Here is a 144,179-nt window from a genome sequence, read left to right on the forward strand (position 1 = left end):
CCACTGGGGTTGGCATACACATTACAAATGTAAGAAAACATTGTTTTACCTCATGACTGGCTAATGGTGCCAATTTACAACACATATAATCTCACTTTACAAAGTCATATTCAATCATATCATCCAGACAGATTGGTCAAAAAGTTTCCTGTCTAAGGAAACCCATCGAGTCTTGACAAGCAGCATTTGCTCCTCCAAAAAGAGCGTAGAGCCACAGTGGACAGTCGTCTGCATTGTCGATGGCTTTGCAGCAATCCCTCATACAGAGCATGCATGAAGTGACATTGGAGAGGAAAACTCCCCTTTAACAGGGAGAAAAAACCTCCAGCAGAACCAGGCTCAGTGTGAACGGTCATCTGCCTCGACTGGGGGTTAGAGAAGAAAGATCAGACACAAAAAAGCACAGAAGCACACACGTTACGTTATAAAAACGTTCTACGTTACCATATAATGTAGAAAAGATTCCTGGATCAATGTGTGCTTTTTGTGTCTCTGCTCTTGATGACGTGGTTAGGTCTTACTGGACTGGAACCTACAGAGTTAACGCAGGAAGGTTAACTTTACCCAAGTTGTTTTTTATTATATTGAGTTTGACTGGTGTAAATTTAGACAACGCCACATGCTGTCACTGTTGACTGTAATTTCCAAACAAAAAACACAACAGAAAAAGTGAAGTGAGTCTTCATTGCTTCCCACATGAAAAAAGAAGAAGAAGAGCACCGTTGCAAGAACACTTCCGAAGGACCCACAACTGAGCTCTCAACACTTCTCTCCAGAAGAGTTTGAGTCATTTCTACCAACAAAATTGATGAAGGAGCTAACAGGTGGGCGTTGTCCTCACAAGCTAAAACCAACTGCATTACTATTTTTATCCACAAAGTGCCTAAGCCCCGCCGCCTTGCCAGCAATGGGAGAAACATCAGAGGCAGGCAACACCGGAAGCCCTTTTAAATAACTAAGGTACTGCCACTGCCACTGGTACTGAACGTTAAATACCGGACCCGACACCGGACTGAAGACCAGACCGTAAAAAGGTGTTAACGGACCGAAGACCGGACTGATTAGATCCTAAGCAGGTGTTATTGGACCTGACACGGGACCCAGATCACTACTTGCTGAGCTCTACTTACGAGAGGAACATGTATTTCATCATTCTATCATTATTATCATTATTGTGATCAATAATAATATTATTATCTCCACAGGAGAGGAGCTTGATAACTAAGATTGACGTTTTGACAAACTGGATTAAAAACTGTGAGCTACTTTGTTTTGGCATACAGTAGAAGAGAAGGGGCCTCATCATTTACAGCCTCACAGGTTCCTCAATAGAACCTTGGTTGACCCCCTTCCACACGAAGGAGAAAAAAATGGTAGGATGGTAAAATGATGCTGTATAACAATGGTGATGTCATTGGCTTATGTTGATCAATTTATGCATATTAAGAAACACATTTGTTTCTTTAAGCTAACATTAGCCATTCACCTGCTAAGTGACTGGTGCTAACTAGATCTAGCCACGTTCAACAGGCAGAATTTATTTATATTCTTACCTGTGAATTACATTATCTAGATTCAATAGTTTAGTCCTAATAGACATTAGGAGCTTCCATGCATTTTTTCTTTGTTCTGTCCTGTTTATTAATACTGTTACTAGCTTTTTCCCCTTACAGCAATTGAGTCATGGTTTTGAATGACAGCTGAATCTTTTCAGGGTCCCATCTATCTTTTCACATGTGAATTAGTGGTTTCTCTCCAGGTACTCCAGGTGTCTTTTTTTTATTTTAACCCAAATATTGCACACGGGTTTTAATAATCCAAGTTGTGGGTTATTCATTTCATTCCATGTTTTGTTGGCTTTATCCTAAGACATTATTTGTTCTCACATTATTCACCTTCCTTGCGATAGATATTCCAATCCTGGGTTCTTAAGTCAACCCACGGCTGCAATGGTCCATATTTGAACAAAAACTAGGTGAGCAAAGTGTTGTGGGAAATAACTGATTCCGGAGTTACTTATTAAATAAAAGCAAAATTTCCAGCACTTTATTGAGAAGCAGAGCAAAAGTAAACACACACCCTTGCTCTCCCAACTTTGTTCTGCTCTGTTCTGCTGCCCACAACATCTTACGCATTGCTATATCAGACTGCAGCTTTGGGTAACAATAACGGCACACAACCCAAACATTGATTGCTAGAAAATGCATGCATTTGCCTTGCGGACCAGTGGAAAGTGGAGCCTCCTTCAGCAGGTGTCAAGAGAGCTGTTCAACACAAGGAGTAGGTCCGAGATGATAGGGCTTTAGAACCTAAGCTATACTGTAATTTTCCATCAACACAAAATAGCCCAAATTGGATAGTTTTTAGTTTCTGGAACTTTGATTAATTTGGCCTTAAATTTGTCTTGGGGGTGGGGGCAATGTTCAAATTCATGCCACAAACCAAGGAAATGTCTTTTTAATTTTGATCTGTATGATGACTGATGAGATGTTGCAGTTTGCATGGTAAGTTTGTATGAAATCTGTGCGTGTCGGCTGTATTTTACAGTTTTTTTTTTTAAGTTAATTTTATCTCATCGTCTTTTATTGATTTTATGCCCTTCGTTGAGCTAATATTGTAAGTGTGGGAAAGACTTTGGTGACAACGACGGTTGCTTTTGAAACTACCGAAACCCCTGATGTTTGCAGATGATACTGCTGTCATTGGGCTGATGTGGGGCAATGATGAGTCTTCATACAGACAGGAGGTGGATTTCCTGGTCCACTGGTGCACACAGAACCATCTGGCGCTAAACCTGCTACGAACTTCAGGAGACATTTTTTACATCATGCAAGCATTGGGATCTGACATCATATTCCTTGTCTGTACCCTCGAATCCGAAGAATAAAGTTGATTCTGATTCTGATTTTGTGTGGTGCTAGTTAAACAATTAATTAATAATTAATTATTAATTCAACAAAGTTAATTGACTTGAACAACACACAAAAGACAGAAATGTACACATGAAAAAAATACTTGGTGCTGGTTGAGCTCTAAATGAAATAAATTACAAAATCTCAGCAACTGCATCAAACCAGCCAAGTGACAATATTCTTCAGTCTAACACCATTCATGTTCAACGTTAAGATGCAGCAGCACTGAAACCCGGTTAAGACAACAGCACGTGTTTTATTTTAAAATGCAAGAAAGTTTGAATTTTGAAAGCTAATTCTTATGTATAAAATCTCTCTTGAAAATACCAAGAGACCCCAAACTGAATCGGCATAGTAATAAGGAATCAACAACAAAATAAAATAAAAAGCCCAAAAGTAATATTAATGATAAACTGAAAAAAGTCTATAATGACAAAAAATAGCAAACCAAATAGGACTATATGACATTTTATGTAATACGTTTCTTAACACTAAATAACTTCATGCATGGTTTGCACAGTAATGCAATTGATAGCAGCAAAAAGGTCCTGGGTTTGACCTGGGGTCTGTTCTCTGTGTGTGTGTGTGGGAGTTCTCTTCGGGTAATAATAATAATAATAATAATAATAATAATAATAATAATAATAACTTTATGAAGTGCTTTCTTTGAATGTGTTAAACAGTAGATGATAAAAATAGCAAAACAAGAAATAAAACAATACAATTTCAAAACAGGTTAAAACATAAAGACAAAAGGAAACACTAATATTAAAACAATATAGTTTGGGCACCGAATTAAGCTGCATAGGGTAAGGTAAATTAGTGGGTCATTAGCTTGGCTTTAAAAACCTCCACAGAACATGCTTGCCGAACGTCTAAAGGGAGATCCTGCATGGATAAACTGAGATAAAACATGGATGGATGGAACTTTATGCTTGTAGATGCATTTGTTAAAAGTATAATCTAGTAAATAAATCCTGAATTAATCCTTAAACTGCTAGCAAGAAATTAAATTACAAATCTCAGAATATTAAGTCCTCTAGTTCATATTAAGTTTATACAGAGGGGCAAAATTATATTTTTGCATCTAAGCAGCAAGACTTTTTTCAGCTAAATGTGACTCTGTTAAACATATTTTATTCAGTCCACGCAGTTGTTAGAAATAATTTGTCATTTATTAAAGACTTCACTTTCATATTTTATAATGCACAGATTTTTTTTTTCTTGTTGGATTCTGACAGAGAAAATTCACAACAAAAGACCGAAACACTTTCCAGGAGGATGACAGCAGTCAGTCAGTCTAAAGCTTCTGTTCAGTCTGAAGAAATAACCAGCGAGATTGTGTTTGACATCGATTTTTATGTTCCTGAGGATTCTTGTTCACGGTGACATAATAAACTGCATACCTGGTGCCTATAGACTGCTATTACACAATTCAAAGCATTTGAAAAAAAAAAAAGTCTTCTTGTCAGTATGATGTTTCTTTTTCAGTATGTGCATGTTTCCCTCCTTGTACAATGTCAGAGTAGGAAGGATGATGTACATTTTAAGCTCTCAGACTTAAACACTCTCAGTCTTACATTTGCCTTTACATAGGCATCAGACATTTCCTGGCAGCAGGTGGGAGTATTAAGTCTTCCTTGGGATTCCTCTACAAGCTTGGCGCACCTTTCCTTTGGAAGTTTGTCTAACTCTGTTTGCCAGAATCATTTAAGCTCCAGCAGGCTGCCTGGGAAACATCAGCGCACAGCTATTTTGAAACCATTTGATATAATCCTTTTGATTTAAAACCCTTATTACGAGAATATCCTGACAGGCTGCAGCTCCACCAGGAATGGTCACAGAGACATACAAGAACATTATACAATTAGTGGTGCATAAATGTGAATGTGAATTTAGAGAGCAGCGAAACACTTTAAATGGATGCCCTTCTTTCTGTGAAGCCAATTTTAGATAGGTGTCCCAGAAAATAACAACAAAGACCGAACAAATATGACCAAATGACTGTGGCAGGATTTAATAATATGTCTGAAATTGTTTATTTAACAATTCCAGACAGACGGCATCATCCAATGAGGGGGAAAAAACACTTAAACCTGTGGCAACTCTAACATACTTAAACATTGTTTGTTTGTGCTAATTAATCCAGCACATAAATATTGTTCTGGTTAAATATTCTGGAGAACAAATTTTGACTTCAGATGTAGATGTTTTGTTCAGGACAACCACCACACTTAGTATTCTAAGACTCCGTAGGTTTGACTTTACGCCGTTAATCATACGTTGCACCTAAGTAGAGAAAAAAAAAACATATTTCTCCACTTTTAATATTCTGCCCTTTTTTGCTGTTTCTTTCCAAAAATCAATGATTTATTCAACCAATTCAATTCTTTGCCTCTGTACTCTTCCTCCAGACTATGGGAACTTGATTTTCTAAATGAAACACACACTTTACGTTTGGACCACTGAGCAACAGTTACGTTCCTTTGGTTTTCAAACCCATGAAAGACGCTTCAGACTTGTATCAAGGAGTACCTCAATACAAGTCTGTTTACAGTGACTGCAGGAACTCTTGACTGGACCTTACCTCACAATCCTTCAAAGCTGTGGTTATCCCTTTTCAGTGGCGTCTCTGGCTTGATAAGTGAAATGGGGCAGAAAAAGTCCACACCTATTAGCAGTAACTAATTTTCCTGTGATTAATACAACCTGACATTGATCAATTTTAAATAAAATAGATAAATTAACTTACACCAACACACTAGAAATAGCCTTTTACATAAGCTAAATGTAATTTAATTTCTATACATAAAATTACAAATAAAGCCTCAATAATACTTTTCATTTATTGAACAGAAAAGATTCACATCAATCCTTCAATGAGCCAGCAAGGACAACCAGCTCAGATGGTCTATCTATCCGGCAGAATGTAAACGTAACGTGTGCAATTTAAGTATTTTTATTGGACGATCTGAGCTTGGGGCCAAAAGATTTGTGCCCCATGACTAACTACTGAGAGAGTGTTGGGCATGAGCACTGCAATTTCAGATGTTCATTATTTAGACAAAGGTTGATGGGCCGGCTCCAATATCGAGGCGCTTCAAGAGGATTTAGCCTACTGAGCTTGTCAGTTTTCTGACAGACTTAGATATACAGAAACAAATGTTTATAATAGAATTTTATTGGCAAGGGAAACTGTCTTTTTATTTTTTTATTTTTTTTTTTACAATATTACTCTATAAAGAACATAGATTACATAGATTATGTCCCGCTGATTATTGTGAACATAGAGCTCCACAGCAACATCTAGTGGAGCCAGGCCTCACTGGCCCCAAATGCAGAGACTCCACAGTCCCTTTTGCCTTTGCACCTTTTTAATGTTTTTAAAAGCTTTCCATTAATATCCTTTGATGTAACACTCAGTGAACAGCTTACTACCTTACCACTTACTTGGCTTGCTCACTTTGCTAAGGCCATCAGGGACTGTATGTTGGACAACTATCAAGTGAGCAGGCTGCCCTATGACCGTGGAAGGATTAACAAAGGCCATGCTATGATATTAGTAAATGTTATTTCTTTGTTCTTATCTAACTTAGTTTTTGTAGGGAAACTGAATTTTTAGGCTTCATTACCTGTAAGCCATAGTCTTCAAAATGTAACTTTTCAGTAATATTCTAACTTAGAGAGACGCATGCACGTTTGATATTCCAGAAGAACAAAACATGAACTATTTAATTTTCAGAGGGGAAAGAAATAGGGCTTATTCTATTCTAACATGTCTTAGCTTACCGTTTTCTTTGTTTCCGCACCGGTTGAATTCAAGCTGTAAAAGGGAGCGCTAGACTGGAAGACCTCCATGTGCCTTTTAGTGCACAATGGCTTCAGTCCGGCTGCTATACCATAAAGGCCTGACGGGTATGAGCATTCCCAGCTCAACGAGGTACCTCTGGACCTCATTTATGATGGTCATTATTGGCTTGCCAAAGCCACTTATATCCTCCAGTTCAGGTTGGCTGAGCTGCCAGTTCTGAGAAATCTGTTAAAGGTTTCAGCTTATTTCCTCATGGGAGGGCTGCTGTTCTCTCCAACCACTTTCATCAATATAAGACCTTTTTAGGTCCTTCTGAGCATTCACATGATCTTGCCTCACCCTTTCTTAGTGTGTGTCCTAATTATGTAGATAATAAAGTCAGGTTCAGGCTGAGGAATCATGTTTTTAGGACTTCATAATTTAGAAATGAGATACATCAGAGAGACTCTGTGGGAAAATAATATTAAAAGTATGAATAGATTAACAAAATTCTCCTAAAACACGTTTCTGCTTTGTTTGCATCATATTTAGGCTGATGAGGAGCCTGTGCATACTCTGAACTACAACAAAAAGTAAAAAAAAAACAACAACGTTATTATTGTAATATGAATAGATATAATATGTAGAAGTTTTAGTTTGTGGTCAGTTCTTTTTGTCATTTTTTATTTCAGTTTTTTTTTTAGACCCTGATGTATTTTATCTAGTCACAGAATTACAATTCAGTAAGTCTACAATCTGCATTTCATCGTATGAGGGTACATAGGTGCACATTGTTCTTGAGGCATTACAGCTCAACCCGCTGACAGCCGTGATTGATGTCTTCAAGTCTTTTCAGGCTCTGGAGGGTCTCCAAAGTGGCACCACATCAGGATACACTGCAGGTCACACCTATTGGCAACTATGGCAAAGATATGTAAACAAACTGTATCTGGCATTGCAGTAGCATTACACACTGACAAAACCTTTGAAATTCCAACGTCCCATTTTAAGAAATAACTTACCATGCTTATATAGTAACTGGTTACACAATCGTTGAAATCCCTTTACAGTAAGATGAATATTTTAGATTAATTAAACAGCATTGATCAAGGCTAATGCAGTGCTTTGTTTTTTTTGTATATGCAGAATCTACATGTTCTTTATACGAGACCAATATTAGCACGCCATTCAAGAAATTTAGGGATGTTGTCACATGTCAGCATTTTGATTATCATGATATGACGAAGACGCTTTTGGCTCACTCTTTCCTCCCGTGTACCTTCAGGGCTAGAGCAAAGTTCCCCCATTGATGTTACTGTGCCTCTGTATTTTTGTGGTTGTTCAGTTGATCGCAGGCACTCTCTGCCCAATCTGGATGACACACTAAATTAGTCACAGAAGACACAGAGATAGGCCTGCTAAGGAAATATGAAGATCTTCAATGAGCCATGAGAAAGATGTAACTCAACAAGCTGTGCTCCTCGGTCTTCATGGTGCTGCTGTGTGTTCATTAATGTTCTACCAACCTCTGAGGCCTTCACAGAACAGTTGGGGAACATACTGGATTAAAACAGGCCACCTTCAAATGCACAAGCCCACTTTCAGAAAATGAAACCCATGCGTTTTTCTCTCTCCACAGCACCTACATGTTCTGGGCAAAGTTGCTTACTGATCTGTGTATGACTGGGTGAACGTAGCTCTTTCGTGGAACGCTTTGGTCAGTATGATTAAAAAAAGTTGCTGTAGAAATTCAGACCATTACAGTACAGTACAGTCACAAATGCCACTAAAGTACATTTTGCCATGAATAAAGGGACAAACTTTTCGAAAACTTTTGCAGGGAACTGTTCGTTACAAATTTTCTTTTTTTATAATATACAAAACACAACATTTGCTGTGACTGTAATAGACATTCCTAACATTTTTACCACAATTAAATTCTAGGTTTATTTTGACAAAATAAAAGAAAAATATGAGAGAGCTCACCTCGCCACAGAAGAGATAACGTGCAACGTTAATAGCAGAGGTATCAAAATATTACATGGAGAGTAAACACAGTGAAGACAGGCGATGGAGGAGAGGTCATTTGGTTCCAATGTTCCTTGATCACGTCAAAGCTATGATAAAGACAGTTGTTAGGCTTTGTGTTTCTAAAAATAAGCACAAAAAAACTTTTGATCTGGTTATTGTAAAAGTATACATAAACCTTTTTACATTTTTACATGTTGTCTTACTACAGAGGTGGCTTTATTGTACGTTCCAAGGATTTTATATCATATGAAAACAGAAAAAGAATGGGCTGAAGGAAGGCCACTCATGAAAACACAGCACCATGTACAAAATGCAAGACTGCATCAGAGTGGCAACAATATAATAAGACAGGCTGCTCAATGGCATTGGTCTGTTTTCAAATCTAAACTGCTCAGCGAAAAGAGAGAAAAGGAGAGGGAACTCAGATTCATATCAACTAAAATGAATCAATCTGAGAATAAACAAGCGAAGTGGGTGGGTAGATTGAGCACACCGCGACTCCTAGGTTTTAATAAATGTGGTTCATGCAATGTCAACTCAACCATTCAACACATACAGCTTTTTATTATGATCATATTTGCTTGTAAAAAATGAGTACATTATATCTCACAGTATATACACTGCTCCAAAAATGTAGGGAACAATTTTTAATCAGAGTATAATAGCAAGTCAGTTGTGTACTTGTGGAGTACTGAGTACTATTTTGCACTTTCACTTTCATCAAATAATTTAGCATGCTTTTGTCCCTAAGACATTACCCATTCCATATCAGTATGGCTATCCAGCAGGATTTCGCCCCCAGTCAGATGTAATGTTATTTGAATGTGTTTAATATTTTAGATGAGTGTATCTGACCTCTTCATATCAGTTTATGCCAATCAGTTCCATTTTTATAGTAATATTATTTACTTGAAGATTTAGACCTAAACATCCAGATGCTTGTTACAGATACAGCGTTACTAAAAAATATTTTTTACTTTATTAACATAGGCCAATGTAATGCTACCCATATTAGGTGAATGATTAAGAAGTTTCCTTTTTAAGGACTCCGGCCCAAGGATGACAACTTCTTTCTTGTCAAAATTTAAAAGCAGATAATTTAAGGTCATTCAGGTTTTGATGTCATCAAGACATGCCTGTAGTTGAAGTAATTGATTGGATTCATCAGGATTTATGGATAAATATAGCTGAGTGTCATCAGCATAACAGTGGAAATGAAATACCTAATTGGTAATTAATTTAATTAATTACCAATCAGGAGCATATATATATATATATATATATATATATATATATATATATATATATATATATATATATATATATATATTAAAGAGAATTGGCCCCAGTACAAAACCCTGTGATAATCCACAAGTAACTCTAGATCTACATATCTGTGATGTGTCATAGAGTTTGTGGTTCAAAGTTGAAAGGTGTGAATACTTTTGCAACACACTCTATGAACACCTACCAACAGTGCAACAACAGTTTCCCACGGTAGTGGTTTAAATTCATGTGGAAAAGCTTATACAGAGTTAAAGAACAGACAGACAAACAATATGCATGTTTTTCTGTTGAAGCTCTAATATAATGCAAGATGTATCTTTCTTTTGGAGTACTGGGTGTTCTGTTTCCTCTCCCCAACTTTCACATTGTATATAAGAAAGAGCTCTTTGCTGGATTCCGGTGCAGATGAACTGACTGCAGCATCACTTCCACAGGGACCAAGCAGAGACCTACATCTTACCACCTCCATCTGCTCTGAGAGGGAAAAAAAGGAATAAACAATATGGAGCTTTGGAGGTGAAATTATCCATGTTTTCTCCTGTAGCAGGTCATGAAACAGCATCATGGAGAACAATAACAGTTACTGGAAAAGCATGAAAACATGCAATAAAAAAATAAATAATAATAATAGCAATGATACAGTGGCTTTTTCATCCATTAAAAGCACAACATAATATGCTGATTTAAGAAAAACACAACACCAACAGATGGATGACAGAGCTCTTTGTGTTGTTTTCTCACAGTGATGTCATCCCGTGGGCACCTGTGCACATCTAAGCAGCTTCTAATTATATGCCATAAACAAAATGATTTCTCCTCTGAATATCATAAACTATGAGTATCATCGAACCAAAAACGAGTAATATGATTGTAACTACATCTCTGTCTAATTCACCAAACAGATATGTAGTGTTTCTAAATGGATTTTGTGTCTGGGGATGAGGGTGATTGGCCTTTTTGATCATTTTGTTACTTATACTGACGTTAATGTGTATATCTATCTTACATATCTTGAAGTGTCGCCATGTATGCACTTAGTTTCAAATGTAGTTTGAGCTTCTTTTAATCAAAGCAATGAGCCTTATAAATCTGAGAAATGAACAACCATCTAAGGAAAGCTGTTTCAAGTTGTAACACCTTGTCTCATCCAGTTGGTGTCCCCATTGAGCTATGTCAGAAAACAAAAGTCTCATCTGGATCCACTTTGTACTGTTTATTGGGGCAATTACTCCCGCAGAAGAAAGCACATTGTAGTTCAACTTATTGCTGTTTATTTATTTCTGTTTTATTTTCATTAGCTCTCTGTTTGAATTAATCCAACACAAAAGTCATCCTAAAGGATTCTGCAAAGAAAGTAAACAGGTCCAATTCAAGCACAATTATCAGTCTAATTAAATCCTCTTCAGTCTAATGCGTTTTCATTTACTCCAAAATACTTATTGTCAAATTCAATGAAATCAGAATCCATTTAAGTTCAATACAGCTGCGTTCAGTATGTTAGTGAACCTAAAATGCCAATTTGTAACTTATTGTGTCAGTAAACAAATGGACTGCGACAAATGTATCTGTTCACTGAGCACTATCTCTGACATGAAGGACACTTTAGGGCCACGCAAATGCTTTAATTACATAGTATAGGAATGAATGAATAAACAAATGATGCAAATCCACTGAAATAAGAAAGATTGCTGCCTTTTATTTACCTCTCTTAAAGATACAAGACAGGCAAAAAAATCTATTAAGTGTGTTTCAGCGTTGTAACCCCCTACTGAACAGATGTCTGAAAATACGACACACTAAGTGGGCAGGCTACATTTGTGGATCAGTATAAGGTGCCGGCAAATGCAAAGCTGAATAAGATTAGAAAAAGATTTTAAGGCAAAGCAAGGTAAGGTGCACATTTCAGTAACGAGACAAAGTGCAGTACAGGAACAAAACAAAGAAAAGAAAACATACAGAGGAAAGTGCATTACAGTGGTATAGTAGCAGCAACCTTGATTTAAAGGAACTCAGGGTTTCAGCACTTCTGGGAGTTTGTTCGAGATAAGTGGAATCATTACTTCAGTTTTGTTTTTATTTAAAATGTGGAAAATGTTGGCACATCCATGCACTGTGGTGGATATTAAAAATTATCAATTAAACAAGCACACCACTCATTTTAATCAACAGAAAGATGCATCTTTGTCTTTGTAAGTTTTAATTCAAAGGCGTCAAGCGTTTGAATGTCTCTGTCCCCTAACGCAGTCAGGAAAACAGAGAGAAAAAGACACACTAAACCTTTATGCATTCTGGGTTAGCAAAAGAAAGTGGGAGTAATCTTCAGAGGAATGCACCCACTGGTATGATCCAGTCCTTATCTAACACAACTCCTCTCTGTGTCCTTGGATGTGGAAACGCAATAGTAATTCTGTAAGCATGTGGGCTTCTTTCACACAAGAAAGTTAGGCAGGTGCATCCGGACAAGATATGATCAGAGTTACATACGTCAATACAATTTTCCACAACAATTCATAGCCACCTGGTGACATTGTGATACAGAGAAGTCTGTCATCTGCAAAGTTATCGTAACTTATGTTGTTGTTTGTTATGATCTGAGCTAGAGGGAGCATGTGGATATTGAATGGGAGGGGACCCAAATGGACATTTGGGGAACCCTGTGTGCGATTTTGGTGGTCTCTTATATAACGTTACCTACTGACACGAAAAAGTCCCTGTCCTTTAGGTAGGATTTATACCATTTGAGTAGTAGAAAGGTCAACCCATACATTTCATTTTAAGAAATGAAATGTATTTTTTTTAAACCACAAGACAAATACATCAATCTGACATCCGTGGAAAAGCGGCAGAGACTATCTTTGTATGACATAAACAGAGATTTTTTCAATGACCTTGAAAATAGTAACTAATACAATTTGTACTTGAGCATCATTGCTATGCTGGCTACACTAAACAACAATCCAGTTGTATATGAGCCTCAAAGAGGACTATTAGTTCTAGAAAAATTAAAAGCAACGGAGTGATCTTATACAAAAACATCACAGGCTCCAAGTATTTGCAGGTAGCGGGAGTCAGAACGCGGTTTGATTTTTTTTTTTTTCTGAACTACACCAAATCTTATCCATCTACTGGATGTACCTTTATGCAAAATCATGTTGTGCTTATATGTTTTATTTCCTGCTACTGCATCATGAGTGCTGATGGCACAGCTTTAATGAGCCCCTACTGACGTAACCAGGAAAAGATGAAAAGACATAAATGAAGAGCTATGGAGGAACGCAGGGAGGATCAACTCTCATATCATCTGTCATAGTGTACTGGTGAGAGAGAGAGTGTTTACAGCTTTGCCACGAGTCTTTCCTGAACAGAGGAGCACAGCACTGAGAGAATCTTTTATTCAGCGGGCTTTATGCTGCGCTGCAGTGTCACCAAATCACTCTTTGGTTTGGTCTTTTATGATTGCCACTGCAGATGGTAACTGACCGGAGAGCTGAAATATTTTATGATTGCAGATCCCTGATCTGTTATTGCAATTAGACAAGGACATTTCAATGGAACACAAGAGCACATGTTTTCAATTCTGAGTCAGCGGGCCAGGGTTTTCTGTTCAAAGACAATTCACTTGAGGTTGCTGTCACTCAGAAAAAAAAAAAAAAAAAAAAAAGAAGAAGTCTTGTATAGATGCTAAGAGCTGCTGCTGACAGTTCCAGACACCATTTGATATACTGGACAGTGGATGTGTAGATTAACACCCAGGATTTATTTTACCATCACGTTTGTAAAATCAATACGATGCCCATCTGCTGAGAACACCCCTTCAATTTAATTCAAGGTTCAAAATAGCTGACATCCTTTTCCTCTGTGCAAAGGATTCCTTGTGTCCTCATGGTGCAATACTGTGATTTATCTTACAACCTTTTATTAAATGGAAGTTGATGGATGATTCCTGATGCTTTGACATTTCCAACACTGCCGGTAATATCTTTTTACTGAGTGAATTCATTACTTTTCATTCCCGTCGTAGTTTTATGACTTCATTGTTGGCTTCAGATGACAGGAGTATGAAATGGCTGGGCTGCTCTCAGCAATTCATAATTTGTTGTCGAAAACAACAATATTTTGCATCTGACATTCACTTGCAAAAATAATAATTTTCATGTAAATCAATATGCAATGTTTTCATTTATAGTTCAGACACTGACATTTGACATAAACCCTAACACAAATTTAAATTGTTACAAGGCATCAGCCTTAAAACCAACCTAATAAAATAACAAAAATAATAAAATCTCTACAGTGTCTTTCACAGTCAGCGTGAATACTTACTGGCCGTTGACAATTTTTTATGTCCAAAGTGCCTATATTTGAGAATTTTTAATTATTTTTTAAAGTACAAAATTGATAGTTCACTATGATGCATGGGCAGATGACTGGACAGATTAGGACATGTTCAGAGTGACGGATGAGGAGGTGATTCCATGGATAGAAGGATGGATTATCTTTTACACCGTGTATTTTGCATTTCTTACAGTTTCAGCAAAATTGGAAAATGAAAATAAAAGCATTTTTGGTGAGACAGGCAACTGGCAGAAAAGTATGTAAATAGCAATATTGAGACCTGTTTATCTTAAATTGGGACATGGGGGAAACAGGTTCAATAGGGAAACTCAGAAGCCCTCCTCCCAATCCCATAATCTAGTAGTTGAGGGACAATGAGTAAAACAAACTAATATTTGATAAAGCCTCCTTCAAATATTAATCGAAAGAATTAAAAAAATAATCTGTGTCCTTGGAAGTAAAATTTAAAGACTGCTGGATGACTCAAGCTTTATGGTTATGGTATAGACAATATCCTCCACATTTACTGTCACCTTTGGTAAAGATGTGTAAAAAGCAAAATTACCTTTTGTTTCAGAAGAATGACAAAACATTTAAAATCTTCAGAGAAACACCACTTTTATTTTCAATACACTTTATACAAGGAGGAAATACTGTGCATCCCCCCCCCCAAGGTTTTTGATGACTAGTCCAACCAGGGATATAAGTTCATTTCTTGAGGTTTTATGCCATAACATTTGCAGAACATGCATACAACTTTGAAGCTGTATTTTTTTTTTATTGTAATGTGAACAACAAATAGGAAAAAACAACAGGACACATTTAGCTTGCACAACTGCCAGCCGCATCCCCAGCTGTGGTTTGGGTTTTCTGTCATTGAGATGAACCAGTTTTTGTCTTATATAACATGATAATTGAAGTGCTAACTTTTCATTCATTGCATTATTGTTCATTCTAAGTTTAGAAACTGTTTGTGGACTGGTTAGTGTCCACGTTATTGCATTTCGATAACTGTAAGTACTGTACAGTAATGTTCACAACAACATAGTCATCCGCAATTTATGTCACTGTCCTGGGTCTCAATATACGTCCACACAGACTTCTCCTCAACAGTAGCATGGCTCAGCCAGACTGTTATTTTTCCAACACTTCTGTGCAAACCACCGGCCGGCAGTTACTGCCTGCCAACCTTATGGAAATTCTCGAGGGACGTTAAGCCAGGAAGGGAACACTTGTTTCTACACAGCAATGATGAAACTGATTTTTATCTATTCTTTTCAATACAAAATTATAACAACATTGATATTATCGATGTTACAACAATAAGTAACCCAAAAAAGTCATGGTTTATTGCACGTTTAATAAAGAGTCTGATAACAGTGGGGGAAAGGACTTCTTTTTGAAATACCTGTGTTAATGGCTTCCAGCAGTGTTGCCATAATTAAATGAATTATTAGAATCGACTTTGGGCTTGTTTATTTATATTTACAAGTTAGAGGTAAAGTGCTGGTTGCTTGTTTCTTTCACAAGAATTGGCAACACTAGCTCCCAACCCACACTCACTCGCATTGTTTTCTTTTTCTAAAATGCAGCTGTCTGAGCCCAGAAGGAGGAACATTCTTCTCAAGAGCTTCACCTGCCATGCAAAATTTAAAAGTAATTTATCCTGAACTAAAACAAATATCCCGTCAAACAGGCCGCACTCCATAAGTTTGTTACGCACCTTATGTGCGTGCAACATCTTTTGTCTGAAGATGTGTGACACAGAATGAGCAACAGTCGTTGGTTATCGGCGGCTGTTAGCTTCCCCAAATTTCCTTCTTGTCTGCCAGTGCTTCAGGGTTGCCTTTTCGACTCTGTGCTGCCTCTCTGATTAATATCCTCTTTGCCTGATGTATGAGTTCTGGTGGGCAGCTCTATCTTGGCAGGTTTGTTGTGTTTTGCATTTCAAGAGTATAGCTTTGTTGGGGCTCTGGGGATACATCAAAGATTTAGGTATTTTATAACCCCACCCTGACTTGTACTTCTCAACAACTTTGTCCCAGACTTGTTTGGAGAGCTCCTTGGTCTTCATGGGGTGATGTCTCTAGCTTAGTGGTGCTGCAGCCTCTGAGGCCTTTCAGAAAAGGTGTGTTTATACTGAAAGGCATCCAACACTTAGATCAAGTAAGTGACTTTTGGAGGCAATATTTAGGAATTTCATAGCAAATATATGTACATACATGTACACATGCCAACTAGCAGTTTATTTTTTAATGTTCTTTTTTATACATGTACTGATCATATAATTAGAATATGATGAAAAAGTAGATTTTTTTTCAGTAACTTATTGTAGATTATATTCAGTCATTACACACAGACTGATATAGTTCAACTGCATCTTTTAATTTTGATGATTACAACCAAGAACTAATGAAAACCCCAAATTCAGTATTTCAAAAATTTTGAATATTGTCAAAAGGTCCAATACTGAAGATACCTGCAGAGGTATTTACATGGTCTCTCAGTCTAGTTCTGCAGGCTACACAATCATGGAGAAGACCTCTGACTTGACGGTTGTCTAAAAGACGACCACTGACACCTTGCACAAGGAGGGCAAGACACAAAAGGTCACTACTAAAGAGGCTGGCTGTTCACAGAGCTCTGTGTCCAAGCACATTACTAGAGAGGCGAAGGGAAAGAGAAGATGTGGTAGAAAAAAGTGTACAAGCAATCCTCACAATCCTGAAACAAAACCTATTGAAAAATGTGGGGGAGATTCACAAGGAGTGGACCACTATGTACAGACGTATGCAAGATATGGGTTTCAGCTGTCGCATTCCTTGTGTCAAGCCACTGTTGAACAAGAGACAGGGTCAGGAAAGTCTTGCCTGGTCTAAAGACAAAAGAACTGGACTGCTACAGAGTGGTCCAAAGTCATGTTCTGTTATGAAAGTAAATTTAGCATTTAGTCTGGTCAAAGGGAGGAGAGGCACATAATCTAGGCTGCTTGAGGTTCGGTGTCATCTGCTGGTGTTGGTCCACTGTGTTTTCTGAGGTCCAAGATAAACGCAGCCCTCTAACTGGAGGTTTTAGAGCAATTCATGCTCCCTGGTGCTGACCTACTTTATGGAGATGCAGATTTTATTTTTACAACCCTGTTCTTAATTTACCAGGAAACCTGGCCTAACCTTAACCCCATAGAAATCTTTGAGGAATTGTGAAGAGGAAGATGGGATATGCCAGGCCTTAGAGGAAGAGGCCACTATCAGAGCAACCTGGGCTCTCATAACACCTGAGCAATGCAACAGACTGATCGACTCCATGCCATGCCACACTGCTGCAGTAATCCAGGGAAAAGGAGCCCAGACTAAGTATTGAGTGGTGTAAATGCTCATATTTTTCATGTTCAAACTTTTCAGTTGGCCAACATCTCTGGAAATCCTTTTTTTATCATTTAACTTCACCAACTTAGATTGTTTTGTGGAGATCCATAATATAAAAGAAGATTTAAAAATTTAATTTCAGGTTAGAATTTAACAAAATAAGTAAAAACCCAATGGGGTTTTTATACTTTTGCAACGCACTGTAAAAAGTAAAGTTTTTTTAAAACTAAACTCCTTATATACTGGATCTTCTAACAATTTCTATAAACAAATGAAATAGAACTGAAACATTATAATGTATACTTTGCTTTTTTAGTTTGAATGTCAAGGAGATTTTCATTAATAAAACCCCAACTTTCTGTTTTTATTGTGCTAAGGCACTAAGGCCAATTCATTTTGACTGCTCTTTAGAGAGAACATGCTATTAACCTAAATCCTGACATTTTCTGACCAATCTTTATTGGTTAGGAAATGGCTATGACGAAATAACTTAATGTGTCAATATCTACAGTCAATGATGAAGTTGTTTCCTCCGACTGCTTATGTGACAGAGGAGGCAGGACAATGACATTTTAGGATTCTGCAGGAATAATTGTGAATCTTCTGCCTAAATGTTAGAGCCTGACAATTAAATATGGCACATATTTACACACACGGTACAAGAAGACACCAGATTGTTTCCCATTGTCTGAAATTAAATCAGCCCCTAAATGCATTTGCAACCTGCAGTCTGGCTTTTTGAAAGTGTTTTTGTTGTAATACTTTCTTTCTGGTGTTTCAGTCCACTTTGATAATAGTCTATTCTGAGAATAACGACACATTCTTACTAGCATCAGCCAGCATCTTCACAAGCTGGAGTCGATTCCCATATTTGACTGATGCACATTCATCTCCAGGACACAAAACCAGTCTCCATTCTGGACAGAACTATGGATGCACATTACCCATTACCCAAGTGCAACAAGAGTCTTGCCACTTGCATAGAACTGTTTGAACAATTGAATGTGACATCATCAGAGATCTGGAAACCCAGGGATAATAGTGACTTGTGGAGGTCCACAATTCCCTTCTTTATAATTTTGTGCGATTTCTATGACATCACGTGCATGTTTCATGCGTTGCCTTCAGATATACCACAGCTATTGTTTTTATTTTTAAGTTTCTCAATTGCTAGACGTGGCATCAGCTGACAGCAGTCCAAACATTTTTTTTTTTTTTTGGAATTATTCATCTGGTAAATATTTGACCATTTGGAAAAACTTTAAAGGAAGCTGTACGTTTGAGGTGTTGTCTTAAAATGCATCCACAGGTCATGCATCAAAAGCTTACACACCATGACATCATCATCTGGGCTGTCTTAAATTGTTTAAAGGCATGATAAACCTTCTGAATTTAAAGGAGGCAATAAATATCTCTCTCATTATTCTGGCTTTCACCAGGCCAAAATAAATCATTTGGGTAGTCCTAACTGATTTATGTTTAAAACAACTTCTTTATTGAGTGCAGAAATGGACGCATTTACTGAGAAGTTCTTGTTTTAATAGCCGTTTCCTGACCAATCTATATTGGTCAGGAAATGGCTTTAGGTCAGATTAGCCTGGGGTGAACGGCATGCTCTTGTCTTAATTAATTCAAGAGGGTTTAGTCTGATTTAATGTCTGTTGCTGAGAAATATGTTGTGCTCTTTTTGAAAAGTGTACGGAATTTAGTATTGATGTATTATTCATACCCTTATTACTCAATCCTTCTTCTTCTGTAGAGATGAGAGACTGCTCCAGCTGTCTCCTGGGGAGAGGCCAGGTGCGACTGGACATATCGCCACCTCATCAAGGTGGATTCATACATCTAAACAGTAAATGCACGCAACCCTATCTGCGTCTTGCGCATCAACTTATAATTTGACCATGAATGTCAAATATAAAGGGCCCCCAGTTCACAAATGACCTTGATGGTAAATTTCAATTTCTTGTTTATAATAACACCTAAAAACACAAAATGTTACCCTTTTCACAACAAGATGCAAGTCACCTTTTAGAGATACAGAACATTAAGAGGTAATCCAGTTGTCTTGTTTTAATAACAGTATTCTTGTCCTCTATAGGAGCGTGAGCCACACACAAAGAGAATACAAACATGTCAGTTATGACCACATGGTGTCAGTGTTGCATATCTGAAGAAAGAAAACACATTGCGGGATTTTTTTCCCCCCTCTTCCATTTTTTTTGACATTTTAGAGTCCTTCACAGTAATCTTTGCTGCCGTTAACACCTGTGAATCATTTTGTAAGATAAGTCTTAAGTCCAAATTGCTTTTACATTTGAAAACTTTTCACAGAGCAGGATCAGGTTCAGGAATATTCACCTCTCAAAGATTAAAGATGACGGACAGCACGGCATCTCACTGCTCTATCCCAGATACGTCGGTCTGCTGCAGAATGACATCACAGATCTACATTAGAATAGAGTCGTGCTGCAGAATGTATCAGTTTTTAACTGATCAGAGGTTTAACCTGGCTTCTTGATGACCTTGGAAGAGATGACAAAGATTGACTTAGGTCTTAGTTACTTCAAATGACCTTCATCTGCAGACACAAATTGGCTGCATGGAAAATCTGAATTTTTTTCTTTAAATTAATACAGTTTTGCCAGAGCTTCAGTACACAACCACACAAGTTGGTTCCCTTACACCATCACAAATATGGTTGAAGCAAATTTTAGATGTCCTAAAGCAGAGAAGTTCACAAGTTAAGTCAGGTCTCTGATGACAGAACTGTGCAGTTTCACGTCAGATGCTGTCTCATGTGCCTGACCCATACAATGGCCATGAGTTATGAATTTTAATGTCCCTCTTTCAGTCTAATTTAACGTTGAAACTTTTGAAATCTATCTTTTTCAGAATTATAAATTCAGTATTTAAAAATAACTTGGTAATCACTTCTGTGACATATTTTTTGAAAATTAATAAGGTATAACACCCCACATCAAAAGATATGCATTTATGTTAAAAGAAAATTAGTGGAAAGAGTATACACCAGTGGATGCAAACATGCATGAATGAATCAGAAAAGTGATATCTTGAAGAACCAGATCAGTCGTTGTATTTGTGCTAACCTGACACCGAGAGAATAAGCTGATGGACGTAAATTAAGTTTTCTGAAATTGCCCAGCGTCATTTAATAAAAGGTTCAGTTAAAGAGGGAGATTGTTACAAGCAATTAACAGCTCATGGTTCCTGGCTGTGTCTGGGTAATAAATCAAACCAACGCTTTAAAAGGAAAAGATGCAGATCTCTTTAAGAGCTTTGCTTACTTAACGTAAATGCTTGATCGATGGTAGTAAAAAACACACAAAAAAACATTCTTCTTTGCCATCAGAGGACACGTTACCTTTGCTTTTTTTTTTCAAATTTAAACCCCTTGCAGACGATTATTAGGGAATTCACTTCAAACCACCACTCAGCAAAGGTGGTGTATGTATAGCATAAATGCCTGTTAATGCATATTTAACACATACCACAGATCACATTGGGGGAACTTTGCCTTATGTAGTGGTCAGAGTTCTATCTGAAAAAAGGCCCTATTTAGCTAATTTAGCCACGGTTCTATCTCATGTACCTTCTATGTCCAAATGAACAATCTCTGCTTATTTTAAACCAGTTTGGAAGCTGGAACACAAATGGTTTTAGAACAAATTTGCAGTACCCCCACAATATGTCCAAATTGGAGTTTGCCTTTTACTGGTGATAACATTGTGTACGCTAGAGCATAAGATGAGTAATAAGAGGATGCCTTGTTTTCATACAACATTGTGTCATCCTATGCCACTGAAATAAAAGGTAGGTATTTTTGGATGGGATATAAGTCAAGTTGGAGGTCTTTCATTTGGCATCATATATGACAAGGCAAAGGCAACAACGCAAGACCCCATTTCTGTGTTGAGAATCTACTCTACATTCGCAGAACCAGAACCAAACATGGAGAATCAGCATTTAGTTCCTACGCTCTACTTATCTGGAACAAACACCCAGAAGACTGTAATACTGCTGAAACCCTGAGTTCCTTTAAATCAAGGTTAAAAACCTGTTAGTTTAGAGTTGCCTTTGACCGGCTGCTACTATTCCACTGCAATGTACTTTCCTCTATATAATTTCTTTTCTTATTTTCCACTCATGTACAGTGAGGCGACTGTGGCTTGATGGGTTGAGTAGTTGTCTGGCAATCAGAAGGTTGTGGGTTTGATTCCAGCTTCCTCTTGCCACATGTCAATGTGCCCCTGGGCAAGGCACATAACCCCAAGTTGCCTAGCGAGCTGCGTCTCGGTGTATAAATGTGAGTGCGTTAGTGAGAGCGACTGGGTGAATGTGGCTATAGTGTACAGCGCATCGGGTGGTCAGCATGGCTGGAAAAGTGCTATATAAGTTCAGTCCATTTACTTGGAATTGTCTTGTTACTGACATGCTTTACAAATAAACTTGACTTTCCTTGAGGTGACTATTTCTTTGGATTCATTAAAACAGAACATTGACTGATAGAATTTAGTAAAAAAAAAAAAAGAATAAGAGAGCTGAAAGCTAAATGAATGTCTGAAGTTTTTAATGCGAAAGTCAAACTTGTACATGATTCATCTTCATTACCAAACCATTCATTTACTCCTCCTTCTCTACTTCTTCTTAATCATCATAGCAAATGCAATTAGTTCATTATGTAATTACAGGAAGGGAGCAGTCAAAAAAAGCAAAAAGACAAACAAACAAAAAAACGGGACAGTCCCTTAAGATGAGAAAACAAAGAAAAAGAAAATAAAAGCAGATTTTCATCTGATTTTTTTTCTTTCTCTCAAGTGCAGATTTGAACCTTAAGCATGCCATCTTCTGTAAGGAGTTTCCAGTAGTCTTTCTACAGTGTAGGGTTTCTATTTACAAGGCGAGGATAAAACAGCAAGAGGAGAAGAACAGGAAAGTGTTTTGTTTTTTTAAAAAAACGCCTTTGTTTGTAGATGACAGAGCCAAGTCCGCCCTGTTTCTCCTCTTCGTTTTCCAGTAGTCTAACACATGTTCAGGTTTAAACGTGCAGTATAAAAAGAAAATGGACTCATACACACAGTTTCATGTACAGGAAGGTCTCTGAAATCCAGATCAGATGTGGTTTGCAAGGTGCCATCGTGGAGCTGCCATAAAACAGCAGTCTGAAGAAATAAGCGCTTCCAAGACGAGTCTCTTGTTTTTGTTTTGTTTTATTTTTTTTCCAAAAAGGTATCCCAAGTGTTTCCTTCCGAGTGGTGTCACTCCGACCAAAGTCCTTTTCTGGTGTCAACTTTACAATGTAAACTCTCCACAAACAGAGTCTTCTAAACTTTCACTTTTTTTTTTTTTTGGTAAATTTCCAGCGCAGTTCGTCAAGAGCAGAGCTCTGTAAAGACAGCCATTCTGGAGGCGGGGGGGTTGGGGGTGGGGGGTGTTCGAGGTAATGAAAGCTTGGGACTAAATATGTCAGTGGGCTCAAAGCTCAAGATTGTGCACATAGTAGTAAAGTGTGCAGTATGTACAGGTTTACAAGTAGTAGAAGTAGAACATCCCTATTAACCTGTTTAAAAAGGTAAGATGTCCTTGCACACCTGAGTTTGCTGCTGTTCATTTTTCATCTTGCTTCTTTGCCAAGTCTGAATCAAAACAACCAGATAAAAAAAACCCCAAAATAACATAGGAGACAGAATTGCTGGCAGTTTCCACCAGAGTTACATTCACCTATCCAGACATTAATGAGATCAGTGCAGATCGAGGGAGGAGAGGAGAAAGGAAACTCATTAAGACCACAGGGACGACCTAACCCTATTATCCCTATCGCGCCATAGATTCACACACTTGCACGCTCCGATGATGGGAATTAAGACACCCACTCTTCTGCGCTACGCAGCCGAGTGTGTCGGAGAGGCTGCCGCAGTAGCTGACGGGACGGGACGTGAAGGAGCCTGTTATCGGCGCGGCAGCTTTGGGCGTGTTTAGGTCAGAACTCCGATCTCCTGCTGCACAAAGCGCTCGTTCCAGCCTCTGGCAATCCTTCCTGTCAACTCTGAGAGAAAAAGGCCCAAACGCATTCGTCCCACAGCTAAATCCCACTGTCTGCCATCATTAACCCTCCCACCCCCACCACCACCACCACCGCCCCCGTAAGCACAATCATTTAGTACAGATGTACCCAAACAGTCGTGCTGTCCAAACAAAAAGCACAAGCTTTTTTTTTTAAATAAAATAAAAAAAACAAGAGGAAAAAAAGACATTTGCATTTTACGTCATGCAGTTTCTTTTTCTTTCCTTAATACACCTTACAGAAATTACAGCGATGTGGTTCTTTTACATGAGTCCTACTTACACTATGCAGAAAAATCTCTAACTCCGACGGTTTCTATCGATACTTTAAGAGTAGATGACGTTAAAATTCTCTGTAATGTTGCCTTGCGCGCCAGTCCGAGAGAGAGAGAGAGAGAGAGATGGGCAATTATTTAAATACGCATCATGTTTAAATACTGGCTGGAGAGGAGCAGGCAAAACGCTACAGCTAGTTCGATGAGGCAATGCAATAAGAAAGAAAGACATGACGAAAAGCACAAACACACATACTATGAACTGAGCGTTTGGGAAAATCTCAGTCTGTTCCTTGCGGATGTGCTTGAACTGTGTACGTTTGTGTCTTTTTGCATGGTTTTACTGCATGAAAGTGAATGCAGGTTATTATAGACTTTACCTCGAAACTCGCCTTACGTGAGCCCCGCAAAAGCTCTGTATGAGCTGGAGGGTACATGCTAAGGTGTGTACACTATGTGTTTGCAACTGCATGCTTGCATGTGTAGGCTATAGATATATATATATAAATATAAATATGTGTGTGTAGGCTACGTGTCGATGCATAATGAAGTCAGCACCTCTGTCTACGCTGAAACTACGGAGAGCAGCAGAAAGAGAACGCTGCCGATCGATCGAATGCACTCATACAATATATACACGCAGACTGGATGTGAAGGGGGAAAAAAAAATCATAAACACATGTCTTTGCACGCGGCAGAACACCCTGTCACTAGAAACACGCAATGACAATCTTGTGTTGTGAGTAGTTACATTTGATGGCTGTGTTAAAAAAAGTCTTGTCTTTGTTCTGTTGCATGTTTTTGCAAGAACATCCTTGATTCTGTGTTTACACTATAAGGAATCGCAGGGGTCTGGTTCGTATCCCACACCTCTGTTATGATACATTTAGTTACAGTGCCTTGCAAATGTGCTCATACACATTGGACGTTTCAACATTTTGTCACGTTACAACCTCAAAGTTCCATGGATTTTTTTTTGGGAGGGGGGGGATTTAATGTGATAGACCAATAGAAATAGTGCATGACTGTGAAGCAGAAGGAGAATGATACATGGTTTTTAAAAATATTTCAATCTGAAAACTTGCATTTGTATTCAGCTACCGTTGTTCTGATGCCCCTAATTAAAGTCCAGTGCAGCCAACTGGCTTCAGAAGTCACCTTATTAGTCCATATATGTGTCATTAAACCTCAGTAGACTCTTCTGGGATGGAGCCTGAAGAGCAATATTTTACAGATTCTCTATTGGATGTATGTCAAGCCTCAAACTCCACTCTCAATTATCATTTTACCTAAACATTTAATCTTCATCTCCAATCTTCAAGTCAGATCTTTCCAGACTTTTCCAAGACTGTGTAGGAAACATGTGGACCGCTCTAACACATGAATATGCCTTGATCGAAGCCATTCCATTGTAACTCTGGCTGTATGTTTAGGTCTGTGGTCATACTGGAAGGTGACCCTCACAGTCTATCGCAGCCCCTGACTGGTTATCTCCCTGAATCACCCCCCCCCCCCACACACACACACACATACACACTTTGCTCCTTCCGTCATCTCATCAACTCTGACCTGCTTCCCTGCTCCTGCTGAAGACAGGCATCCGATTGCACGATGTGCCCATGAATTTGTGTTCAGAAAGACACGGTGTTATTTTTTTGAAAAGTGTAGTCAGATTTTCATTTTCGAAATTGCATGTCAACTCCTCTGCTTTCACAATTACATGCTACTTTGCAATGGTTTATCACAAATATTCCAATAAAATACATCCAAGGGGTTCTGACAAAATGTGGTGAAGATTTAGGGGTATGAACATTTTTGCAAGGCACTGCAAGCATAGGACACTTTGACCACTTTGAATTAGATCAAGTCAATCAAAAGAACCCTTTTTTTTACAGCTTGTCTATTTTTTTTTTTTCCCACAATAGGAAACTTCAGCTGTCTTTCAGCTACATCTCACCAGGGGAGTCCACTTCTGGCCTGCTGAAGCCTCAGTTTGTTTAGATGCACCCAGCCATTTAGAGCATCAGAGTTCACGCAGTCTGCTTCACATAAATACCTCTACGGTCAAAGGGTCGAGCATGCATTGAATTTAGTAAAAAAAGAACAAAAACAAAAAAAAAAACAAATAGAAGAAAAGATTGATTTCCTCCACGCAGACCCGCACAGTCATCGCCTTTTAGGTAGCTTTCAGCAGTCGTATAAAAAAAAGTTGTTTTTCTTTTTTTTAGAAAGAGTTCCCAGTCAGAGAGCTGATCAGTTACTCGCTCGAGTGTAAGTGCTGATAATTGTTAGTCTGAGTCTGAACGTCACAGTCTGATATTAGCCTTTTGAAAGCATCTATTTGACATTTTCACATCTTCGCAGGCTGAACGGACCAACCGCACCGATGACTCGTCGGTGCAGCCTGGAACCTGTTTTTTTTCACCAAACAAACATAGGAGTTTTTATGAAGATTGCTCCACCGATGGGCTGTTACAGGTAGACTTCCCGGCGCGACAACGTAAGGCAGGAGGTGGTCTTGTAGTCCCCTCCAGTCCGCGCCAGTGGTATGACCTCAGGGGGGTGCTGGCCCTCTCCTCCCTCCTCCTCAGGCTGGCGTCTCCCAAGGCCTGCGCCGCTGAACGTGTCGTAGGACGCCGAAGTCATTTTGCGGTTCAGAAGATTCCGGTTGTGGTCGCCCATGTTCCTGTTGCGGTCTCCGCGGCCCAGGGTGCCGAGGGGGTCCCCGTTGACCAGGGGTAACCTCTGACCTTCTCCTACGACTACGACTCCAGGCTCCGAGCTCCCCGCGCTGCCGGCGCTCTCGCTGTCGCTTTCGCGGTCATTGCCACGGAGATTGTTGTTGTCGTCACCTGGGGCAAAGGTCGAGAGGCGCGGAGGGTCACTGCCATGCCGCTGCCGTTGCCGCGGCGAAGGGCGGACGGGCATCCAGCACGTGTCGGAGTGGCCGAACTCATCGCACTCCCTGGTGCACTTTCCGGTGAGCGCTACGTCCGGCAGCTGTCTGGCGTCTGGAAACGGGAAGTGGACAAAAGATAGGTGCAAAAAGAGACTGTTAAATATCTCACTACGCTTTTCTTCCCCTGACTTACAAAACAGTAGGAGAAGTTATGAAACTGCAAGCGCACAACCAAACGGAAAATACTGCAGAACCCCAAGTTTACAGGAAAATAACAGAAGAAATAGAAACAACAGACAAAAAAGAGAAAAAGATTAGACTGAGGTTATTAGGGAGGGGAGCCTGAAAGGAGCATGAAAGGAAGAAAAATGCTGTTGAAGCAAAATGCAAATCGCAGACTTCTGAGGACTGATAAAAAAAAGAGAAGAAACGGCTGCGATCAGCATTACATGAAAGGTGAAAGGTGAGGTCAGACCAAGCAACCATCAGTGCCACGGGGAATGTAATTATCAGCTATCTGAATGGCAAATCTACATTTCTATACGTGTTATGTCAAGGTTACGTGTTTCAAATCCCATGTGCACCCACATCAGCGAAGACACCAGCCACAGAGGGCTGATTTTATGGAAAGGGGTGAAAGGCTGGGGTTATTCAACAAAACTATATACACCCCTGTCAACTTGCTAAGCTTTTGTGGTAAAAAGAAATTTTTTTTTATATAATGATAGACCGTTTCAAAAGCTTTTCCTCCTTTAATATGACACTCCATATGTTTCAACTGAAAAACAACCAATCCAATAGCTGGGATGAAAAATTGCAATAATCTGGTTACATAAACCCTTAAAATAATACTTCATTAACGCGAGTGATCCAACACTCGGCAAAACGATTGAGTGTCAGTAAAGTTCAGCTGTCTCGTTGTTTACTGACCTGACATCTGCTCGTTTGCCTCTTTCAGCTAAAGCCACAGTTTGTAGAGACTTTTCAAATTGGTACATATAAAATGAATGTTCGCCCAAGGTTGATGAAAGACAAAGACTAAAACTGGTCAGGAAGGCCACCAAAAGGCCAACAGCAATCAAGAAGCTGCATGATTTCTGGTTAGTACTGGTCGTATCCTACGACTTGTATTTTCCATTTACCTGGAAGGAGACATGTCTTCAAATTAAACATCCAGGCCTGGCCAAACTATTCTAAAACAATGTTCACAATTTTAAACATTACACCTGGCAGCAAAACAACACCTGCATCATCCAAGAAAACTCCCCACCCCCCCACCCCCCCACTCAGTGAAACACGGTGGGGGCGGCATCATCATCTGTGCTTACTTTTCCTCTGTTGGAACTGAGGTTTTTATTAAGGCCGGTGTAATTATGAGCTTTTCCAAATATCAGACAGCTTTGACCCCAAACCTTCAGGTGTGCTAGAAGCCAGAAAATGAAGGGGTTTTATTTTTCATCATCGCACCGGGTCCAAGCAAACATCCAAATCAACAAAAGAATGACTTTAGAATATGACGAGAAAACCGCGAAGACACCATAAGAGGGCTGTGGAGAATAGATGTCCTCGTAATCTCATTGATTTGGAGAAAGCTTACATGGTAGAGTGAGCAAACATTTCCAAGTTAGGACGTGGAATGCTGAGAGAAAGAATTACTTCAAAGCATTAGTTTAGGGGTGTGCACATGTATGCAACCGGGTTATTGAATCTGTTTTATCGTATATTTTTACCCTACTAAAAGTGTTTGTTTTCAGTTGGGCAATGTAGACTTCTCAAAGACACCGTGTGCAGAAACAGAGTGAAATGGACACAAAAACTGTTCAAAATTTGATACTTCCTCATACAGTATAACACATCCTCTACAATTTAGCTCGCTGACAGTGAAGGTTCTTTCTTTGTTGCAGGATCATACAAAACATACAAGAACTGAAACGCGAGATGCTGGCTCTCTTTTCAGCTCATAGCTGACTAATCAAAGAAGAAAGGGTCGTTCTGGAGAAGTTTCAGATGCTAAAGTGTTTCGGTGACAGTGACAAAGATGCTGCAGAAAACAGGTTTTTGTTACATTTACAAGGACTAGGAGATATGAAAAAAATACTACTAAAATATTCTTTTTTTGAACCAATAAATTCTAGCATTTTAAATGTTCATAACAGTGCCAGAGTGTTTAACACACTTGCTAATTATGTAACTTTCTAGTTGCATTTATAACTTCCAAGTTATATTTGGATTATTCATCATTATGCAAGCAACATAAGGTCCACCATCCTTCTTGCTCTCCTATCCTCTAGCTGATATCAAGCTGCTGCACTCGATAGAGAGAGTGCAGTCATTGCAACTTTTCCCGTTTAGATTCAGCTGCACCTATATTTGGAGCACTCCTATATACATTTATCATTACGTAAGGCGATAGCACAATCTCTTGTCTTCTTGCAGCAAACTGGTGCTTCGTTTCATGAGCCACTTTATTGAGTAAAGCACAGCAGAGGGGTTAAATGTTGCAGCTAAAAGGACTCCAGCGGCGAGAACATGCCGGGCAAGACATCCTTCCGCTCTTGTGTCCACACTTTAAAAGAGAAGTGGTGGTTATGATGAGCGTATGGGCATCCCTGACAGAAAACAACAGTTAAGCAAAGCGTTTATGGATGATTGTAGGAATGATTGCATGAAACAATACAATCTTTTGTTGAAGGATAAGCTGTTGGGTTTATATGGATAGGATGAACATGTGCAATACTGTCATCACTATAGACGTGGATTAAAACACAATCAAATCCAAAACTTTGTTGTAATTTTCTCCAGGCAGCAGTTTAAAGATATACATGTATCCCTAATATGTTCCTCTATATAACTAGGATATTCCTATCCTGGGATTTGCTCTTTATTGATAATGTGGAAACAACATTAAATAGCAATGACCTTGATTTAACTTGATCAAATATTTTAATTGTTTTTAATTGTTTTTTTTTGCAATATGAGAGTGCTTGAGAATTCTTAACAAGCACGAGCAGACACTTTGAATGTCATATTCAACATTTCGTCTTTTGTCACGTGGCAATCACATTTCTCAATGTATTTGATTTGGGTTTAATGTGTTAGGCTAGCACAATGCTGGTCAGGCATAATTTGCGACATGGAAAATAAAATGTTACATTGTTTTCAACATTTTTTACTGGTAAAAATCCGAAAAGTGTGGTGTTCATTTGTATATTAAGTCCACTTTACTCTGTTACCCCTGCAATTAAATCCAGTGTAACCAATTGCCTTAACAAGTCCTTAGTTCATTTAAACATTACCCACCTGTGTTTAATCTAATCTCAATAAAAATCCAGCTGCTCTGTGACGGCTTCAGAGGTTTTTTAGAGAACATAAGTGAACAAACAGCAGCAAGAAGACCAAGCAGCACAGCAGACAGGTCAGGGTTTAAGAACAATGTCCTGAGCTTTGAAAATGAAAAAGAAACTCCAGTTTAATGCATCACTGGATAAAGAAAAGAGTATAGCACAACTGTATACCTACCAAAACAAGAGCATCAACCTAAACTGACAGCCTGGGCTAGGAGAGCATAATCAGAAAAGCAGCCAAGGACAGTAGTTGGTATGCACTCCACACATCTGGCCCTAATCAAATAGTGGCAACAACGGATACATTGTTGAAAGAAAAACAGAAACGGTCCCGTTTAGAATAAAACAAAGAACAATGCAGAAGAAGGTGTTCTGGTGAGATGAAACCAAAATCAAACACTGTAAGCTATATCCAGATGCATCTCAATAACTCACTCTTTCAGGGATGGAAATGTTCTCATCCTGGATTAGGAGGAACGTTGGTTTGAGCGGGGAGTAAAGGGAGCCAGAGAAAGCATCTGTTGTTAAACAGAGGTGGAGGCCTCCAGGCCAGATTGTCCCCTTCTTACAGTGTTGTTATTGAGAGTATGACTCACGCTCATTTGATCACTAGTGATTGGTTGGTAGCCTGATGGTCCTTTTTTGCATGTGAACAACCAGTGCCGACTGTCACAGGTTGATCCACTATGCAAAGGTACGGCTTATAAAGCCGAGTTTAGCCGAACTCCTCAGACTGAAGAATTCTCTTCAAGAAGAGATGAAATGTTTCAACAAAGAGGAACGCGTTGAGAGGACCTACACAATTTTTGTTTTGATTGGCGGCTGTACATAAAGTCCTATGTGTGAAGGTTGCACATCAACCTGAACACAGAGTTCCCTCCTCATAACATGGTGGTGTCAGCATCATGCTGTCAGGATTTTTTTCTGACAGCAGAGCCACAATGGAATCAGTTAGATCAAAGCACATTCATGTGTTAGAACGGCCTAGACCTACGAATTTTTGGCAAGACTTTAAAATTGATTCTTTGCAGAATACATCTTATTTCACTGAGCCTCAGCTATCCTGTAAGAGAAGAACGAGCAAAATATCTATTCTCTAGATTTGTAAAGCAGGTAGAGAGACACTCTGAAAGACGTTCAGCTGTAATTGCAGGCAAAGGTGGCTCTAAGGAGTGTTGACTTAGAGAGGCCGAATATAAATGCATGCCACACATTTCTGATTTTCATTTGCAAAGAAAATTCCACTTCGTCTTGGTCTTTCACATAAAATCCCACATTCCAAATATAAATAAGAAGTTTGTGGTTGTAAGGTGACAAATTGTGAAAAAAAAAAATTCTTTGGAAAGGCACTTTACAAATTAGATTTGGTCAACAAATTCTGCTTTTGAAAGCTCTATCTTTTTGACCATGAACAACTCGCAGTCCAAAAGAATTTTAAAAAGATTTCAGACTTTGGTAAAAACACACACGCACACACACACACACACACACACACACACACACACACACACACACACACAAAAAACATGATTTAGGTGGAATCACACTGACCACCCCCCCTAAATTAGTCAGCTACCATGGGCATAGTGACCTTGCTGTGCTGCCACGGCTCGCGCTATTTTACAACCGTTTGCGGTGGGGGAAAAAAAAGGAACAAAGGGAATTTTTTTTTGTCATTGACAGGGAGGCTTAAGGCCAAGGATGAGACTCTGGCACAAGACACTGCTGCACATTAGCTTTTCTAAAAAATCTCCTCACATAATACACAGAGGCCTTGCTCACACAGAAATCCTGATGTGAGGTGCATGCAGACACACAAAGGGCAGCTGCTTTATAGTGTAAAACACATTTCCATCAAGAGAGGAAGAATAAAGACTCCCGAGACCTTGACAGCGAGTCAAGGTTCCACGGAAAGTCTTTCTCTGGGTTGTTTCTGTCTGTGTGTGATAGAAAGAGAGTGTGTAATCAAAACATCTTTAAGCCTTTCACTGCATAAAGTACATAGCCTTGAGAGGGGAAATATTCCAGTGAACGTGTTTGGCAGCATCTTAAGCTCAGTGAATTATTTTGGCTGAATGCTTTAATTATGTTCTGCATGGCAGTATACCGTTCTCCACGTGCTCCTCCTCCCCCACGCTGCCCTCTGGCGTCGTGCGTTCGTAACCTTCTTCGGGAAGCGGCAGGGCTCCCAGCCGCGGCCCCGACGAGCTCTTGCTGCTCGGCGTCTCCGAGTCTTCCAGGCCACTGTCATAGCAGCCGGCGTCCTGAGGTTGGCTCACGACGGAGAAGGTCACCCGGCGAAGGGTCCCCTGCAGAAAACATACCAACACAATATGGGATTAATCATCTAGGATTCCTAATCTGAGATTCCAAATCTGTGGATTAGGCTGCTGGCCAGGGTCTGCAAAGACATATTGAGATTATCTGGTCATGTTCTCCTTGATTATGGGTTTAGCAGCTACAATGCGGGGTAATAGCCATCAACCAATCACAGGGGTCTTTCAAAGTTTTCTGATGCCTTTCTAATCCCAGTTTAGATTAATGCCGCTGGACATGTCTGGTGTTTACAAACCTCTGGCGTGCCCGGAAGATTCTTACATCTCATCTGGATTGGTACCTAATCGTGACAGCTGTGTAATATAGAGTCCACTCTAAAAAAAAAAAAAACCCTCTTACTTTGTACTCTACTGAAGTAAGTGAAAGATAATAAGGGATGAGCGTTTTGATGCTATTCATGTTCTCTTTAATCAGCTAATGCAGCAGAATGTGCTGATGTTATTAAAAAACCATTGTTTGTGTTTCTAATACGCTGGTGTTCAGAGATCCATCAATCCATTTTCTCTAAAAGCTTAATCCTGTTAGTGTGGGGGATGGATGGTTGTGCCGGTGGTTCTGGGGTGTTAGGGGGGGCTGGGAGTCTATCCGAGAAGTCACTGGGGGAAACACACAGTACACCCTGACCGGTTTACCAGTCCATCACAGGGCCAACGCAGAGGCAAATAAGACATACAAGAAAAAAACAGACCATCGCTCCACACCAAAGTTTAATGTATTTTTAGACTGTGAAATTACCCGGAGAAAACCCATGTTGACACGTGGAGACAGGCAAACTCCCTGCATGGGGTTACGGTGTTCTATGGGTATTTTGAGGTACTCTAGATTTCTCGCGCTGTATAATCTGCAGACAACCCAAACGTGCATATACCAGATGTTTGGACTTTCTCCAGCTGCTTTGGTTTTCTGTCATTGTCCAAAGCAAAAACAAAACAAAACAAAAAATAACAGAAAAGGTCCACATATAAGGCTGTGAAAAATGATTTACCCCCATCCGATGTCATCTGTTTGTGCATTTTTATCTCATTTATACATTTCACATGTCTGTGTGTGTTTGAATCTGTGCATCTTGGTGTTTGTGCATGTGAACGTTCCAAATTAGTTTATTTTTGATGGAAAAGATCAATCTAAACTAACCTGCCACCACCACCCTCCCTTTCACATCAATGTGTCATGTGTAATATGATTATTACATTTCGGTTTCCCAAGACATACCCAGGCCTGACCTACAGAATCAAGAGACCGCTTAATAGAACCTGCCTGACAACAAGAAGTAGAATAACAGGTCCCAAACAGCAAGACATCATGTCACAATCTAAAGAACACATATGAAACAAAATCGTTCATGTCTATCAGTTTGGAAAGGGTTACAAATCCCTTTTCTGGGGCTTTGGGACTCAAGAGAAGCACAATGAAACCCACCGTCCACAAATAGAGAAAACATGGAACAGTGGATAACCTTCCCAACGTCCGAGCTTCTCCCGCAGTTAAGACAGGAGTGTCTGAAGCCACTGACATCAGAGCCGAGTTCACACGGCTCTGCAGTTAACAGGTCTGTGTGACATTTGCTTTGCTCAACAGTTTAGACTTTCATTATTTTTTTTTCAAGAAATATTCAAAAAATGTCAAAGACCCGGAGAAGCCCAACAGATCTGTAAGAACAATCTGCAAATATCAATGTTTAGGATTTCCTGAGCATTCCTGAGTTTAAAGGGCATGTAAGGTTCCACAATTTACTGGGAACACTTGCTGTCCACAATAGAGTATTTTTCTAGCACTGCACTGAGACGTGTGGTTTTGAATTATTTACTAAAAAATAAATCAAAGGTGAAATCAAATAAACAGCAACTCCATTTCTGTTGCTTTATTTTGGATTTATTGATGCTCCGTGTTTTGAAATTGCCGTTTCACCTATTTTCACTCTACTGAAGTCCATCAAGATGTTTGTGAAATCCTAAACAGCATCTACAAACAAGCCAATCTGCAGTGGACGTGGTCTCAGCAAGTGTTGCCAGTATATCAGCCACGCAAACGGAGCGGCACAACTACTGTGACGTTCAAACGCAAATCAACCCAGTCTTGTTAGCAGCGAGGCTTTGAGTTGGGATGGAAAAAAGTTCACGCTGGGAAAATATCAGAGAGCTAAATGACTCGGTCTGGCCTGAAGGGATCGCTCTGCGTCCTCTCAGAGTCACTTATCTGCTTACAAAATTACAAGCTTTTAAATCTAGATCTGCTTTGAAACATGCAGTGTATAGCGAGGATGTGAAGGCAACAGAGAGAAGAAAAAGATTAGGGTGGAATAACTTCAGTGTTGAATGTCACCTCTGGATAATCTGCTGGGAAAGCTGATGGACGGCTGGTATAAAAAGCCAAAACCGTGACAATTTCTTTGTTTTCTCCCACTAAGCATGGAAGGAAATTCAACATTTGAAATGTTAGTGCTAAAAACGCTAGACAAGAGGAGGAAGGAACACAGCAAAATTAATTAAACTGGAAGGAGGGGATTAACGGCGCACTAATTTCTTCTGTCACTTCCTAACAATATTTAGATGAAATGAGTGACTCTGACAACAGGGATGGAGAGTATAAAATTAAAGCCTGTAGGAAAAAGAGCAGCAAGTTTCACAATCTCAGTGGCTTCATCTTTACATTCAATTGAGAAAAACTCTCATTTTAGAGCATTAGCTTAGATGAAGTAGTTCAACCTCTCCTCGACTTGTTCAGAGGAGAGCCAGTGGCAAACAGGCAGAAAATGCACGAAAGAATGTGACTCAGAGTCAAAGTGATTGTGTGATCTTATCAGAATGAGCTGGATCTCTTGCACAATAAATATCAAGACAAATATCTTCACTATTAGATGGCTAAAACGGCTGCCACAACCACATCCTTGCAGTGCCAGAATTGGGTAACGGTGCCTTGCGGACACGGAAAATTCTGTTTTTATACAAGATTCGTGTTTCTCATTAAAGAAGATTAAAATATGTTTTTTTTATCTCTAAAATATTGTTAAAGTGCTAAAATACTGTGAAGGACTGGCGACCTGTCCAGGGTGTACACCCCCTCTCGCCGAATGACCCCCCGTGACCCTGGACGGATAAGCGGGTGTAGATAATGGATGGATGGCTGAATAAAATAAGACTTTGGCATTGGATAATTAAGAGCTCTTGTAAAGGTAATTAAAAAAAAGTTTCCAAAAGATTTCATCAAAGACACTGAATGCAAAAGGAATATTCCATACTCCTCTCATTTCAAAAGGAAATTTATTTACTAAACCTTGCACATTTTGGAAAATGTACTTGACCACAAATTTATTCTGGCTGTAAAAAAGAAACAAAAAACACAGCAAGGACAAACATAATTTCACTGCCTGAATTATCTACAAGCAGAAAAACATTTTTATGTAGCAAACTGATTACATTTTCATTAAGGAGGTAAATGATCCTGGGCCAAATGTATTTTTCATATTAGCACGCTAGCACTTGCTAATTTACCAATTAGCATTATAGTAGCAAGTAAAATGGTAGATTTGCAGGACAGGTGCTAAAAAGGTAGAAAGGTTTAAAAATTGACCAGATGAAGGCCAGTGCTAAATATTTAGTAGTCCTAAATGGAAAAGTAGGCAGCAGGAAGGTTTGTATTACACTTTACAAACTACTAATCCTTTGAAAAACCAAACAGAAAAGCATTAAAATGGGAAAAGTCATGAAGTCCTCTTCAATGTATTTGCAACCAGGTGTTGTCGACCAGACAAGAAGTCTATTAGTTGATGCTGTCAGCGAAACGGGGCAACTCAAAAACCACTCCCGCTCCAAATCCAGGACTTATGATAACTTTAGCTGGTGACTTCCTTCACCAGATGAAGTGACACTATGATAAAAACTTAATAGCAACATCAGACAGGCTTCATTTGGACAATAAAAAATACAGCATCCCGTGATGTGAGATCTTGTTACTCTTGGTATTATTGGGCTTCACCAAGAAGTAACAATTTATGTTTTCTGCATTTAGTTTAAGGGCTTAATTGGGCCTTGAGGGCTTAATATTAGTATTAAAAAAATTCTCATCAGTTCAGGGACAATGTTTTACCTTCTGCTTTAAATTTTCACTTTTGCTTTTAAATGCAGTTCGTTTACTAATGGTATTTGGTTAAGTTTTTCACATATAAACCTCTTGGCAAAGATATCAGTAGTAATACAATTCTGTAGAAAATGTGAATGCCGACAATTTGAGAGTGACACTGCATCAAAGAAACAAAAACTACAGTGAGATCCAGCCTGCAGCACAAGGCAGGCCTAAATCAACAATGTGTGAGTTACTGGTATTGGCAGTCTTCTTCCCTAAAGGCGAACCGATGGTAGACTCTGTTTTTCACAACACTCAGACTGTACTCCTGCTCCTCCAGCCCACTTCCTCCAACTCGTCTTCCAACCCTTGCTCTCCTTGCCAGTCAGCTTTATGATGTGCCGATCGATGATAAGTCCTTGACCTCGTTATGGGTCCCTCTCCGCTTCCCCCACAGCGGGGTTTATTGACCCATAACTCCTCCACCGCCGCCCCAAATCCTGTTTCCCCTCTTTTTTTTTCTCTCATGCTCTCCTTCCAGTCTCAAAGTCTTAAACTCAGTGACAAACTTCTCTTCTTTTGCCAAATGCTATATTTTGGGTACTTTTAATTTAATTACATTTGAGCAGCTGTACACTGTAAATCTTCTGCCCTAGTCCTCCTGGCTTCTCACCACTGCTTCACTTTTTGACACATTTGCTTCTATAAATATCATTCATATATTTTTCTTTCCACAAGGTTATTTTAGAGTATGTTTAGATGATATCCTTGATATATTTCTTCATTTTTCAGCTCCTCTCATTGAATGAGGCAAACTCCTTTCTTCCAATTTATTTTGCAGAGATGCACCAAGAAATCACCCTGTGACCAAAATCCACCTGTTTTCATCAAGCTCGGTCCCGACTGCTGACTGAAAGTATTTTTTACATCAATGAACACACCATGCACCACCAAGTTGTGCTTACCTCTATACTTTCTGTTGCAGAAGTTTCTAGAGAGGAGAAAACTTTAAATTAGCTATTTTCTGCAAGAGTGAAACATTTAAAATGAAGTGAAAACTCCAGTCATAACTAGAGATTTAAGACACTATTTGAGTTAACTGTTTTGAATTATGTGACTGATTAATTTAGAGGAAGAGAGGAAGAGAGAACAAGGGAAAGCAGACAACAGGAAGGCTGGGAAAATGCTCCGTTTTTCCTTTTGGGCTTTTCAACATCTGTCTATCATGGTCTTATGACGACACACACTGTCTTGCAATGCTAACTACACTTTGTAAAAAATAAATAAATATTGTTTTATTATAATTGCTAATGTAAGAAGCTAAATACAGTTTACAATGTAAACTCCTTTATATTTTTTGCTTGCTTTAAATGGCAAACCCTGTTTCACAGCAACCTCTCTCTTATTGCATCTGCTCCTGATATAATTAATTAATCAGCGGCATCAACAAAGAGGCTTGGGAAAAAGCCAGTGGTGTTCTTATATCCTCTCGTATTATAGTTCTTAAAGATAATTTGGCTCAAAATGCTATTGGCAATATACCATTTTTTATAAAAGCCTTATAAAAATTGGAGACTGGAAATTTGCCCAAATAATTCAGATATGTGCTACTCTACGTACAAAGGATATTTGTTGTGTTGGTGTGTGTTTCCTCTTTTTGACAGAGCACTTTGAATAAAGGCTGGATTCCAAAGGTTTCCTCTATCTGCCAATGCTAGCCCTTACATGTCATTACAGTGAGATAACACACACGGACATATGTATAAGCTGGCTGAGGTCCAGTATGGGCTATAAATTTAATCCTGATAGAATATTAATTGAGGTTGATGATGGACATGAAAATACTTCCTCTTAATTTGGCACGGGCAATTACAGTTCAGTTCTGACTTGAGAGCCTCAGTCCTCTGACATGGTGCATATGTGCAAATGATTACGTGTGCATATATTGTGCAAACATTTAGGTGCACTATTCCACTACGGTAGTTTGAGGCTTAGTCCCCAAGATCAGTGTGAATCCAAAAGACGCACGATGGGTGTGAGCTAAGAATAAACCCAACCATCTTAATCTTACTCTGAAGCAAAAGAAAAGGACAAAAAAATTGTTCTTAATATAGAATTCATTTCAGGGCAAGAGTTTTTTTCTTCTTCTTCTTCTTCTTCTGTAGTACACATGAGCGTGCACATATGTTTGTGTGTATGAGTGAGACTTCACACCTTTATGTTTGTGTTTTATGGCCGTGTATGAGTGTGAAAGTCTAAAAGCCTGCAAGATGTGTTATGTCAGCCTGCGAGCACGCTTGTGTTTGTAGTGTGAAGACCGGCATATGCGTGTGCATGCACAGGTTGGCTCAGTCATCAAGGTAATTAGTGTGTAAACCTCCGCGCTGTCGGTTCAAAGAGAATTAACGAGCTCTAGTTAATTAACAGTCTCTCTCTCTTCTCCTTACATGTGTCTGCATATTGAATACGTGTATGTGTGTGTGTGTGTGTGTGTGTGTGTGTGTTTGAATCTGTGCATCTTGGTGTTTGTGCATGTGTTAGTATATTTGGACTTGAGTGCCTGTTTGTTTGACTGTGCCCTGCTTCATTCTGGTCTGCATAATGAATTGACAGGATGCGGCTTATGCATAAACCAGAACTACAAACATGGTTGTAGGACAAGAGCCACGTTTCCCCCTTGGATGTCAGCTCGTTCTCCTGTCTCACATTATCTAAGTATGGGGAAAGAGCTGCTGGATAATGGCTAATCTTTTTTGGTATTAGTTGTTTACAAATGTGTGATACCCTGCGGTTCTTATTTCATTCTTAACATGTTTCTTGCCTGTAACAATGCCAACTGAGGTCAGGTTGCAGGTCAGAATTCAACAATGAGGACTACAATGTTAATTCATTAACTTATCTCAAGGATAGGCAGAAATAAACTCAGGATTTGATGCATAATCCATATCTAACTAAATACTCTGACCTTTACTGTGTTCAGAAACTCATTTTGGTCCAAATTCAAAATGCCAAGAGCACATGAATAAAACAAATAGTTTTCTGCACTGAATATTGTAGAAGTTTGACTGATAGACCTAATTTAGGCTAAACTTATGGCTGATCTCCAAAGCACAATGTCAGAGGTCAAGGGAGGTCAGCCTGCATTGCTTCAAATTCAGCAAGTGGGACAAACAACTCTCTTAACTTTTTGTATTTTGTTGAGGCAGTCACAATCTTCCTGGGTGGAGCTTAAAGCCAAAACACAAAGCTAGTGTTTTATGAAACAGAAGCTTCTTTTCCTACACTATAAATAAATAATAAATAGCAAGATCTTGGAATTTTGCCATGTTTTGAATATTCAGGCAACTGTCACATTGTTTCCTATCTTTCCACCCATCCAAGTGCTTAGAACAACACATTTTACACAGGTTTTAATGTGAGGTAAGTAGACCTAGAATTAACAATACTAATATTTAACAAATATAATTTTCATGTCATTATTTCTTTACAGTTTAATATTTAAAATGTTGTGCTTTCCTTCGGAAGGTGTTCACTCAGTGTTTGCTTTTCTATAAGACTTTTTATATGTGCATTCTGAGCCGGTGTCTCACAAAAATGTTATAATGTCTACAAAATGAAAATAAAGATTCTAGATTCTTGAAGTCAGGGGCAAAAGTTGTTCAGAAGCACAAATCAGGGTTGACTTATATGAAATAATGAAATAATGAAAGTCTAAACTGTTCGCCCTGGAGCACCACCAATCAAATCAAATCAACTAACTAACTAACTAAATCAATCAATCAATCAATCAATCAATCAATCAATCAATCAATCAATCAATCAATCAATCAATCAATCAATCAATCAATCAACCAACCTTTATTTATATAGCCCTTTACAACACAAGTTGACCAAAGTGTTGTACATAAACTCAACATTATAGTAAAATAATTAAAAACAAAAATGAAAAAATGAAATACTAAATATGACACCATGCTTCTGAATATTAAAAGCAAGTCTGAATGAACAGGTTTTAAGCCTGGCCTTAAAAACAGCAAAGTCAGTAGTAGTACAAATGTCTAGAGGTAATTTGTTCCAAACAAATTTGCCACTAACCAAAACTCTCAAGTGGGGCAAGGAGGGCATTAATCAGACAAGCAGCACAGAGACCAAAGGAAACCCTGAAGTAGCTGCAGAGCTCCAGAGCAGAGACTTGAGAATCTGTCCAGAGGACCACAATAAGTTGTATGCTCTATAGAGTTGGGTTCTATAGAAGAGTGGCTATAAAAAAGCCATTAATTAGTGTTGAAAATAAGAGAGCAGGTCCTGAGCTTGGCTTAGACTCTTCTTTAAAGCAGCACCATGTAGGTTTTGACCTAAGTATTAGCTTAATTTGAGATATATGAAATAAATTTTCAGGTCAAGATACAACACTATGCCTGCACAGAGTATCAATGCTCCGTGCAGTCTGCCCTTCTCAAAAACTCGCCTATGTAACTTGAGAGGGTCGGCTCCGTCGCTGAATGGGTCATGGGACCTAGAGTGGTGCTCAGACTGCCGTAACAGCAAAACAAAACAGATACGACACTTACCTGATCAGACATATTTTTGGTTCTCTGATGTAGGATTTAAGATAGAGGGGTGAATGTGGCCTTTTGTCTTTACAAATAACTCCATGAACACCCAATCTGTTGGTCCAAAGTGGTCTGCTATCAGATTCCGAAACACGGAGAGAGGCTGTTTAATTTTGCGACAATGCAGTGTTGCCAGTGGCGCTCATGGGCACCCCCCTGTGGCTAAAGGTTACACAGTGCTGCTTTACCTAGCGAATACACACAATTGTTCTAGTCATTGGTATAAAATGCTAAAGATGATTTAAAATGCTAAGTTCAAACTATTCAGACTTAGTTTCTGATGAAGCAACCCTAAACACATGGATGGATTAGAATATACAGTTAGTAATGCTAAGTGCACTAATTGCACTAATCATCAAAAAGACATGCCAAGCTAGGCCAAAAAGACCATGTAAGATCCAAATAATTCTGACTTGTTTTGACTTGATCAGTAAAAGCCTTTTTCTTAAATACACAGTGGGACGAAGTCTCTGCTAATGTCTTTAATTACTGACTTTCATGATGGGTTAGTTGGGCTGAATATTGCTGATTACAGTTCTTAAACAGAGTAAGGAACCTGTTAAAATCTGTATCAGCAGATCAAGGCTTTACTAAATCACAAAATTTGGAATCGGCCACAAATGCCTGATCTGTGAATTTCTAGTATCAATCTTTTGTTTAATCATGGATTGCTGCATGTTAACATTGTTTTTTCTGTGTTCAAAAGAAAAAAAAAAACAAGTTAGACTTAAAGAGGTTATTTTATCACAGCAATGTTTTTTATGTGTGTGTTGAATCTGACAATTCCACGAGCCAAACAAATCAAGCAGATATCTGAGATCCTTTTGGTAATCTCTCCCTGCAGACATCTCAGATTTTCCTAATGTTGAACGAGCAGCTTAGCTTTGTGATTTCTCTGCCAATTGTCCCTGATGATTCGGGCTTGGGAGGACATCATAATATTGATGCCAAGCATCAGCATTTCTTTTAAATATGATTTAGTTTTAAGCCAGAAATTGGATTTTGTGACCCTCATTAAATTATGAAAATGCCAGAGAGAAGAAATTATGTGAGAGGTTTAGCTGTTCTAGTGCACAGAATGATCCGATAACCCCAGCAGTTAAATCTAACGTGGAAAAAATGTAAGATTCTGTTTGCAGAGAACCTAATGAAATGAGTGAATGTCTGTTGATAGTATATTATTACTCCTAACAACGAGAAGTTTTCAGACCCAGAATATCCCTAACACTTTCACTTCATAATATGTGTTCTCATGTTATTTCCCTTAATGCAATCACCTATTTACAACCCTTATTAATAGCATTACTAATAAAATGTCAATAATAAGCACTCTGCAGCTACAGCTTTCCAAAATATGTAAGGGGATACAGCCCTGTGCTCCCATAGCACACAATGAAAACTAATCTGTTTGTGTTGACACCACATGGACACAGTCCAGAGTTCATATCTGGAATGCTGATCAGTCTAAATGACCTTTACTTCCACTCTCTTGTTTAGCCTCTGTTCAGAGCTCATGTTCTGTTAACGCAGGTGGCCAACCTGAGTACAGAAACTGTCCTTCCTCATTGTGAGTTAGAACAAGAGAGGCGCGGTAAAGAGGCACACAAGAATCTAAGCATGTTTAATGAATGGTATGTTTAATTGGCAGCTTTAATTAGGTTTGATGTCATTTTGAAAGTGGTGCATAAGTGTGTTTTTTTAAAGAGACACAGTTTCAATCTCCCACCAACACAACCCTGCTGCGTGCTTATCTGCACCTCTTTCCTGAAGCATGTAAATAACGGAGCCATTAATGACAGTAGATCTGCTTTCTTTATCTTTTCAACAGAAACTACTCCTGGATCATCGTTTGTGTATTTACCTCTGCCTCATTCCTGGACAAATCCCCTGATGGAAGTATTGCTGTCACTAACTTAGTGTACTCCCCTTGTTACTCTTTCCCATTAAATGAACTCCTTGCTCAATAATTCTTTGTCTAGCTTTTTTCTTTCCTGGACAAAGCCACTAATGGAAATATTTCTGCTAATATTCTCTAGGTTTTGGTTTTTGCTTTGCGTTAACATAGCTGCTGTATGAGTGCTAACTTTTTCTGCGTCACCTTCCTGTCCTCTCAACCCCCATTTGGTTGCAGCTCTAACTGAACCTAGTCGTGCTGCATATTTCTTTTTGTTGAAAAGGAGTCGTTCCTTTCCACTGTCGCCACATCCTTGCTTCTGATGAGGGATTGCTGAAAGGTCAGCGGCTCGATACATTCAGCTGGCCTTTTCTTACGGTTGGAACTGTTTCCCCCCCAATTGGCATTGCATGATCACCTGAATTTGATTTTATAATTGTAAATAGGATTTAATTGGACTGTATTAAATACAAATCTGACTATATGGCCAGATTGTATAAGACTGAGTTTAGTTATTTTGGACTGAACTCAGACTGAACTGGATTTTGTCTGTCTTGTACAGTACAATGAGGTAACGTGTGCTGTGAGTTTGTGCCGTAGAAGTAAACTGAATGGAGGGAGGTGAATAACGCTATATTCTTATCCACAATAAACATTGATTCATTCTTGCTTTGACTCAAATTCACTTTCAATTTCTGTACTATTTCTCACTTTTGTTTCTCACAATTTTATTTGTCACCTAAATTCTCTCAGCCATTTCTGGTGTCTTGTTTGACTGCTTGGAGACTTTCACACAAGCGCCTGAAGCGTGAAGTCGAATGGTGAGAAGTCTTCCTGAATATCTTAGGTGTTTCACACCCAACTATGCAAATAAAGTTCAACAATTATCAACACTTCTCTCTGGTGCTGTTTTTTCCCTCCATGCCAGCATGGCAAGTATAAAAGGGAAAAAAAACCCACACACTTTGATTCATTAATTGAGTGAAGGTGAAGTGAAGGTGAAACTTCTCAGCTGTTTTCCTACATTTGCTGACAAATGTGGGAAAGTCTTTCAAAAGCGTTTTACTGTCAACTGGCAGTGGGAGAGAAAAACTGTGAAATCAAAAAATATCTTGCTGCTGATGGCCTACTGTTTATTTGATGAAGACATGTCTGTCCTTGTTTTATTTTAAGAGGAGTCTTTAGACTGAGTTGGACTTTTCCTCTATCTTAGGGTGTTAGATTGCAATTTCCACACCATATGTCAAAGTAATAAAATCTCTTACTTACACCATGTACTAACTAGTCTGAATTGACATGTTACATAGACCGGTGACAAGACCTGCTCAAAATTATTGGGTCCAGAACACAAATGATCATTTTCAGTGAAAAGTAACTTAAGGTATGGTGGACAATCTTTTTTGGCTTTGAGTTCCATTGGGACCATCTGATCTGTTGGCTGTCTTTGTGATGCGTTCACGTAACACCAATATGTGGGCTCCTTCCTTGCTAGTTTCCTCTTGCTGCTCATGCGCACTTCTAGTATTTATGTGTTAGTCGTTCATTGTAGCTACGCTGCTTTCACCGCTAAACTTTGAAAATGTCTGAGAGTCACAAGAAGTAACTGTTTAATAAGCTTATGAGAAGAAGACGGAGGTCTCAGAAGAAATAAATAAGAACAGAGTGGATTTGGGAGATCCTTTCACACGATCCCCCTGAGAAGCAGAAGGCTAGGTAAGAGGGTCTTGTGCATGCTCAGTTATTGAAAAAGGGACTTGGGCTTTTCTTACCTACATTTCTGGAAAAATAGTCCACTTTATTTCAGTAAGGAAGTAAAAAGAAGAAAATGTGATTTCAAGAGAATAAAAAAATACTGTTGCCGACACTTAAATTAACCTCAATTTTATTCCTTTTTTATTCTCAAATGGATCTGTTTTGTTGTAACCTTTTATTATGGCCTTGATCAGATTTTTTTCTTCTGAAGGTCTTTTAAAAAATAGTTTTTCATTGGCTTCTGGTCCTCTTTACTCATTCCTTCTATGATTGACAATTTGCCAAGTAGCATAAAAGTCTTGATCCGTTCAAATTTATTTTACTAAATCTATAACAAATATAAAAATATTTCATTTATGAAAATAAATGACATATAAAATATTCTTAAAGCACTAATTAAATGTTTCCTAAAAGACTTTTTTTCTGAAAATATGGCTTACAGGAGAGATGATGCATTCCTGATGAACTTCTTTGGTTCCTCACTTTCTTGTTTTCAAATCCATGTTGTTGCTGTCATGGTCAGATGCAGAGACTGGACTGAAAATTAGTAAAAAGGCTATCAAAGTCCCAAGAAAAACCGCAACCTTGTCAAACTATTGCTAAATTTGGACCAGGATTTAGACCAGGATTGCAAAAAAAAGTTCTTGTGGAGTGTGATGGCCTCCCTGAATCATGGAAAAACATTGATTTGTCCCACCGAATAAATCAACCAATCCTACTGTTTATTTTTAAACAATGAACTTAAATAAAAAAGGAAATCAACCGTCCATCTAGGTAAAACCATGCAGTTAGTCCTTGCCCCCACCCCTTAGTTGGTACAATGTCTTAAGCTACTTGAACCAACAAAAAACATGTCATGTCACATTTTATTTACTTCCAATTCTGACTAACAGACAATGTTAGTCAGTTATGGCATGTAAATCGAAACCTAGCTAAATTACAGAAATGTCTTGTATTGGTTTGGTTTTCAAAGCAGAGGAGTTTAAAAGGGGAGGTAGGGGGCTGAACATTGCCAGCAGCTGGGCACTGTGTGGTGTGTGAGAGAGCTTAGAAGGGAGAAAGTAAAGACCAGACTAAGTGACAGCAGACAGAGGAAGCAAGAGAGTGAAAAACAGCAAAACCCAAAAAATATCTGTACCTTTAGCGTCCCCCTGCCCCAAAATAATTGCCCTTAAGAAATGTCGGATTGTTGCCCCCCCACAATGAAACGGAGCTTCCACCCTGACATATCTCTCCTAAAAATAATCAGAAATGTGTGAATAACTCTCAGATGTTCTTTATAAAGAAACAAACAGATTTGACCTAACTTGAAAAGAGCAAGAAGTCAGTCAGTGAATCAAAAGAAATTGAATGTTCCACCTGCATGCCACTCGGGTAAGATGCAGGCAAAAAGTAGCCCGACGTAAAAAAAAAAAAAAAAAAAACGAAACGGATATCTACTAACCAGTAAATGGGAAAGAATAAAACAGAGACGCAGGAACAAGCTAAAATAAAACCGCACTCTGTTCGTAAATAAGCAAGGAACAAAAAGTTGTGTTTAAGGGTGGACTGTTGTGGTATTTGCAGAATGCAGAGAGAATCGCTTCGCAGCAGGTTGGAATGCTGCTCGGGGAAGGATGAAGCAATCTAAGCAGCGTTTCCTCCGTGTGTCTGACTCCCAGATGTTAAAAACGCCTTATTACCACAACACACGCACACATCTTCCATGCAAATACCGTAAACGCACAGATTTAGGCACACCTGCTCGCCTCCACTCACACGTGCAGGCTGGCACACACACACACACACACCCACACACACACACCCACACATTTATAACTATGCAGCAGCATGTTGCAGTGGGACCACCTCTGCAGCAAGAGCAATCCTCCCCTCTGCATACTTCTGTTCCCCCCCCCCCCAACAATACTTTCCCTTCTGCCACCATACCCTGCTACCGCTCCACCTTTTGTTCACTTTCTTTTCATTTCCTCACTCCCTGCTTTCTTCTCCTCTATCTTAAAAGTCTTCTCCTCCTTTCCCCTCCTCTTGCATTCTCTCCTCTGTCTCAGTCGCTCCCTCTAGAAGCAGGTGATGTAGAAGGGTGCTCAGCAGTATCTGACTATCAGGCCTGACTCTGTGAGAGGAATGATAATCACTGTGCTGCACTGCAGAGAGAGAAAGAAGAGAGGGAGGAAAAGAGGGAGGGAAAGGGGCATGAGGTACTGGAAAAGGGGGGCAAGTGCGGCAGCAGGAGAGGGGGATTGCGACGAGGGCAACAGAACGGGACAAAGAGAAAAAGAGGAGGAAGTAGACAAAGAAAGACGCAGGGGGAAAAGAGTTGATAACAGAAACGGGGAATTGCTTTGGAAACACACACCGTCTTGGTGTCATGCTCCCTTCTTTACTTTTCCACCTCACTAATCTCTCTGCTCCCGCGTACACGCGCTCTAACAGCCACCATCCCCTCCATCACGACAGCTTGTAGAACAGCAGCCCTGCAGTAGACGGCAGAGCTTTAGCCTTGTGTCTGAGCGCCAGAGAACATTAACTGCAGAAGCGAGGTCATCTGATCGACACTATGCGGACCCTTTCTTTCTCTCCTCGCGCTCCTCCTCACACTGCTGCAGTCTTCCGCAGGCCCCCCTGTGGCCAACGCTGGGACTGCCACTCCCGGCAGCCTTCTGGCACACCTGTCCCGTAAAAACGTGTTGTCGAGGAGGGGAGCTTATCATTTTCACTTATTAAAATGCCGCGGCTAATGTCTATTGTGATGCCCTAAAGAGTTTCTTGTTTTTGTTTTTTTGTTTGCGTGCAGATGTCGTGTGTATTTTTTTTTTCTGCAGAGACAGAAAGAGGGAGTGTGGATCTACTGCATCGGCTTTGTTACCATCAAGCTGTCCACTCTGGCACCATGCGCTCTCTCCCTTCTCCATGTCTCCATCTGGGCTCTCCTGCCTGCAGATACACGCTGGAAATCACTGTCTCTATTCACAGTATCGGCCCCTTTGAATGTTTATCCCCTTTTGTGAAAGGGAGAAAAAAAAAAAACAACCCAAACAAAACAAAAGCTAATATAGAGTGAAATAAAGCGCTAGGCTTTTCCGGACAAATGCCCGTGATTCTGATTAGCTCCTTTGTTGGCATGCCCGTTTGTGTGAGTGATGGCGATGCTCATCACTTTCCACTGCTTGTCCTTAAAACAGTCATCTCCTTTAATATCCCTGACAGGAGTCATTGTGAAGAAAGATGCATACAGGATGGTGGCGTACAACTGGCCTTTTGTGTGCAAGCGTGAGGGAGAGACACCATACATATGCATGTGTGCTATTTAGACAGAATTTATGAACCATTCTGTGTGCAAATGTGTGCGTGCACGCGTGTGTGTGTGTGTTTGGACCATTAGAGTCATGTGAGTAACAGTCTTTTCACCACCCACTTCTATTGTGCATTAAGGTTGACCATAGGAGTAGACAACGGGTTCTCTATGGGGGTTGGGGGGTGGGGTGGGGGGGGGGGGGTTGTAGTAAAAGCAAGGACGAGGCCATAGATACGTGATCTCACACACACAACGATGATGGACGAGCAGGCACACACAACAAAAACAAACTCCCAGTTGAGAGTGATTAGGATTGCAGCAGTGAACAATAGAGTCAATAAGGGACCTCTGAGACACCCGGATACAAGAGCAAGGTCTCTGTCCCCTCCCTCTCTACACATCCACCCTCCCTCATGTTTTTTTTTTTCAGCATTTGACCTTTTTTTTTTAGTCTCCACTAAAAACTGCTCTTTTACAAACTACAATCTTTATCTTATCCAACTCTGCTCTCCTCACGTTTTCTCAAATTTTCCTCGAATTTCTCTGTCTCACGCAGATACGCGCTCCCCTTTGTGGCACTCCTGTCTTTTGTAAAAATGGGCATATGGGCTAAGCTGACAGGGCCTGCCATGACGCTCTGTTGTGTCAAACTGAAATCCATCCTGTCAGTTTAGAATCAGTGTCACTCCTTTTTACAAGGTTAAAGATAGCTTTGCCTAATGTGCTGTCAGACACAACAGACACGTACTCCACAATGGCCCTGGCATACACAAACACCATCCCAGTCACACACACAAGCTCTGCATTCCAGGAGACAGCGGCATTAAATTGCATATCTGCATTTCCACATGACCAAAGGGAAAAAAAATAGCAAGACAGCATATTTGTAAATCCTTTTAACCTACAACAATAAGCTTAGGACCAATATTCCCCTAGTCTAAAGGCTTTGACATCTCAGTGTCCATTTATGAGAGCGGTTTGAGTCTCATGGACACACAGGCGTTGGTATTTGTACTTTTTTCCCCCAGCTAGGGTGATTTATACACTGTTTATTCAAAGGGAGAACTGAAAAAAAGGAAAAGATTGATTTTTCACCGAGACCGAAATCCAGTGTTTGTGTTGTGGTAGTCCATGACATGAGCCGACCAGACTGGGTGGTATCAGTTCGGTTACAGTACTAAGAGGTAGTGATAATGTGGACATCAACAATAATTTACTGACTATATTTAGCAATTATTTAAATCCCTCTAGCAAGTATTGTTCTAGTTATCAAATTTCAGTAACAAGACAATTCAAAGTGCTGTACATGAATAGACCATAAGAAAAGAAAACATACTGAGGAAAGTGTATTACAGTTGAATAGTGGCAGCAGGTCAAGATAAGTTGCACTACACACTTAATGTAATGAAGTTTCAGTGAACTACAACTTGAATTGAACATTAACATTTGAAGGCAACGCTACGCACACATATTATTAACTCTGATTTAAAGAAACTCAGGGTTTCAGCACTTTTACAGTCTTACGGGAGTTTTCTCCAGATTAGTGGAGCATAGCAACTAAATGCTGCCTCTTCATGTTTGGTTCTGGTTCTAGGTATGCAGAGTAGACTTGAGTCAGAAGACCTTAGTGGTCTGGAGGGTTGATACGCTGATAACAACTCTGTGATGTATTTAGGTGCTAAGCCATTCAGGGATTTATTGACTAACAGAAGTATTTTAAAGTCTATTCTCTGAGATACAGGAAGCCAGTGTAAGGACTTTAGACTTAGACTTTCTTAGTCTTAGTGAGGACGCAGGCAGCAGCATTCTGGATCAGCTGCAGCTGTCTGATCCACTTTTTTTGCAGACCTGTGAAAACACCGTTGCAGTAATCAATTTGACTAAATATAAACGCATGGATTAGTTTTTTCAGATGCTTTTTAGACATTAGTCCTTTAATCCTGGAAATGCTCTTCAGGTGACATGGGGCTTTGTAATTGTGTTTAGATGTCTTTAAAGGTTCCAGTCTGAGTCCATCACTACACCCAAATTTTGGGCCTGATCAGTGGTTACTAGCTGAAGCAGCTCAAGCTGTGTGCTGACTATTGATTGCTCTTCCATTGGTCCAAAGATTATTACTTAAAAGCAATTATTGGCATATCCAGCTACTTTTTCTGATGTTTTTGGAGAATGTTGTAGACTTAGACTTGAAATTGTGTAATTCTGTGGTGCATGAACTAACAGAAGAAAGTTTGTAGTTCTAAACATATTTAGGGTAAAATTTTGGTATTCTCTTTCTCAATCTGTCGTAACGTTAATTATGTTTCCTACAGCATTCATTGAAAATACGAGGACATGGCCAATTATGTAAATGTGGTGATGATATCAATTCTATTGACTTTTGGGACAACAAACGGCTACTTTTCTAACAAAGAAGTTTAATGAAAACTAAAAACATCTCCACATTGTTATGGTTCCTACCACAGAAAAGAAAGAGTGGTCATGTTTAAAGTTAATAGTTAAATAATATGCAAATACCCAGTTCAAACCTCCACTTAGGGGAAATGTTTGTCATACCAAAGTGTTTGAGTTTGAGCAGAAGGTACACACATAGCAGAAAATCAATGCTTTGTAAAATCATCCATGTTAATGAGGGTAGGGCTTGGATCAAATCTATTTCCTCACTATTTCCATCGAGTCTGAATGCTTAAACGCCATGCAGGAAGACAACAAGATAGAATTTTTCTGTCTTCAACACATTCTCAAACTTCTTGGGAAAATAGAGATTTACAGCCATGTCTAGGGCTGGTGTACTCTGGCCACTCAGTTCAGTTTCTGGCTCTGTGTGCAACTGTGCCAGACAGAGCTGAGCATGAATCAATCCTGCTGCCAGCAAAACGGCTACAGTTTGAAGAAAAGCCACAGAGAACAATAGCCAATGGACAGACGTCGAAATAAATTGGCTGCTGCTACTTTGGCTGGAGCAGTTCCTGTACAAGCAAAGCTGGAAGGAGCAGAACATTGGAAAGCTGCATTGCAGCGATGGAGTCCTTGCAGCTTCCAACCTGAGCCGGTAGCATTGTGATGTCTGAACACATATTTGGTCTGATCACATGTGAATAAATGTTGACTGAGTCTGTTTTCAGGAGAAGTAAGGTCGGACTTAACTGCAGTCCGAGCAAAGGGCTAGCACAAAACATTAAAGTTATAAAGTTGCAACTCCGTAACAACATCTGGTCACAAATCCATACCTACTTAAGATAAAGGAGGTGATGTATTGCTCCAACTAAACAGAACCTTACAATAGAGAAAAAGTGTTTCTCTTCTTTAGTGTTTAAACTACTACACAGCTGGTTTGTGTGATTGTTGTTATCAGAAAAGGGTCACTTATCAGTATTAAGGTATAGCAAGGTTTTAAAAATGCGCAACAATTTTTGAATACCTTTCCTGCAGTTAAAGTCGTTTTAATAAAGGTTATAACAGAAATGGCTGTATTTCCCCAAATGTTAGCTGACAGCCAGCTGGTGGTTTATAAAAAGGCCAATTTCTCGACAAATTCATCTGTATGGAAGTATTCCTGTTCATAAAAGCATAGACTGATCAGCAGTGTGTGTTTTTGGAATAATTAGCAAAGATCATCTAAAAAACACAGAAGGCTTTAGATGAACATAAACGATGACAATGGTGAAAATTTAAAAAGATCTCTTATGTTTGCTACATGCACACCTTTGGATTGAGTAATTTTGTTGAAGATAGTTTTTTTTTTACCTTTCATGTTATTGTTTTAGACAATTACTTTCAAATGAAATGCACATAGGTCAACTCCCGTTTTTAAATGTATTACTTTATAAACCGACATAACTAGTATGTGAAAAAAAAAAACAATAAATGACACGGTGAATCCACTGGCATTTCTGATGCCATCTAGCAGGGTAGCAACATTTAATTGACTCACTGGCTGACTGCGCATATCCCTGCGTCAAAGACACGTGATGGTGAAACGTCCTCCTGAGTGATAAAAACATGACTTTGTGTGAACCCATCCCTGCCCTATCACCCCTCTGACAGACACAGTGCCACCGAAATGTCTTGGGGCACCTCGGCCAATGTCTCGACAATAGGCTCAGTGTGTGTGAGTGACAGAGAGTGGCTCTGAGACACAGAGGGGGCGTTATGCTGGGTAGACAACATGCACGCAAATACACATACACACCAACACAGAGGCACGTACACATTGAAGCAGGAAGACAGTGCACTCTTTCTCTCCCCCTGCGCTATTTCTCATTTCCTCCTTCCCTGACGCAGAGAGACTCAATCATTCACACTCTGTCTTTTCTGACGCAGAGGAAAAACATAAAATAACCTCTCCTTTGCTCTGTCTCTTTGGGTAATGCTGCTATGTGAACGAGCGCGCACAAATGTGGACGGTATAATTAATATGGCTTTCATTTTCTCTAAGCTATGAAGTTTGCTTTTGGTAGGCAAACAGGCTTCTTGCTTGTGAGTGTGTGTATATTAAGTGAGCGCGATTGAATGTGTGTATGTGCTTGATACACTAGAGATAGAGTGCAAAGTTGGGTCATTGAGCGGAAGGAGCAGAGTTAATGAGGAAAGCGGGGGGAGAATCCATGCCGTTCCCATCGATAACCTTGCACAACACTTCAAGAGTCTATGTGTACATTGGATCCTTTTTCAATCCCCTTTGAAAATTATGGTTAAGTATCAGGGTTAAGAAACGACCTTTGAGAAGTCATTTTCAGTTTGAGTCTCACAGAGCTGAACATTTGCTCCAGAGTCTGCTCACATCTAAGGGAAAGTTTAGCAATAATCATATTTAAAGAAACAAATTGATATCCAGTGTGCTTCGATGGAACATTCTCACTATAACGTACTGATTTAAAGTTATTTATGATCGTTCCAGCCAATTAACAAATGTTGTATGGGATGGTGGTTGATCACATTGACAAGCCTTCCACTAGGCTATTTAAGATAGGAACAATATTACTGTGAATATCACTATTAAACTGTCCAAAAGCTGGCCGGCTGTAGTCCGGAGACTGTCACTTGGGTAGGGTGAAAAGGAGAAGGAGGCATATTTACTGATGGGTAGTTTTCTTTCCCATAAAAATCTTGTGTTGTGGCCAGACCACGGTAAAAACAAGCAGAAGCATAGCTTGTGATCCCAAAAAAAGATAAGAATGATGAAAACAAGGGGAAAACCAGTAGATCAGGTCTTTTGTCGGAAACTGATGTCCCCAGCTTAAAACAACATGCTGGTAGGTAAATGTCTGTCGACCTGTTAAAAAAAATTGTTGCGATGTAAGATGTAAATGTACAGCATTATGAAGCTTTGTTTTGAACATTAACCTTAACTTAGCCAAGAGAAGCCTGTCTAAGTTGTAAATGTGATTTCAGAGTAATTCTATCGACCATGTCACTCATGTTTGGTTAACCATTGCTCCATAATGTCTAAATCTGTAAATAATAGCCCTCAATCTTTTTTGCTGGAGCCACCTTATCTTAAAGTAACTTTATAGCCTCTGTCTGTTCTTAAATTTCTTCAGTTTTTTTCAGACAAGTTCTTCTTAAACAAGTTCTTAACTCTAAATAGATTCTCAATCCTGCCGATTTTATTGTATTTTGACACAGGGCCAGGTTGGCCTGGTTACTCTAGAAAATTAGACATTTGAGTCCCAAAGAGATATGTCCCCATAAAAAGGGGGACTGACAACAAATAATCAAATGAAATCATAAGCTGAAAATTTCCTTTTGCAATAACTTTGGTTATCATTGTCCGGTATTAAAACTGTTGCTTGGCAATAGGAAATATTTAAGAATACCCAAGAAGCAAAAACAGAAGAAATCAATAAGAAACAAAAAAAAAAAAGTTTTTTTTCACAGACGTAGTTCACACTAAACACAACTAGAAAAGAGGAAGATGTTGAGAGATCAGGTTATTGTCGGAGATGCAGGTGGAAATTTGAGAGAGGAGAAAAGACGACTATCATGACATTGCAGCAGCTGTTTGTTTCAGTTCCAAAAAACTTGACGAAAACAACAAAAAGGCAGGTTCACCGATAAAAATAGTAGACTTGAAAAAGTTATTCACGTTTTTCTGTGGCGTAATGACAACAAGAAACAAAGCTTAAAGCAGAGGCACCTTAAAATTATATATATTTTTTTTAAAAAGTCCAGGTCAGAGGTAGATGTTTCTTAAGTAAAGGGTTCAAGTATCTTTGCGTCTTCTTCATGAATGATAGCAGGATGGAGCAGAAGATGGATTAACGGCCCGGGGCTACGCCTGCAATAATGAGGGTGCTGCTCTGGTCTGTCATAGTGAAGAAGGAGCTGAGGCAAAAGATGAAGCTGTCGATTTACTGGGTATACCTAACTACATTATAACTCTCACTTTTGGTCATAAAATATGGTTCATGACCAAAGAAGCAGCTTAAATGAGTTTCATTAATGAGGTGGCTCCTTTCTGCCTTATATATAGGTGGAGCCGGTTGTAGAGATGCTGCTACTTCTCCTTGAAATGATGCAGTTAAGGTACTCCGAGAATCTCTTTGGATGCGTCCCTGTGGAGGTTTTCTATGTACCTATGCCTGGAAGAGAAGCTGGGGAAGAGACAGACCTTCCTGGAAGGATTATATATCTCTTCTGGCTGGTAAAACCTTGGGATTCACCAGGATGGGCTATCGACTTTCACAAGGAAAAAGGATGTCTTTCTATCCCTCCTGGACTTGTTACTTCTGGAGTCGTTTAGTTTTAGTCCTTTTGGGGTTAAGTCCAATGAGGCTTGTTATAAGCAAAATATAAATGCTTTCAACATTTCTATATGACCAGATTATCTTTTGACTCTGCAGATTAATATTTTACTGGTACAGGAGGAAAACCACGTTTGCCTGTTGATATCTAAGCAAGAGTCTAAGGTAGTGCTGAAATCATGTAAAGATAGGATTGGCCACCCTAAAAACACTTTTCAATCAAAGCATTAAACGCCACTAAAAGCCTAAACTAAACAACACCCACTGGAAAAACCACTTAGCTGCCACTGGTTTTGTTACAATGCGGATTTGAAACAAACTTTGAAATGTTGCTTCAATAAACATTGAATGGTGCTTCTCAAAGACTCAATGCAATCTGCTGGGTTTCCTTACATAGGAAACGTTTTGACTAGTCTGTCTGCATAATTTCATTAAACTTGACTTTGTAAAGTGCTTTGAGATGACATGTGTTGTGAATTGGCGCAATACAAATCAAATTGAATCGAATTAAATTGAACTGGGCTATATTAACTTGACTGCGAGCTGTTGTCAGCAGGTGGAGATACAGACTGTATGGTGAATGGCTGTAGGGCTATATTAGACTAAAAGGTACTAGAGAAATACTAAACCAATTCCTTATGTTAAATGTAAAAAATAATAATCATATTTTTTAAAAATGGATAGAGGTCATTAGAAAATTTCATAGACTGTGTTTATTCTTTCATGGGTATAACTAATTTCTTTTTTTATTCTATAAAATCCCTCATGTGATCTGCCTTCTAAGTATCTTTGTTATGACTTTAGATATCCATCCATAAATATGGATTTAGATCTGATCTGAAGTTGGATAGTTGTCTGCCATGATATTGGTTATCTGTGATAAACTTGGAGTCAGACACTTTGTAAATACAAATGTAAACATTAAGACCTACATAAGCATAGAGATTCAGAGCTTAAATCGGTTTAATTACAGTCCTACATGTTACAAAAATCCCCCTATGGGAGACTGAAATTAATTATTAAACTGTTCATAATGATCACACCATTTTTGAGCAGCTTCCTTTTCTCTTTAAAGTCTCACAAATGAATTTTTTTCAGCAGTGTCTGAGAACTCAAACGATGTTTTTTAGTTGTTGTTTTTTTTTTTTTTTACATTCCGTTAATATTTTAGTCTACAATTCCAAATTCAGTGTTTGATCATCCCTGAAACCCCACTGCTGCGGCAGCTTTGTGGTTCACATCTACTTAAAATGTGGCTACACGTGGTGAACACGCTTGACTCCTGTCTTTCAACAGATTTAAAAAAATAAATAAAAATAAAAAAAAACTGGAAAGAAAAAGAACCCAAAGGGAGTTTGTTGAGGTGAAACCGTCGATTCGACATATTTTTGACGGAAGGCTCCCTGCAACGGCTCTGCTGGATTTAAAAGCTGCTGCTGTCAGCACGGGCCGGCATTAAGAAACACTTTCACACATCACATTCTAATCAAAGCCTGCTCTTTTTAACAGCCATGAAAGCTTTCATGTTAACACGACACCGCGACCAAAGCTTTATTCACACTTTTAAAAGGGACTGACCGGTCAATGAGCATGTGTGTGCGCTCCCGCGCCCGACAATACGCCATATCTGTGTCGACACACTCAGCCGTTGCGTCTCATCTTACCGGCGATACTTTGTGTGACTCCCCATCGACGTGAAGCGTCTGTGATCCCAACTCTGCGCTCACTACACCTGTGTGTTTATGCGAGCCGACCCATGCAAGGCACACGGGGACGTGCATATTTTCCAAGCCATCTCAGGTTGTCGGCTCAGATGTAAGCATTCATTTATCCAGCCAATTAGAGGTTGCCGTTTCATCCTCTTGGAAAGCTGTTTGGGGCCTTAATTGGCATGCCGATTTGCATTACTTTGATTACTCTTTTTTTTGTTGCTTTTTTGTTTTTTGGTGGGATGTACTTATTTTCAAGTTTATGAGTGTGGGTAATGTTTAATTAAAGAGGTTTTTTTTGTTCCCTTTCTTCCTCGAGTGCTGTTAGTCGCCGTCCGCATAATACTACTCTATTGTTCAAAAAGAGAGGGGAGCCTCTTAAATAATGTATGTCTGATTTGTGCTTCTGTACTGTTGGGATATTAAGAACCAGCTTTATGGTAATGCAGTGCAATTACTGTGATATATTAGGAACAAGCCATTGATTCCGCGTGTAGCTGGAATCATTAAAAGAAAGTTTGATTGGATTTGTGAGCATCTGTACGTGAATGAGTAAAAAAAATATGAAAATTGTGCTGGTTTACAGTGAAAAAGTACTTATACGACTGGAACTTTTTCACATCTTACCACATTACAGCTGTAACTTTGATGTAGTTTATTAGGATTTGATGAGACAGACCGACACAAGGTAATGCATGACTGTGAAGTGGCAGGGTAGGTGGTTGTTAGTTGGTTTGAGAAAAAACAGCAGTAGCATTCTGATGTTTGTGTTTAGGCTCCTTGTGTCTTTGCAGAAGCAGTTTTGGCTCTAATCATAGCAGCAAGTCTTTTGGGGTATTTATCTATGAGCAAATCTTGAGACTAAAACATTTACACATTCTTCTTTGCAAAACAACCGAAGCTCAAAAACATTGGATGGAGTGCATCTTTGAAAATGTTTTTTGAGCCTTGCAACGGATTGTCAACTGGATTCAGATCTGGACTTTGACTGGACCATTCTAACAATGGTGTGTTTAGCGTGTTGTCCTGTTGAAAAGTACAACCTTCACCCAACAGTTTTTTTCTTTTAGAATTGAGATATATTTGTATTATATCTTTCTGGTGTCTTTCTAAAGAAACGTTGTTACATGCTTAGTATTATGTTGCCACCACCATGTTTCACAGTGGGGATATTATGCTCCGGATGAGGTGCAATTTTAGTTTTATCCACACATAGCATTTTGTATGCAGGCCAAAATGTTACATTTTGGACTCATATGGGCAAAGCATCTTCTACCACAGGTTTGCTGTGTACCCTACATGGTTTGCGGGGCATTTTAAAAAGAACTCCATATGGCTTTTTTTGTGTGTAACTCTTGCAAACAGAGTGGATACGTACTTCTGGATGCATACTGTAGAGCCGGTTTGCGTACCTCTAACAGGATAACTAATAGTTATCCTGTAAGAGAATCTGGCAACTCTTGAAGAGCTCCAGTGGGAGAATATCCTAAAAAACATCAAAGGCACTCACCAAACAACTGTAAAGAGACTAAAATTACCAATAAGTTGACTTCTGAAGGTATGAAGGCAAATCCCATTTTTTTTATTATTTGTAAAATGAATGAAAAAAAAAAAACATGTGCCAACTTGACAATTATCCACTGCTTAGTGGGGAGTGGCATCACACCCAATAAGACACGTTTAGGTTTTGTGGTTGCAATGTGAAAACGTGTGGAAAAAAGGATATAACTATTTTTCAGCGCCATTATACATGCAGGTGGTGCATATGTAGTTTTGGGATGGCCATGGGTATAAAACGTGGTGTGATTACACAGACACAGAGGATGTGTGAGGGTCAGATAGTTCAACTATTTTAATGCCTCCGCTGGAGGGCAGATCTCAGTACCGATACATCTCTCGCTCTGTGTGTTTGTACACACTTGAGCGTCTGTTCGCATTTAGGCGGGCATCTCTTATCAGGTCTATTTCTGACATCACTGGGCAGGTGGGACCCAACAAAGATTGAGGCAAATACTCATATCCGCATGTACACTCTTACACATATATAGGGAGAGGCTTGGGTCAGTGGTGTAATCTGGAGCATTGCTGCAGGCGTTGGCCTGCCCACTCAGATTTATGTAACTTCTTTAACAGGGCAGGTAGAAAGCTCTCATCGCTCTCTTACACACACACACACACACACACACACACACACACACACACACACACACACACACACACACACACACACACCAGAATAGCCTGAAGAGGGTGAGCTGGCAAAACTCTTGAAGAGCAGCTCCTTGTTCTTCTACCCGTAGACCGACATACCTCAATTCTGTCTTTTTCATTTAGTCTCCTCCTTCCATGTAGCCCCCACTGCCCCCCTTGGCCACCCTCGAGCAATACCTGAGAATGCATTCTCAATTTGTAGCTTCACATCTTCACTCAATACTCACTGAAGCATTGCCTGTTATCCTGGTCAGCGTACTTCACTTCATCTACCTATCGAAGTCTCACAGCTACCCCCCCGTTCTGTACTCCCCCCCACCCGCCACCTCCCTCTGGCTCTAAGCCGTAGCTGCCAACCAGGAATTTCTTCACTACTCTCTCTCCACACATTTTCCACCCTCTTTCCGTGCTTCTTTTACCTCCTCTATCTTAATCTTGATCTTCTGATTTATCTGTCCTTTATCAACAATTCCAAAACAGATGGCTACATTTAGCCCCCGGCAAAAACACTAGCTTTTGACTGCAGCACTACTGGGGCCACTGTTTTGCATTCACACAAGATATAATAAGCAGATACCCGGCGAGAAATCTGCCCCGATTTGCCACGAGCAAAAATGCATAAACCATGCTGCGCGGAGCAGATATTCACACCTTCCGGTTGTTCTTCGGTTGCATGTTTAATTACATTCAAGAAGGCAAAAAAAAAAGAAACACAAAGATTAAAGCCGTCTTAAAACAGAGCGAGATAAGCAGGGGAGAATGGAAGGGGGTGTTAGGAGCCATTTGGAAAGTTTAAAGAAACTATTAACTGTGGCGCAAAAAAAAAAAAAGTTGGGAAGCATTAAAAGCACGATTTGAAAAGATGGATCCAGATGGAGTGTGATGAAAGGAGATGAAACCACTTAACAGGAACAGTGAGATCAATCAGCAGGAAGACAGACGGAGGAGGAGGACATTATCGTGTGTGTGTGAGGGTGTGTGTGCATGAGTGTGTGGGTGTGTCGGGGAGGCGGCCTTCAGACAATGGGAACACAGGGCTGTAAAGTGATGCTTTTTACTGGGTGATTTGCACAGCGCTGACCTCAAAAGGAGACGGGCAGACAGCTAGTCATTGTGATGATACTAATTAATAATGATTTTCTTTTCAGGTTTTTGCCCCTTTTTTAAACTGTTTATGTAGGTTCCTGTGAATGGATCATTTCTGCTCCATAACATTTAAGATTCACACTAAGATCAGTCACCCAAGGAACATTCTAAAATGAAACGACTTATTAACAGTCTTTTTTTATTATCTTCTGCTACTTTCTTATGCCACCCTGCAACATCTTGAATGATGCCTATTACTGATAAAGATTGTGTCCAATCATGTAGGAAGTATTTGTTCTGGGGTTACACCCCCTTAACTGGCATGAAGACCCCTGACTAAATGTTTGTGAAGGGCATAACCAGCTGGCAAAAATGGGAAACTCAACAAACATGTTTGAGATGATATATCATTAACTCTTCAGCTCCAGCAAAAATGTTATTCTATCTTTAAAGGAGCAAAAGACACAATTTATTTATGTTAGATAGAAATAACTAAAAAAAATAGTGATGTGAAGAGTTAAAGGTATCTTTTTAGATGGAATGTGGTCTGACGTCACACACCACTGCTCGGTGTTGTTCTCCTGTCTCTTGTTTACAAAGTGGGCCGGCTGTGCGTGCACGTAAGTCCATGTGAGGAGCTGTCACTCAGAACTTAGTCCCTCCCTCTTCATACAATTACCACAAAAACACAACGGTCTTTGGCAAAGGAGTCGTCAGATAAGGAAAAAGACAAAATCAGGATTAACACTGGCCTCTCGTTTCCAAGGTAGAGAGCATTTGGAGAGCAGAAGCAGCTCCAGTTTGACTTGGAGCTCACTTTTCTCCTCCAGACAAGTGAGTAACAGCATGAGGTCAAATGCTGGTTTTTGTTGGTGTTACAGCTTTGTTAAACATGTGTTGCTATGTTGATTCAACTCAGTGTAATGCTACAATTGAGGCACATGTGTGAATTGTTGGAGTTTGACCAGCAATGGGCCAGTTGTTACTGTTATGAGAAGAGAGTAGCTGGTAGCCCAGCTAACATAGTTAGCATTGTTTAATGCAGCCCAGCGGGCCTCTGAGCTGCCCACTGTGATCCTAGCCTTCATTCAGGGCATTCTTTTTTTTGACAGAGTTGTAAAATTGAAATGGATAACTGGAGGTGGTAGAGAGAGGCATGGCCATGGCTTTCCACACTTCTTGTTTTGGTCTACAGACAGTGCTCAACAGCAAACCTAGAGGTGAAATTATGCGTATAGCTCCTTTAAACAATACAATGAAAAATAAAAGAGAAATAAAGTAAACAAGTCACTGCCATTTATAAAAACAACTGAATTTAAGGCAAATAAATGAATGTCTGTGTAGTCTTTAGGATAAAAATGTATCCATACATTTTCTACATCAGATCATCCTTTCTGTGTGGTGGTAGAAGGGTTCTGGTGCCTGTCTTCAGTGGGGTGTTCCCTGGGTAGGTTACCACAGGTCAACACAGAGACCTTCAGGACCGATAACCGCACACCCGCTGTAATGGCTATGTAGAGACAACAACATGCCTGATATTGGACCGTGGGAGGAAACCCAAGTATCAGCAGAGAACCTTTGCAAGACAGTAAGAACATCTAAACTCCATGCAGAAAGGCCCTGGGTGGTGCCCAGCGCTGCAAGGCAACAGTGCATCCCTGGGCTTGAAATCAAACTACAGACATGAAAGACTTTCTCAGAGGCTTAGATCTTTTGGGAATCTGCAAATACCTTTGGTCTCTATTGTGGATAAAGGTTAAACGTTGGCCGGTCGACCTAATGACAACATCATTGTCTGTATTCTGCAAATGAAACATGCATCAAAAGCTACCTTACTTTAAGGTTTGCTCTAAAGAGCAAAGTGTGACCATAAAACACTTTTATAGAAACAACTGAAGTAACACAATGCTATAGCCTGCACCTTGGATTATGCATTATGATTTCATAGATGCACTAACTATTACAGTTCACATCAGCCTGCTCCCATTGCTGTGCACACCTATTCAACATATGCAGCATTGTTCCACTTTGACAATTCTTGAAAGGTTAGCGCATTGTAACATGAACCAAAGGTTGCCAAAGGCGTATGACGTTATGTTGGGGACGCAGGCCCTGAAGCAAACCGCCCAATGGCGCTCTACAATTAATACAGTGAGGGAGAGTCCTATTGCAGAGAATGTCCTGGACACTGATACAGGGATTTTTCTCACTTTGTTCGGCCAGATGTGTTTACTGGGCACACAAATAAACTACAAAACCATTACGGCCTTTTTTGTACTGCTTTTTGTTTTCTCCTGCTTAACAAGATGGCTATGAACAGCTGCACCTACACATACAGTTGCCTGGTAGTAAAGCAAAGTTGTGCTTTTGTTTTTGACAAGCAACTCCTCTGACTCTCTTATCCAGCTGGATGAGCTGGTAGGTAATACCCTTTTGTGCAGATGAATAAACCCAAAGCACTTAACCAGTCTACCAGTGGGTTACAACTCATCTAGTCGATTGATAACGCCAGCAGGCTCAACCAGCGTCCCTTCATATAGAAATAAGGAGACTGTTCATCTATCCATCCATTTTCTAACACGTCTATCCCTATTGGGGTTGCGAGGGGTGCTGGTGGCTATCTCCAGCTGTCAATGGGCGACAGGCGGGGTACACCCTGGAAAGGTTGCCAGTCCATCGCAGGGCAACACAGAGACAAACAGGACAAACAACTATTCTCGCACACACTCACACCTAAGGAGAATTTAGAGAGGCCAATTAACTTAACAGTTATGTTTTTGGACTGTGGGAGAAAGCCGAAGTACACGCAGGCACAGGGAGAACATGCTAACTCCATGCAGAAAGACCCAGGGCAAGGAAACTGTAGAGTTAGATAAAAAAGCACCAACTATATATGATCTGCAGTGAAACTGAAGGGTATTTTTATTGTTTTGCAAACACAACACTCATAGCCAAATAATAAAAAAGTTGAGTTTATTTAAAATGCCCAAGTCAGCTAAAGTACGCAGTGTACTAGCTGTTAGCTTCGACCAATCTGAGGATTTGTTTGACTGCCAAAAGGCTGATGATGATACAACATATTTCTGTTTCAGCTAAGGGTGCTATTGCCGATATAATAAAATATAATATAATGCAATATAATGTAATATGTAAACACTTTATATAATATCACTTCAAAGAGCACTTAACTAACCTTTTAATGGATTTTCAACTTCACATGACTTTCCATAACGGAGGGGGTTTCAACACCTAATTCTGAATGCTATGAAAAAAAATAGCTTTTCAAATAAACATATCTTCATCTAAAAACATTTTAAATATGTATTAACTTTTATCCATTGTCCATTTTCATTTGTTTCTTGGAGAAAGAAATATGTTGGAGGAAAATTCGCTGACAAACGCTGCTTTTGAATCCTTCAGGCTTTTCTCGTGAAATCTGCCAAGCACAGAGTCAGCAACTAAACACAGCAAATCCAGTTTCTAGATCTGAATGTCTGCAGTCCAACTTTTGTTTGGTTGCAGACATATCAAGACCAGCAGACTTTAACATGTGATATTCACCATCTATACTCCCAATGCCACAACTTGCTGTGGAGCTCTAAACTTAACCTCTAGCTACTGAAATACAATTAGAAACCTAGAGGGGGCTCTTTAAGAAATAAATTTCAATTCAGTTCAATTGACTTAAACCTGTCAATGTTAGGCTATCAGAAACAAAAAATCTGTTTTGATGTTCAGTCTCTAAAGAAATATAAAAATAATCTTTAGAACATTTATAGCCAGATGGTTCTAATATAATGTAGGCTTAGTATAGAAAATACATTATTGTTATCTGAACAGTCACCTACAGCAGTTGTTTGCATGACTAATACATTTAAATCAGCTCAATTTGTTTTCATCTTAGCTGAATCAATACAACTGGATTCCATACAGTCTGAATTATTTAATTTAGCTGAGTTGGACTCCCCTCAGCTCGGTTCCAAATTCTTTCCAGTCAATTTAACTCAGAATAACTCAAACTCCTTTTATGCAGTGAAGATTCTTTTGTGTCGGTGGATGAAACCAGTCACAGGGCTACTAAGCTGTCTAGAATCCATGCCTTGTCAGAGGAAGAGCACTTTTGTTTTGCAATTTTGGGTAAAATTGCTCAACCCTCAGACAGCCATTAAGGTAATGCTTGAAGGCAGATGAGGTGAATGCAGAGCTGTAAAATACAGAGCAGAGTTCTCGAGAAGCAAATAAAAGGAAGTATCTCAATGAGGGGCTTGGTATGTGGGGCTTTGTATGTGCCTCTGACTACGTCTGCCTGAGTTAAAAAGAGTGCGTTTGCCAAAATCCTCCATGGATGTGAGTGTGATTTCAGGAGACGGAGTGCGCCCGGCCTTGTGAACATGACTCGATCCAGAGGGAAGAAGAGACAGTGATGTAAGAGATGTAAAACTTTTCGATCAGCGCGTGTGTCATCATATTCTTATCAGCCTCCGTTTTCCTTCAGTGAAATGTGTATACGCATAAAGATCTGGGAGGGTGAGTAATTATAATCATGCGCTATTACAGACTCACAAGAGCGCGTTTCAGTGGGCACGTCTGAGTGTGTCAGAATCACAAAGCTGACAGCGTCTGCTGCGTGCAACTCTGCCTCAGCTTGCCTGGGTGTGCGTACATGTGTGGGAATGACATTCCCACATTCCTGCCGTTTCACTGAGAAGTTGAAACAGAAGCTGAAGGGAGGACTTGTTAACATGGTAACATTATCAGTTGAACAGTCTATCTCTGTTAATTCAAGTTGACAACAGACAGACAGGAACTTCCAATCTAAAAAAAACAGCTATCCGTGATCCTGGGGGAAAAAGAAAATTGGGGATTTTTTTTTTTCAATTCCTTTTCCACTTTGTTATTGTCTTTTAAAACTTCTTCACCAATCACAGAAAGTTCTTCTGAACTTTATTTCATCATTTTCAAAACATTCACCGGTCACTATACTGATAATAAAAAAAAAAAAAAAACACGTCCTAAACAGTAATAAAGATTTACATGAAAAAATCTAATTCTTATCTTCAGCCAGTAAAGACATGTGGATGTTTGCTTTAGGTACAAAGCTCATATTGTGAAAGAAGAGTATCGTCAGAGTAACCAGTGTTGGGAACTTCCATTCACGCAGCTGCGTCTGCGATGTTGTAACTTTCAAATTTGTGTCAAACTATTGATCTCCGTTTCTTTTGTAAAGCTTTGACCTTCTGATACCAATTTCCTTGTAAGAGCAATATTTTACAGCGTTCTATATTTTTCAGAGCTGATATTGCACTTTTTATATAAGGAGCAGAGGCTACATCCCATCATGTGGGTAAGAGAGCAGACACCATTAAACAGTATTTTACTGATTCAAAACAAATAATAAATAATTTGGAGTTGCCGATTTTTAACTCTTTTTAGCATTTATCAGGATTAACACAGTCAGTAACTGTAAACTGTCAACAAAGGGAGTGTGTTTCCAAATCCAGCATATTCCACAGGAAACTGAGGTCATAACCTTTGTAAAAAGAGATGATGTTCGTGGCAAATGACTGTTCAGTACACAACAATCTCTGAATCTCTCTTTCAGAGAGAACTGAGTGAAAGTCCGGTTGACTCCGATTAAAGCCTGTTTGCCGTTGCGATGACACAGTTAACTAAGAATTTGCGCAGACTTATTGTGTGATGTAATATTCTAATCTTAAATGTCTTGTTTTTATTAGCTGTATATGGAAAATCTTGAAACAAATCGACTGAAACAAAGGCTTTTTGTTAAGTAAACCTTTTTTTGTATATTCCTTTTTTAATTAAATTGCCTCTGTTATATAATTTTCTGCTCATCAGAATCAGATATACTTTAATAATCCCAGAGGGAAATTACTGTTTCAGTACAACCGCCTTAGGGAGACGATTTACTGAGGCCATGCTACCAATTTTACAGTTGCAAATACACTGGAGTTTGTACTTTAGAACTTTTTACCTTTGTTAAAAAAAATATCTTAGGCAGAAGGTATGTCTCTCCCTTTTGCCAGCTAAGATAACATGCAGCTTTAGTTTTATTGCCCCCCTGGGGGGGGTCAACCATCCTCCCCCTGACCTGAGCGGGAGGAGCATTAAGTGGATGAAAAAGGGTGTCTTGGAAAAACTTAGATCAGACAAAAAACTGCATGGGCCAGGCAATGGACATAGATGACTGGTAATGTAAATTTTTGTCTCTATATTTAATTTCTAATAAATTAAATATGCATATTACACTGTTCTACCTCTTCATCAATGCTTTCTCACTTGCGGCCAAATCTGGAACCGGGGTAAGATGGGCTTTCAATAGATATGTAGGAGCAGGCTGGTGTACCCATTCTTTAACACCTACTAATGTTTCTATGAGAGCTTCGTTAAATAAAGTATGCAAATCAAAACTGTAATGCTGAAATGTTGGTTGCATTCAATTACCGATTACTGTTTAGGAGTACAGTTGCACTAATAAAAGGGAAAGATTATTTTGAGATGTTCTGCAAAGATATTTGCTAATTAGTTAATTATTTTACCTGTTGCAGATAAACATTAGATCTGAAATTGTGTAGAGATGAAGAAATCCTGAGTGTGATGTGCTACAAGCTGGATTCTGACTATAGCAGGTATAAAACAAATCAAACAGAAAATGTTAGAGCCATGAGATACAAAGCTATAGTTGCTAGTGTTGAACTTGTATACGATCATAAAATATCGTTAATTCGTTTGACACTGTTTTCTGAGCCGAACAACGTCCAACTTATTTTAGCGAAGGCTGCCATGGATCGTCAGTTTTGTAGCTGTCCAAACAACTACGAGTCCTAGCAAAGAACATACCAGTGTACCATCTTAGATGCCATTGCATAAATGATCACTCCAAAATGAAAGTGGCATCTGATGAGGCTGGTTGATACATCTGGCACACTAAACCAGCATAACTGTAACATAGCAACAGTGATGTTCAGCTAAAAAATAACAGCGATTAACCCAACAGCCTCCTGTAGAAGTGTAGACATCGATTACTCGTTGATTTTACGTTGTATACCATGGATAGAAACATTTTCAGGTTGTTGTCTATAATTGCTAAAGTTAGCTTAAACAGGGGCACCATGCGGGACAAACTGTTAGCCTTGCACCCTGCAAAGAATTTCTCTCTCTTTCTTCAAATTCATGGAATACGACATCTGCCTGGGGGACTACTATTGCTAATAACTTCACGGCGCCTTACTTTAAAAAATCTGCACTAACCCTTTATTGCAGGGGTGTCAAACTCCAGTCCTCGAGGGCCGGTGTCCTGAAACTTTCATTTGTTAGTCTGCTTCAACACACCTGAGTCAAATAATCCGGTCATTAGCAGGACTCTGGAGACCTCGGCTGCACACCGAGGAGCTAATTCAGCCATTTGATTCCGGTGTGTTGGACCAGGGACACATGTAAAAGTTGCAGGACACAGGACCTCTGGGACTAGAGTTTGACACCCCTGCTTTAATGAAACTGCTGCAGTAAAACCACTGCCTATCAATGGGTACGTTTAATCACGGGGCAAGTTTTGTGTTTGTGGCACTCTGACTATGTATCGATAGATTATAAGACAAAGGAATGAGGGAATTTTAAAATGCTTTTCATTGTTAAATTTATCAACTTGGCAATAGTCCCCTATAAATAGTTGTCAAATTGCTAGCTAACGTCACCAATCCCCAGCCCCAGGTCACAAACAAACTGCTTTGGAAGCTCTTAAAGAAAAAAAAAAGAAAAAGAGTCCAATGTATTGCCCCTGCCTCTAAGCTCCAAGGACCCAGCTTAATGAGGCATTCTAAAGATGTGCTGGGATAAGCCAGATTCATGGTGTCTCCACCTCAAAACCCACAGGAACAGGGTGCCAGAGACCACAAGACACACTAAGGCCCATTCTTTATTATACTGTAGATCTGGGCTGATTTTAGAGGTGTTGGCACAAACTAAACAATATACATGGTATAATGCTGCAGCTGAGCAGTGCGCACTATAATAAACTAAGTGGAAGAAAACAAATTAAAATGCTGCTAGACCTGTGGTGAAGAAACCAAATGAATTTTTAATGCTTCTGCTGCGGGTCCATCTGGCATTGCTGAAGCAACAAAACTACAAATTTAACCTTCGGTTTATGGAACCAAATGTTTTCAGATCAGTTTGGAATGAGGATGCAGATCAGAAAGGTAAAAAAAAAAAACAACTTTCTTTCATTCTGAGGCAAGCAGCAGAAAAGAAAGCACCTTCCGAAGCCATGCGTCCAATTCCATATGATCCTGCTGGAGTGGAAAATCAATGTTTACAGGGTAAGCATGTGTTCCACCTCCAGCGCCGGGCGTCTAGCAGAAACACACATCTGTCTCTGTATCGTCGGAGCCTTTCTTCAGCTCACATTGTCATGTCTGCCTCTCAAAGTCCTTCAGACTTTATTTTCTGTGGCTCGGGTTCCTTCTCTGATGTCCACTGACTCACTGAGCCCACGTCCCCTCCCTGTTGCTGGGTCACTGGATCAGTTTTCAGTCTGGCTCACCGGGGCGATCCCCACTTTGGTTACCTCGTCCTTCTCACCTCCCGCTTACCCTGCACCTCTTCACCTCGCCACACACTCACCCCTTGAGCATATGGTTGGCTGTGCGGCCTGGACTCGGCGAGCTGGTATCATCATGACTGGGGTTATGGGTCAGTTACAGCACAGTGTGCCATTGTCAGCTTGTTTGTTCCAAGTCGACAATGGCCTCAACGCCTATGAGCCAAACGCGGGACACGCGTTATCTTAAGAGGTGTTTGTGTAGATGCGTCAGGGCATAGATGGGGCGGGTGTCAGTCGGTGACAGACGCTCATCATATTTAATCCTGAAGGGATTTTGTGGAAATGAAAAGCTGCTTTTCAATTTTATAATCCCGTAGACCTAATCTCTGCAGCCACGTTCCCCCACGTACCGTCCAATTAGACCAACACGTCTGTCCGGATGAGTCCTATTCAAAGCAAATCTCATCCCCGAAGCCAACTGTGTCCAACACCGACCTTCACAAAATATTGCAGAAGCATGCAATGCACCAAAAAAGCTGCTATGTCAACCCACCTGTTTCCACTGCAGTCTTGGCCTTGTTAAGTTGGGGGTGGGGGCATTGATTAGACTGGGACTCAATTAGTTTGAGTGTGTGTGTGTGTGTGTATGTGTCTGTGTGTGTGTGGTTCGATTCAGCCTTTGTGGCACTGCAATCCAACTCGCCCCCTCACACACACGCTGGGTCGACAGAGAGAGAGAGAAAGAGAGAGAGAGAGGGTAGAGAAAGTGCACACCGTTGTAAAAGAAGTGGCACTAGCGAAATTGCTGAGTTGAATCATTTTCAGAGGTCAGTGTGGCGTAGAGAAGATGCAATGAGAGCAGAGGCAAGGGTGTCCAGATATAGGACCAGACATATGGCAAAGAAAGCTGGAGACTGACAGAGAGGACCTAAAGGTCAGAGTCCGCGAGGAGGTAAAGCGAAAGACACGGAAAGGGCAAGAAGCTGAGCTCTGTGTCATCTAAAATATTCAACATCTTATGTTGTGGTTGACTGAAGAAAGGAGCCATGAGAAACATATTGTGGTGGTGCGTGTAATTCACATGTGCAGCAGTACACACAGCGGAGAACCAGGCCACTTTTGCCCATATTGACTGCAGTGCCATGTGACTGCTGTGATCATTAATGTGCCCCGATGCCAACGGGTATCCTGATGACCCACATCTCAGCAGTCCACTCTCACTGTCTGGCTGCCGCCCAAAAACAGACCTCTCCTTCTCCCTCTCTCTCTATCTGATCCTGTTCCTCTGAACCCCTCCTTTGGATGCTAGGGCTCTAACCTTCCTCTGTACGCAGTCTCCATTAGAGAGACCAACCTCCACGCTACTCTGTTAATGACCATCGGAATCTTTCCATTTGGAGGAACCAAAGACTAGGGGTTGTATTTATAACGCAGATCTGCTTTTACTTGGGATGTTTCATGTTAATTTACAAAAAAAGAAAAACATAATCCTATCCTACACATTAGCAGTCGGGCACATTAATAATCAGCCATGACGCGCTTTTAGCAAAGTTTGGCTGTGGCTTACAGGTTTTTGAATTATTGAGCAAATATAGAGTTCAAGTCTACTTAGAAAAGCTGCATACATGACATTTTTGCTTATGTAGGAAAATTTTTACTTAGCGTGCAAGTCTCAGGCTGATATAAAGTTCTTTTCCACAAAAGCAGAACTCAAAAACAATCTGACATTGAACTACAAAAGTATTCAAAAAAAATATGTGTCAACATCAACTTTTAACATGATTTTATTGGGTTGTCATAAGACAGACAATCAGAAAAAGGTGCATAGTTGTCTAGAGGAAGGAAAATGTTTTCTGTAGAACCTGCTCTATTGGGGTATGTCTCCACCAACTTTACTCACCTAGAGAGAAATGTCTATCCATTTTCCTTCACATAATAACTGTTGCTCCTTCATTTGGATTTAGAGCTTCACTTTTTATCTAAACGTCTCATTATTAATCTGTCTGCATGGTTAGAAGCTGCAACAGACAGGGGCGGAGTTCACTTTCCAGTTTGATAACTACTCTAACAGTTTTTTTTTTTTAAAAGGATACCCTTTATTTAACTCCATTTATCATCCCACCAATTCTGACCAGCTTCTCTTTATCTTCGAAAAGAGAAGCATTTCTACAGTATTATGCTGAACCCAGCCTGTTTCATGGTGGGGGTGGTGCGTCTAAGGTGTAGTATTGATCTTCTGTCACACATAGCGCTAAGTGTGTAGGTCAAAAGGTTCCGTTTTGGGCTCATCTGACAAGAGCACCTTCTTGTAACATGACTTGTGGCAAAGTTTAAGTAGAATTTCCAACTGCTTTCTTTCTGCAAGGGTTTTCTTCTTGCAACCCTTTCATAAAGGTCAGATTTGTAGAGGGTATGACTAATAGTTGTTCTGTCAACAAATTTTCCCACTTGAGCTATGAATCTCTGCAGATGACTAATTTTTGGATGGTGGATGGAACAGTGTGTGAGCCATGGATGTGGTCTTTTAACCTAACCCTGACTCAAATCCGTCTGTAACTTCATTTCATGATTCTGCTTCTTCACGACTGTTCTTTAGCAAGCCTCTGTTGCCTTCACTTGAAAAGCTGGACTAATATTACTGCTAAACAGGCCGACTGTTGTTACTATTTGCTTGACTTCTGAAGGCAGTTGCTTGCTCTGAACTTTATTTAGCAGAGTCAATTAAAAGAGGGCAGAATACATTTGCACATCACACTTTTTAGATTTGTAATTTTTTAAATTAAAACCATGGATCATTTAGTGCCTATTTTACGGTTATGTATACACTAGCAGTAACATTACAAAATGGGCAAAAGCAAATATTTTTACAAGGCAAAAATGATCATTATTTTTAACATGCCAGTGTTAGAAATCCCCAAAGTTGACACAAGACAAATTTTCTTTATTACAAGAGCTCTGACTTTTTCTCTAGGTTAACAGTTTCACATGAAGGATATTTTAATTAAATGTGAACTGATTTGCATAAACTGACACAGAGAGGTCAAGAATATATAGAGAGATATCATATGTTCATTTTTCACCAGCATGAAAAGATCCACATAAAAAGCTGAAGGTGTGAAGTGGCTGAGTTGACATTGAATGAACCACATCTATTAAACAGTACGAGCTTTGGTGTGCTCAGTCTACCGTTCCACCCACTTCTCTTGTTTATTCTCAGATTTATTCATTCCCATTGATATGAATCTCTCTCCTTCCTCGCCCCCTTCTCTCTTCAGCGAGCAGTTTAGATTTGAAAACATAACCAACGTCATTAAGCGGGCTGTCTTGTCATGTCGTTGCCTCTCTGATGCAATCTTGCATTTCATCCATGACGCTGAGTTTTCACCACTTGTCTTTTTTCCCCCCAGTTTTTCTTCTCCCATTTCAAGGAACCTGCTACATGTCCTGATGTGCTGCCTTCAGATGAGGAGATTTTAATGCTTCCAACGACCCAGTAAAGTAGCTTTGAAACTCCCGAGCTCTTCCCCCCAACTCTCGTTTTCCTCGATCCACACTCCTCCCACCCCTTCCAAAAACATCTATAAATCTCTCCCACTCCTGATCTAACACCATCCCAATTTCTGTTGGCATCCCAATTCTCTGGCTTGGCACATATACGTGGCACCTATTACTCCCCGGGTCTATCTCTTACCCACACTCGTGTATATATAAATGCTTATGAGTTTATAAAAATAAGCAGTCCCTCAAGCTCAGAGACATGAACCCACCAACTCAAAAACCATGCAAGTGTCTCTAAAGTGCACACAAATTAACCAATGCTGATATGTAGGTGAGCGCAGTCATGCCTCGGTGCACAAACTCTATAAAACACATGCACAGAGCTGTGGTTGAAACCCCTGGATTTTGGATGATTCGGGCAGTAGAGGGAGGAATGGGGGGGGGGGGCATCCCCACTCCACCGAGGGGAGTTAATTACCCCATGTGATCAATAATTCATTACGCTGTCAGTTTGTGTCTGCGTGCCTCTCTGGCATGTTTTGAGAGCAAGTAAAGCACGAGCGCCAAAACTCCCCCAGTAAGCAGTTTCTTTCCCAGGGAATGGCAGATTAAGAGGATTGACTCTGTAATGGATTAACCTCCGGAGTTTTGTGTGCGTATGCATATGCGCGTGCAAACGAGGCCGGCCCTGCGTGCGTGCGGCACGGTGTGTTTGAGGAGGATCAGAGTACCCCCCCTGTATGAATTGATTACCCTAAGAAGCTCTTCTTCTTCCCTTTTAATGACCACATCAGCATTCCCTCCCCACCCCCCCCCCAACCGCAAGCTGGATAAACGTAGAGCTGTCTGTCAAGGAAATGAGACGACGCCCCTTTAAGTAGGGTTAGCTGTCGCTCAAATATCACTCTTGCGAAGACTCCCCACAGACAAGACAAACCCCCGCTGTGTCTGTGTCTTCAGTGATAGATGGTTCCTGTGTCTGTGTGTTATTGCGTGTGGGCTGACTGACCGTTTGTGCACCATTTATTTGTCGGCTTTTAACTGCAAGCCTCCTGCTGCTTCCACCAAAGTCACTGCATCCATTATCTATGCAACTGATATTGTTTGTGGAATATATGTATAGGCTAAAGACACCAGCTTTGAAAGGGACATAGAATCAGAGAATGACCAATTACTCAGTTGGGGTAAGGTGCTCGCCTCCTCCCGCAATGTCTTTGTTCTAACAGCCTTTGCCCATCAGGGGTTTCTTTTAACAGTCTCGATGAGACATGCGCACGACTGTGCATGTATGCAAAAGTCCACATTCACATATCCCTGGGCTACATTGACTCATGTGCCCTGCAGTGGCTCCAGCTAAAAACGGGGCTAATGTTTGACACAGAACACACACGAGCTCTGACAGCGGCGTGCCGCTCAAAAGCTTAGGATGGTGACATCAACACATGCGGGCACACACTCCTTCTGACAGCTATTTTGTGGAGATAAAATGGTTTGTAGACATTAGCGACAGGGTGTGCAGGACGAGTGTCAGCAGAAGTGGGAGTGAGGGAAGATGAAGCCATGATTGAAGCTGCAGTGTGGGTAAAGAGCCAAAAAGAGAGTCTGCTGAGATTTGTAGGACAGATGGACATTACCTCGCAAAATAATTCATGCCCCCTGAACTCTGTCACATTTTGTTACAACCGCCAAACGTCAGTGAGCTTTGTTTGGATAGTTTGGGACTGACCAACACAAAGTGCTGCATGAATGTAAAATGGAACAACCTCTTACACAGAAAATTAATGTGCATCTGTATTCACTCTCCGTTGATGCCTCTAAAAGTAAAATTCAGGGCAAACAACTTTCCTCATCTAATTGGTTCATAGAGCCAAGCTGTGTGTAACTCAGTCTCAGTTTAAATCCTGCGTTTCTGTGAAGGCCTCAGAGGTTCATTCGAGAACTTTAAGCGGAGCATACACTGTACAAGTTTTTGCCCTTTTTGGGACGATTCTTCAGTCGTGAAAGAATTTTTTGGATCGGGCCGAGTCTCAGCTTGATCGTACGTCCTGCGTCGTGCAGCATACAGGCGGTAACGAGGAGCGATTTGCGTCTCACGACCACCTCCCGATCAGGAATCGGATGGTCCGATGAAAATCAAACATTCAGTTTGTTGAACATTTCAAATTCAGTCGGCTCTCGTGAGTGATCGTAAGCGTCCTCCTGTTGAAGCGGAGTTATGACAGTCTATGAGCCGATTTCAACCAACCTTGCGCACTGTGCATGCCCAAACAAGGAAATTCTTCTTCGTCTTCTCAAACGCAAACAAAGGAGTAGAGAGAAGCATGGCGGCGGTACGTGTGACATAGAGTTAAACTATGGAGGAGCAACTCGTAGAACTGCCAAAGCAGTGCAATTCATTCTAGTGAGCCTCATATTTAACAGTGAGCATCGACACTTCCACCTTTTTCTTCTCCTACTGTTGACATTTGACTTCCGGGTAGACGAGTCCGAGTAGCGCCATCTCTCTACGGGGCTGAGTCCGACGTGTTTTTGAACGTGCAGTGTGAGCAGTCAGGTCACATCACTTTAAAGGTTTTCTTTTGTTTTATCTCCCAATTATCCATCCTTTCACCCCTTTTGTACACACTGCTGTCCATTTTGAAATACTCAGCGCAAGTAAAAACAGCAGAAAGAGAAAAAGGAGGAGTTTCCAAACTGAAGCATGAACTAAGGCATGGCCTGTACAAAAAAATGTTGCAGCGGGTAAAGCGATTTCATATATGAAAAAGGTTGAGTCGGTTCTTGTGTGTGAAAAAAAAACTAGGCTTACTTAAACAGACGTGGTTCACAAAACACTTGCTAATGGGTGGTCTCTGCATCACTCGGCAACACAACAAATATCTTTAAGCAAATTTAAACTGCAGCTAATGCAGAAAGGGATTGAAGTTTATGTATAATACAGTCAACATTTAAATAAATATATAGGATCCTTCAGTAGTTGCACTACCATGAGGGTAAATTGTTTTGGTTGACAACTGGGTCTAGATGCAGTTATCATTACTTTATCAATAAGAGTTAAAATGTTTTCAAATTATATATTTATATTTTAGGAAACTGATTTTAATTTTGAACAAATAACAATTTTACACAATCAAGCAACTCTATGCAGAAATTCCTAGAATTCACCTTGAACAAACAATCCCCACCATGAGACATGGTGGTGGCATCATCATGCTTTGGGGATGCTTTTCTTTAGTTGGGCCAGAAAAAATATGGCAGTTCACTTATATCACAGAAGCAGTAAAAAGAGGCATAACTGTGGAATAGAACTTCTTAACTCAGGTAGGAGAATCTGTCTGCAGGACAACTATTAGTCGAACACTCTACAAATTTGGATTTTATGGAAGAGTTGCAGGAAGAAGGCCTGATTGAAAGAAAGCCAAACAGAAGGGTTGGTCAAATGAAACAAAAATTGTGCAATACGTTTTTTGGCTTATACTCAAAAAAGCTGTGTCATGGAAAACTAATACTATAGGTCCCCCCAGCATGCAACACACATTCAAAGAAATGTGGTCAAAACCCCTGGAAAGCAGCCCACTATTTAAATTCAGCCTCAAGCGGAGTATAAATTCATACTACATCTTTTGTATTTTTATTTGTAAAAAATGTGAAGACCATGCTTCCAATTCACAATTATGCACTACTACTACTACTACTAAATTTCAGTGATAAACTCTATAGCAGGGGTCACCAACATGGTGCTCACAGGCACCAGGTAGCTGCCCAGGACCATATGTGGTGCCCTCAAGCCTGTTCAAAGCAATAGTACAACCCTTCAGTGAGCTGCATTTAGAAAAGCAATTTTATTTGTTCTTATATTTTAATCATGCTTCTATTTACATAAATTTAAAAATGACAAAAGCATTCAAAACATATTTATATTACGTAAAGTTAAGGTGAGCTTGGACTCTTGTAGTTCAAAGGTCAGTACAGGTAGCCCTTCGCACCGATGAAATAGCTCTCTGTTTCAAAAAGGTTGGTGATCCTGCTCTATAGTATAGGGTTGTAATGGAAATGTGAAAATGACTTTACAAGTTAATGTAAATTGAAACAAGAGACTTAATGTGATATTGGGAATCCACACCGTCCCACTCTGTTTCCAGAGCTCCTACCTGTTTGCTGTACTTGTTCGCAGCCTGGCAGCTGTAATCTGAGCACTGGTCCGATCCCAGAGACATGGCATCTGCGTTGCCGCTCCCTCCCGTGCTGCTGCTGCTGCTGGAGCCAGCGCTCCCCACACACCCACCGCTGCCCACAAAGGTGTTGGAAGGAGGCAGCTCCTGGACCGCCTGGTGCTTCTTTCCCTCTGCCGGGGGCGAATGAGGCTGGAGATTCACTGCAGGGAGAGGCGAGCTAGATTTGTAGTGCCTTGCCAGATCGGGGCTTGACTGATGTCGTCTGCCACCGCCCATTCGTGGGCTACCGGGGTCCCCATCCATAGCACAGTAGCGGGCTGCCAGGCGTTCACTGGCACTGCTCAGTTCTTCCTCATCGTCATCGTTGACGTGGCGACGTAGGCCGTTGACCGTGACAATGCCGCTGTACAGAGATCTGTCTGACTTCCCTCCCCCTCCAGCTGTGCCGCCACTGTCTCCACTACGTTTGTCTCGCCGCAGTTTACGACCACGGTCGGATCCACAGCCTCGGCTGGCTTGTGGTTGAGCCCCCGACGGGCTGAAGAAGTCTTCCTCCGGCTCCTTCTTACCAGCCTCGTAGCCGTTCTTGCCCTGAGCGCCGCACTGCCTGGCCGTGACCACAAGAAGAATCACCAAGATGACCGCCGCTGCTCCCGCGAGGATACCAATGGCAACACTGAGGCGCTGTTTTCCCAACGCACGTTCGCCGTCTGGGTTCCCGGCGATGTCTAGAGACAGTGGGGTCATGAGGCTACGGGCAACCTTTGAATGGAAAGGAAAAAGGAGAAGTAAGATCAAACAAACTGCACAGCAATAAAAGCAAAGTAAAAAAAAAAAAATCCAGAATATCATTTCCAAAAGATGGCACAGTTGGTGTGAGCCACAGAGACACATCAAACAGCATCTTCATCGTAATTAAACTTATCATTCTGTTTAGTGTGGGAGCTTCTCAGTTAATCTCAAAAACATAGACTGTCACTAAATATGTAATTGCTCTTGCCTCCAAGTTGAAGCATTTCAGGTTGCGCCTGTCATTCATCTCATTCATCATATCACATCTCATACAGTGGGTATGAGAAATGCATTCGATTAGACTGCTTCAAATCTGATTTCAAAAATCAGAGGAAACCTTAGAAAGAGAGGTCAGGAGCAGCTAGAAGAGCTAAAGAAGCAGAAACAGTCAATAAATGTGAAAAGAAAGGCAAGAGGCAGACTATGACTACATGACTACATCCTGAGGCACCAACACATCTACTGTCTCATCAATAAACAATATCCCTTTTGTAAGCGATAGTGTAGGCGTGGATTGGTTAAGGATTTGTTTTCACAATTTTTGTGCTGAGAACTGAATGGGTAGACTAAGAGGAGGCTGTTTAAAACGTGTAATGTTCTATGTAATGATTTTTAATCCCTTTTTTATTTTGTCTTTTGGTCTTCTTAGGGTCTTCAGTTTCCTCTGTAAGCTAATACCTGTTTTGTTGCAGGTGCAAATCTGTGCAAATCCATTTCATTACATGTAACAACAAGATATTCGGCATTTTTGCTTTTGACTTTTTTCTTGACTTTCGGAGACTTCCATTCATTTTCAAGCCTTTCCATGGCCTAACCTTTACCAGTATATACCTAGCCCTAACCTAAACCTGATTGTCACCTTAGTGCTGGACCTAACCCCTCGCCCAGAGAAAAGGGAGCTGCAAGTACAGGAACACACACATACAAGTCTGTACTCTTCTTATTAGGACAATGTAGCGACTTCCATTTGTTTGAGTAACTTAACTGTACCTAACTCTTCTAACACATTAATCGTTATCAGTATATATAGTGCAGTGAATAAAATGTTTGCCCCCCTTAAAAAATTATTTTGGTTTTGCATTATTGTCAAACTAAAACGATTCAGATCATCTAACAAATTTTACTATCAGACAAAGACAAACAGTAAATACAAAATGCATTTTTGAAACAGTGATTTCATTTCAATGAAATAAGCTGCGCAAGCTAAACTGGTCCAATGTAAAAAAATAAATAAATAGGTAACTGCCTTATTAAATCAAGAAATGTGATTCACTACATTTAGAAATGTGAGGCCAATTTAACTAGCCACAACCACTGGATAGAACCTGAAAATGGGAGAAAGGGTAAACCTGACGGGCCCACATGTGGGCCCAGTTGAAACAGGTATTTAAACCCAAATACTTATGGTTTTACAACTCTTTACCCGATGAGATTTAAAGATGTTTAGAGAAAAACACTACATAAAACACACATTACCGGCTTAAACCGCACACGTCTGGTATCACTTGAAACTAGAGAAACCCCCCTTTTGTCTTTTGTAAAGCCCGTCTTTGTATTGCAATAATGCAATCAAGGTTATGATTGAGCTTTTGTGCATTATTGATAGAGCACCATGGACAATGGTAAATTGTGATGCACTAATGCACTTTTAGTTGACTAGATTCTATTTTATGAGGTAAACAACACGTTGGGCAGTTTTGGCCCAATTTCTTTCTTTGTTCAATCACCAATAAATCAGGCATAGTAACAGTTGCAACAGCGGTCCCCTGGAAAAAATATTCTTTCATGTCTTACCATTACACAGGAAACAAAAGTATACTTTATAACTATAGAGGTGGACTTGAGGGATAGATCACTCCTACAACCCTTAAGACTTAAAGGGATTTATAATTTATTAAAAGAACCAGACAAGCAACATATTTTACATTGATCTAAATAAATGAATCTGCTTGTGACCAGTCACCAATGGTGGCACAACCAGTTATAATGGTTATGGGTAAATTTCTTTTTGAAGTATAGCCAAGTTGGTAGTAGATAATATTTTCTCTCTTAAAAATTTCAAATTATCATTTTAAAACTTTTTGTATTTACTCTCGTTATCTTTGCTTCATATAAAACTTTGTTTGATACCCTGAAACTTTAAAGTGGGGATGTCCAGGACCAGTCCTCGAGACCTACTATCCTACAACATTTAGATATATCCCTTCTCCCACACACCTGAATCAAATTGCTGATTTTCATTAAGCTCTGCAGAGGCGTGGTAACGAGCCCTTCATTTAATTCACGTGTATTTAACAATCGACGCACCTAAAAGTTGCAGGATAGTAGCTCTTGAAGACTGGACTTGGGCACCCCTGTTTTCAGAGTGAGAAAAAAGCAAAAACAGCAAAGATCTAAAAAAAAAGGCTAATCCTTTGCCACCGCATAGCAACAGCCCCTTACCTTTAACCTAAGTACTATCCAATAACCCCCTAACCCATAAACTAATGTTCCACTGCTTTTGGCCAGCGCCATGGATGACTATACCACAACCGGACCAAAAGAGGTCACTATTAAAAGTTCACGTAAGCAACACAGGCTTCTACACTTGCAAAATGTTTATTAGAAGAAAGTGAGTTGTACTGAAGCAAAAACATACGCATGGGCTTTGGTCCTTATAAGGCCAAACGATCTTGGAATGGCAGGTCAATGTAATTGAAAAAGTGCTTAAGCAGTCACAAAAACAAGTATACACACGCGCACACAAAGGCAAGCTTGTACACTTGTAAAAGAAGCATTAGAGGAAAGTGGGTTATGCTGAAACACAAACGCACTCATTACACCTAATTGTGAGTTTCTCGACAGGAGAAATCGAGGCTGTAGTGTTCTTTTCTGAAAAAAAAAACCCCCACTGAAAACTTTGTTAGTGGGAATCATTATGCAGACCCAAACACAAACTCAGACAGCAGCACTGATGCATATGCATGGTCTATATAAGTTTGCACCGAGTGTAAGCTGTCTGTTAGCGAGACGACTCATTCCGCAGCCTGCACCTTGTCTAAGGGCTCAAACGACAAAGTCTTTGGCCCGACAGGGTGAGGAATGACAGAGTCTTATAATCCCTGCTGCAAATAAGAGTGGTTGGTAATAAGGCTTGCAGGAATGTACAGGAGAGTGACTGAGCCACCGTGCTTTGAAGTGGCCAAGTAAATCAACTTCTGCACAAGCTGCAGTATTAGTAATACAGCAGAGAATTTGCTTATACGACTGCACTGTGGAACTGGCTTATTACATTATCTGAGACATACACAGAGGAGCGACATTATTGCCCTCTCTTCCTCTTGTTCCACCCCCCAAGCTAAGAGTGACACTGTGTTATGTTCATTATTTCAACCCCATCTATTTCTGAGTTAAGTTTCATTGTTAGTGAGTGCTGTTTGTTTTAGTCCATTGTTCTGCTTCCACTGCAGAGGTGCCTCCCTGCCAGGTTCTGCTCCTCCCAGCACAGCCCCACTGCTTCTCTTGGTGCCTGCAGTATTTCTATCCGTCCTGATTTTGCTGGGCATCCTAAGCATGCCTTGCTTTTCCCACACAGGGGGTTACAGCAACAGAGCAGAATGAAAGGGAAAACAGCAGCCAAGTGTCACGCGTGCACACGCTATGTGACGGTTCGGAACAAGTTGAGTGTGCTGGCATACATGAAGCATAAACAGTGTTAGAGGGTGTATGCGTGTGTGTGTGTGTGTGTGAGAATGTGGAAAAAAACTTAGTTCTACATAAACCATACAACCTCTATATGTATAAAGGCATACTCAGGAAACGGCAAATTTCCAGTGCTTCTGATGTGTCCCAAAAATCCCAGTGGACTCTTTGATTCTGCTGTGTATGCTTTACTATCACTGGACTTGGCATGGCTGCCTCTCTGCTCCGCTCTCCAAGGATTAGGTTATTGATATGTAACCGCAGATACCTGCGATATCAGCAATGCAGCATCAGACCTTTACAGAAGTCTACTCATTATAGCAGTGAGCAGTTGTTTAAAATGAATAAAAGAGGACTTGTAATAACAAATAGAAAAAAGGCTTGTCTTAAAACAATGTATCTGATCGGACAACAAAAACACTTTACGACAAGATCCTATACAGTGCCTTGCAAAAGTATTCGCCCCCCCTTGGCTTTTTTTTTTTTACTTGTTTTCTTACATTCCAACCCATAATTTAAATGTTTTTAAATCCTAGTTTATGTGATGGCTCTCCACAAAACAGCCTAAGTTGATGAAGTGACATGAGAAAGAAATACATGGAAAAGGATTCACTGAAAATTAACTGACAATTGCCATGTGCATAAGTCATCACCCGCTTTGCTATGAAGAACGCCCTAAAGGTTCTAGTGCAACCAGTTAAATCCAAAAGTCCAGTAACTAATGAAATTAAGTCCACATGATCACTCACTATAAACACAACTTTTCATAAAGGCCCCAGAGGCTGCAGCACCACTAAGCAAGAGGATGCACACCATGGACCAAGGAGCATCCCAAACAAGTCAGGGAAAAAGGTTTTGAGGAATAAAAGTCAGAGTGGGGTTATAAAGAAAAATCTGAATCTTTGATGAGCACCATCAGATCCATCCTCTTTAAATTGAAAACAGAAACATAACCAGTCTGTCAACCACTAGAACTCACTTAGTGGACCATCAAAGAAAACACTACGGTGCAAAGCCAACACATCCCATCATACCAAGAACACCATTCCCGCAGTGAAATATGGTGGTGGCAGCATCATGCTGTGGGGATACTTTTCAGCAGCAGGGACTGGGAAACCGGTCGAGTAAAGGGAAAGATACACGGTTATTCTGGAACAAAACCTTCGTAAATCTGCCTGTGATTTGAGACTGGGACAGAGGTTCCCCTTTCTGCTTGGGGATAATGACCCCAAGCTGACTGCTAAAGCATTACTTACAACCAGTTACCATTACCATTACTTAAATGTTTAAATATTTTGGGATTTTAGGGTCGGACAATGAATCCGGAAACAAACTCTGTTTTCTTTACCATATTTATGCAGAAATGTAAATCTATAATTGAAATTCCAGACATTTCCATACAGCCCAAAAACCTTGAATACTAGTATGAAAGTCCCAGTCAGCTCATGCATGCAGCATGGCTCTCATATGCAGAGTTCTTCAAAGGTATCCAAATGACAACAATGACACACAAGGTCCAGAATGTCAATTTCCTCTTTCTCGAGCTCAAAGCCTGCAGCATAATATTATAGATAATTACCAAACATGTGGTTCGCCCAGTACGGTTAGATAGAGAAGAGCGGAGTAATTTTCTGCTGCCGTGCTGCAGCGGTAGAAGCCGTTTTCGTTCCCTAATTGCATCTGGCATCCGTCCACCACCCAGCTTGACTTCATTATGGGATGGAGGTATTCTGTCTTAAATGACTTCTACTCAATCACGCCACCGAGTTCCTCCCTACAATCAAACTAAACTGTGCATGTTGTACTCAATGGCGGCTTTCAGACCAGCTTAGCCATATTACACCCTATTGTTTGATTTAATAGCCGCGGCCATTTAGGCACGCTGCAGATAATTCTACCTCTTACTAAGTGTTCCCTTCTAATCCTCACATCCTTGATTTTCCTTTTTTCTACTTTTCAGTGTCACATGCATGAGGTGCTCTTCTTAATAGATAGGAAGGAAACGTTACAATTGCTATCAGTACTGACTTGTTTCTCTTTTTTCTAAAAACAAACTGTGGCTTTACAGAACAATTTCCCTTTTACTCAAAGACAACATTTCGTTTAAAGTATCATTCAAATAAAAGAGCCTTATTCCTTATAAGACCCACAAAGCTAAGCTTGTTTGCTTTGTGACAGTCGAAAACTCTACAAGGTGCAAAGAGGAAACAGATTTTTTTACAGAATGAGTGTATTACTGGAGATTGTAATCTTTGCTGCCTTTGGGAGAGCCTCAGGGGGTAAAAATAAGGCATTCAGCCACTTCATGCTCCAGAAGTGAGTCAAAGTCTATGCACCAATTCCCTACTTCAATAAGCATGTTTATTGGCTATAACAAAATGCTTTTCAACTCTATAGCTACTTTGGTAATTTATGCAGGTCAGACAAAAAGCAAACAACCTCTATAACTTGTGAGCTCTTATATAAAATTATCCTTTTGCCATATTTTCAAAACAAACTAAGATTTGTCTTAGTTAAAGAGATGTGTACTTCCCATTTGTCTATAGGTCCTTGTGAAATTACATACACCCCTTTTACTTTTTCCGCATCACAACCAAAAACTTCAATTAATTTTATATTTCCACCTGCTAGCACCCAAAACAAATCAGCACTTATTGGTCAAGTAGAAGGAGTGTGACACAAGACGGTCAAACTAAAACTGAACTACAAAGTACCTACTCTGCCCCCCCACCACCACACACACACACACACACACACACACAAACACACAAGCTGAGTCAAATTGGATGGAAAGCATCTGCGAACTCTTACCTATATTCCCAGATGGATTCAGGGCTGACATTTGACTGGCCATTCTAACACATGCATATGCTTAGACCAAACCTATTCAAATGCTGCTCTAGTTACAGGTTTGAGGTTGAGGTGAACCTCCACCCCAGTCTTTTAGGTCTTCTTCCGTTATTGCCCTATATATATGTAGTTCCATCCATCTTTCCAGCATCTCTCTCCCTTCTGCCACATGCTGTCTACTTTGACCAAAGCACCTTCCTTTCGGTGTTTACTATGTCCTCAACATGGCTTGTAGAAAAGGTTTTGTGGGACTTTTGATTCTTTTCTCTCAGCAATGCATTCTTCCTTTCACTATTCCTTTAAGTCCTCTTTTGTGGAGTGCAGGACTAATAGCTGCTCTGTCCATATATTCTTGAACTTTAGTGTGTTTATGTCTGCAGCTCCCTTAGGCTTTGTCTTCTTCCCCTAAGCCAGAGGCTTCTTGGCTAAATCTCAAATAAATGCTCTTCTTCAGTTTAGGTGAGTAGCCATAAACTGGCAGAATTACACTTTTGCAATACTTTTTCTATAAAAAAAATGATATATTGAACACTGCTTTGTGAGAGAATCTGAGCTTGGGATGTTGTTTTTTTTAGAATAGAAATAGAAATGTCCTTTATTGTTCTACAGTGGGGAAATTCCGGATTTAGCCTGCTTTAGACCTCAAAAACTTTTTTTCCAGACCTGTCTACTGTTTTCTTTGGTCCTCCTGATGCTGTTTATTCAGTAATGCTCTTTATAAAATCTTTGAGGCCGTCCCAGAACAGATGGATTTCCACTGAGATTAAATCACAGACAGGTGGGCTTCTATGAGCAGTTAGTTAATTATATTTAGGGTTGTCACATTAAATGTGTTAAAAGTGGGCTGCCCTTTTAAGATGGTTATTAACAAAAATGTAAAACCTTGTAACCTTGTTCTTTTATTTTCACTTAAGTTATGTTCTATTTTGCAGTTTGCTATTACATAAAAATGCTAAAAAAAAATACATAAATAGAAATGCACCTTTCCCATAATGTAAGAAAGCTAGTAAGGGTTAAACATTCTGTGCTACTTTGCATTCACAGACCTGACAGCTGAAGACCTGCTACTTGGAGAAAATACGAGCAAAATGTGTTCCAAACCGAGTCTCCAATGCGACTCAAAACCACAAGTGTTTTGTTTCGAAACAAACAAAGGAACTACAAGGCCATTGAGACAATTTAATTATAAGTCAATACAAATTACCTGTTTTCCACACCAGAGATTAAGCTTTAGTAATTATAACCTGCCAGCATTTATAGCTTAATTGAACATTTTTAAACTATAATGGGAGGCAGATTCAATTAATGCGAGAGCAGAGCAGAAGGAAAGATTTAAACCAGCAAGGCATGGGCTAAATTGAAACACATAATGTTCTAGTTATTTCTAGTATCTTAGTAATGTCTCTGTCAATTACCTCTGCAGATGGGGTGGCTCTTTCAAGTCAGCTCTAATTTCATGTTAAAGTCCTCTGTTAAAGGAGACCATACGGACTCATGCGATAATACCAGCAAAGGCAAATACCTTTAACTTTCTCTTTTTCCGTTTTTGCATAAATTAGTTTTCCTGAACAAATAGTGACCCTGTTATGGTCTGTGCTGAATCTAACACACCGCTGACCTCAAAGCCTTATCAATATGCAGGAATATAGTAAAGAGCCACTCCTTCGCTTGAACTTCTGTTCAATTGCTCAAGCATACTTCAACATGCTCTATTACAAGTCCAAAACTGGGACAGGCTCATCTCTCCCTCTTGCTTCTCCAAAAGACTTAACCCTAATGCTCTCTCTCTCTCTCTCATGCTCTCTCATACTCTGACACGCACACAACCACACACACACACATACACACAACCACACCTAAAGCTCTCAGCTCTGAGCTCAATGTACCATAAAAAAGAACCACTTCAGTCATAATAGTTATTTTAACCACAGCCATTACAACAATGCATGCCGGACAACGAACACGCTCCAGGAACAGTCTAAACTACAAAGCAGATTGCCTGTAGAAACAGTGTTCTCTGATGGCACAAATATTATGCGTCCAGTCTTTAGAGAACACCAAGACTGTAAAGGCAGCAAAACCTGCACGCTTAACTTGTTGTTTTTTTTCGCTGAGAAAATGAACTGTGCGCACACGAGCAATCATCACCACCCTCCTCCGCTTTCGAGTTCTCAGTATGACATTACATGAATAGATAGGACCAGTTAGTGGCAATTATTGCTGAACAATAATACCAGCTGTTTGTATGGGTAGGGATTTAAAAATCTGTTTGTGATAATATATACTGAAGCAAATAAATTACCTGTGCATCCACTAGGGTAGCATTGGCCAAGCTCTCATTGATGAAGACGTGGACCAGTGCAGTGGCACAAAGCGAAGGGATGCCACTGTCGTTGACTCGTACGACCAGGCGATGCAGACCTCTGTGACGGCGCTCCAGAGGCTCGGCCAGAGTGATAACCCCATTGGTGTGGCCAATCTCAAACAGTCTGTAGGGATTTCCTCCCACCAATGCGTAGCGGAGGTCAGCGTTTGGGCCCGTGTCTGAGTCTATGGCCGTGACAGTCCTGACAATGGTGCGGGCACTGCTGGCAGGCGGTAGGAGGGTGTAGGACTCATTGGCGGGTGAGGTGATCGAAGGTGCGTTGTCATTTTCGTCTGTCACAAAAAGGGAGACTGTGGCCGTGGCAGTTTTGCGGGGTGCCCCACCGTCCACGGCCCGAACGCGGAAGGTGTAGGTGGAAAGCTTTTCGCGGTCAAATGATGCAGCAGAAAAGATTGTCCCAGTGTTGTTCTCAATGGAGAATAGCTCTTCTCGCTCGTTCCCACTATCTTCTCCCTCCACTTTCTCTCCCATCGTCTTTCCATCTGCCCCATCAACCTCTACGAACAGGCTGAGCTCTGCATTCTCACCTTCGTCTGCATCGGTCACCGTTACCATACCAACTGGACTGTTGGCGAGAAGGTTCTCCTTCACATAGAATGTGAAGATTTCTTGAACAAACTTTGGTGCATTGTCGTTGCGATCAGTCACCTGCACCACAACGGTTGCAGAGCCTTGCAAAGAGGGTGTTCCTTTGTCCTTTGCAACTACTCGCAACTCATATCTCTCTCGTTGCTCACGGTCTAGAATCCCTGTAGCTCGGATATCTCCATTATCTGCATCTATGTAAAAAGGTCCATTAGAGACAGGATCCAAGGAATACGCAATTTCAGCATTTTTGCCACTGTCTGCATCTGTGGCTACTACAGTGACAACCCTTTCACCAGGTCCATTGTTCTCGGCAAAGTGGACCTCCACATTGGTCTGGGCAAAGATGGGAGCATGATCATTGATGTCTACCACCCGCACCATCAATGAGCTGTTACTGGATAGACTGGGACTGCCAGAATCTACTGCTACGATGGTTACACTGTACTCTTTTGTGGCCTCATAGTCCAGCAAAGCAGAAGTATGTAGGAAATATTTTTTCTTGTTTCTGTGGAGACAGATAAAATAAAATAATAATTAATACACAAGCAACTTTAAATATAAAACAAATCTGTTTTGTTCCTTGAAATATAGTCAAACATGTTCACTGATCTGCTTCTTTGTGAAGAATGTGACTTTCATCATTTGACTGGTGTTTTAATTTCCAACATCTTCTTGTATGATGCATCATAATATAGAGAAACATTGCAAAGTTCATTTGTTTTTTTGTTATATCCAAGGTCATCAAGTATTCAACCATGCCTAACCAATTAAAAAAAACTTTGAATATACTTGTAAAATTGATGTCAAACAGCAGGGGACAAAGGTAATGTTTTAAGCAGTGGTAATTGTTTGGTAATTGTCACCAAATGTCAAAAAATGCAGAAGCAAAAGAGGCAATTATTTTATTCAATCAACAAATGATTAATTGAGCAAATTATTTGTATGTTTTTACTTTAGTTTACGATCATTTTACAGATCATGCATGATTCTTGTAGTCCTAGAAGAGACATTATTAGTTACAAAAAAATCTGACTGTGACATTTTTAATTAAATTACCATTTTGTTAGTACCCTGTCATTATTTAAGCTTCAGCGAACTTCTTCGGTGAAGAAAAGCCCCAAGATTCAATATTGTAACAAGTCTCATTGAACAGGTCATACAGAATTCTGAGGGCAGTTAATAACCCAAAAGGGGCCCTGACTCCTACCCTTCACGCCTTTAGGTAATGTTCTCACAGAATGACTGAGAGGCACTGACATTTGGAGTCTGTGAAGCTAAAGTGACATTAAAAAATGTAAATCCCTTCACCTGCATAGATATTTCAAACCAAAGTTTACAGACTGGGTGACAGCCTAACTACTCTGTAGCAGATGAGTGACACAGCTTGAACCAAGATTAAATAAAATTTCCATACAGTTCTTGAGGCACTTTTCTTACAGGAAAAAAAAAACTCTTGGTTCTGAGTGTAAAAAGATTGCTTATAAAGGTTATAAAGTATATTTGTCATACGTATACTGTTTATGCATGCATGATGTTACACTTTAATGAAAATGCATATAAATTGCATACCTCGGTAGAAAAAAAGGTTGAGTCAGGATCTTTTAGCTGCTCACTGCATTTATAATAGTTAGTGTGAATGATGACCAATTACAGTAAACTAACTGTAGAACCCAGTGCTCAGCAAAATGTTAAACTAGTTGTTGATCTTTTTGGTAATCATTTCAATTTATAACACCCAGTTTTAAAACATTTCCCTGCAACTGCAGTGTGGTACTTGATGGTACTTTTGGAATTACAAGTAGTGGAATATCTATTTTTTTTTTATTAAGGTTTCTCCATCCTTGGGTAAAGCAGTGAATCATCTTGACCTCTTGATTGAAATTGTTGATTACCTCTCAATTACCTACAATTGCTTACTATTTCAGGAAAATCAGCCTTCATATTTTTCAAAGGGTTTTCAGATACAAGTGCTTTAAGGTAGGTAAGCAGCTCCCCTGGAGATTTAATAGCTGTTGTGGACTTATTGACTCAGTGTGGTGAAGGAATTAATAACTGAACCAGTGTGAGCTTGATTCATCCATTTGCAGCTGTTCAGCATGCACAGATCAAGCATAACTTTAAGACCTCAGAAAGGGGAAGCGAAAGCACTGATCATATCATCATTGTGGGCACATGCTAGTGGTTGAGACAGATCAAGCCACAGGTGAACATTATGTCCTCAAAGTAGATGTGTTAGAAGGATGACAAATGAACAAGTGTAAGGGTTTGTCTAAGCTTGACTTGGGCCAAATTGTTATGCTGGACAAACGCATCACCAGCTTGGTCTGCAATGTTCAGCATCTATCAAAGAAGGAACAGTTGTGAACCGTCGAAAGGCTCATTGATGCACGTTGTCCAATCAAACACACCAACAACTGTAGCTTAAATTGCTAAATAAGGTAACGTTGGTTTATCTAGAAAGGTGTCAGAATGCACAGAGCATCACAGTTTGCTTGGTCAGGGTGCCCATGCTGAGCATCATATTATGCCTGATTGGTGTGGAGTGTTACGGTTACCTTTAGTTTGGCTTACCTGTCAAAGGCTTCATCTGCAGGCGGGGGTGGGAGAAGTGTTTCACCCGCTGGCTTCAGAGTGAATGGGACATCTCCTACCACTGTGCAGGTCACGGCCCCATTCTCTCCTTGGTCTCGATCTGAAACCTGAACCAGAGCTACTGGTGTGTCCACCAGAACGTTCTCCGGCACCAGCGCCGCCCCGTCCCGGACAAGGATCCGACCGATCTTTCTGATCTCCACAACAGGGACGTTGTCGTTTTCGTCGCGCACAGCCAACACCACCGTGGTGCGGTCGGTCCGGGGAGGCTGGCCCCGGTCCCTGGCCATCACTGTGAACTTCAGCTGGGCCACCTCCTCCCTGTCAATCCTGTGAAGGACACTCAACCAGCCGGTGGCCTCGTCCAGCCGCAGGAGTCGCCTGACGTTTTCAGTGGCAGCTCCGAAGACGTACTCCACCTGCCCGTTCACGCCGATGTCCCGGTCCGAAGCTCGGACCTGGAGGACAGGTGTTCCTGGAGGGGCGTTTTCAGTCATCTCCGCTTCATACGTGGACCTCTCAAACTGTGGACTGTTGTCATTCACATCAGTGATGGAAACCCGGAGCAGAGCTTGGGAGGAACGTGGCGGGTTCCCTCCGTCTCGAACTTTAAGGGTCAACTCGTACGAGTCCTTCTGCTCTCGGTCTAATGTGCCCTTCACAATGAGCTGAGGCTGCTTCTCGCCATCTGGTATGTCTGCTACTTGCAGCTCGAACACACTGCTCCTCGCTCCTCCTCCACTATCACCACTTCTGCCCCTGCGATCAAGTCCATCCACTCTTGTAATGGGATTTCCTCCTGCTGTGCGCCTTGCTGAACTTGACCCGGCTCCGCTGTCCTGGATGAGCTCGTAGCGGTCAATGCCATTCCGCCCGAAATCCCTGTCTGTGGCCGTGGGAAGCAGGTACAGGGTGCCAATCGGGCGGTTCTCCTCGACAGAGAGCTGCAGGACAGGTGAGGGGAAGGAAGGCGTGTTGTCGTTGATGTCTGTGATGACAACTCGGCCCTCGAAGAGGTCGACCCAGCTCTGCAGCGGCCCGATCACAGACACCTCGAAGTCCAGGAAGCACTCGTTCTCGTCGAAGATCATCTGGCACTGCGGGAGCTTCTCTCGGTCTATGCGCCTCACGCTCGTGGTCAGCTCACCTGTCACGTTGTCGATCTTGAAGTACTCTGAGCCGCTCTCCAGGGCGAAGGTGACGTCCCCGCTGCCCGTGCCCGCCGTGAGGCCCAGATCTGCGGCCACGCTGCCGATCCTCACATCCGGCGGGCCCTCCTCCGCCACCCGGTACCGGAGAGCTGAGTCGGCAGCCGGTAGCTGAGTCAGCAGCTGCAGCAGCAGCAGCAACAGCACAGAGTGCACTGCACCAAGCCTCGGCATGGCTCCTTCTTGCTTCCTTCCTCCTCACTCCCCAGCTGTGGGCTCCTCTCTTAGTTTATTAGTGTTTTGTGGTCTGGTGCAGCTTCACAGCGTGGGTGTCTGATTTATCCTTTTCTTACCTTCTCTATCGCTCTCTGCGGACTGCCGCCTGGGGTCCGGGGAAAAAAGGAAAATGCTTCAGTGTAGTTCACTTCAGCAGATCCTTTCTTTCTTTTCTGTTTTTTTTGTCTCTCCTCTCCTCCTACACTCAGTGGTGGGTTTTCAACTTCTATGAAATATTTCTGCAGTCTTACTCGCCTCTTTAAGCCACGAGGATGTGAGAAAGAAATCCATCCTGCTTACTATTCATCAACCTTTAGATAAATCCACTTCAGTCTTTACATGGCAGAGCTAACCTGAAAGGGCTCTTATCAATTCATAATGCCCATTTGGAAGTTCTTTTGATTCCAGTCACATTCGGGACAGAGGCTTTTCAGTTAGAAACTGCAATGCAGCACCACTACACAAAAGAAGCGAGAAAAAAAGAGGGAAAGGTTAACACAAAAAGGAAAGAAAGAAACCGATCGGAAATCGGAAAACATATGAACAACATGCCAAAAGATGAACACATATTCTGTTTGCGAAAGATGCGCTCCTCCTCGATCTATTTCTCTTACCTTCTGATCCAGCCGCGTTTTTCCCCGCAGTGGAGCAACGTGCCAAGCACTCAGATTCCTTCACGCAAGTTAGGAGAAGCGGAGGAGAGTGACTTTCTCCTAGTCCTGCTTCCTCTTGAATTTCAAAGAAGAAGAAGAAGAAAATAAAACTGGCGTCTCAACCTTTTCTTGGGTTTGACCGGTAACCCGACGGATATCAGTTTAGGAGTAATCCGTCCTCGGGATGGATGGGTTGAAGGATGCGAGCGTGCAGCGGCGGCGGACCGAGAGGAGATGCGTCTTTCTTCCAAGAGTCCCGCATTCTCTCACTCACTCACTCGCTCACTCCTCCTCCGGCTCTTTTTTTCCCCCTCCCTCTCACCTGCACTGCTCGGGACTGCTGCTGCTGCTGTTGCCTCTGGTACCCGGCGATGCTGCAGTCTCTCTCTCTCTCTCTCTCTCTCTCTCTCTCTCTCTCTTTCTCTCTCTCTCTTTCTCTCTCCGCGCTACTGCAACATTTTCCCCGGCCACGTAACGCGATCGCTGAGCTGTAACAGGAGAGGCAGCAGAGGCGGTGTTGGGTCGCTCTCTCTCACTCTCTCTCTCTCTCGCCGTGTGTGTGTGTGTGTGTGTGTGTGTGAGTGTGTGTGTGCCGGTTACCGGGGACAGACCTTAGCCCCCCTCTGCTGTCATAGGAAGATTAAATGGCTTGCTGTCCCGGCCGTTGACAGCTCCTGGTGGGGAAATATCTTCATTCACATATTCGTACTAGGGGACAAAGAGCGACGTGGGAGAAAAGGAGTGATCTGGATGTATAAGACGAGTCAGCTCAGGCAGGATTCAGGCAGGAAGATTTCTGCTGGTGCAGCTCTTTTTTTTTCTTTTTTTTTTTTTCTTTTTTTTTTGCCGGGGCAAGTGGAGAAAAGCTACGTCCATGCTTATAAACAGGGGCGATTTTAGAAAGTTTTTGAAGGAGAGGCCAAATAGGGCCCTCACTGATAAGCTACTCCAAAGCCAGAATAGAGTTTTAGCAGGGAATCAGTAATAGTTATTTGAAAGTAGACATAAACCGAAATCAGATAAAATAAAAAATAAAAAAAAACACAATCAGAAGCTGTAAAATGTAGCCACTCTCCCATTTTGAATTCATACTCAAAATAAACGTTATTCAGATTAATAAAATGGTCACTGCCTACCCCCCCCCCCCCCCCCCCCCCCCCCATCCCCTTCTTCAATCATGGCTTAATCTTGGGGTTCAGCATCACTAAACACACCCAGACCTGATTAGTAGACCCATATAATCAGCAGCTCACTTAAACAGAACCCGTCTGACAACATGAACTAGGTTAAAGGATCTTTGCAAGAACACATTATGATCACAACACATCCTGCGGGTGTTTATGAAGATGTAAAAATTCTGTAGTCGATAGGTCAAGGTGCATATTGTTTATAGATTCATAATTGTAAATTTGACTGATAAGAAACATGGGTATTAAGGAAAGTTTTGTAAATCTCTTTGCCCTTAAACAGATTCCCTCTGTTTTGCCTTTTTGATGTCTTGGTGATTTTTGGTTTAACCTCATTAGGCATACTCAGATCTCACTACCAAATTTACTGCCAGAGGGGCGTGGTGACCAAGTGGTTGGAGCAGGGCACTTGTGTCCAGCATATGGCACAAATCCCCGATTTGAATCCCGGTCTGGGTCCCTGAGCAAGACCCTTAGCTCCAGAATGCTCCCTGGGCTCTCCTGCTCATTAAAAAAGGGGATGGATAAAATGTAGAGGGCAAATTCCATTTAATATACTGATGATGATTATAGATTGGTGGAAAAAAATAGAACGATTATGACTTGAAGAAGGCTAGAAAAAATCTCACGTAATGATCTACGGAAATTCAAGAACAGACAAGAAGAAAGTTACTAACATTGGCCATCTGCAAAAGATTACAAAGACATTTCGAAGGCTTTAGGACTCCAGAGAAACTAAATGAGAGCCTTTTTCCACAAGTGGAGAAAATATGAAACACTGGTGAATGTTCCACAGGTGTAAAGCGCACTGGGGTCCGTTGTTGAAGCTCTGACTGTAGCTGCAGTCCACGCCTGGCAGATCTCCCCTGGAATGGGCTTTGCTCCACAATCCTTTCAAGACTGCCGTCAGCCCTGTTTGCTCATGAAGTTTTCTCTAAATAATTTTCCTTCCACTTAACTTTCCATTAATATGCTTGGATACATCTCCCTGTGAACAGCTAGCCTATCGATCAATGACCCTTTATGACTTGCTCTCCTTGTAGAGAAAGACTATCTGTTGGATAATTGTCAAAGCGGCAGTGCTCACAATGAATGTGTAATATTGGTGCTATGTAATAGTCTAATTTTCGGAGGAAAAAAATTACCAAAAAGATTAATTTTTGTGATCTTTCTTGAGGTTCATGTTACTCTTCTGCACCGTTTTCACTGTGTGTTTTTTTTTTTCATGCAGAAATGATTTGTATTCAGACACCGTTCTGTTCTGTTGTTTCTTTGTGAGCAGCAGTATCTATCCACCACCTCCTCCTACACACTGCTGAGAGGATGTTGTCCCTCGGCGGACCGACCTGCTCAGGAGGAGCGCAATGCAGCAACGGTCTGCTGCTATTGAACACTACCTGTGTTTCCACGCTGGCGCTCTGTTAAACACCCCTCCCCCACATCCACCCTCCTGCATATCTAATTTTCGAGCTGGTCAGGCCGTATTGTGAAAAGTGCCAAGCAAGCCGCCCAACTTGAAAGCAGGGGGTTCCCCTCCAACAGAACGGTATTGACGGCGAGCGCAGTGTGCGCCCTGTGATCAGTGAGCAGTTTGTGGCTGGCGGACAATAAACAATGACTGAAGTATGTTACACGTTTTTGTATTTCCCTCTCCCATTCAAGCTTTGTCCGCTCTGCTACTATGCTTTCCATTTCAGTGTGCTTTGAGCTCACGCGGTATTTCTGTGCTGTTTTTTCTTAAAATCTGTAACACACTATTACTTTGGACTGTGGAGCAGTTTAAACATTTTGTCTTCAAAGGTTAACTGTGATTAGTGCTGAGCACCAACTTTGACTTTTTTATATTTGCATCTTAGTTGAATGAAAAATACCAATTTTAAGAATAAATCAACAATTTAAAGACACCGTGGCCCAATAGGTTGAGCCTGAGTCAATACTGTTGCTATGTTGAGGAAAGCTTGTTTGTCAAGTTGTCTATGGTTTCTTGGGCTAATAGATTCGCAGTTACTTTTTTCCAAAAATAGTTGTTATCCTTGAAAGTTTTAACATTTTTTTTCCATGCTACAAAAGCACATTTTAATGTATTTCATTGGCATCTTATGTGAGGGACTAACACAAACCATTATGAAGTGGAAGAAAAATGATGTGGCTCTCAAGATATTTTATTATAATGATTTCTTTCTTGCCACTCTTCCATTGAGACCAGATTAATAGAGCCACAACTAAAAGTGCTACCAAGCTGTCCTAACTTAACCATATAATTGATTCTACTAATTCTACTTGTCATTAGAGTAATGATGCTAAACTGTACCATTTTAGGCTTGTAATAATTGTACTCCTCTTATGTTTACTCCTCTTTCTGCAGGTGTTTCTACAGGCCCATGGTAAGAGTGTTTTGAATGGCTCTCAGAAACTGGCTTCAGTTTGCAATTTGCATGAGTTGTTTAAAAAAAACAAACTAAAGAATGTTCTACAAAATGGTTCACTCTCCTCACAATTTTTACATGCAACCGGCTTTTCCTTAAAGTTATTGATGATCAAATACGGTAAATGGAAAAGAAATAAGAAGAATTTGACAACACAATAAGGTTCCATGGCAACACACACAGCAGATGTCTATCTATAGAGAATAGAACAAACACATATAATCAAAATATCAAATACTGTGCAGTATCTTAATGAAACAAAGATATGAAAACAAATCTGGCCGTATATGGAAAAAAAAAAAAACATAGTGTAGATAGTTAGATAGTGGAGTTTAGGTGCGCATCGACAACTTACCAAGGAGGATGCAGCATAACCCAAAACAATATCTAAAGCGCTTCAGGCCTTGGTTGACTCGTTTAAGATCACTGGTCACCATTCACATATAATGGTAAGTGGCCTATACTTGTACAGCGCTTTATCCCCAAAGCCTTTTACACTTCATTCACTCACAGATTCACATGCAAACGGTGGTGAGCTATGTTTGTAGCCAGAGCAGCCCTACGTCAGACAGACAGAAGAGGGGCTGCCATACAATCAGCTCCATCGGACCCTGTGACAAGAGAGTGAAGTGTCTTGCCCAAGGACATAACGACTGAGATGGTCGGAGCGGGGGTTCAAACCAGCAACCCACCAGTTACAGAGCAGACTCCTGGCTCCTGCACTACTGTAAGAAAGAGACTTAAAACCACTGATGCACTACAGACGTACAACCACTGCCTATGTGACAATGGTTCAAGGAAAATAATTTGCTGACAGAGACATGGTCGAATAGAGAGGATTTCTATTTCAACCAGGCCCAAACCAAAAAGTACAGAGCGACACATTGTATCTGGAAGAATCTGAAGCTGAATGTAGAACTATCTACAAAGACAATTAATATTCTGTAAATGAAAATATACAGACCGGGTGATGTTATTGATGTGAGAGGGGAACGATACAGTGTGATCGAGGATGACACCCAGGCTCTTGACCCGAGGTGAAGGGAAGACTGTGCAGCTGTATGGACACATCCTCTCTGGCATTCAGACAAGCACACACAGCGTTTCCCATTCTGGTATTCCCCAACATATTGCTCCAACTAGGCAAGGCACTTTCCATATTTGGCATCCTATGGCCTGTGTGCATGTTCAGGCATTCATATCGTGACTTGTTTGATCACTCTTAACTTTTAAGCGTTGGCTTAGAAATGTGCTCTGGGACCTGAAGATCTAATGCATCCTCAGATAGTAAAAAAAAACAACGTATTGTAAGTTATTGCCGCCAAGGGTGACATGACCAGTAATGAGGTTTAGGAGGAAATTACTTTTTTAAATATGTTGGGATGGCCTTTTCCCATAAAGGAGCAGCAAGTGATTCTTCACCACTAGGTGGAGTTTTAGCACTGTCTGTAGACCAAAACAAGATATGTATCAAGCCATGCCTCTCTCTAGCTCCGCTCTAGCACTTGGCATCCATCTCCATTTCTCACCCATCAGCTCGTATGCGCCTATTTGCAAAGGATAAATACACAGCAAAACAGCATCACCTTTCAGAGGAACATGTCAAGTCAAGAAGTAAGTAACTCATAACTTTATAATGCTGCTAGCAAGAGAACGTTTTGATCCAGTGGGTTTGCTCTCCGCCATTTTGTTTCTGGTGTGACATTTATGGACAGGGAGGGGGCAGCTGTTCACATGTACGTACATTCACGCTCATGCACGTGCGCACTGTTGGCTATGTAAACAAGAGATTGGAGAACAACACAGAGAGATGGTGTGTGACGTTTAACCATAGTCTATCTAAAAAGATACCTTTAGTTCTTCACAAATACATTTTTTTTCTATCTAAAATAATTAAAATGTTCTTATTGCTCCTTTAATGAAGGAAATCATTTGAAAACTGCTTTGTGTTTTACTCAAGTTATTTATCTGAAATATCTAATTTTTGTAACCTAGATGTGGCTCAAGACAATAACAAGAAACATTTTTACATTGCACTTTTGAAATGTTTGAGTGACATATAAATTATATAGTAATTGTTATAAATCCAAGAAAATTCTGACCTACACCCGAGCTAATACATGGATATAGTGATGATATAAGGTATGAAGGCAGCCCTTCGGTTTAGGTTAGGTCATTTCACTTTTACTTTAGTAAATTCAGGTTATTTAAGACACATTTGACCTAATAAAAAAATCATCTAATGAAAATCTGTTGGCCTGAGCTTGCTGTTATATCCAAGCCATTAAGATATAATTGAGCATGAATCCCCTTTCATCAGCAAATGAACTGCCGTTTCAATTTGCATATTGAATTAAAAATGAAGTGTGCTGTGTTGGTGTGCGCACGCCATGCTCGTGAGAGCTCTAGTTAAAGACAGGATGTTCTTTGGAGATAGACAGCTTGTGCTGACCTCCAATTCAGCCTAGAGGCATAATCTACTGTTTGTACCAACACAATAGCCGATCAAAACTTTTTACGTAGTGTGGTGTGCACAGGCAAAGAATGAAACCTGTAAAAAGCTGAACAAACATAGCTGTCTCATTGAAAAGCAGATGAAAAGGCTGGTCTAATAAAATGTGTGGAAACAATCAACTTATTTATTTTTGTGTCCTGTTTTGGCTTTTCCTTTTCAGGGGTCGCCACATCAAGTCATCTGTCTCGATTTAACCCTACATTCTGCATCTTCTTTTATATTTTTGAGTAAATTATATGACTGATCTAATAAGAAATCACCATTTTCCCCAACTTTAATATAACTCACCCAGTTTTCACAACTCTACCTTTATTCTAATACCTTTGTCTGATATCTTTTTGTTATTCTTTAGTGTTGTCCCTTTGACAGAAAATAAACTATATGTCTAATTGTCTCTTGCTATATGCAATAGCAAGAGACAATTTGACTGCTGTCTATTTTGATTAGGTCAGTTTTCTTGTCTCTGTCAAGAAACGCAAGACTGATTACAGAACATTTGTGGCACACTTGACTGTATGAGCAATAATTTAAGCATGGAGGTATTTGGAAAATTATCAATACATTGCCGCGCAAAACTATGTATTCATTTAATTTTATTTACATTTTGTCACCTTACAACCAAAAACTGCATTTGATTTTACGGAGATTGCATGTAATTGACAAACAAAACAATATAGTGCATATTTGTCAACTGGAGAGAAAAAATGTACAAAAAAAATATATATATATTTTTAATAAACAGCAAAATCTGAAAAGTGTGGCATACATCTGTATTTAGCCCCTGTCAGTCCATATTTCGTAAAACCATTTAACAATAAAATTACAGCTGTCAAAATTACAACCTTCTTTTTGGAGCAAGTTTCTATCATCTTGGCCAAGTTTTGGCTATTCTTCTTTACGAAACAACTCAAGCTCACTTAGACTGGATGGGCAGCCTATGTGAATAATCATTTTCAACAGACTCTCAGTTGGATTTAGGTCTAGTCTAAATGGATCATTCATCCTGTGATTTTATGAATATAATGGAATGTAAATTAACAGAGCCAAATTGTTGTATTTTAAGGCAATGCCTTAAAACCAACAAAAGGCTTCTCTGAGAGGAAAAAACTATTACTCTAAATGTGACATAAAAAGAAAGACTATAGTATGCAAATCCTCTGACAGACAAATACCATATTTTTTGCTTTATTTGCAAGTGCGAGAATACTATCCAAACTATAAAGTTTGAGTCTGGCAGTATCAATTTGTGTATGTCTTTCTGCAGGTTTGACTGCCGCAAATGACCACAAAGATGACATCATGAAGAAAGAACATCATATCCGGAAGTGGGTGGCAACTAGTTACATTTACTCAGTTACATCTACTTGAATAACGTTTTGAATAAAATTCACTTTTAGGAGTAATTTTACTGCACTCTACTTTTTACTTTTGCTTGAATCATATTACTCAAGTATTGCTACTCTTACTTGAGTAACATTTTTTGGCCACTCCACCTACTGCGAGTAACTTCATGAATAAAGAACAGACTTGTTTTAACAAAAAATGCACAAGAGCTAAAAACCTAGAGTTATGTTAAAGTGAGACTTCTTATTTGTGCATGAGCTTCGTTATTTTAATGTTGTTTTCTATCTGCTGAGCTCATCGAGCTATTTAGATCAAATGAACGTACAGTAAACAGTAGATATTGTCATTGGAAGTACTTTGCACTGTTCTAACATATTGTATATACATTAACTGCTGTAAGTATTGCTTTAAGCCTAATGTTGGAAATAAATGATTTAGAAAAGTTTCTTCTGCCTGGATATATTGTGCAGTTGTGTTATTCTTTGTATTTTTTTGCCTTTAAAACACCAGAATTAGCACATAACCTTATATTTTTATCTGTCTGATTGCATAATTTTAAAATATTAAATCATCAGCTTTTATGTTAAGTCACTCAGTACTTGAAAAGGCTTCTTACTGAATACTTTTTTGCTCTTACTTGAGTAATGTCTTGGCTGAATACTTTTTACTTTTACTTGAGTAAAAATATGCTGAAGTAGTGCTACTCTTACTTGAGTACAATTTTTGGCTACTCTACTCACCATCGATTATAGCAACACCAGAAGACAACAGTCAGGAAATTAAAGCTTGGGTAAAATAGATCTTCAAAAAGGACAATGGCTTTGTCATGCTGCCAAATTAGTTACAAAGTGGCTTAAGGACAACATTGTCAATGGTTTGCCGAGGCCATCACAAAGCCATGGTCTGATTCCCACGAATAATTTGAGAACAGATCTGAAAAGGTGTGTGCAGGAGCAAGGTTCAAGTTCTGTCAAGAGGAAAGGGAAAATAATCCAACAAGCTATTGAGAAGGTTGTGGAAACACTTTTAACATTTTCACTTCTAACACATTTTGAAAACCATCCATAATTTTTCTTTTCTTTCACTTAAAGATTAGACACATTTGTTTAGGTCTATTACATAAAACCCATATACATATTTCTGAAAATTACTTATATGTCTTTTACTTTAGAAGTCATACAGTACTAAAGCCTCCTCCAACAAATATCTAACCTCTGAAATGTGTGGTTACTCAAGCGATATCATTGCAAACGTCCACCAAAGCCGGGATTTATGTTTTTAAAAGTCTTAGAAAGGCAAAGTCAGACAGAAGGCATGTTCTACATAGAATATTAGAGGACCCAGAGGAGGTGAATCCTTAGAAATGGTTTACATGCCTCATGAGAAATGGATGATATGAACACGCAGGGTAAATTATAAGAAGAGGTGAACAGTTGCTGCTTTAGCAGTACAAGTATCAGAACAGTGGTGGCTTAGCAGTGAGGCAGCTGGTGCATACACAGTAAACAGAGTGGGGTTAATCTGGGTACTATTCTGGCAGACGACACAGACTACCCATCAGGGTAATCTACTGGTGGCTAGAGATGTAAGTAAATCTAGATTAGCATTTTGTTAGATTCCCATTCACTTAATGAGGAAAAACGAGCAGAGATACACTGTAGACAATTTGAGCAAAGATTGTTTTACTTAAAAAAATGCCTGGATGAGGAACAATCATGAGCCTTCAGGGGAATTAAAGCTGTTAGAGTGGCACTGTAACAGTGTTGCGTATACTCACTGTGATTATATTACAACCAACACACTGCAAACTTACGAAACGATGGACGGATTGATTGATTCTGGTTGTTGCTTTCAGCTGGGCATGAATTGGTCAGATTGTTGGACTGCTTCAAACAAACATTTTTTTGCTATTCCCTTTCTGTTCAAAAGGGCCACAACTGTCTGATTGCACAGACCTTCATGTCTGACTTTTGAGATTTTTCCACTGTTCTTTGACATTTAAACAAATGGCTGCAATTCCAAATCAACTCTTTAACTTTGAAGGTTGTATGTCACAAGTTTCATCTGATGTGTTATAGGAAGATGTATGTAGAGTTAGATTGGAAAATTTGTGCTAATACAAATGCCATGCAGTTAAAGGTTCTCTGAAATGGGAGAATAAGGGCTATGGAAAAGGAGCTTTGCAAAATTTCTTCATTACTTACCAAGCTTTGATGTGCTGGGAAGTAGTGACCTTTTTTGTCAACCGGCCCTGAAATAGGAATACTCTTTTGTACGCACCCCAGGTGAAGAATGTGCTTGGTGAGTGAATGGAAGAAAGAGAAAAATACTAAAGGAAAAACCATTTTGGGTTTACAAAGACGTGGGCTCACTACAATGTACAGTCGATCAATAAACCATATGAATAAAAAGGCCAAATTGGGCTTTTGCCAAAAAATAAAATAAAACACAACTCTCTAATAAGAGAGAAATTGTGAAAAAAGCAGGGTAGAGGCTTGCAGAAAATAACTGCATTGACTAAGCCCTGCTGTAGTGGAGACTTCAACCTCTGTTCAGGGGATGCACTACCAGGTGAGCCACAGAAACATCACTCTAAACCAAATCTTAAAAAGTCAGGGCAGGTCAGAAAGAGCATTATTTGAAGAGATTAAACCAAGATCAACCTGTGTCAATATGACATGAGGACGAAAATGATTGAGAAGACTTGGATTGGCTTGAACCATCAAACACGTACGTCTTCAGAGGTAGAGAGCTGCCAAGGGCATTGATAGATCTTTGTGTTAATAACAAACACATGATAGAAAGACCAACCAGACATTTTCATAGAGGTACACAATTGTATGTTCAGTTCAATTTAATACAATTCAATTGTATAGCACAACTTCACAACAAATGTTCTCTCAAGATACTTCAGTAAAAAAGTCAATTCAATCAAATCCCTTAGATTACAAGTCACACACGTGCATTCCAGACGTGGAAAATGCAGTTAGGTCCAGTTTATTATTCAGATTGGTTTTAAAGTTTTCTATCTAAAGAAGTCAAGTCTATAGCATGAAAGAGAGCACATACGTAGTTAATCACAGTAAAAGCATAGCAAATGCCTATCACTAGGAGAGAGATAACGTGCAGTATTTACTTCCATTAAAGACGTAAATAAATATGAAAGACTTTATTTAGTAACAACTTGAGCCAAAAGACTATAAAACACCAAAATAAAAACTAATACGCCAGCAGGACGTAATAATCTTTCATAAAAAATTTGCATGCAATCAGTGTGAGCTACTAATGTATAAATATTTTAAAAATAGTCTAATAACATTGCTATGCACCTTTAAACCAGACCTTAGTGTTTGGTTAATTTTGTTAAGTAATTGCTACCTTGTTTCTTAAAGGTATACTATGCATGATGATTTTCCAGCGAGGCTCCCCCCAGAGGGCGAAAGTAAAAGTGCACTGTCGTAAAGATACTCAGCTGTTCTCCTGGTTTCTCCGTCAAACCAGGCGCGGTTGTTTTGAGCTTATCAGACAGGCGAACACAACGAAAAGTAGAAAAAACGGCAGTACAAACAATGACTAACACAGTGAAAGTATGAACATGCACAGAGAGAGAGAGAAACCATTCCAATGTTACTTACAATCGCATCACCAGAAACGCGAGGTCCGCGTCAGCCTTGCAGCCTTCTTTTTCTTTTTCTTTTTCTTTCTCGTGCATCACAAGACCGACTCTTGCGATGCACGAGACTTCTGAGCCTGTGGGTGCGAGCCGAGGGCTCCTGCAATGCGGTACCGCGCGCGAGCTATTTTTAGAAACACAACGTCACGATGACGTCACATCACGTGGTACGCAGTGGGGCAAACTCCGAAAAGCCGCCGTTGTTTCGCTGTAAGCGACGTGCGTTAGCCTAGGTTTTACTTGGTAAACGACTGCTTTTTCCAAATCTAAGACCATGGTTTTTAAACATTGTTGCTATGGAACGTGCAACAGCGACTCGAGTTACGCTGATCGGCCGCATATGAAGGATGTTTTCTTCAAGACTGCCAAGGAGAAATGTGTACGCTTGGTACACCGGGGCGGTCGGCCTACACAACAGTTCAACCCGGAAAAAGTTACCAAATTCAAGTACATATGTAGCAAGCATTTTGTCGGAGGAAAGGGCACAACCGAAGAACATCCTGACCCAATTCCAGCGACATCAAGTCAAGGTAAGAGTATTTTGGTGGCCGACATGTTAATAAAGTAGCGCCTGCTACCATGATAGCATATAGGCTATCATGGTAGCAGGCGCTAACATGATAGCCTGCTACCAGGCTTACTCAAAAACATTTCAAATGAGACAAACATTAAACATATACCCATTCCTGGACGGGGATTGCAAACAACAACAACAAAAAAAAAAAACGGCCGACGCTGCCATGATCGCCGCGCAGGAAAAAAAAAACAAAGCTTACCGTTCATCAACTCGGCCAGTTTTCCAGTCTTTTTAAGCCCTCGAACCTTAAAGCCATCGTTTGAGCTGAAGGTTGGTGTGTTCTTCGACAGTGCGACCAGTAAACCGTGTGCCTGGGACATCGTCTTGGGAAAGTTTAACGGCTGTAAAGTCGGTCATATCTGTTATCCGTGCGTTCTCTCCTGTATGCCCTACCTAAGCGGCAAAGGGGGCGTTGCTCTTGAGACGGTGACGTCACGTGCGCGGTACCGCATTGCAAGTATGGTATTTCCCCTACAGACCACCAGGGCGGCTGAGAAAACCGTTTAATCAATCAAAATCATTTAATCATCCAAAACGGTATGGAACACATTAATTAACTGAAAAATGTTGCATAGTATGCCTTTAACTGTCTGATCTATCCCCCTTATTTAAATTTCCCTTGTCTCCTCTTTTGTTTAGGTCATTTTTTTTCTGTTAATCAATAGGTTTTGTTATATAACATTCTTTAGTTAGTCCATTTAACCTCTTAAGTGCCTCATTGTGACATAATTTGATTTTCCTCTGTTTTGGGGAATTATGGGGGGATTGTGTGTAAACTTCTAACCTGCACTGTTCATGTAGAGCAACAAGTCTTGCAACGTCTTCCTTTTTATAAGGTCTGCAATTGAGTCTGGCATCCAACCAATGTGTTTTAGCAACACTACAACCCCGATTAACGACTTCAAAGCCAGTGGCAAGCCCTGAATTGGCTTGAATTGAATTGGGCAGTGGGAGAACAAAGAGTTGAAGCAATGTGTAGAGAAGAACGGGCTTGTGTCCAGTCTGCTTTGCCACAACAAAGAGAAAGCTTTTGACTGGTCTGGATAACAAGGTTGAAGATTTGGGACTAAAATCAGCTGCAGCTGCCCCTATTATCAGTATCAGTAGTGTGTTTGTGCTTCCAGTTTTACAGAGTTTTGTGATGGGCTTCACAGCCACCCTGCTAAAGCTAAATTATCTCCGATCTGCAGTTTGATGACACCAGACGCAGTGCTAACACTTAGTGAGTACCTTCACCTTTCTTGACATTTCCCTCTGCACTTCTTCGACCGGTTGCCAAAGTAACTCGCCTCTTTAAGCAGCAAGAGCCTTTGAGCAAGAGAGACCCACATGTGTGAGTAACTGGTTTAATAGTCCTGCCACAAAAGCTGCTCTTCATATTTTTGTCACACAAAAAAATCAAGACCAAACTGGTAACTGGTTTACTTCTTACTTTTGCAGTCAAAGTACTGGGAAGTGCGACAGTATTTTGTATTTCGCTTCATAAGTTTGAAAAATGAAACAGTTATCCAGTAAATAAATCAGTAATTATTTGAAACGCTTTCCTCTATTGAGCAGTATATTTTCTCTCTCTCTCTTTTATATATATATATATATATATATATATATATATATATATATATATATATATATATATATATATATATATATATATATATATATACACACACACACACACACACACATATGAAGACTTGCACTATTAGTAATCATTTTATAATACATTTAGCAATACCAGTAGTCAAAATTAGATCATTGACCATTAGATTTTACCCAAAATAATTGTGTGTTTAGTGGTATACATGCAAATTATCTTCCCCTAAAGACTTTTTCTGTATTTATTCAGGTTATCTTTGTCTGATATTTGTTTATTATCTGAAGCAGTTAACTGTGATCCAGAAACAGCAACAAATGTGTAATGGGGCACATACCTTTTCACAGCTCTGTAGTGATAGTATGATGATTAAAATCAGTATGTGTCAGTTATAGAAGGACCGTGTCTTTAGTCCATTCTGCTCAATAGGTATTGGTCTAGCATTTAGAGTGGACTCACAGAAACTCAATTTTGGCAGTGTTTCTGGATAATAGTTATAATTGGTATTAATTATGAAAGGCTGTAAAGGTTGGAGCTTAAATACTTATTGAGTCTTTGAGAACTTACAGTTATAGTCGACATTTAGAATTACAGAGTTGTCATTTTGCAAATTTTTTTGTCAAGACTGGGTGTATTGTTAATCTGTAAAGTCATCATATCAGCATCAGAGTAATCAGGTTATACCTGATTCTGTAGAGTTTGAACAGGATTTCCCTTTCCAAGGCTTTGAACTGCATTTTGTGGACTTGCTGATAGCAAAGAATTACAATAGTTAAACCTTGAACTAACAAATGTAAAGGTCAAATAAAAAACTATGTCAGTGGTAGGGTCAACAATCCGTAGCCACTGTAGAACTGTAGCATATGAGATAAGGTACAAATGCTCAGCCTGAGGTAGATGGTCACTGGACAGCTATTGTACAAAGCTCCAATGGTGAGGCAAACAAACTATACTTGCATGAAAGTTAGATAAGCATTTTAGAATGAGGTTGGTGTAAGACAAGTAAATGTAATAACATGGAAAAGCTATCCATGAGCTAAGCTGATATACAAATCCAATGAAAAGAACTGAATCCAATTACAAGGCTGCAAATCATTGGAACAAGGGTGGGCAAACAGCAGTGACCTATGGCGACAATGGCGCAGGAGTTTGGGAGTTCATCCAGTTTGATCCCTTGCTTTGACTGTCTCAGTCGTTGTGTCCTTGGGCAAGACACTTCACCCGAATTGCCTGCTGACGGTGGTCAGAGGGCCTGGCGGCACAGCTATATGGCAGTCTCGCATCTGTAAATTTGCCCCAGGGCAGGTGTGGCTACTAACATAGCTCACCACCGTCAGGGTGGGAATGTGTATGTGAATTAATGAATGATTGACTGTAGAGTAAAGCGCTTTGAGGTCGTCAGCAAAAATCCAACAAAGAGGGTATGACTTTCCATTCACAGGGATTTGATAAATATTTGAAGCAATAGGGAGCAGATTTTTTATTTTTATTATTTTTTGCAGATTCAGACCATGATGACTTGAGAAGCATCTGCTCATCACCAGCTGACCCATTATGGAAGTAGAGTGAACCAACCAGAACAATTGTAAGAGATGGACTACTTTCTTGAATACCAGGAAGATAGTGGCATGTGGACAGTTAAAATTCTAAGGTGGATAGCTTGAAAAATGAAGAACTGCCTAACAAAGAAGGTGAGGGGCTAGAAAAGCAAAACTATGGTACAGGCTAGATTGATCCAAATTTAAAAGATCCTGGCTACATTATGACTAGACCATAAGGTTCCACTCCAAGATCCAAGTCAAGGTAAAGCTGTTCCCCATCAGGAAGAGGAGGTCCTCTGCCTTGACACCGCCGACGTGTGGAAGACTCTAAGGAGAGTCAACCCGCGTAAGGCCCCAGGCCCCGACAACATACCTGGGCGGGTGCTCAAGGAGTGTGCAGGTCAGCTGGCTGGTGTCCTCACAGACATTTTTAACACCTCGCTGGACCAAGCCACAGTGCCAGCATGCTTCAAGTCTGCCTCCATCATTCCGGTGCCAAAGAAACCTCAAGTCACCTGTTTCAACGACTACCGGCCTGTTGCACTGACTCCCATCATGATGAAGTGCTTTGAAAGGCTGGTAAAGGAACACATCGTCTCCAGTCTCCCATCAACACTCGACCCGTTCCAGTTTGCCTACCGACGGAACCGCTCCACTGAGGACGCCATCTCCTCCGCTCTTCACCTGAGCCTGGCACACCTGGAGGAGAAGAACACGCACGTGCGGATGCTGTTCCTGGACTTCAGTTCAGCGTTCAACACCATCATCCCACAACATCTGGTGGGAAAACTGGAGCATCTGGGCTTCAACACACCCCTACGAAACTGGCTGCTTGACTTCCTCACCAACAGACCTCAGTCAGTTGTCAGACACAACACCTCTGATGTCGTCACCCTCAGCACGGGCTCCCCTCAGGGCTGCGTCCTGAGCCCCCTGCTGTTCACTCTGATGACACACGACTGCGTCCCCAGGTTCACCACCAATCACATCGTGAAGTTTGCAGACGACACAACGGTGGTGGGCCTGATCAGAGACGACAACGACCAGGACTACAGAGAGGATGTGGAGCAGCTGGTGGGCTGGTGCAGAGACAACAGCCTGATCCTGAACGTGGAGAAGACGAAGGAGCTCATCGTCGACTTCAGGAAGAACCGGCCTCACCACGCTCCACTGCTCATTAACAACTCAGCTGTGGAGGTGGTCAGCAGCACCAAGTTCCTGGGGGTGCACATCACGGACAACCTCACCTGGACTGTGAACACCACGTCACTGGTGAAGAGGGCACAGAAGCGACTGTACTTTCTGCGGAGGATGAGGAGAGCCCGCCTGCCCCCGCCCATCCTCACGACCTTCTACAGAAGCACCATAGAGAGTATTCTGACCAGCTGTCTCTCTGTGTGGTGTGGAGGCTGCAGTGCCTCCGACTGGAAGAACGTGAGGAGAGTGGTGAGGACAGCAGAAGGGATCATCGGGGCTCCTCTTCCCTCCATTAAAGACATTTCATCGCAGCGCTGTGTGTCTCGAGCCCGTAACATCATCAGGGACCCCTCACACCCCCACCATAGACTATTCTCCCTGCTGCCCTCTGGAAAGAGGTTCCGCAGCATCCGCTGCAGGTCCACTAGGTTCTGCAAAAGCTTTTTCCCTGCTGCCATCAGACTGTTGAACTGCTGAAGTATAAAAGTGTACCACACTAGATTCGCTGATTTGCACATTTGCACATTGTATCGTATTCTGCAAAATTGATGCTGCACCTTAACCGGAAACGTACTGCAAAACTGTGTACAATGCAACTGTCTACTTTAAAATCACTGCTGCACCCTACTGCATATTTGTCTACATTTGGTTTACATTGTTTACATTTCAACTGCCTACTGTTCACTGCTGCACTTTATCCGGAAGTAAATTGAAATTTATCCTGTAAGTGACTGCGACTGATCACTGCACTTTATCATGTACTGTAATTCACTGCAAGGTATCCTGTAGAGTTACTGCAATATTTCTGAGCTGTGTGAAAAACGAAATTTCGTTCTGTATGCACTCTGTGTATACAAAATGACAATAAAGAAAGTCTAAGTCTAAGTCTAAAATGTAACATACTAAAATAGCAGAAACACAATACCCCACCTGCCTTTGGTTACCCTCAACTATCCCTCCAGCTATGCTGCAATGATTTAATCCCAGCCAACCCACCCACAACTGCCACAAGGTGAATTGATTAATTCGTTTCAGATTCTCCTTAATTTATGTTGATCAAACAACCACACCAATTAAATCAGTTTTTATCCATTCAAATCCCTCTACCGTCATATGCAAAACTGCCAAAGGACATCAGGGATAAGAGAGTAGATCTGTACAAGGCTGGGCTTGATGAGAAGCCAGCAACTGATGGTGAGATGATTCTGAAATGGAAGACATAGAATGACCATCGATACGTCTAAATCTCCATGCAAGATCTTGCTTCTGAAATAAGGATGATCATGAGAAAGGAAATGCATCAGGACATAGCTGGATGTTGGGGGTTTGTTAATTATCTGGATGCTATTGAGACCACAGACAAGAACATTTTTGGTTTTGACTCTAGTTAATCTATTTAGTCCGTTATGGCAGGCTACACTGTTTATGTACTGAGGTTTTGAAGCCTCCAGCTAGAGCACACATAAAGACCCATCTTAGGTTTGATAGTTTTAACCAACATCTAAATTGGAGAAATGCTGGTAGAATGTGCTGTGTTTAATTGTAACCAAAAGGACGTTGTCAGCCTAATATGTTGGGAAGAAGAGAAAGGCTTAATTTGACCAACATAAATCTCCACAGCCAAACACTGAGGCTCCCTTAATTTACATTTAAAAAAAATCTGAGCAACTCTCATCACATGGGTTGCTGAGATACATCCAGGTCATTCCAGTTAGAATCCCTCCAATGCCAAAAAAAGAGCAGACCATAGCTCTCGAGAGGCACTATTGTGTTTCAAGTGTCTACTAAAGGTGTGTCTGCTCAACAATAGGTAGGGATATTTAATTGGTATATTTTACAAGCACACCTCATACTTGTAAAATATAATCAGGGGACTTCAGACATTGGAAATATTAAATGCAGGACACATGGTTTGTCTTTGCTTTAATTTTTAATCATACATATTTGCTTACCTTTTCTTTTACTGCTCTCTGGGCTGTGGTGAAACAAACAAAGTCAAAATATAATACCTATCAGAATCAGAAATACTCTAATAATCGCAGAGGAAAGTAGAAATTACAGAATCCATTGTCTATACCCAGGGCAGTCAAAAGTAGCCGGTCAACTGCGGCAAATCGCCGTCTATAGCAGCTCTTGCCGCCGCCTACATTTCCCCGATTATCCCAAAAATCACCTTTGCATCTGTCTCCACTGAGAGCAACATTAACGAGTGATTGGGTTCCTTGTTTCAACCGAGATGCTACTTTTCCGATCAAAACACAGACCGGTGTTATGCCCGAAAAGTGCATGCATATGCATCCCCTGTTGCGGGAGCGCGCCTCGCTCTGTACAACTGAATATCGACGAAGAAAACGGATTAAAATGTGACCAGCGCAGTTACTTGTTCTTAAATTAAGTTTTATTAAAGCTCTTCTGGGAAAAAAACTGTTGTTATTTGGCAGATTCATTTACAAAATTACGGGTGTTATCCATCCATCCATCCATCCATTTGCTGATCCGCTTAATCCCTCATGGGGTCGCGGGGGTTGCTGGTGCCTATCTCCAGCGTTCAGCGGGCGAGAGGCGGGGTTCACCCTGGACACGTCGCCACTCTGTCGCAGGGCTACGGGTGTTATGAACAACATTAAATCCAAAGTTTTTATCCAAGGTATGGCTGATTTATTTGTTGTGGTCTCTTGTCATTCACACACAACAATAAACCGTGAGAGCCGACGTGAGTTTTGAAACTGCAAAGCTTTGTCTTAAGCGGATAATCAAACGTGCATCTACACAGCACAGCGTTCACAGACCAGTGTGATGCCTTCTCGGGGGTCAGAAAGCTATGGTGCATTCAGGAGCATGGTACATTTCAAACTTACAAGGAAAGAGGCATAAAACGGAATAGAACTTAACTCATACAGTAATGTATTTATCCAGAAACAGCGTGGGCTTTCTTCCAATACTGAATGCTCTATAATTGTATTTCTGATATTTTTTGATTATGCACATTTGTTAGCTTTTTATTCTGAAAAACCTATAATATTACATATAATGTAATATAATACAGCAGCAAATTATCAAAGTTTTTCGGGGGATGCATTTTGTGTTCGTCTATAGAATCCTCGCCGATGATATGATATCGTGTGTGTGATGAGTGCAAGTAAAATTAAACTGAGATAAGAGATTTCAAAAGAGCGATATGACTAAAATAAATTCAACATGTAAATTCAATTTCAAATTTCAACCCTGTATTTTTATCATAAAAATTCGACTTTGTTCGTGCAGAAATGTTACAATCGTTTTTAGAACAGAACTGTGAATAATAATAAAAAAATAATAGACCTCACCTAATCTGATCTGTTTTATGTGGTGCTAGTAATTCAAACTAAACTAATTTTATGCAAATGGAGATTACCTTACCTTGTTAAAACATGATGATAACATAATGTGAAAAAATAATGTTTTAAGAATAATAATAAAAAACAAAGGTTGTTTTTGAAGAATTGATCATTCACAGTTTTTTTGGCTTTTTTTTCAATTTGAAACATGACATGACACTCTTACTCTATTGTTTAAATAATCACCTGTCTTGAAAACTTCCAAAATACATCAGGGAGACTCTATTTTTCAAAATTCTCCCCTCCGGGGCTCGGGCACCGGTATAAGTGCACCCTCCTACCTGATAGTGTGTGGCCTGCTACTTTAAAAAAGTTTCACTGCCCTGTATACCTGCTCTTCATTGCAGGGTCCTCAGGGTAATGGTGTCTTTCTCTTGTAGTCATCGAGCTTGAGGTGTGGTACACCCTGTACAGGTAGCCAGTCAACTACAAGGCAACAGGCTGAAAGCATCTTCAGGAGGTTTGAATGCTGCTTGTCAAGACTATGATGCAATCAACCGGGTTCCCTTATATATTTCTGTTCTGTCTCTCTTTGAGGTCGGTTGTGTCTTTCTCTCCTCTCCAGCTTTCACTCCCCCCTTTCCCCTCTCCTGCTTTGCTATGTCTTGTCTTGTCTTGTCTTTCTGAGCACTTTCTTCATATCAACCGAACTCTGAAAAACATGGATCTGGTAAGCTGGTCTCTCAATACTATTGATAAAAAAATTTCAACGGGTAGTCAATGAAAGGGGGACCCGTCCGGTCCTGATTTGACTCATTTTGCGGGATACACCCTATATTCTTGGATGGAAAACGGTGTATCTTTCGATTTTGTCATTCCTGGACGTTTGAAACGATTGCATGTTTGGATTCAGGATACTTGGATTTCTACTTATTGGTTTTTGTGGATTTTTGATGTATCAGCAAATATCAATCAATCAATCAATTTTATTACTCAACTGCAATTTGCATTACAATCGAAAATTCAGTTCCAGTACAACCGTCCATCACATACACTTAACAAACATTTTGGGGGAACGATTGACTGAGGCCTTGCGTTGCCAGGAACGCAGCCAGTCGGCCGCTGCTTACATGAGCGCAGCCGTTAGGTGCATTCCCCAAACTGCCCCAAACCCCGCTTTACACGGGGTCCCCAGGCACTGCCCCTGAGATCTGTTGAAAAAAGATTTTACACTGGGGGAGTGGAGGGAGATAAAAAAGACAGGGTGCTGCACAACATCTATGGTCACGAGCTTTGGGTCGTGACCGAAAGAACGAGATCCCGGATACAAGCGGCTGAAATAAGTTTTCTCCGTAGTGTGGCTGGGCTCTCCCTTAGAGATAGGGTAAGGAGCTCAGTCATCCGGGGAGGACTCAGAGTAGAGCCGCTGCTCCTCCACGTCGAGAGGAGCCAGTTGAGGTGGCTCGGGCATCTGGTTAGGATGCCTCCTGGACGCCTCCCTGGTGAGGTGTTCCGGGCACGTCCCACCGGGAGGAGGCCCAGGGGAAGACCCAGGACACGCTGGAGGGACTATGTCTCCCGGCTGGCCTGGGAACGCCTTGGGATTCCTCCTGAGGAGCTGGCCCAAGTGGCCGGGGAGAGGGACGTCTGGGCCTCCCTACTGAAGCTGCTACCCCCGCGACCCGACTCCGGATAAGCGGAAGAAGACGGACGGATGGACGGACAGACGGATGCTGCACAATTTGTGTTTCCACACAAAATGTGAAGCATCCGACAAAAAAACTAATTTGCACGAAAAGCACAATCAATGACGAGACACATATATGCAGAAGGTAAACATTTGAGCGGGTGTCGGTAGCCATTTGGCCTTGATCAGGCTGCCGGCTGCATATGACGCGCTCACTAAGGCGGTGAACGGACAGTTCAGGTGGAGGAGCGACGCCAAAAAGCTGGATCTGCTGGTACGCAGACTGGCTTTGGTGGTTGAACTCAAAAGGGGGATGGGATAAAATCTGGAAGTGAGGAGCGGAAAAGCCCAACAATTTGGAAAATTGGATTTCACCATTTGGAGCCAGCAAAAGACCTAAAAGCTGACAGAAAAGTCAGTGCAGCTTGTTCATAACAAATAACATATTTGGATTATGCCCTCCCTATCTCTACTCCTGGATTGTTATGGCGAGAGAGCTCATAACTATACCCTGCTACCCCCTCACCCGCTGACACCTGTGTATGCTTTCTGTTGGCTGGCTGATAACATCAAGGACAATGGCCTCTGGAGAGTGTTCACGGAAATATAAACACTTTCACCCAAACAGACACACACTGATGCTCATATAAACTGATGAAATTACACGCGACGGGTCTCAAATGTTTATCTTCTGCTATATGTGTCTCGTCTTATTTGTGCTTTTTGTGCAAGAGGTTTTATTATATCTCAAACTGTATCCTGTTATAGGATAAAGTATGAGTTATGTTTTTTGTCCCTCCCACCTTCCTTTTTTTTGTGGCATCTATCTTTTCACAGAGTAATGGCAGCGCCATCTGGGCACGGTGTGGTGACCTTGGCAGCAAGGCCTCAGTAAATTGTCTCCCCCTGAAATGTTTGTGATGTTTGTTATGGCGATTGTACTGAAACAACAATATCCCTCTGGGATTATTAAAGTATTTCTGATTCTGGTTGGACATTTTTTTGACCAATGTGTATAATCTGACCCAATCTGTAAAATCTGATTGAATTTGACTTTGGAAAGTGCTTGAAAGATGACTTGTTTCATGAATTGGCGCTATATAAATAAAATTGAATTGAATTTGAATGCATTAAAACACTGATTGAAAGGGCAATTAAGAGAGACACATGATTTATCAGACAATGATGTAAAAACATTGCAGTTTCACATAAATTAAACCAAAGCTTATTTGGTATTTAGCGTACAGGATAAAGAATTAGTATTTTTGTTGCTGTTTAAAGAACAGAGAATAAGCTGTTTGTTTATATATATATATATATATATATATATATATATATATATATAGTTAGGTATAGGCTAATCAAGGAAACGTTTGAAGGTATTGTCATGATTTGTCTTTGGATGAACCTGGACACAGCACACACACACAGAGCTAGTCCTTAAAGTGAGTTTATTGAACAGGTTGGAAGGTGAATGACGAGAGGAACCAGAGTCTTTATGGACGGAGATGAAGGGTGCAGAAGCTGGCTGACAGGAGGAGTGCGGGGAGACTGACCAGGGAGGAACACCGGAGCTGAAGACTTGAGACCAGGGTGGAGCACTTGAGACCAGAATATCAGAGCCGGGAGCTTGAGACCGTGGAACAGCTGCTGGAACTTGAGAACGTGGAATCAACTCGTTGGAACTTGAGAATGTGGAGCAGCTGGGGAAACTTGAGAACGTGGAACAGAACGTGGAACAGATGTGCGAACTTGAGACCGTGGAACAGAACTTGAGACCGTGGAACTGCTGCAGAACGTGAGACCGTGGAAGTGAACTTGAGACCGTGGAACTGCTGGAGAACGTGAGACCGTGGAACTGAACTTGAGACCGAGGAACTGCTGCAGAGCGTGAGACCGTGGAACTGAACTTGAGACCATGGAACTGCTGGAGAACGTGAGACCATGGAACTGAACTTGTTGGAACTTGAGAACGTTGAGCAGTTGCAGGAACTTGAGAACGGAGTTGAGAACTTGAGTGGAACAGAGCTGAGCAGAGTCTTAGGGAATGACTTGAACAAAAAACCAAGTTGAAGAAACGTCTTCTGGTTGACTGTAACAAAAAACTGAGCTGACACTGGATACTGGCAGGAACTGAGCAGGAGTGAACACTACGGACCGGCGAGCAAGAACAGACTGAGGTGAGTATAAATAAGGGTGGAACCAGGTGAGAGCAGTGAGGGTTGATTGCAGCCTGTCAGGTGGAACCAATTATTCTGAGCAGGGAAGGGAGAGAGGCAGTGAGGCTCAGACTGCAGCCTACAAGCTGCATCCTGACAGGTATAGATTCTTTTTTATTACAAAGTTTTAAGTTCCAGAAATTCAAAGAATAGAACTGATATTTTTTCTAGATTTGAACCTACAGCATAAGAATAGGCACAATGCCTTAGATTATTAACCATTCTGGACACGACAATACAAAGAACTGAAAAAATTCTTTAAATTCTTTTGAAAATATGACACTATGATAAATAATTTGTGAAGTTTTTTCACATATAATGTAACATTTATCTTCTATAAATAAACTGAAATGTGAATCTGTTAGAAGTTAAACATGAAAAACACAAAAGCTGCAACAACCCAGTGTGCTCATCTTTAGGCTAATACTTTGCTCTTTATAGTCATGTGTTCTGTGGCTCCATTTTATATCATGCAGAGAAGCTGGTTATCTACATGTACCAGGGCAATTTTGCTCTAGAAAAAAAAGGATATCTCAAGAAGGTATGTTCATAGCATGAGTGACATGACTGAATACAGACTGGATAAGTATAACTTGTGTATGTATGATCTTCAATTGTTTTGTTTTTTAGTGTGTCACTGCATGGGTAGGTGAGCTTGCACATTTTACTAATAAAGTGAGGACTTTGATGTAAAGTGAGATTTTTTTGTTTGGGCTAGGGGGTTATGTTGAAGACTAAGATGTCAGGGATATACTGGTAAAGGTTACATTTAGGGTTAGACCATAGAAAGGGTTGAAAATGAATGGAAGACAATGGACATTAAGGCACATTTCTCAGCAATTATTTAACATTCTCTCTCTCTCTCTCTTTCTCTCTCTCTCTCTCTAAAATAACTGTTTTATTGAGTAGGTGCATATGAGTGAGTGAGCTTGTCACCTGAAGCACACAAACACCCAGCAGCAACATCACCCAGCATGAAGCATGGGATCCCCCCCAAAAAAATTTCATGTGTGTTACAAGAATGACTCTAGTGCATGGAAATGGGATAACTGATTAACAGGTTTATTGAAAATGTTTAGAGAAACAGTTGTTCTTCTAGTCATCCGGTGAAGTTCTGACTGGGCACTGAGGAGGAGAGGTAAATGATTTTTAAGTATTAGCAGAGGATAATAGATAATTATTGATGAGAAGAAAACAATATTCTACTTTTGCTGTCAATCTAGTATATCCTGGATGAGGTGAGCAAATGGAACAAGTAGAGTAAGCAAGTATGCCTGATCAGCACACTGAGAGAGCTGACAATCTGGTATCTACCTCATGGGATCTGCTCTTCATTAAGCTCGTCCATATTAGTCCAAACAAGCTGTAGCTTGGGGCCACATCTGTTACTGACACCCTGCAGGGAGGAGGTGAGAGAGCCACAAACACACAGCAACCTGCACACAGATCTGTGGACATGACACAATTATGATATATCATTTGGATATTGATTACATAACTTTTAATTCAGGTGTGATCATTAAATTATTTCAATATTGATTACATTGCAACTTCACTGCAAAGCAGATGTATTTGGATTGTGATGCAACTTAATTGATTTATGATGGTCATTTTGTAGAAAAAAAATACATTTTAGAAGTGCACAAATGAGAAAAAGAGGTAAGTGTTCTCTTCTCTCAGTAAAAACAATTGAAAGCACAGGTGAGTGCAGACATGCATACACACAATTTAGACCAAATTGCAAAATGTTTAAATAACAGAAAATTTAACCTGTATTTCCTCATACAGTATTCTTTCATCACTCATGCCTGACGTGCAAGCAGTGAGATGCACATGCGAATGCACACACGTTTCTCCTCCACTAATTGAGTTTGGTGAAGACCCAAATGCTGACTCAAGAGGTGCATTGGCAAAGAATCCAGTAAGTGTAATTATACCTATGTGGAGAAAAAGAACCTTAGATAACTGGGAGAAAATCCCAAAAAATTATGAGAACAGAAGAAACTGGGCATGAAATATGGATGAACAAAATGAGTTGATAACAGGAGCTAAAATTGAAGTTCTGGCCAACCGTAAACCAAAAACAGGGATATGATGAAAGTTGTGACAGGTGATTGAACAAAAGGGAGCGTAAAAAGTAGAAGTTTCAAGGGATGCTCTACTTTCAAAATAAGCTTGGAAATAAAGCTTTTTTTAACTTGTCAGGATGCAGCTTATTGGCTGCATGCTGAGCCTCTCTCCCTCTCTCTTGTTCCTGCGCAGCCTGATCGGTTTCACCTGGCAGGCTGCAATTAACCCGCAACTGCTTCCACCTGTTTCCACCGCTTTATAAGACTCACCTCTTTCTGTTCCCGTCGCTGGTCCATAGCGTTCACTCCCGGTCAGTTCTCTGCCAGTATTCTTGTCAGCTCCGTTTTGTTACCGTCAGCCTGAAGACTCCTTTCAACCTGGTTTTTGTTACAGTCAGCCCATAGACTTTCCGTCAGTTTGTTTTCTCCAGAGCACGGCTCCGATGTTCAGCTCTCCACTGCACGGCTCCGATGTTCAGCTCTCCAGTGCTCGGCTCAGATGTTCAGCTCTCCACTGCACGGTTCAGACGTTCTGCTCTCCAGTGCTCTGCTCAGATGTGTTGCTCTCCAGTGCTCGGCTCAGATGTTCTGCTCTCCAGCACTCGGCTCAGATGTTCTGCTCTCCATTGTTCGGCTCCAGAGTTCCTCCCGGTCAGTCTCTCCACACTCCTCCTGCCGGCCAGCTTCTACACCCTACACCTCCGTCTGTTGAAAGACTCTGGTCTCATCAACCATCTTCCACACCATTCAATAAAACTCACTCATAAGAACTGACTCTCTGTGTGCGTGCTGTGTCCGGGTTCATCCCAGAAAAATATTGTAACATTATGGACCGGCCAAGGGATGAACCCGAGCACGCACAGAGCCTGGTGTAGAAGCTGGTAGGATCTGCCTTGCCTCCGGTTCATCTCGCCGGGGTCGCCGTGTGGCGACACCCCGCCTCCGGTTCATCTTGCCTGGGTCGCCGTGCGGCGACGCCTTGCCTCTGTTTTTGTCTCGCCATGGTCGCTGGATTGCGACGTCACGCTTCCGGTTTGTCTGCCGGGGTCGCATCCGCGACGCCCCGCTTCTGACTCTGTCTCCTGGTTCGCCTTTCGCAAGTTCCGCCTCCTACGCTGCGCAGCCGTTATAGACGGCGCTCCTCGTCGTCGCTGCCCAGCGTTGACTTTTGCCGCTGCCCAGCATACAGAGACTTTGCTGTCCAGCACGTCCTGGTTTCTGTTTTGTTTTAAGTTATTTTTGGGTCCTGGTTTTTGAGTTATTTTTTAATTACTTAACGTTCCTTAGATTTCTTAAAGTTATTCAGGTTTGGTTTTGTTGTGTTCTAGTTCTGCTTTAGTTTCTAGTCTTTTTGTATATTTTTTATTGTTTTAGAAGAATTATTTCTACCTTCTGTTCTTTTGTTTTGGCTCAACCTTAGTTTTTTGGTTTACTTAGGATTTTTTGGGATTTATGTTGCTTTGAGTATTGTGTTTTAGTTTGTTGTTTTTGTGTCCCAGGTTATTCTAGTCAATCGGGTTTTTTCTTTAGCATTCTAGTTTTTTTTTTTTTTTTAGTCAGCTAGTTTGGGTTTTTGTTCTCCGTCTTCTTGTTTTAGCCATAGCCCTGATTTAGTGTTCTAGGTTCGCCTTTAATCTTCTGAGTTTTGTTTTAGTTCCAGTTTTTTTACCTTAGACTCCCTGTTCTGTTCCGTTTCATAGTTTTGCTTTAGCGTTTGGTTCCTTTCCTAGTTGTCAGTCTTGTTTTCATTTGTTTGTAATTCCAGTCTAGCCCCTGTAGTTTCTGTCCTAGCCCTGTAGTTTTAGTCTTGTTCTGTATTTGTTTTTTCCTTATTAAGTTTTGTTTGTCTTTATTTTTTCCCCCCTTAGTATTTATGTGTCTGGGTTCCTGTGCCATATGGGTTCCTGCGCTGTATGGGTTCCTGCGTTGGATGGAGTCCAGCGCTCTTAAAGGTCCCTGCGCTCTCTAAGGTCCCTGCGCTTTCTAGGTCCCTACACCCTTCTGTTTTCTTTGTTTGTTTTTGCTCTGTTTAGGTTAGTTTAGTTCCCTTTAGTAGTTGTTTTGTTCTGTCTTGCCCTAGTGTCTCTGTTCTGTTCCCCTAGCCCTCTTGTTCTTGTTGTTCCCCTGTTTAGGCGCATGCAGGTCGCCGCCAGAGCCCTCCGGCGCTCCCATGTTGCCGGCTGAGCCCTCTGGTGCGCCAGACTGTCGCTGCCCTGCGCATGCAGGTCGCCGCCAGAGCCCTCCGGCGCTCCTATGTCGCCGGCTGAGCCCTCTGGTGCGCCAGCCTGTCGCTACCCAGTGCACGCAGGTCGCTGCCAGAGCCCTCCGGTGCTTAAGTCGCTGTCTGTGCCCTCTGGCGCGCCTGGCCTGTTGCTGCCTTGCTCACCCTCTTGTTCTTGTTATTCCCTTGTTTAGGCGCCGCCAGAGCCCTCCGGCGCTCCTATGTCGCCGGCTGAGCCCTCTGGTGCACCAACCTGTCGCTGCCCAGCGCACGCAGGTCGCCGCCAGAGCCCTCCGGTGCTTAAGTCGCTGTCTGTGCCCTCTGGCGCCACTGGCCTCTTGCTGCTTAGCTTACCCTCTAGTTCCTGGTGTTTACGTTTATCTTGATTCCCCGGCGTGTTTAGACGCCCTCTGTTCTCGGTTCCCCGGCGTGTTAGGACGCCCTCTGTTCTCGATTCCCCGGCGTGTTAGACGCCCTCTGTTCTCGGTTCCCCGGCGTGTTAGGACGCCCTCTGTTCTCGATTCCCCGGCGTGTTAGGACGCCCTCTGATTCTCGGTTCCCCGGCGTGTTAGGACGCCCTCTGATTTTCGGTTCCCCGGCGTGTTAGGACGCCCTCTTTTCTCGGTTCCCCGGCGTGTTAGTACGCCCTCGGTTCTTGTTCCCTGGTGTTTTAGATATTCCTGTTTCCCTTGTGCCCCGGCGTTCCCTTTGCGCCCCGGCAATCTCCTTCTTTGCGCCCCGGCAATCTCCTTCCTTGCGCCCCGGCAATCTCCTTCCTTGCGCCCCGGCGTCTTTCCTCGCGCCCCGGTGTTCCCCTCACATCCCGACGTTCTCTTCCCCAAGCCCCGGCGTTTTCCTCACGCCCCGGCGGGTTTCCCTTTGGCGCTGTCGTGCGCCCGTTCCTTCCCTTTGGCGCTGTCGTGCGCCCGTTCCTTCCCTTTGGCGTTAAGTACGCCCGTTCCTTCCCTTTGGTGCTGTCGTGCGCCCGTTCCTTCCCTTTGGCGTTAAGTACGCCCGTTCCTTCCCTTTGGCGCTGTCGTGCGCCCGTTCCTTCCCTTTGGCGTTAAGTACGCCCGTTCCTTCCCTTTGGTGCTGTCGTGCGCCCGTTCCTTCCCTTTGGCGTTAAGTACGCCCATTCTTCCCTTTGGCATTTCCATACGGCCGTTCCTTCCCCTTGGCGTTTCCATACGCCCGTTCCTTCCCTTTTGGCGTTTCCAGACGCCCGATCCTTCCCTTTTGGCGTTTCCAGACGCCCGATCCTTCCCTTTGGCGCTGTGTTGCGCCGTTCCTTCCCTTTGGCGCTGTGTTGCGCCCGTTCCTTCCCTTTGGCGCTGTGTTGCGCCCGTTCCTTCCCTTTGGCGCTGTGTTGCGCTCGCTCTTTCCCCCGGCGCTGTCAAGCGCTCGCTTTTTCCCCCGGCGCAGTCAAGCGTTTGTGCCTTTCCCTGATGTGCTGCGCCCTGGTTGTGCTTTGGCACATCAGTGTTCTCTAGCTCCTTGGTTCCCCGTGTTCTCTAGCTCCTTGGTTCCCCCTTGTTCTTTGGCTCCTTGATTCCCCGCTGTTCTCTAGTTCCTTGGTTCCCCAGTGTTCTCTAGTTCTTTGGTTCCCTGTGTTCTCTGGCCCCTTTTGGTTCCTCGTGTTTGCTGGCTCTTTGGTCCCTCAGTGTTCGGTTTCGACTCTTGCCCGCCTTCCTGGACCCCCTCCACCCGCCCGGCGTGGGGATTCTGGGCCGTCCGGTGTCCGGCCTTGGGGGGGGGGGGTACTGTCAGGATGCAGCTTATTGGCTGCATGCTGAGCCTCTCTCCCTCTCTCTTGTTCCTGCGCAGCCTGATCGGTTTCACCTGGCAGGCTGCAATTAACCCGCAACTGCTTCCACCTGTTTCCACCGCTTTATAAGACTCACCTCTTTCTGTTCCCGTCGCCGGTCCATAGCGTTCACTCCCGGTCAGTTCTCTGCCAGTATTCTTGTCAGTTCCGTTTTGTTACCGTCAGCCTGAAGACTCCTTTCAACCTGGTTTTTGTTACAGTCAGCCCATAGACTTTCCGTCAGTTTGTTTTCTCCAGAGCACGGCTCCGATGTTCAGCTCTCCACTGCACGGCTCCGATGTTCAGCTCTCCACTGCACGGCTCCGATGTTCAGCTCTCCACTGCACGGCTCCGATGTTCAGCTCTCCACTGCACGGCTCCGATGTTCAGCTCTCCACTGCACGGCTCCGATGTTCTGCCCTCCACTGCACGGCTCTGATGTTCTGCCCTCCACTGCACGGCTCTGATGTTCTGCCCTCCACTGCACGGCTCTGATGTTCAGCTCTCCACTGCACGGCTCTGACGTTCTGCTCTCCAGTCCTCGGCTCTGATGCTCTGCTCTCCAGTGCTCGGCTCTGATGCTCTGCTCTCCAGTGCTCGGCTCAGATGTTCTGCTCTCCATTGTTCGGCTCCAGAGTTCCTCCCGGTCAGTCTCTCCACACTCCTCCTACCGGCCAGCTTCTACACCCTACACCTCTGTCTGTTGAAAGACTCTGGTCTCATCAACCATCTTCCACACCATTCAATAAAACTCACTCATAAGAACTGACTCTCTGTGTGCGTGCTGTGTCCGGGTTCATCCCAGAAAAATATCGTAACAGAACTTAAAAGGGAGGTTAATGAATTTGCATGGAAGTCTTTGGAATTTTTTTTAACGGTCAGGATAATTTTTTTAACATGAAGGGTCAAAGTAATGCAAAAAATTGTTCACTGAATTACAACATTTTCTGTAGAAATAAACGCAGATAATTGCTACGGGCAATTGGCTAGTACCAGCAAATGCTACTTAATTTTTAACCAAAAAAACAAAAGATTTATTAATCATGCACTGAAAAGCAAAATCTCCATTGTCTTCAGATTCTACATATAGGAAGTTGGATACAGGTTCTAAATGTACAACTTTAGATAAACAAACAGCATATTACATCATGTTATTGTTGTCAGGTTTGTCATGTTAGAGATTGGAGGATTGACACACAGACAACAGCCTGGGAGCCGCATGGTAAAGGGGATAATGATATTCCATGAGCATTAAGAACAGACTTACAGGTAGGTAGAGAGAATCAGGAATACAGCAAGAATACAGATGACGATGAGTGTGACTAAACTAGCAGACTATATAGGGAAGGAGATGGAAAGAAGAGTATGTGGTACAAATTAGGTAAGAGGAGTGAAGGCAATTAGGAAGAAGGAGAGAGAGGGCAATGAACTGGCAGGGGCAGGAGGAGAACAGAATTTAACAGGGAAACATGAAGCACGACCAGACAATGATCTAATGCTTTCCTTTAATCCCTACAGTATGTTCAAGTCTTTCTAGGAGAAATTGTGATCAATTTTGTTGAATGCAACACTGACGTCTAACAATAAAAGTACTGACACAAGTCTATTATCTGAGGCCATGAGAATATCATTAGTGGCCTTCACCAGAGCTGTTTCGGTGCTATACTCAGAAGCCTGACTGAGACGCTTCAAATTGGTCATTACTTTCTAAATATTATACTTGATTAGCAACTACTTTCTCAAGAATTTTAGATAGGAAAAGAATATTAGATGGAGGTCCATAATTTATTAAGTCATCTTGATCAAGAGAGGGTTTCTTAAGTAAAGGTTTAATAACTACTTTAAAAGCCTGTGGTGCATATCCATTTAATAAGGATAGATTAGTCATGTCTAAAATGGTGGTATTAATCAAAGGGAATACTTCCTAAAAGAACTTGGTTGGGATTGGGTCTAACATACAAGTTGAAGGTTTGGAGTAAGCTAAAATTTTAGATAACTCTACTGGGGCTAAACAGCGAATGGTCTTTATATAACCATAGACTGTTATTTCCAGATTAGGTAGGATTCTTCTAGATGTGCAGAGCGCCATTTTGTTTCCAGTTTCCTAATGTGCTTCAAAGAATGCAGCTCTAAATTAAATGAGCGAGCCAGATTTCTGTGAATAATTACATTCTTTTTCAAAGGGGCTACATTGTCTAATGCAAAGAGGAAGTGGCACCATCAACAAAGACATCGATTTTTGAATGGGAAGAAACAACATTGCTGCCATCTGCTGGGCCTTTCTGTCATACCGAGGAAATTAAAAGGGGGACATACTCTTTAAAGATTTCTAAAACCTTTAAAGTCAACAATAATAGTATATGGCGTGTGTGGGGGTGGGGGGAAGCAAGCTGTAGCGCCTCCTACCGCACTAATGGCTTCTTTCCGGGCTAAGGCTCGAGGCCTACATCTAGCTCACCACGCAACCAATTGGAAGATAGGAACGTGCCTGTACAAACATGGCCAATAATTAGCACCATAATTGACAGTGCTTAGCTCCCAATTAATACCATAAACATTATATTCATTATATTAATATAGTCATCTACATGTACATGATTAATCTTAATTGTTTGTTCAATGAAATTATACAAAACAATAACTCATAGAGTACTCTCAATTAACCAATTCATTACTATATTAAATGGTTCAGTATTGCACAAAAGAACCAATTAGAAACATCAAACATTATTTATCCCTATAAATGTAGAGGCTGTTAACTAATAACCATCATAAAACAAGATAATTGTTGACTTAAACCCAGTTGGTCAAATTAATCAAAATAACAAGCTATTGCAACATTACTCAGTATAACTGTGAAAGCTAGGTAATATAGCTGTTAGCTGTGATTCTGAAAACAATGGAAAGAAAAAGTGCAGCTAGCGCCCGCACCAAGCTAACGCTATACCAAACAGTTCAAACAAGGGCATTAGCATTAGCATGCTACAACAAATAGTACAACACTCACCAGTTCCATCTTTTAGTGAGTTTCACAAGGCTAAAAATACATCGACTTTACAATGGGTAGAGCTATCTAAAAGTTGAGAGGCATACTAGTCATAGCAATTAAAGATGGAAAATAATTACTTAAATTCGGCTAATTGTCTACCCGCAGCAGCTCCATACAATCCCAGCCCCACATGCAATACAACAGTGCGCGGCCATGTTTATTCAGACTATCACAGGATATCTTGTGGGAAAATATTGCGGCTGGGTTACAAACACTAGGAACAAGAGCATCAGTTTGTGAAAGGGAATAAATAAAATTGCTGCCCTCTACTGGGTATTTCTGAGATACTGGAAAAAAGTTAAAAAGGGCACAGACTCTTTAAACATTGTCTGATAAATAACTACTATAATGAAGCCATCTTTTGGGGATGGTGAACTCAGTTAAATTGAACTCAAAGGTTATTAAAAATGGTCAGATGAGGCATGATTGTGATGAAATACTGTTAATTATTCGCAATCAATGCCATATGTCTATGGAGGACCAAGTCGATCAGTTATTGATCTGGAAAAGCTGAATCTGAAACCACAGAAATACATTTCAGATCCCAAACATACAGCGTTCTAATTCCTCCGGTCTATTAGCAGCTTCCCTTAAGAGGTCAGACACTGAACGTCTGCCTGCTGAGTTTGACATTACTAAACAATGCTTTAGTGCGGGCAAAAGCCATGTAGATTCGACCGATGTAGTAAAATGCTAACCAACCAATGGGAAGAAGTTGAGCCCTTAAGACACAGCCCCTCCTCATTTGCATAATGAGGCAGAAATGCGTACAGAAATGTAAAAAGGACAGGCAGGAATAAATAGCACATAATAAATAAATAGGGTAAAAAAATACAAAGGAAGAATAAAACAGACAAAAATATTATAACATGCACATAAATAAATACTTAAAAAAACTATGAATGAATAAATAAAGCTGAAGATTATAACAGACAATAAATAAATAAGGTAATTATTACAAAGGCGAATAAATAAAGAAGTTAATTAAAAGAGATATATACATTTATGTCTTACTGTATAATTTTATTTCTACCTACATTTATTTGTTTATTGTATTTTTGGTGGCAATTAATTGTATGCTTATTTATTTATTGAGCATTTATTTATTTCTGTATTTATTTTAAATATGGTAGACTTGGTCCTCCATATATGTCAGCACAAGGTCCAAAGTATGAAGGTAAGACTGCGTAGGTTTATGCACATTTTGAGAAGAACAATGTAATCCAGGCTAGTATCAAAAGGCTACATTAAGGTTATCACATTCAGTGTCAACATAAATGTTAAAACCTCCCACTATGATGACCTTGTCAGTATTTAACATTAAATCAAATTAAAAGTCTGAGAACTGAGTCACTAATTTTTATATTTTATCATTTCCTCTTTTTAGATCAGTTTTTATTAGTTTCATTATATTATTTTTAATATTTGATACTGACATGCAGTTCAAGAAATGGTAAATAAAATAGATGTCGATGAATAGATTTTTAATGATACTCTTTCTACATTGTTGCATTGTCTTTGAAGAGATACCTGTTTCAAACTTGGTTGAATGAAAATAGCCATCAATCTAAATTTGCCAGAGGCCAAATTGTGCTATAGATTCTGCTTGAGAAAATATATTCATTATGATTCTATGACCAAATACCTAAATAATACTCTGGTCCTATTAAAGATATTTTCAAACAATTAGGTACTTATAAAGTTACATATTATTAAAGCTTAAACAACATTCACAAGATACCTGCATTTGGTTAGATGAAAATGGTTGCTTAAATCTAATCTAGTTGGATGTACTTGATTGAATGAGCTTTAGTGGTTTCTTGATCTCTAGCATTTAGGAATGTTTTACAATATGTAATAAAAACTGTCTTTACCATCCTGAGAATGATTATTCAGAAATGTCCAAACAGTTGAGATTTGAGCTCTTGATGGGACACAGCATAATGGACAGCTACTAGCATTTCTGAGGGTGGACGTAAAAGTTAATTTCTATAGTTGAGTGGTTTTGAAGAGCAGCTAGGAAAAAAGCCTTTTCTTTCCTAAAATATAGTGGCATTGTACAACTGAAACCAAATTGGAAATGTTCAGCTACACTAACCAGCACCATAATGATTAAAAGCAAGCAGATTTAAGATTAAAAACAGGTGTCCCAACTTACATTGACACGAGCATCAGCAACAGAGTGACTGGAAAAGTCGCATGATTGTGAGGTGGTTGTATGTGATCGTGTTCTTCTCATGTCCATCTCAGTCTACATGAGGGGGAGGCCACTCCTGCTCTACTGCAGACTCACACGTGACAGACCATCTCATCAAACATCTCTTTAAAAGGACCAGCAGCACTCTCACCCAATGATTGTCAACAGTGGTTGTAAAATCCATATCAGGTTCTTACCTCTAGCCTTCATCTGATAAAACCTTGGATCCTCAAGCTTTATCCAGTACAGCCCTACAGGTACAATACCTACATGTAACCCCAACCCACTACTGGTACTCGCTAACAATGCCAACGTTAACATCTGTTTTACAGCTTGCTATTGGTGCTAAATAAAAGGTGTTTTTTCTTTTTAAGTCTGGACTGTATGTTGTCATCATCAGTACAGATTCTAACATAGACTTAAACTTAACAATTCTAATCTTCATTCTGTTTGTGAAAACACAAAAAGGGAGCATCTCCAATAGTAGTAGGAATACTAATAACATAGCAATTGCAATATATGGACTCATAAAACTCGGACTGGATCATTTCACACTGTTAACAGATTCTTTGCAACACATTTCGTGATTCATGAAACCTCTGTTTCTGTGAAAAAAGAAGAATTTGTTGTTTTCATCCAAATAAACCTCTCTTTCTGGAGAACCCAATATTGTGTATCACCTCACATTGCAAACTGGTCATATTCCTTCATATCTAATGTCCAGTAATAAAATGTGTGTGACAAAGGATTTTAAAGAGGTTTCTAAGCACATGTACTTATTTCATCAATGAATCATGACTTATCATATGCACATGGCCCATTTCCATACGCTCTTTGAAACACAGAAACAAACATCAGGAATCCGCTCCACACACCACACATACCACCCTTAGTCCATGTGGGTATACTCACCTCTCTTCCGGGATCATCCTCTGTCCCAACAACAGTAAGACTCAACTCTTCAATATCATTATTCCAAATACTATCAAATACTTGGCAGTGTTCATACGGCGATAACCTAACTCTCCTCAGAGCTATCTTGGAACCCGCTCCCAAACATGGAAGAAACATTCATTTTCTCTGGTGTTTCAATCAAACATTTAAATAATCATCTTTTGTCTGTAGTTGTTGTCCTCACAAGGGTCTCTCAAACAAACACCATGATGACATGTCTGTTTCTAACACAGTAATGAATACATAAAAATCGTATGGATTCAATGTTGGTTTTTGGCATTTTCTTCTGCTTAAACGTCTGCTCCAGATTCTCTTCATTTGTTTTTTTTTATGACGATGATGAAATCGCCCAATTAACTGTGAAATGTTATTAACAGTATTTCTAAACCTAGCATTTTACTGAATGGTGAACATTTCCACTATCTTCACATCCTTTTTATTCCAGTTTTTCAGTCCCATTATGGTCGTTATTATGCAACATTTGTTGGCTTGTGTTACTCCTTTCTGGGGCAAACAAGTTTTCGTACAATAAAAATAAAGATGTTCCAAAATCTTTACTTTTTAAAATCTAAATTCCAACTGCAAAATAGGATGCATGTGCTGCAGTTTTTAACACCATGTCTTCTCTAAAAATGTAGCCTTAATTAATGTTAACACAAACCATTTAGGAACTTTAAATTTGTTCTTTGCAAATTTGTTTAGTCTGTGAAGGCACTTTCCTGTAAAATGTTATCTCTAAGCTTCGTGATAATAACTGCTGTAGTACAACTTGAATAGACATGGGTATTTGTGTGCTGAGAAGCAGCTGAAATTTAACCTAACTACTTTATTAGTTTAAAGTATTAATATCAAGTAACTCTGACAAGTGCTTATTTTCTGACTTTCCTGAATGTCTCAACATCCTCCTCCATATCCTGGGGTTTGCAGGCCCCAGATATCATACAGCTCCTTTTTCCCTTTAATAGTTTAATTCAAGCAACAGCAGCCTTAGTCCTAAAATGTCAATCCCTGTGCTGAATTATTTTCCCAGCAGCACCCCTGGAACTTCATCAGCTTTGGAAATGCTGACAGACAGAAAAAGCAGCTGAGTCATTCTTAATGAAGATCAGGAAGCTTTTCCTCATTTTTGCTCCATGCGTCGTCAGAATAACAAGCAAGCTGCCACTGACAGCACAGACTTTACCCCCACTGAAAATTCACTGCTAAAGTGCTAGCTGTCAAAAAGTTACAGACTGTCCACAAATAACATGTAGAACCAGAGCACATTTTTAGTACTCTTTTGCACCTCTTCGTCAGAAAAGGTTGTCTGCTTTGCGGGTTTTAGAGAGCAATTTTCATTGTTCAGAATCTTGTAGGAGTGATGTTAAGTCAAAGCATTCTGGATGGGTACAGAGTGACCATTAAAGTAAACCAGGGGGAGATCTAGCAAGAACTCCATTAAAGATTCAGCAGGCTCTAAATCTTTCGAAAGCAGAGGATTTTTGCAATCTCAGTTTATTGCTGCTGCAATCTCCTGAGGAGGGAGGAATCTGGGTATGCTTAGCTGCAAATATGACATGCAGCAATCGATTTAACACAATTATTGGACCACTCAGTTTGTAACACTACAGTAGTGTAATTTACAGCTGCTGTAAAGCACGACACTTAAAATATACAGACATGATAAAATGCATTGGCCATGCTGGTAAAGATGTATAAAAAGCCTTAAAATGAATTAATCTCTTTTTGTAGTATCATAATATCACTCTAAAAAAGTCCACCATTGAACTTGTTTTTAAATTCAGGCTTTAACTTAAATACAGTTGGTCAGTGGGAAAAATAAATCCTGTTAAAGAATAACTGTTTCAAGAAAACCCCCAAGTTTAGAAGTTGTTTTAGAAAATGTTTACAAACTGGATTTTGTCCGTTTTATTGGGTTGAGGGTTTCTTTCAATAACTGTAAGTATGATGATGTTCACAACAGGATATTGCTCTTGCATTTACGTCACTGTCGTGGGTCGCAAAAAACATTCACACAGACTTCTCTACAGAAGTAAAAGTCACAGCTCCACAAAAAAAAAAAAAAAACTTTGTAAAAAGCTGTGCTGTTTTCGTCTTACTTTTCTTCTTGTTATGACTCGGTCAGATCCCACTGTTAGCTCCCATTGCTCAAAAACAGAGACGCTGGTAACTGTATTTTTTTTTCTGTAACCAGTGCACCTCTGTGTGATCCTTGTCCTTTTAATTAGTATCGTAACCGAGCTTTCTGGGATATATATATATATATATATATATATATATATATATATATATATATATATATTAGGGCTGGATGATAATTCAATAACGATATATATCGATTGATAGACGTGTGGCGCGATAGGAAAAAGCAGGGTCGATAAAACTTCGATAGACAGTTTTCCTTCCTTCCTTTCAGCCTATCATATTAGTTTATGCTATAGTCACTACTTCCTCTCGACCAATCGTAATCGCGGACCCAGGCACGCCGTCACAAAGCGCCGCCCTCTCAAACCACAACACAGAGCATGCGAATATATCGCAGCAAGTAGCAGCGGAGGAAACGGTCCCAAAACGGGGTTTTACTAGTTCGCCAGCCTGACAGAAATAAACCAGTGATTTGTAAAACTTGCAAGGAACCGGTAAAAACAAAGTCTGGTAAAGCAACCAACTTGTTTCATCATGTAAGCCGCTCATACCCGCAGCAGCGCGAGCTGTGCAGCCCCGCTTGACACCGCGTCTTCTTCGGAGAAATCTTACGGCGCTTCTTCCATAACAAAGGAAGTATAGCAGCTAAACTGGGCTCCTTTCTTTGTAATAAAATGGTATTGGTATATTTATTTTGGTCATTTTACTGGTCACTTTAGTTTATTCTTTGTCATTAATAACATAACTCAGGTCAATTAAGTTATTTTTCTTTAAAAAAATTCTCTTATGGTTAAAAAAGTTGGTTAAATAAAGATTTAATTGGAATTCTGTGTTTGTGTTCTTTATTAAAATTAAATCATTTAGCAATATCATAAAATGTCCAGGCAGAGCTGCACATAAAATATGGTTTTAAATATTTTCAATAATTATCGATATTGATCAATATGCATTTTTTTATCGATAAACCTTTTTTGTATATCGTCCAGCCCTAATAAATATATAAATATATATATATATATATATATATATATATATATATATATATATATATATATATATATATATATATATATATATATATACATATACATATATATATATACATATATATATACATATATATATATATATATATATATATATATATGCCCGGTGTATGCCCAGTGTATGCTGGAGATAGGCACCAGCAACCCCTGCGATCCCATGAGGGACTAAGCGGGTCAGAAAATGGATGTATATATATATATATATATATATATATATATATATATATATATAAATAAAAGATAAGATAATATATATTTTAGTATAGTATATATAACATAGTATATATGTGCATATACATTGTATAGTCTTTATTGATCTCACAATAGAGAAATTCACTCGTCACATCAGCTCATACAAGAAGGTGCAGAGTAGGGAAGACACATTCAGTTTTATACAGTGAATCTTCATATGTACAATGGATCAAAAAGAATACCAAAAAAATACAAAAAAAATAAGAAATAGGAATGGGCATATGATGTCTTATTTACATTCATAGTGGTCTATATATATATATATATATATATATATATATATATATAGATATATATATAATATATATATATATATATATATATAAACATATATATATATATATATATATATATATATATATATATATATATATATATCTATATATATATATATATATATTATATATATATATGGCGAGGGGTGCTGGTGCCTATCTCCAGCAGTCAATGGCGAGAGGCAGGGTACACCTGGACAGGTAATATATCTGAAATATGAGTGGCCGGCAAATACATTATGTGTTCTTCCATGTGTCAGAGACACTCCTCTGGTATGCCAGAGGAGTACACATACACTGTTCTTCTCTTCTCCTAGGTGTGATCCTTCGGTGCCTGTAGTATCAGCATCTTTCTGCATAGGTGACTCTGATTATGAGCGGTCGAGTCAGCCTCTGCATCACAGCGGCAGTCATCTGTCAAAAACAAGACCGCACAAGACCACAATCAGTTTAGCAAACAGCATAAAACATATCAAGACTACTTAAAACTATGTTAACACCAAGCTAATAGAGCACCACCTGCATCATAACTCATACTCATTCAAATATTCATATCACACATTCCTTCTAGTTTTTACAAACAGTCTATGCTGGGATACCATTGGTAAGGTTACACAGTCAAGATATGACAGCAATAGTTTGGGTTCTATAAGAGGAAAAAATGGGTTTTATACATTTTATAAATGTCACCGTTTCAAACTAAATATTTAATTACACAGCTAAATGTTTAAATTGTAAACTATATATTAAAATGCAAACCAAGCATTTAGTTTTCAAATGAAATATTGAACTCCAAATTAAATGTATAGCTTACAAACTAGACGTTTATTTTGGAGCTAAATATCAAGCTTGTTATTTAAATATTAAACTGGGAACTGTGACTTATTTATAGATTTATGAATAAAAAAATATGAATAATGAACCCTGCCTTTTATGTCATATGACAGGCTAAATATTTTACTGTAAATCTCTCATTGTATAACTTTACAAACGGAACCCCAAAAACCTCGAGCAGAGATGAAAAATATTCAGATAATAATTGACAGACAGAACAAAGCTAAAACACGGCTGTCTTAATGTGAAAGCATATGTTTTATCAAGAGTGACACAAACGTAAACACTGTACACTTCCCAAGCTTACCTATCTGCTGCCCTCTTGACGTCTCCACAGAGATTTTAATGGAACTTCGTAGCCCGGCCACTTTTCTGGCATCGTGTGGTCTTCTATCGGTATTTTGTCCAGGAAATTAAAAGAACAAACATATCATTGTTTCGGTGGTTTCTTCAAATTTACAACTTTTAGCCACAGGCGGAGGGATATCTCATTCTTCGGCTGGGGGTGAAGAAAGTAGGGCGCCTGGTATCTACAGCTCTTGTACGCGGTCGATGATTAAAACACTCCTGCTCCACATAAACCTTTCGTTTACACCCGTTATCATGACAGCCTCTAACCGGACAAACGATCCCGGCCTTCCATGAAATCATAAAGACGAGTAATTTGGTACGAATTAATTGCGCGAGTCGCTGTCCAGCTGACTCGCCAGTAACAGGAAGTGACGTATCGGACGTCTCGCACGGAAATCTGCCACTCACTGTCTCCGTATTTCCGTTGAAAATAAGGTGATACCAGCGAGCATAAAGTAAAACTTGATCCATTTCCATAAATTTGCCATTTTAGTTTTCGAGTAGATGACGCACATGCTTCTTCTTCGTCTTAAATGAGTCAGACTAAAAGCATACTAGCGCCACCATCTGGATAAGTTATCACGTTTTTACAAGATAATTTTCACGTTTATACAAGATAATTATCACGTTTATACAAGATAATTTTCACGTTTATACAAGATAATTATCATGTTTATACAAGATATTTATCACGTTTATACAAGATAATTATCACGTTTATACAAGATAATTATCACGTTTTTACAAGATAATTATCACGTTTATACAAGATAATTATCATGTTTATACAAGATAAGATCACGTTTATACAAGATAATTATCATGTTTATACAAGATAAGCAACAAAAAAAATATTTTGTCCAGTGGCAGCAATACGCTTCCGTATTATACCACTAGGATTTCATATAAATAAAATATTTCTTAACATAAGTTTTCATTTCCTAAATATATTACTTTACTTAAATTAGGTTGGAATTTTATATTTTTTTATGTGAGTTAATGCTGCCACAATAAGTGATTAATGTATTTTAAGCCTTTTTACACATCTTTACCAGGGGTGCCAAGGATTTTGTGTTTTGAGGGGGATTCATTAAATCACTGAGGAGATTTTAAAATAAGCTAATAGAATGAGTAGCGAAGTTGCCAAAGAATGTAGATTGTGATGGCAATACTTGCTATGATTCTCTTGCAGCTCTGCCAACTTGGCCTTAAAATGGTTCAACATGCTTCTGATTTGATTTCTCTTTGACATTACTTGTGAAAAAAGTAACTTTGTGCTTGTCAATCAATGTGAAAGACAGCTGCTCTGACGAGGCGAGGATTTAGTGTCAGATTTTGGTTCCGTTTCACACTTAAGCGTCTGGTCGGGCTCCCAGTTTGAGCTTGGCCCAAAGAAAAAGAAGAAAGAAGAAAAAGAGCTACGGTGACATGTGACTGTCACTGATGATGCAACAACAAGTGTAAGCTTTACAATTCACGGAGAGGAAAGCAATTCACATGAAAAGGATCATCTTGTCTGATAAGGCGAAGAACAAAAGCCTCAGTGCTTAAAGGGTACGGATTAAGGCGTTTAATGAATGCGAGGTAATCTTGGCAGTGTTGTTTATCGCTCCCTACACCTGCCCAGACAACGCCACACCACAATGTTTCCTTCCTTCATTAGGAATGGTGCTACCGCTGTGCACTAATGCATGTTCCCAGCAGATGCACATGTACCGGGTGTTTGAGTCTGTCTGTCTGTGGATGTGTGAGGCTGTACTGGTATGTTTTTTTTTTTTTGTCCTCACAGATTAAGCACCTGTAGGGAAACGATGGCACACCTGCAAACCCCTCCCCCTTTTGACTTGTTGAACTAGCTCTCACGCGTCCCTGCTGCTCGAATGTTCGTGAAAGTAGGTTGATGGATGGCGTTATTACCTGAAGCTTTTAAGGGGCAGAGAGGTGCTTAAAAGAACAAACACAGCTCAGTGTTTGTGCTTTATCATCACAAATTAACAGTCACGCACGCCAACACAGACAGGACACACACTGATACAAGCACATCCAATACATTTATACAATGCTCTGCCTAATTACTCAGGCACCTTGGTCTTTTTTTGGTTTCTGTCGTATTACAACCCCAAACTGCAATTTAGTTTCTTGGAATTCGTGTTTGATCGAGCAGGCGTGTCCAAAGTGTGGCACAGGGGCCATGTGTGGCCCTTGGAATAATTTTGTGCAGTTCGACTGCCATTCTGAAACAATTTAAATCTGGCCCACCAGCCCTGTGGACGGTTTCAAAATTTGCTGGTTATATTCTTTAAAAATGTGTGGTCTTTCAAACTATATCATTAGGTACAATATAAGTTTTCCTTTTATTTTTATTTCATTGTGTGCCTTTCTATTGATGATGCAAATGCGTGCTGACTAAATATTACATATCAGTTATATTAGAAGAGAATTAAAAACAGGGTTTATACAGGAAAGAGTAACTCTAATTTAATGTTTTTTAATGGTCTTTTAATGGTCTTAGAAATAATTTTAATGCCATCAACAAGTACCCATGACTCATATATATATGCACACACACACACACACACACACACACACACACACACACACACACACACACACGTATGTATATATATATAAATATATATATATATATATATATGTATGTATGTATGTATCGTGTTAAAGTGCTATTTAAATAATGATGACAATGATGATGATTATGATCACAAGAAACTCTTGCATCATCACCCAGAAGCTGAAAAGAACAGAGACAAAAACATTTTTCACACCTCACTTAGTAACTAAATATTTTAGGCTAAAATATTAAACTGTTTATTGGTTGTTGTTTTTTCTTCAATCCCACCATTATCTTTGGTCATTTCTGCCAAAGGTCGAGCATTTTGATTTAATCCATCTGAATGCAGTATTTGCAAGCCATACTCTGATTGGATGGAAAGAAACCTGTCTGTGATTGGCTGGTGGAGTGGACAGTTTTTGAAGTCAGGAGCGCACAGACAGAGTCTAGCGAGCACACAGCTGGTGTTGAGCGTGGAAGGATCAGGTTGTGAGCAGACACGGAACCGAGTGCGAGGATAACGGGTTGAGAAGAGTTTGTCAGAGTTGAGTGCGCGCGTGACGTTTAAACACTGGATACTTGTCTCACTGCGCGCTCAAACAAAAGGCACAAATATCACTCAAGAAATTGGTATATGCAATGATGACTAAAAAATAAGTGGGAATACATCGTATACCGGCGTATACCCTGGACTACACCACTGCCTGTCCGACTTAATGTGACATCGTAAAGCAGTTTAATTTTTTTTTACAAACACAGCAAAATCCTTCCACCGCACTTGATGATGACGAAGGATTCCGCGCAAACACGCGATTATATCTGGTATAATATATCTGACAAAACTGTTTTTATGAACGGAATTTTAATTGAAAAAAAATAAGGCATTTTAAATGCCACCGATAATCACATTTAATGACTTTTAATGACAATTAGGGCCATAATAAAAAAATAAAAAAATTTAATGACTTTTAATGACCCGCGGAAACCCTGAAAAAATTCTCAGGCTTCTCTTTAGTACAGCTGTAAGCTTACCCAAAGTTATAGCTCTGTTGATCCATCAATTCTCTCAGCTATCAACAGTAATGACTTTATGTGATTTTTCATAAACAAAATTGATTTGATTAAAACCCAAATATTGGCATCCTCCAAAACACGATTAGCTGGTGTTATGGAGACTTCAAGAACAAAGGTTGGAGACCTTTGAGGAAGACTTGAGTTAAGGTGTCGGCAGGCTCTCTAGGGACACATCACCCAGTAAGTATTGTGGAATTGTTAAACCAGTTTTAAACAAGAATGACTTGATTACCGCAAATGCCATTAAGATGCCATTAATGCCTTGATTATATGGTTTGCCAGGTGTGTAGGTAGCACAATAATGCAGTGCCACCCTCAGAAAGGAACCAACTGTACAGAAGGAAGAGTGGAGTCAAGAATGCATTTTAGAATCATATCAAGGAGGTATGACAAACAAGTGGATTAAGGTGCTCTGATCAAATCGGGTTGTAGAAAAAAGAACATCACGTGTGGTGAAAAACATATACTGCATATCCCGATAAATGCACCTGTATCATGATGATGGCAGCACCATGCTGTAGGGAAAGTTTTCTTTAACAGGGACAGGGAAGTTGTTCAGAGTTGATTGAAGGACGGTTGCAGCTTAATAAATGACAATCCTCAACAAAAGCAGTTTGATGCTGGAAAAAATTCTGATATGGAGGTTCTACTTTCCACAAGAAATTACTATAACCATAAAGGTAAAAATGGAATTTGTTAGATCAAAGCATATTTTTGTGTTAGAATGGACCAGTATAAAGTTCAGGCCCATATCCAATTGACAATCTGTGGAAAGACTTGAAAATTGATGTCTGCATTCACTCCTCAGTCAAACTGGAGAAATAAACAATAGCATATTGCCAGGATATAGAGTAACTTCCTTTACTGACACATTTAGTTTAATGACATCCCATTTTTTAAAGAAAGGGTTTATCGTTGTGGTGTTCCATGGCTGCAACAATAGCTTTAACTCTGCAGGAAAGGCTTTCCACAAGGAGTAGCAGCGTGTTTATGAAAATAACGGACCATTCTTCCAGGACAGTGGGTGGTCAGACACTGATGTTATACAAGACCAGTTAAGTATGTCAACAACAAACACCCTCAACCATGCTTTTATGGACCTTGCTTTGTGCACTAGGGCATGGTCATGTTGAAATAGAAAGGTTCCATTCCAAAACTATTCCCCTAAGAGCAGGGGTGTTTTTAGGGTCTGGAAACACTGGGGGATTTAGGCCCAAAATAGTTTCATTTTCACTAGATGGCTGCCTCATTTATAAGTAATTCAAATATTTTATAGGGCATATGTAAGTTATCTGTCTTGGCTGGGTTTCAATTAAATGTAAATTATTGTGAATCAATCAGAAAAGGTTTACAGTGGCTTTGCTTGGTTTTAATTAGTTAGTAGCTGAAATGAGAAAGGATGAAGAGAGAGAGTTTAGGAATGATGAAAAAATTATTTTGCTGAAGATAATGCCAGCTGTTAGTATATTTAGAGACATTTTATTTTCTGCTCAATCTGACAAAGTTTTTATTTTTTTTCTGAAAGAAAAGCCAAATAAATGTGCTTCTTGTGTCATGGACATAAATTACCTCTTTAAAGTTTACTCTCGTCAAGGTGCTTCACTCCTGCGTTTCCATGGTCGTAATTTGTTACATTTAAAAAAAAAAAGAAAAATGGTATAAAGTTGATTTTCTTAAATCTTAAATAAATGTGTTTTTTAAGATCTTACCATTTGACTCTTTTAATTACGCTGAGAGCTTATTTGATTAACATTGATTCTCTAAACATGTTTCTTCTTTCGTGAACCTGTTCTGTTTTACTGCATCTCTCAAGGCTTTCATTCCACTTATAAGGAAACTATTTTTATTTGTCCTGCCAAAAATATTGAATAAAACGTTTTACAACACTGACTGCTGTTCTTCGCTGAGCATTTGAGCCATTAGTCCAGTCTTTACTTTCTGTAGAGAAGCAAATGTTAACCTTGGTGGTTTAAAATACAACACAATACCACATCCTGAAGCTTTCCTGGACTCTCATCTTTTTTCACATTATCAATATTAATATTTCAGTTATTAAGAACTGTATTCAAAAAATGGTATGCATGTTTTAATTTGAGTAAAATCACATCCTTTAATTAGTTTAATTTACATATTACAGGTATTATTAAAAAAACAGTGGTGTTTAAAAAAATGTGTGAAAAAATTATTGCCCCCTAAACCTAATAACTGGTTGGGCTGCCTTTAGCAGCAACAACTGCAATCAAGCGTATGCAATAACTTGCAATGAGTCTCTTCCAGCATTGTGGAGGAATTTTGGCACACTCCACAGAATTGTTGTAAATCAGCCACATGAGAGGAATTTCCAGCATGAACAGCCTTTTTAAGGTCATACCACAGGATGTGGCATGGTAAGGATTTTAACTAGCCCACTCCAAAGTCTTCATTTTGCTTTTGTTAAGCCATTCACTAGTTGATTACTGGTGTCTTTTGGATCATTGTCCTGCTACAGAAACACATATTGTTTTTAGCTTGAGGTCCTGAACAGATGGCTAGACATTCCCCTTCAGGAGGTATTGGTAGACAGTAAAATCAGGATCATGGTTCCATTGATCACAGCAAGTCTTCTAGGTCCTGCAGCAGTAAACCAGCTGAAGACCATCACACCATCACCATCAGATTTTACTGTTAGTATGATGCTCTTTTTCTGAAATATGGTATTGCTTTTCTGACAGACACACGCATTCTGAAAAGTTCACCTTTTGTTTCATCAGTCCACAGAATATTTTTCCAAAAGTCTGGGGGATGATCAAAATGCGTTCTGGAAAAATTCAGGCAAACCCTAATGTTGCTTTTGTCCGGCAATGATTTTCATCTTGGAGCTCTACCATGCAGGCCATTTTTGCCTCTTTCTTATGGTGGAGGCATGAACTCTGACCTTCACTGAGCCAAGGGAGGCCTGCAGTTCTTTGGCTGTTGTTCTGGGGTCCTTTGTGACCTCTTGGATGACCTCTTGCACAGACATCGCAGTGCTGTTTGTGCGAAAATAGCCGTTTTTTCAAAATACTTTTTCGTTTGACTCATTGTCAGGTTATAGGAGTAGTCAGGGATTAGATGGAATACAGTCTAAACAAATATGGTTGTTTTTAAATGCTAATATTAAATCTGATGTCATTTTGAGGCATCAAAATGTTGTTTTTATGAGATCCGGGTCTGTTCAGAAGCCCAGGCCTTCCTAGAGACAGAAACAATACTTGTCTAAACATTGTGAGTTCTTTTAACTGGAACTAAGGGGCCGCAGATCCTCATCATAGTCCATTCTACAGCAAATGTTTTGCTTGATACGTTGCAGTCAGGCAGTGTCCTTCTTCTGGCAACTTCCAAACCCAGGCTAATCCATTGGACTGCCAGACAGACAGCCATTGGTCATCACGTCTAGAGAGCAGATCACTATTGCTTTGAGAGTCCAATATCCAGAGTGATTTACACACCCACATCTAATGTTTTGCATTGAAATTGGTTATGCAAGTTCACAGCTGTTCAGACATGGAAACATATTTCATGAAGCTTTCGGGGTAACTTCCATCTGCAGGTGGTGATGCTGTAGAAAAATCGTGATCCCTGTAAACAATCCCCAGCATCCCTGATCCTGCTGTGTGATTTTAGTTGGCTTTCACTATGTTCCCAATAACTTTCAGTTTGTTATACCATTGACAGTTGACAGTGGAATGTTTAGTATTAGAGGTGAAACATCTTCAAGAAACCTCAGAAGATGTCCAGTTGCCCTCGATGAGAATAGATTTAATTTCACGAATGGCCTTTTAAAGGTGTCATCCTTTCACACAACTCACTGAGCTCCCAAAAGCTACCGATTTTTCACAAATGTTTGTAGAAGCAGGCTGCATGCCTAAGGGCTGGACTTTATTCAACTGTGGCTCAGAGCTCTTAAAAGTCTATAATATATTTTTGCTACAAGTTTCTGTCTTAAAATAAGCAATGCAAGAGCACCCCAAAAAATTGGCCAAGTCTCCACCAGACTGTGATGGCAACAAAACACGGTTTTACAAAAATATTAAAGTATGTGGTTGTAATGTAAGGACATTTAAAAAAGTTGAGCACTTTTGCAAGCTTATGTAGCTTATTAACAGTAAAGAAAAAGCAGCCAGCGCGTTCCCACCAAAATTTGCTATCAGCTCTTTCTAGCAAACAGGCTCTCACCTGTGAAAAATATTCATTAATGATTTATTGAGACCCTCAGAAGCCACCCAGGCTTGAGAAGCTGAATTAAGCTTAGCATTTTTCACACCGCATTCAGTTCAGATAAATGCACGCATACACCTGTATACATAATTTTTGCATATTTATTTTTCTCAGCCTGAATCAGCATGACGGCATTTCAGGCACTCAAGATGACCTTGCTTTGTCGAAACAGAAGCACCAATGCTAAGAAAAAGAAATTCTTTTCAGAGAGGATGGCCATGCTTGTGGTCAAAAAGTGATGATTCAAAAACATGTATCGTTTTGTTGATTTTGAAAATGTCACAGCAGGGTTGGCAATACACACACAGACGCATTTAAGTAGCTCTTATCTGTCTGTTTTTCTTACTTTCCCCTCTCTTACCCCCTTCTGTCCACCCCCCCCCGCCCATCTCCATTTTTGCTGATTGCTCTTCATCATTAATATTTCATGTGTAATGTGGCTCTTTAGGATGGTGCAAGCATGTGTGTGGGTGAGCGTGGCCCCCGCGAGCCAGTGCCGCGTGCTTGCATCGGCATATGTGCAGGCGAGCTGTGCGCGTCTGTTTGTGTGTTTGTGCCGCAGTATCAAATTCTGCTCTCACAGCTGTCGGCCAGTCTCAGCCTGGTTGTGATCTCTCTGTCTACCTCTCAACCTTCAACCTCTCCTTCTGTTTCACTCTCTTTCTTCCTTTCCTGAGTTTTTCATCTGCAGCCCGTCTGGTTCCGCAGCCCCTCTGTTGCGCTCTGTATCCTTCACTCCCCACCACTACGGGGATTTTCTTTTTTTTTTTTTTCTTTCTTGAGCTGCATCCTGCATCCTGCCTCCCCTCTCCCCTTTCAATGCCCTCTTGATCACTCCCTCTGTGCTCTAACAAAACCGTTTCTATGCTCTTGCCTTACTTAAAATTTGGTTTGGTTTTACTTTTAAATAAGCTGTTTTCAGATCTTGGTTGGTACTTGTAATACAGTTGACTTGAAAAGAAAACAGAAAATAATAAAATAATACATGCTGTTGTCTGAAAGAAATTGTTCTATGCATTCTTTTGTGTTTAAAACACAGTGAATCACAATGATGTACTTTGAAAATAGACTGGCTTACAAAGGTTAGTTTATTTTGGGGTTTTCTGTCACATACCAATGTAGATACCACATACACATGAATATGATGTGAATTAAGCAATTATATTGTATTCCTGGCAGTATGTTTAGAGTCATTGTCTTGCTGGAAGGTGAACCTCCACCTTAGTCTCAAGGAAAAAGCATTCTAAGGCATCATACTATCTATACCATGTCCCACTATGGGTATTGTGCATTTAAGGTGCTTGGCTGTGTTAATTTTTCACCACAAATAGGTTTTCCAGTTAGTCAAATAACTTAACTTTTAGTCTCATTTGACCAGAGCCCTTTCTTTCACATATTTGTTTTGTCTCTTTCGTGGCTTGTATTAAGTCAATTAGACTTATTGTGGCTTTGTTTTAAAAATGTCTTTCTTCTTGCCACTCTTCTGTAGAAGCCACATTTATAGAGTGCAAAACTAAGAGATTTTCTGTCAACAAATTCTCCCACCTGAGCTGTCTGAGTCTTTGCAGCTCCCCTGGACTTACCATATGTATCTTGGCTGCATATGCTCTCCTTACCTGACCATCAGCTTCAGTGCAAAGTCAGGTCTTGTTGCAGTTGTGCAATTTTTATTTATTTATTTTTTGATGATATATTGAACAGTGCTCTGTGGGAAATTAAAATCTTAGGAGATTGTTTTATAATCTTGGTTACACATAATTGGTAGTTGGTTACACATAATTTTATTTAAATATATCAGAATGACATTAAGGCATGTCCCTTGTAATATAACAACATACCAAACATTGCATCCAAGCAGCCAAAGCACTATACACTGGTGCTACACTCACCCACTTACATACTGAAATCTTAACATATTCATTCCCTACCAAGGAAAGCTGGAATCGATCCAGCAAGGCAACAGGCCCTAAAAACCACTCTTCCCACTGACCCACAGTCGCCCTAATGATGTGGTGAGTCATTTTCTTTGCTTCAATCGTCATTTTACTTTAAAGGCTGTTAGACTTTATTTCATGGTATCAATAGACGGAGGAATGAATATACATTGTACAGATTTTATTTTTAATCTTTTTATAAAAGCAAATGTGAAAACTATATCATTTTTATTTTACTTTTCCCCCCAAATTGTTTAAGTTTAGGACTAAATGTTAAAACAACTAAATGTAAAGCAGTTCAAGGAGTACAAATACTTCTGCAAAACATTGTATCAAATGGAAAAGTTTGACAATTGTAATTTAATTTCAAATTTCTAAAGGAATTTTCTTGTAAATTGATGGTAACAACCAGATCATTCTGATCTACCAAGACACACAAATGGCATAGCCTTTCGTGACAAATGAGATAAGACAGGCTTTTAGGAAGCAGTCCGAGGACTGGAAGATACAGACGGTGTTGATCAATTTAATATGTAAAGTTCTACCGGGAAAAGACTGCTGCTCAAACCCCAAAATTTTTAAGATGGGAATGGTTTTGAGTCGTCTGACATAAAGCAGCACTAAATGTCTAAAGTCTCTTTGGCCAGACGTTCAAGACAAGTTGTGTGTTTGTGTGTGTGTGTGTGTGTGTGTGTGTGTGTGTCAGACAGATAGTGCTCCAAGACCCTCCTGCTGATTATAGGTGCACACTGTTCTCTGCACCTTAATGAACATAACCGGCGCTGATGCACACACCTTCTATTTAATACTCTTGTCTCTCATTATGGGTTAAACATCAGTGCGTGCAAAATGAAGAAGCACTGTGTGTACGTGTGTGCGCGCGCGCCCACGTGTGCGTATGTGTTCGTGTCGGTGTGCTGTATGTAAACGTGTGTGTCTCCATGTGCATGCATTAAATCTGCTCCAGCACAGTCCCAGGCGTGTGATTGGCTGTGGATGAGAGGTAAGGTTGGCACAGCAACATTTCCGCTGAAGGCCGTAAAGCAGTAGGCCTAGAGCGCAAGCAGCATCTGCCCCTCTGCTTCTGCCAAGATATACACACAAAAATCCACACACAGACACACACACACACACACAGTTTTGTATCAACACTCACGTAGATTAGCATATATGTAATGACACACTCTACCTAATTCACAATCTCTTATTTAGCCTCCTGGTTCCCTCTGCCAATCCATCCTCACTGCTGGCACTCTGTTAGCATCCACTCACCTTTCTGACCTCTCTCTATCTCTCATGCTTCATTTCTGAAACAGCCCTCCACTTTCTCCTTCTTTTTGTATCATTTTCTCTGAGTTAAAGTGTTTTCTTAGGCCCACATCTTCAGCATAGCGGTCATTGTCCACCATCTCCACCTTTTTTAGTCCTGTGACAGCACCACACAGTCATTATACATCTACCAGAACTCTCTCTCTCTCTCTCTCTCTCTCTCTCTCTCTCTCTCTCTCTCTCTCTCTCTCTCTCTCTCTCTCTCTCTCTCTCACACACACACACACACACACACACACACACACACACACACACACACACACACACACACACACACACACACACACAGGGACATTGACACTACAGTAAAGCACACATTTACACTACACCACATAGACACAGTGCTATAGGGCTATTCATCAGTCTGGAGCAGTGGCTTATGAAAGGTCAGCCTTTGAGTTATGACAGAATCTCCTGGCCAGAGCAGTCTAAGCGTGGGTGGCAGAGCATTGACTCTGTGTGTGGGAGAGCGCAGAAGTGTGCACGATCGGTTTGGATAGTTGTTGCTGAGTAAGTGTACACTCTTGTTTGTTGACAAATGCGTATCTTAAGTGTATAGGTGTAGTGGTGGTAATGCATCATGAATTCCTGCCAGTGTTTAAGTGGTTTTTCTTTCCTTCTGTGCATTTCTGTATATGTGGGCTTTGCCATAAGGACTGAGGCCTGGTAACAATATAGAGAAATAGGTTGTCTGGTGAATTCAAGCTACGCCAGCACAGCAAAAGCTGCACATGGTATGTTTGGTATGGAGCAGGTACTATCCACTTCAAATATCTTTTTACAGATAAAAAACTTGTTTCATTTCATTCAGATGAGACGATTTCTTCTACTTTATCCTGCCAATTTTCCAGAGGGCCCATCCAGAAACCTACAGTCACTTGCCATCTTGTTGGGTAGGCCTATTCACACAGTTAACAAATCAGCCAGTCCTATGAAGGCAACTCAATACATTTAGGCACTTTTGCATGTTGAAGACGACTTTTTGAACTCCAAACCAAGCATTAGAATAGAGAAGAAAGGGCATTTAAGTAACTTTGATTGTGGTATGGTTGTCGGGGTGTCAAACTATTTTACAAACTGTTTCGTTACTGGGATTTTTCTGAAAAAGAGAAAATATCCATTGAACAACAGTTGTGCTGACAAAGATGCATCGTACAGTGGCTTGACTGGTTCAGGATGACAGCAATGCAACAGTAGCTAAAAAAGCCTCTTGATACAATCAGGGTACAATCAGATCATGACATGAATGCATGACAAGTCAAACCTTGAAGCAGATGGGCAACAGCAGCAGGAGAACACACTGGGTGCCACGCCTGTCAGCTAGGAACAGACTC

General features: G+C 40.4%; 1 protein-coding gene across 1 annotated transcript; it reads right to left on the minus strand.

The window, feature by feature from the left end:
• Window positions 1-25,982: 25,982 nt before the first annotated feature.
• pcdh7a (protocadherin 7a) lies at window positions 25,983-91,711 on the minus strand. The gene is made up of 6 exons (XM_012865547.3): window positions 91,191-91,711; window positions 89,132-91,033; window positions 85,889-87,065; window positions 76,240-77,025; window positions 32,430-32,631; window positions 25,983-27,090 (listed from the first exon to the last, which is right to left on the minus strand). Exons 2-6 carry the CDS (start codon window positions 90,532-90,534, stop codon window positions 26,552-26,554), a joined length of 4,107 nt encoding a protein of 1,368 aa, XP_012721001.2. The 5' UTR covers window positions 90,535-91,033; window positions 91,191-91,711; the 3' UTR covers window positions 25,983-26,551.
• Between the last annotated feature and the right edge of the window lie 52,468 nt (window positions 91,712-144,179).

Source organism: Fundulus heteroclitus, chromosome 5 (assembly GCF_011125445.2).
Source record: "Fundulus heteroclitus isolate FHET01 chromosome 5, MU-UCD_Fhet_4.1, whole genome shotgun sequence".
Taxonomy (NCBI): Eukaryota; Metazoa; Chordata; class Actinopteri; order Cyprinodontiformes; family Fundulidae; genus Fundulus; species Fundulus heteroclitus.

Excerpts from the sequence above, each read along its gene's own strand:
- pcdh7a (XM_012865547.3), bottom strand. The coding sequence starts at position 90,534 with ATGCCGAGGCTTGGTGCAGTGCACTCTGTGCTGTTGCTGCTGCTGCTG. Across the intron at positions 77,026-85,888 it reads CTACCCTAGTGGATGCACAG|GTTGCCCGTAGCCTCATGAC; the intron begins GTAATTTATTTG and ends TTCCATTCAAAG. Across the intron at positions 27,091-32,429 it reads GGAGGAGCACGTGGAGAACG|ACGCCAGACAGCTGCCGGAC; the intron begins GTATACTGCCAT and ends TCCCGTTTCCAG.